Here is a 144179-nt window from a genome sequence, read left to right on the forward strand (position 1 = left end):
GCCAAGTGCTATAGCTCAGTTAGTTTTCTTGTTTTCTCTTCATCTCAAGAAGTTCCAGGAAATGTCGCTGAAGAGTTCAAGGCTATCGTTATCTCAGGCCTCAATTCCTGTGGCTCTTGGATGAGCCAGGGTATCAAGAGGAGAAGCTGCAGCTGCTTGAGGCTGAAACGGTTACTCTGCGCAGGGCAAGAAGCACCAGCTGAGTTCCTTGCAGTGAGTTATATCTTTTCATTCCATTGCATGTTCCTGAAAACTAGGCTTTTCTGGAATGAGGGGAATTGCCTTGTATGGCCAAGAAAGCTGTGGAACCATTTAGGAAGCAGAGATGATCCGGAGGGGAATTCCGCATATAAGCAGGTGCCCACATGGTGTCAGGTCCAAATACCTGCCTGACACTCCTCTCTTGTTGCTTTCCTTGCCAGACTAACAGGAACCCCTCTCACTGGACTTAGGAGGCTCCTGTTAGACTCATATCTGTGACCAGAGTCAGGGCTGCAGCATCTGACCCCATGGTCACACATACAGCCTCTTGGTTCCTCAGATCAGCCATCTGTTCCATAGCAAAACTCAGCCCTGTAGGATGGAGCAGACATGGATGATGGGAATGGAGAGTGTGTGTGAGAGAGGGAGAGACAGAGACAGAGAGAGAGAGACTCTGTGTGTATGTGTGTGTATGCGCGCACGCACGTGCACTTATGCATGCATTAGTGGCCTAGAGAGGACACAATGCCCAGTCGGGAGAGGGGTGGTCCTCTGGCATCCTGAGCTGGGCCTGGATGGGCAGGAGAACAGGAGGGGGTGGCCTGTGAGAAAGGAAACCTGGATTGAAGTCAGATTTCACCAATGTTATGATGCCACTAAGCTTGAGATTCTTTCAAAGGTGAACCAAATCCTAGTTCTGGCCTGTGATGGGACTGAGATGCAGTAATGGGTCCCCTCCTTTCCATAGTGATCTGGCATTTGCCACTGCCTTAGCTCCTTGTCTTCAAGGAGGTTTAAGAAATGCTATAAAAAAGCACTGGCTGTCAGAAAAGGAAACTTTACAACATAGTGTGATCCTGACACTTTGCAAACGAAGAGAAACATTTGCCATTAGAGTCATGCGTTCAACACACTGGAGGATTGCTATCAGCCTTGGAGTTCTCAGGTGGTCTGCATTGTAACCAGACTGTCATGCCGCGATATACCCAAACCCACCCCAGTGAGTGCTCCTTAAGTGTCCATAGCCCCCTGTCAGCACCAGATCATGATGGCTGAGAAGCCACGCAGGGACATTGGGATATGCATTTACCTAGGTGGCAGTGGCCACAGTAGGCTAGGGCTACAGATTCCCCACAGGTCATCTCCAGGCCCCTGGGCACTTTTCAAGTATTCAACACTGTAAGCATTGCTGCACTCAGATCCTTGGCAGGATCCCCCAACTCCACATCTCTTCCAGTCTCTTTTTCCTTTGTACTTTTACAGGGCTTGATTCTTTCCTTCCTTCCCATGTATAGGATTCTCACTTCTTCCCTGAAGCATGCCTCTTCTAGCACATGGCAACAAAACTCTCTCATGTAGAGTGTTTACATTGTTGGTGAACTTTCCCATCTCCTTGTTGCCTCATATCTCCAAATGTCTGAAGTGACCCCACTTGGGGAAAGAATAAACAGAGGCACAGAGAGGCCCCATGGCTTGTTCTGATGGAGGAACTCAGGTCACCAGATGCCCACGCACCTGCTCCCGCCAGACTCACTCTGTGGAGTTGGTGTTTTTCTGTGCTGACCTGCCCTCAGGCCATGGCTGCCACCACTACGCTTCAGTGATGCGCCCTGGGGTGGGGAAGGGTACCATACACTTCATGAAATTCTAAGGGAAGGACATAGAACTGCTACTTCTAACATGTCCTTATTTTATAGCCTCAACTAACATGCACATATTCATCCCAATTAATTCTTAGGACAGGATTCTTGCTTTGAAAACTCCCCCGCAGCATTCTTTCTGAGAAACGCTGCCATGTCCTCTCCTATCTTCAATTATCTTGCAAAAACCACCTCTGTGTAGTGTCCCAACCTGACCCAAACATAGAGACGCGCACACACACACACACACACACACACACACACACCCTCCATGAAGCCTCTCCTGCTGCAGCCCAGGTCCCCTCTGTGCAATCTGTACATGGCAGCAGTGCTCAGGCACCATAGGTAGGTGAGCAAACACAAAGTGGCGGATGGTTGCTTACAGTGCTACCATTGTTGCCATTGTTTCTCCAACCTCACAAACAAGACTTCCAGCTTCTTGAGCAAGTATAGGAAGCTGCGAAGCCAGAGAGCTGCTGTTACAGCTGTATAGCTGCTGGGTCCACCTCTGGCATGATCTGCTACAGCACAGTCTCCCATAAGTATATCTGGTTGGAGGGACCTAAAATCACATCCTGAACCTGGCTGCAAGGGAGTCTGGGAATTGCAATTTTACTCTTTCCAACCTGGATACCTCCCTGTATAACCCTAGGCAGACAAATACCCAGTCAATCCCCAGTACCTACATTCCTGCAGAGAGAAGGCAAGTCCTGTTCGCATTTGACACTGTAAGTGGAAAGTTCTCCAACTTAAAAAGTCACACTGAAGGGTGGGGCTAGGATATGGCAGAATACAACTCAGACACTGAAGGGCTTTATGTGAATCACCCATCCCTTCAGCTTCCAGTGACCTCAGTTCTTTTTTTCTTTCTTTCTTTCTTTTTTTTTTTTTTGAGACAGAGTTTCACTCTGTCGCCCAGGCTGGAGTACAGTAGTGCAATCTCGCCTCCCTGCAGCCTCCGCCTCCCAGGTTCAAGCGATTATTCTGCCTCAGCCTCACGAGGAGCTGGGACTACAGGCACACACCACCATGCCCGGCTAATTTTTGTATTTTTAGTAGAGACGGGGTTTCACCATATTGGCCAGGCTGGTCTTGAACTCCTGACCTCGTGATCCACCCACCTCAGCCTCCCAAAGTGCTGGGATTACAGGCGTGAGCCACTGCACCTGGCCAACCTCAGTTCTTAAGAAGGCAGGAACTTGGTTTCCAAGGAACTTTCTTTCCTTTTCATTTGCTCCATGGGCTAAACTATTGAAAGACTTACCAGGTCTGCTGGTCATGATGGTATAGGCTATGTCAGGTAACAGCCCCATGACTATCAATGGTTTAACAGTAAAATGATGGAGTTTATGTCTTTTTCATGGCATCTGTCCAGTGTAGGTCGGGAAGGGGTTTTAGCATGACCCAGGACTTAGGCTCCATTTTCACACTCACTCCCACACACATTCCTGGAGAGGCAGGAAAAGCAGAATGTGGCAAATTGCACATTTATCTCTGCAAGGAGGAGACATGTTGCTTACACACCTATTTCATGAGCCAAAGCAAGTCACACAGCTCACTTACTTCAAAGGGAGAAAACCAAAGTCCTCCCACGAGCCAGAGGACAGAAGAACCGACCTGTGGTAAACAGAACTAATGAGGAGTCTGTGCCCATGACGTGTCCCCAGTGTCCTCATCACTCGGCCGGGATAACTGACATTCTTCCATCGCCATTTTTCTTTCCCTCCAGGCACTTAACGTTTCAACTTTAAAGATACTGATACAATTTTCACTTGAAAATGGCCTATGAAAAAACAGCACAGTCCCCAGAGGCAAAATTCTAATCATGCTTTTCCACAAATACTTCAGTGGTTCTCAGTCTGTCATGATTTAGTGGGCTGAGAATGCTCTGTGTTGTGTTTTATGTAAAAATTCTGCCTGTCTTCCTTAGATTAGGAAGGAAACAGGCCCAAGAGGTTGGCCCCAGACGGTTTCTCAATTCCAGTGCCCACCCTGCTACAGGCTTTCTCTGACCACCTTCTCCCCAGTTTGAAGCCATTTCTGACTTTCTTGAGCACCCCCCTTTCATGTTCCCTCACCGTATTATCAGTGTTTGCATAAATGCCTCATCCCCTTTACTAGGCTGTGAGCTCTTTGAACCATATAGAATTGTCTCTACACTCAGGTAGACTTTATTGAGTGTTTTTGAATGACTCAAGGAATGAATCTCTATATTCTCCCTCAGGATGTTTTCTGTAAGAGGTGCTCAGCATCTTTTGAATGTAAAAAAGATCGAGGGATGAATGGATGGAGAAATTAAATAAAGGATTGAGGGTGTATAGACTCCAGACAGCATCGCATAGGAAGAATAAACAAGCCTATTCTCTTCAGGCCATTCAGCAGATTCTGATGAGTTAACTCATAAATACAGGTTTTGGAACCAAATGGAAGTGGGGATGACTCAGGGCAACCTCTCATCACTCTGCAAACCAAGGCCCATGCCCTGCTATGGTTCAGTGGTGTCATCTGGAAATATTCATGTAAATGAGCACCCCAGTTTTCTAAGAGGTGTTTTTTTTTTCCTCGCTTCTTTTTTCCATTTCCTGGATTCCCAACTTCCTAGGTAGCCCTTTAGAAATGCAAATATAGGCCTGGCGCAGTGGCTCTTGCCTATGCCTCTAATCCCAGCACTTTGGGAGGCCGAGGTGGACAGATCACTTGAGGTCAGGAATTCTAGACCAGCCTGGCCAACATGGTGAAACCCTGTTTTCACTAAAAGTAAAAAAAAAAAAAAAAAAAAAAATTAGCCAGGTGTGGTGGTGGGTATCTGTAAGTCCCAGCTACTTGGGAGGCTGAGGCACAAGAATGGTTTGAACCTGGGAGGCAGAGGTGGCAGCGAGCCGGGATCACACCACTGCACTCCAGCCTGTGCGACAGAGTGAGACTCCGTCTCAAGAAAAGGGAAATGCAAATATAAACTATCATCTCCCCTTCACTAGACATTCCCTTACAGGGCAAGTTCATCTCTCTGCTCCAAAATAGTCCTCCAGAATTGACTGCCAATTTGCAGACCAAAACATGCCCTCCTTGAGCTTTCACCTCCAGGGGTTGCCTTGGAACTCCCACCCTCCAGGGGCTGCCTCGGGACTTTCATTCACTAGGAGGGTATATCTAAAGTATGCCTACTTGGCCACTTTAAAAATTTATTTTTGCCCAGGAATGCCCAACCTAACTGTCCAGTAGATAAGGCACCATGCTATCAGGCGGACCCTTGCTCACTTGCTCCCTTACCTTATCAAAGTGCCTGCTTTCTGCTCCAAAGGGGAAGCGGCACATTGAAAGGCAGGACGTTGTGTGCCCCTTCTCCAAGCTAGCTTTAGAATACATTCACTTTATTGGTATCAGACTTCACCCTTGTCCATGGGACTTTGCATACATTGAGCAACTAACCCGCATTTCGGTTACATTCATGTCACACTTTGGTCATGATTTAGCTCTTTGGTACCAGGGGCAAGCTTTGCTTGGTCAGTAGCATAGGGTGTTGCTGTGTTTATTGGGTGGATTCCATGGCCCAGACTGAATAATGTGCGGACAAGGAACAACAGGACAAGTGCTCTAGAAATTCTTGTCTGTGGGGCTGACATGACATGTCTCTGCTTTCCCTATTAAATGTTTCCTGGGCTGAGGCATGAGATCTCCCAGGCCCCTGAAGCCTGGAAGGGGTCAGAAAGCCAAGGCAGCAAGGCTAGAGGGCACTGCCAGGGAAAGTGACCCACATCTGTCCCCTCAAACATCAGTTCCTCTTTCCAGGGAGATGGGAGCTGTGCAAACATGGAATTCCCACATCTCACAGGTCTCTCCCGGGTGGAGACTTCAAGACGAAAAGAGGGAAGAGAGGCAGGGTATGTAGAAGGGCAGGAAAGCGGCATGTGTGTCCAGTGGCAGTGAAGAAAGGGGATAACAGACATCTCCCTTTCCTATAAAATAAAAAGACAGGAACTTCACCTACCTCTGCTATTTCCTTCCCATTTCTCCTTCAGCTCAAAGAAAGGTGTGGAGCTGAGAAATGGTCCCTAACCTGCACTCGGCACTCAAGGCTTTTCTCCAGAGCAGGTGAGACCTCTTTGCCTGGGCTTTGTCTGCCCTTTATTTCATGTGAAAGAGAAATGTGTATTTGCAGAAGGAAGCCCAGGGGCTTGGGGAACATCTTCACTCCAGAGGAGTAGGGAGAGGTGGTTCCACCAGCTGTGCCTGGGCTGGTCACTGAGCCTAGACAAACTCCAGCCCACTGGGAAGCTGGTTGTGGATGCTGGCCATTGGGTAGCCCCAGTGAGCCCTTTCCAGCCAAAGAGTCCACCAGGAACCCCAAGTAAGAACCCAGCCCTTCTCCCTCAGCCTCCACTGAATGATGCTCTGTGGCCAGGCAGGTACCAAAGAATAAATGTATTAACATGAAGACTAATGACAAATGCACTGCAGTAGTAAGCACGTCATAGATACATGGAATATTCTCTATATCGTCTGAATATGGATATAAAATAAGTTATACTCATTTTGTTTTCCATCACAGTAGGAGCATAGCATACAAAGTGACTGGCTCAGTGGCCATGAAGCAAGCCAGGCGAGAGACCATGAAAGAGAATGTAGGGCATTGAGTACAGTGGGGATTTGCCAAGGACACTGCAGAGTCCCTGGGGACCCTCTGGGGAACAAGGCCCCAAACCTCTCAAGTTAGCCTTCTGAGAATGAGCATGAGGTCCCACTTGACAAGAGACAGTGGCTGCATCTGAGCTGGGATGATTCAGGCAACTGGGTGGGAGGCAGAGCAGGGACAGGCACGAACAGCATCCAGCAGGCTAGCCCACTCTCCTGCTGGTGCTGTTGGATGTCTATGATGCTGGGAATATGGGGCGCAGAGCCAGAAGGCACGGTTTGCTTCTGTGACATGACAGATGGCCAGACTGATGGCCCACCAAATGCTGGCCAGCCCTCCTCCCTTGCCAGCCTGTCCTGGGAGGCTGCAGGGGGCCTGCATACTTTGCTTGTTCTCCATAGTTTGTCATTGGGTATCAATGCTGGGATCCTGCACACATCATAGCACAGACAAGCGTGTGAGGGTCTGAGGCCCTGGCTTTGAATCCTCTCTCCATCACGTGACTTCTGTGAGTTTCACAAGGTCGCCTAAACCCTTCTGAGGCTACTCAACCTCCTCATCTGCAAAATGGGAAGGCTAATGCATACTTCCCTGGGGCATCAGTGAGGGCCACATAGAATAATGTATATAAAGTGCCTAACATAGCTCCTGGCACGCAGGAGGGGCTGGGTAAATGTGAGTCAAGTATGAACATCTAAACATCATAGGCCAGGTGGAAAGAACATCTAACAAAATCTATGGACTAAAACCACCTTGACTGGTTTTCAGTAGACTACAGGACCATTTCCTCACTCTATCAATTTTTTTCTCTTCTCTCTCCCACTCTGGGATTCTTTAAAATGAAATACTGGCAGAGTTCAAAGCAAGGTTTGCCGAAGATGACAGAGGCTTAGATTAGGAAAGAACAGAGCTCCTGGGCCAATGTCTCTAGAAGATGCTTCCTTTCTCACCTCTCCTCCCTGCAGCTGCCCCCCCGCCCTCAGATCTCCTAGCTCCTGAATGGATTTCTTATTAGGAAGCCAAAGCAGGTAGGGGAAGCACAGAAAAAGAAGTGAATTGTCTACTAAACGAAAAGTCTTTTCCATCTGCTCAGAGCCCGGATGTGGAGGCACTGGGGAATCTGGAGGTGGGTTGGCCATCTGTGCTGGCAAGTGAATTGCCTCAGGTCTCGTCTTTGGGGAGTGGCTGAGGAGAGGGGGAGAGGGATGGAGACTTAGGCTTAGACTCTGGGGCCTGGGAGTGCTCTTGTCCTTCTACTAATCCCGAGAACTTGGAGGTGTGCCCAAACAAGTATCAGCTGCAAACATGGGCGTCATGATCCTCTCTCACCTACAGAGCAATGTCAAGATCTGCATATGTGTGTGTGCATGTGTGTGTGTGTGTGTGTGTGTGTGTGTGTGTGTGTGTATAGTCACCGCTCCCATCTCCTCCTCTAATACTTGCCTGTCTGAATGTCCCCCCACCCCATCACTCGGCAACTTTCCTCTTGGACGGGGGCAGAAGGTGGGCAGGCAGCTCGTTGGGCAGCTCGTGCCCCTCCAGCTTGACTTTGATGAGGTGGTTGGCCAGTGCAAACTCCTCGTCATCCAGCATGCCATCCTTGTCAATGTCGGCCAGCTTCCAGATCTTGCCCAGCACACTGTTGGGCAGCTTGGAGCGCACCATCTCCTTCTTGGCATTAGCGCCTGTGATCTTGCCATCCACCGGCGACAGGGTGTAGAAGATCTCGTCGTACATGGGCTTGTCCCTGGCCACCACCCACTCAGCATCATCGATACCTTCTCCAGCCCCCTCCCCATAGCCGTGCCCAAAGGGGCCATGCAGGGTGCCCTCGAACGCTCCGCCCTTCACCATCTGGATGGGCCGCTGTGACTCCTCCTGGCGCACTAGCACCATGAGCTGGGCAATGTCATGGGCCAGCATGTCGTCCACTACCTCCAGCAGCTTGCTCTTCAGCGGCTGGAACTTGCTAAAGTCCTGGGCCTGCAGCTGGTCCTGGGAAGAGGAGGAGAGAAGATGAAGATAGGATACAATGAAAGGAGAGCCCTCCATTTGTCACGTGCCTCCTATGAACACCAGAATGTTCACAGCTGATCCCTTTCTACAATGAAAGATGTGTAACCTAGAGGCTCAGCTGATGGACATCACGTGGTAATCAAAGGTATGAGAGAGGAGGGGAATAAAGGCCCACTGGGCTGATGATGGGACTTTTCAGGAGGGAGTAGAAGAGTTGTAGGGGCTGGGGAAGAAAGGGAAATTTAACAAGTATTGGCATGATCTATTTATTTCAATCCCCTTTAATGTCATTCCAGAGAGGAAATCATTACATTTCTCTTTAAGTCAGTTTTGGCTATTGAATCATGTCTCTTGAATGCTGTACTTCTGAGACTGGGTCATGTGGGCCTCTACTTTAATAAGGGTTATACTGTACTTGAAAATCACCACAAATGTCTTCATTACATTACCTTGTTCACTCCCCCAGTGCCCTTCTGAGGTAGGAAAATCACATTCTATCCCCACTTAGTGAAAACAAAAACAAAAACAAAACAGGGCACAGGGTACTAAAACCAAATCATAACAGAAGCCAAAGGTCATCCCCAAATTATGGTTCTTAATCAGGATGCTCATCAGAGTCACCTGAAGAGAGTTTTCAAAATACAGTCATGCACTGCATTACAATGTTTCAGTCAATGAGGGACCATACATATGACGAGGGTCCCAGAAGATAATAAGGGAGCTGGGAAATTCCTTTTGCCTAGTGACATTGTAGTCACTGTACATAACACAACGCATTATGTGTTGTGGTGATGCTGGTGTAAACAAACCTACTGCGCTGCCAGTGGTATAAAAATCTAGCACACACATTTACATAGAGTACATAATACCGAATAATGATAATGACTATGTTACTGGTTTATGTAAATATTTACTATACTGTACATTTTATCGTTATTTTAGAGTGTATTCTTTCTACTTATTTAAAAAAAAATGTTAACAGTAAAACAACCTCAGGCAGGCCCTTCAGGAGGCATTCCAGAAGAAGGCATTGTTATTACAGGAGATGACAGCTCCATGTGTGTTACTGTCTCTGAAGACCTTCCAGTGGGACAAGATGTGGAGGTGAAGACAGCGAAACTGATGATGCTGACCCTGTGTAGGCCTAGACTAGCATGGGTGTTTGCGTCTTAGTTTTTAGCCCACACAAAAATAAAAAAGTAAAAAATAAATTTTTTTAAATAGAAAAAACTTATAGAATAAGGATATAAAGAAAATATTTGTGTATAGATATACAATGTATGTTTTAAGCTAATTGTTACTACAAGAGTCAAAAATCTGTAGGCTGGGCACGGTGGCTCATGCCTGTAATCCCAGCACTTTGGAAGGCCGAGGTGGGCGGATCACGAGGTCAAGAGATGAGACCATCCTGGCCAATATGGTGAAAACCCCGTCTCTACTAAAAACACACAAAAAATTTAGCTGGGCATGGTGGCACATGCCTGTGGTCCCAGCTACTCGGGAGGCTGAGGAGAATCGCTTGAACCTGGAGGTGGAGGTTGCAGTGAGCCGAGATCACACCACTGCACTCTAGCCTGGCGACAGAGTGAGACTCTGTATCAAAAAAAAAAAAAAAAAAAAGTCTGTAAAGTAGAAATGTTAATTTATTACTGAAGAAAGAAAATGTTTCTAAAAATAAATGTAGTGTAGTCTAAGTGTACAGTGTTTCTAAAGTCTACAGCCGTGTACAGTGATGTCCTAGGCCTTCACACTCACTCACCACTCACTCACTGGCCCACCCAAAGCAACTTCCAATTCTGCAAGCTCCATTCACGGTAAGTGTCCTGTACAAGTGTACCACGGTTTATCTTTCCTTACTGTATTTTTACTGTACCATTTCTATATTTAGATACACAAATACATTGTGTTACAATTGCCTACAACCTTCAGTATAGTCACATGCTAGGTTTGTGGCCTGGAAGCGACAGGTCATCATACCATATAGCCCAGGTGTGTGGTAGGTCCTACCGTGCAGGTTTGTGTATATACATTCTATGGTGTTCACACACAACGACAAAATCACCTAACAATGCATTACTGAGGATGTGTCCCTGTCATTAGCAAGGCATGACTGCCCCCGAGGGTTTGACACAGTAGGCACAGGCAGGCAGGTGGGCATGCCGATTTTCAAAGAGCTCCCCTTGCCTTCACATGACAACCCACACCACACCATAAAAGAAATATCTTCCACTTTGCAGGTCTCTGCAATTGTGAAAGTTTTCGAGTCTAGAACACCAGCTTCTCCATGGCCTCTAGAGGGTGATAAGGTGACAGCTTTCTGCTCCTGCCCTGGCTCTGGCCACCTAACTCTCCAGAGGATGGGGAGAGGCCAGTACACAGGGTGAAGCACAGCTAGTTTGCTGCAGAAAAATGCAGAAAACACCCACAGCCTTCTAGGGCAAGTGTTAGCCTGGGTACTTCTCATCTCCCTCCTAGGGTGGGGCTGAGCCAGGAAGGCCTCAGGGCTGAAGGCCTCCTGGAGGAGGAGCAGACAGGGCCCTGTCTCCCACCCCTCAGAGCATCACGTCCCAAGGTCCTCCCACCTCTCGTTCCTCCTGCCTCTCCCAGCCTGCTCTCATGTAGGTGTGTTTGGTGGGCTCCCATGCAGGGGTCCCAGTATCAACTAGGGGGCATGGTGGGTGCTCCCATTACCCTACATGGACACCCGCACAGGACAGCTGTTTACATTGTGGATTCAGCATGTTGAACTGCAGAACAGAACAGCGAACTGGCAAACAAATGAGGTGAGAATCTTTGTTTTGAAAGAATTCCTCACATTAAAACTGGGGTCTTAGGGTCCCTTTCAAATGTTATCTTCCCAAATGTTTGCTTACAAATCATTAAATTCTTAACAAAAGCAGAAGTGAAGAGCTGAAGTGCTCCAAGTCAAGGACCGGGAAACCCGCAAAACAAAAGCAATGCTGGTTAGTGAATGGCTCGTGGTAGGTGGTTATACGAATGAATGGACACATGAACAAATTCCAAATACTTGGAACGTGTATTTTTTTCTTTTCCTTTTGCCAGATAGGAAACTAAAAATGCCTATTCAGGACTATAGTGATGTTATGAAAAACCTAGATTTAAACTGAGAAACTGATTCCCAAGCTAAAGATCAATACAAGAGCAACAGCATCTATTAAGTGCTTCTGTGGCTGCTATTTTTTGATTTTTCTAATTCCCTAATTTTTTTATTTTTTGAGATGGAGTCTTTCTCTGTCGCCCAGGCTGAAGTGCAGTGGCACAATCTTGGCTCACTGCAACCTCTGCCTCCTGGGTTCAAGTGATTCTCATGCCTCAGCCTCCCGAGTAGCTGGGATTACAGGTGCTTGTCACCATGCCCAGTTAATTTTTTTTGTATTTTTAGTGGAAGTTTTGCCATGTTGGCCAGGCTGGTCTCGAACTCCTGGCCTCAGGTGATCTGCCTCCCTCGGCCTCCCAAATTGCTGGGATTACAGGCGTGAGCCACTGCGCCTGGCCTTTAATTCCCTAATTCTAGAATCATAAGAAGTTGCAAACATTGTACAGAGGGTAGGTGCTTTGTGCTCAGCACCCACCTCCCTCTGCCCACCTAATGATTTGCTACTGTGTACTAAGGGCATAGTCTGTCTGGCTTTGTGCTAAGGGCTTTGCAAAGATTATCTCACTGATGCTCACAACACCTGTATAAGGCGTGATTCTGTAGCTTCAGTTTACAGATGAGGAGATGGAGGCTCAGAGGATCCAGTCAATGTTGTGGTTTCCTGCTTGGACCTTTGGGCCCAGCTCCTGGCTTTTCTTCTTGTGGCCTGTGTGAATGCTACACTCAGAAAATGCTGAGACCTCTGGTTCTTCTGTAAAAAGGCAGATGAAAAATGCCTCCCTCTGAGGAGTGCTTTGGGGAAAGCCATAAGAAACCATGTGTGATGGCCACTGGCCCAAGATAGGCACCTGCAATATGACCCAAAGATGATGAGTTCCTGTGTGCACTTCTGCATCCCCAAAGCTTGTGTCCCAAATTGCTCATAAGGGGGACCTCGGATGTAAACTCAAGCACTTTAAGAGCCTGGAAAACCTTGGTCAGGTGACCCATCCACTGCACCAGAGATGGTAGGGATGTCAGGCCTGTGGTGGCCGTGAATAGAGAAGGTCATTAACTGGAGGTGTCAGCCCCCCAACATCATCTAACACACCTGCACCACTGGGGCGGTGGGCTCCGTGTTTCTCCCCAGGCCCAGACACGGCCCCTGTTGGGCCAGTGATGGCCCAGCTGGGAGTGCAGATCCTGGGCCACCGCCTTGCCTGCAGATTCTGGGCTGGGTTCTCCCTGGGGGGCTCCAAGAGTGGCCTCCTCCATACTCAGGCTGCTCAGCCAGCTCTTGGGACACTGTCCCTTGTCTTAGAGCCCCCAACTCTCTCTACCTGCATCCTCTTCAGATTGGGGAAGTCCCCAGGTGAGATCTGGTGCTCCCGCTCAATCCGGCTATAGATCTCGGCCAGGTTGTTCACCAGCTCCTTCTTCTTGTTGTCCTTCCCGAACACCGAGGGCATCTCCTTCTTCAGAGAGCTGATGATGTAGGCATGGACCTGACAAACAAGGCCAGAGAGAAGCCTTCACATCAAGACCCTGGACGGTCCCTTCCTTCTAGGATGGCTCTTCCCCTGTAACCCTCCCACCTCCTCCTGCTCCAACTTCTGAAATACTTTCTACCTCTACCCTCATGCCTCCACGTTGCTTGCAGGGCTGGGCTGTTTTTCTATGTTATGCGGGCAAGGTGAGGTTGTGGGGAGCTATGGTCAAGGCAGGGTGAGGTGGTCATGTTGCTGCTACTGAAGACAATACCAGCAGCTGACATTTGCTGAGCATCTCTGAAGGTGCCAGACACTGTGATAAGGGCTTTGAGACTCTTTATTTCACTTTATCCTCCAACAACCCCTTCATTTTACAGATGCAGACAGAGGCACAGAGAGACTAAAGGCCTTGCCAAGGCTGGGAATCCCACAGACAGTAAACAATGGAGTCAGTTCCAATCTGGCCATCTGACCTGAGAGCTTGTAACCATGGCTCCCGTACTGTCCTGCCCCTTGGTGTCACACACATGATGCACTGGCTGTTGGAGGCAGTAACCCTCAGCTCCTGCAGCTGACCCCAAACTCTCGGCCCCTGCCCAAGCTGCCCACCTCCCAGGGGGCTGCCTCACCTTGGCCAGCCTGGCCCTTTTGATGAGGTCGTTGAGCTTGCGCAGGGCAGCATTTCGGGGCAGACTCTGGATGTCCCTGAATAGGTCCTGTTCCTCAGCCTCAAAGAGCTTCCGGTTGTCAGGGATGAGGAGGGGGTGGGACCAGAAGGAGCCGATGTAGACCCGGATCACCTCTGGGGTGTTCACGATCTTCCCCAAGGACCACATGAGGGCCCCGTACACCCGCATCAGCTGCTGTGTCTCGATCTGGTCAGCTTTGTTCAGCACCACCCGCATCTTGTCCTCGTGGTTCTTGAGGGCTTTGATGACTTCTGAGAACTCATCAGAGATGTCCAGTTTGTGGGCATCGAAGAGCAGAATGATGCGGTCAACCCGCTCGGCAAACCACTCAAGGACAGCTGCAAAGTCATACCCTGCCGGCAGAGGGACAATCAGGGGCTGGGGCCTTTGGGGTATAGGGTAGGGGTTTGGAGAAGCAGTCGGGTGTGGTAGAAATAACACAGTCTTAGGAGTCAGATCTAAGTTTAAATCCTGGCTCCTCCACATTTTAACTGTTTGGACTCCAGCAAATTACTCAATGTCTCGTAGAATTTTTTTCATCTAAAAATACTATTAAATACTAAAATAATATGAATACCTAATTAATAGAACTATGAAGATTAAATACTCTTAGAATCCAGCACTTAGTAGGTGCTCAGTAAATGCTAGTTACTTTTTTTTTTTGAGACGGAGTCTCACTCTGTCACCCAGGCTGGAGTGTAGTGGCACCGTCTCTGCTCGCTGCAACCTCTGCCTCCTGGGGTCAAGCGATTTTCCTGCCTCAGCCTCCCGAGTAGCTGGGATTACAGGCATGTGCCACCATTCCTGTCTAATTTTTGTATTTTTAGTAGAGACAGGTTTAACCATGTTAGCCAGGCTGAGTCTTGAACTCCTGACCTCAGGTGATCCGCCTGCCTTGGCCTCCCAAAGTGCTGGGATTACAGGTGTGAGCCACCGCCCCCAGCCAGCCACTGCGCCTGGCCTAGTAACTCTTATTAACATCATTATTTCCATAAGGCACAGCCACTATCCAGCTCCCCTATCCATGCTTACTGCATTTAGCAGCCTGCTAGAAAAGAAAGTCTGGACACCTAATCTGACACAAAGACTCAGAAATTCTTTCTAAGGTCTGAAAACAATGAAACAGTAAAAAGCAGATACTGATGATGGTTCAGACCATGCCTATCACTGGTCTGGAAGAAATCTGCAATTCTTGTTATAAAAACATCTTGTTCTCACTCAGGCTCTTTCCTTTGTAATCAGCTGCAGCACAAAATTCCCAACTCTTGAAACCACAAGGGGTTTCTTCCTTAGGATGTGACTGGAACTCTGGCCACCTGCACTTTGGTTATCTAGCACTAAGCTGCTTTAGGTCAGACTGGTTACAGGAGCCCCACAGAAGTTCTGCTCAATCCCAAGTAGCTGTGGATTCAGTAGGGGCTGAAAGCAGGAGGGTAGACCAACAGTCTATACATTCACTGACACCCAGAGCCCCAGTAGGTCTTACCTCTACGTCTCAGGCTCCTCTTACATAAAATAGGAAGACAAGAGATAAGGAAGTGGGGCTCAGAGAAGTCAAGTGATTTGTCAAAGGGCACACAGCCCATGAGCAGCAGCAGTGGCCTGAGGATGGAAGTGTCAGGCTTTCCCATTCTGAGTCTCAGCAGGGTTCTCAGCCTCTCCTCCTGCCACTCCCCCGTGGCATACCTCTGGCACCGAGGTAGGAGCTCTTTCTTGGGTACTAAAGTGACCAAACATCCTGGCTCCCCATAGCACAAGGGTTCCAAGGCGACACACACTGGGGACCCAAAGCTCATTGCCACCATCACATGGGAAACCAAATCATTAGGAAAAAGCCTGCCCTGCCTCACAGAGGGAGGCTAGAGACCAGGCAAGATCATCAGGCAACTGCCTTGTGAGTGAGTCAGACTTAAGAAGCTCTGATTGTCTGTAACAGGGGTCCTAACTTAGCCTGCATCAGAATCCCCCACAGGGCTTCTTAAAACCCAGATGGTTGGACTCCATCCGCAAAGTTTCTGATTCAGTAGGTCTGGTGCAGAGCATTTCTAACAAGCTTCCAGAAGATTCTGATGCTGTTGGCCCAAGGGCCACACTTTGAATATGACTGGCCCATAAAAATAACAATAGCATAGTACTGACCTAAGTACTTTATAATCATTAATTCCTTTAATCCTCACAATGACTCTATGTAGGGTCATTAGATACTAATATCAGCCCCACTTCTCTGAGGAGTAACCAGAGATACAAACAGATAAAGGAACTTGTCTAACGTCACCCAGCTGGTAAGCAATGGGCTGGGACTCAAGTCCAGGAAGGTAGCCCTGGAGTCAGTGCTATGAACCACTGCACTGAGTTGGCTTTCACCTTCAAAGGCTGTCATTTCAGACTAAGTAGCAGGCATCGATGGGGTGGGGGATGAGGATGAATGGAGCCAACGGAGCTAGGTTTAAAAAGCCTTTCTCCCACCATGTGGCATCTAGTGAACACCCAGTGGGGTACATATTTAGGACATGTGGAGGCACTGCCACAGGGGGTAGGGGGATGGGATCAGCATGGTCGGGAAAACTTGCTGCCCTAAATCTTCCTGGGGGAACCCTGTAACGTTTTTCTGGTGGCTGTAAGAGAATTCTAACAAACAAAGGAAGGCCAAACCCTCCTTTGGTTACCTGGATACTGGTACTACTCCATTTTCAACTCCTCTGTCTTTGGTAAATGAAGTGGTTCCAAGCATTCCCATTCGCATGTGATTTTCTCCAAGATCTGTCAGCTGCTCAATTAATATACAGCTCAACTAACACATGAGTCTTCTCCCCCTGCTCCTGTGGCATAGACCCATGAGGCTATGAGGCTACGAGGAGCTTAGCAATCAATGGTCCAACTTCCTGATTTACAGATAGGGAAACTGAGGCTCAGGAAGGGGCAGAGCTGGCCTAGTACCTGGAGATATCCAGGTACCATCCTGAGGATAGTCCCTGATGGGTGCGTCATTGAGGGCCTGGTGTGAACTAGATTTTGCCTTCTCTTTAGAAGACAGGTGCCCTGTCTCGGCTCAGAGTCAAAGCCAAAGAAAGTGCTTCAGAGGCTGCTCTGCCCAGTGGGCAGGTGCATCATCAACCCTCCCTCGGAGATGTTCACGCAAACTCTATGAGTTAAGTGACTCAGCCAATACCACCCATGAGACACGACCCCTAGCCTCCAACTCCAAGTTCAGTGCTTGCTGCAGACGGTAAGATGTTCATGTCATTATCTCATTTCACCCTCACGACACGCTCTGAGGCAGGCAGTGCGAGGAGTATCGTTCTCAGTTCCAGGGGAGGAAACTGAGGTTCAGAGAGGAGAGAGTCAAACAGTTGGCGAGTCGTGAGGCCAGATGACCCAGCTGTCAGCCATCCAGCCATTCCGCACCTGGCCGCTCCCTGCCTCCCTCCCTGGCATGCAGGCACTGCCAGCTCCTCACTGGAGCCCCGGAGGCCTAAGCATTCCCACTCTAGGTGAAGCCTGCAGCCTGTACTACTCCCCTCCTTCCTACATCCCTCTGTCCCTCCTTCCCTCCTCAGGGATGGCTCCAGCCTATTTTTATCTTCCCTTCAGCACAGCGCATGGCAAGGCTGCTGTCACCTCCCAAAGGCAGTCCCTCAGAGCTGTGGGTAGGGAGGGGCCACAGGGCTAAGAAAATCCCCAACCCCCACCTCTGCAAACAGCTCACAGCAGGAGGGCAGCAGGGCCCCTCCACAACTCCCTGCCAGGCCTCTGGCCTTCTGCTGCTCCTTATTCCCCAATCTGGATTTTAGCTGTGCCAGTGCAGGTCACAGGAGGGGCTGCTGGGAGGACCAAGACTGAGCTGCAGCTCCCTCTCACCTGTCCAGCAAATCTCAGCCCCAATGCATTTGCTCAATGGCTCAGAACAGGCTAAGGCAGCCAGGGCAGCCAGTGTTGAGTCCTATGCTGACAAGGTAATGGAGGTTTATAGAGGGTGAGAGAAAGGCCCAAGGCCATGCAATGCTGGGGGTCAGAGCCAAGACCTGAACTCCAAACTCAACTCTTGCACTGTAGCCACGCCTCCATCAGGCTGGGGAAAACAAAGACACCAGAGAAGCTGCAGAGAAGAGAAGAAGCTCTGTCCCTGCAACTTTGCTGCAATCCCTGATGACACCAGCGATGTAAGAGAAGGCTGTGTCTGCAAAGGCTGAGGGGCAGCAATATGTCCATGCTGCCAGAACAGGATAGACCCCTGCCCATCCCTGTTCCTGCCCTCGGTGGTCTTGTAGCATCATGCACGCTCCTGTTCTGCTCTTCAGCTCACTGAAATCATCCTCGGTGCACTGGGAGCTGGATAGGGCAGGGGCAGCACCTCACCCTTCTGGGCTTCCCCTGCACCCAGCACGGTGTGTGGCACACAGCAGGTGCACTATCAGTATTTGCTGAACGGAACTGAAATGGGAGCCCTGCTCCACGTTTGGCATCTGGGAAACAGTAAATGAGGAATCTCTGGGCCTCAGTTTTATGGTGGAGGAATCGGTGACTCAGTCGTAGGGTCATTGTGAGGATCTAAACAAATCAGAGGATGCAGGTGAAACTGCTGAGCTGTGAACTTGGCTGTTCTCATTGCCCTGCTGTTTTTTGTAAAGCACTCCTTCTAAGCCCTAGTTTCTATGAGATGGGATGTGCTCTGTAGGGGTCACCAGAGGAGCACTGGCCTGGGTGAGCCCACCTCTCGTTTCTGCTTAGCCACTAATTTACTGTGTGTCCTTGGGCAAGAATCTCCCCTCTCTAGTCCTCTGTCTCTTTGCCTGTCAAATCAGGGGATTGAGCTGGACAACCTCCGAGCTTCCTTTCTCGGTTCACAATTCTCTGCATCTGAGACCAGAGGTGTGAGGGTGGGGAGTACAACAGGATGGATGGAGATTAGCTACAAGGGACCCTTTGCAGGCACAGCAAGAGAGAGAGGCTGCAGGCTGCTGTTTTACAGGCCTCGGGGATGCCTGTGTGAAGTCTGCCTCTGCCTGAGGACAGGCCAAGGGCTTCTGGGAACTCTTTCTATGATTTTATAAGCAGAGGCCTCCTACTTGCTCTGGCAAGCTGCTATCCAATTACAGACTTAGTAATGCCAGAAGCTTCCAGCCAGGTGTGGCTATGAAGACCTTGACCATCAAGCAATGACTCCATGGGTTGCTCTGAAGCTCAACCTCCCTGCTCCTGGCTAACCCCGAGCCTGTGTCATCTGTAGGGTGGATATTTAGTTGTTCACTTGGCCTGGACTTAGGTGCAGATCTAGGAATGGCGGTATCTCAAAGGTATGGACTGGACCCAGTAAGAAAAAGGGTATGGTATAGGATTAGCTTTCTCATTTATTTGGCAAATCTGAACCTCAATTTTCTCAGCTGCAAAATAGGGATAACAAATGACTGAATGAGGGGTCTGTGGTAGAGCTGAATGAGGGCTCTGTGGTAGAGCCGTGGCAACAAGATCTGACAGCACAGACGCTGCCTCGGCAGCTGCGGTGAGTGCCATGGCCAGTGACAGGCCCCCTTCCCCTCTCTGGTCCCAGCAATGGCTCTGAGACCCACAATGGTAGCTCTTGGGCACCTGCGGCAGCCCAAGGGTTCATGAAATATGGACTAGTGAGTGGGGGGAGATTCAAGCCCCAAGAGACAGAGCAGAGAAGCTGCCCTTCCTGGACTTCATAGCACAAGTCTGCTGGCTCTAAGAGGTCTAGTCAGCCAGCTCCAGGCCTGGGGACTGGGCAGCCTGCAGGGATCTGTGGTCCCCTCCAACCCGAGGCTCCAGAGGACTGGAAAGAAAGCACTTTGAAGTAATGCCAGGCAGGAGGAAATCAATCAGACAAACACAGTAAGGAAAGCCACCCCTTCCTCACCCGCCGGCTTCCTTCGTGGTCTGACATGCAGTGCCTGGGCCCTCACAGGGCAGCATACTTCTTCGGGTTTCCAGCCACATGACCTCATTCGCTCTTCATAATTCTCTGTATCCCAGGAGGTAAGTAGGGCATACACATCTTACAGGACAGGGAATCTGGACACAAAGAGATTAAGGGGCTTGCCCAAGCTCACACAGCCAGGTGGTGGCAAACTCAGGCCTGGAACCCAGCTCCTTGACTTGCAGCCCACGTTCTCTTTCTATAACAGCTCACAGCCATGTGAGCCTGAAGCTCAGAGGCTGAGCCCTCAAACCAGGCACTTACTTGCGGTGGGTACATACAAAACCCCATCCCTCCCCAAAAAAATCTCTGTCAAGATTTAAAGACATTTGAGCAAAAGAGGAATAACGAGGCATCAATTTCCAAAACGTGGGAAGAGTTTGGCTGACAACGGGGAAGAAATGCCACATTAGATGCTTCCCAGAAGTAACGGCAAAGAGCGGCCTGAGCAGATGGTTGGCAAGGCCTTTTGAAGGGCGTCAGGACTCGGCTGCTCTGCCCAGGCATGGGAGGGCCCGCACAGGCGTGCCTGTACCGGCACATAGTCTGGGAAGACCCAGAGGCCTTTAAGTGCAGGCTCTGCTCCAATGAGGGTGCCCTGGATGGGCTAGGAATGTGAGGCTGCAAGGATCAGCCCAGACCTGCCAAGGTCTGAGCCCTAAAGACCCCTAGAGGAAACCTGGAGATGAGAGGTTTGCCCTCATTCCTACCCTCTGTGCTCTTCCTGGGCAGGTGATGATAACGTGCTGAGAAGCCACTGGACCAGGAATAGGAAGACCGGAGTTCGCAATCTAGATGTGTGATCCAGGCAAATTTTCAAACTGCTCTGGCCCTACTGAGCTCACCTGTGCAGGAAGGGGCCTGTGGGGAGGAGCTTCAAGCTGTGCAGTCTGTGACGTGAGCACAAAGCCCTGCCCTGCTTTCCTAAGGTGGCGCCTGTGGGGATTTCTAGCTGGGAAGCAGCCAGGAAATGCGGTTCCTAAGCTCAGGACACTCAGCCTTCTGGAACCCTCCCACTCCTGCTGTATCCTCACTTCTTCCCAGTAATGAGCCAGGCTGGGGCACATCCTGCCACTTCCAGGAACCACCTCCCTGTCTTCCTCTCCTGGCCACCCCAATGCATCTGCATCCAGAGACAAGTGCTGGCCCAGGACCTCCCAGAATCAGCTTCCCAGGCACCCCACCCTTCTTCCCACAAGACATACCCCGCCCCAGGCCCAGTAGAGGTTCCACACCCTGAGCAAGGATGACCCTTTGCCGCCCTAGTCCAGCCTGGGGCCCGAGTGCCCCTTCCTGTGAAGCCTGAGGTCTTGGAGCCCTGGGAAGCAGCTCACTTTGCAGAACAGGCAGTCTAATATGGCCAGTAGGGGCCTCTGTGCTGACTTGATAACCATGCCCCTTTTTATCTGGTGAGACACAGCCCTGCGCCAGGTATGAGGCTCAGTGAGCAGAAGGCGGGCTGAGTTTCAGGCTCTAGACACCCTCGTCTATGACATAGTTGGCAGGACTATCCCAGGGAGCGAGGGTGTCTGGTCCTGGCCTGGGCTGGCTGGAGTAAGGCGAGAAGCACCCAGTCTGCTCTGTGGCCAAACCCAGCGCTCTTGGAGCCCCAGGCAAGAGGCCACGAGAAAGCAAGTTTGGTTCTATGCACCCATTTGTGTGTGTGTGGCGGGGGGGGGGTTGCTGTGGGGAAGAGGGGAGTTGTGTATATGTGCGGGATATGTGTGAGCAGTGTGTATGCATGTGTGGGTGTGGGAGTGGGTGTGTGTGTAAAAGGAGGTATGGGTGGGGGAGGGTGGGGGAGGTGTGTGTCAGTTTAAACTGGAACTATGTGTTCTAAGGCCAATTGTGAGAAAGAAAGGGGTGGGGCTCTGCACCCTGGAAACTTTCATCGTTTGGGATACCACAGATAACTGAGGGTGTCTGATGCCCTTTCCCCAACTGTCCTGGTCTCCTCAGGGTGCTGAGGTCAGCACCGCCCCAGGCACCAGCAGCCCAGTTCTAGCTCTTGTTTTTAACGCAGGCTGCTTTTGCCAGCAGCTGCATTTACAGTCTGGAATCAGGAAAGCAGAAAACAAACTGGCCTGCAAAGCCACTCCTGGGGCCATCATTTCTCCCAGAGGTAGGGGGACCTGGTGCTTAGTTAGTGTGGGGTGGGAGGCATTAGGAAGTGCAGGCAAGAACACCAAGGGCCTAATTTGCTTAAGGCAGTCACTGGGGTCCAAAGACAAAGGCAGGAGAGAGGTAGTGAAACCCTGTCTCTACTAAAAATACGAAAATTAGCTGGGTGTGGTGGCGCATGCCTGTAGTCCCAGCTACTCAGGAGGCTGAGGCAGGAGAATCGCTTGAACTCAGGAGGCAGAGGTTGCAGTGAGCCGAGATTGCGCCACTGCACTCCAGCTTGGTGACAGAGCGAGACTCTGTCTCAAAAAAACAACAACAACAACAGCAACAACAACAACAACAAAAACAGAAACAGGAAAAGAATAGAATAGGATAGGAACTGAGGAAGGCAGGAGTCCCTGGGAACCAGCCTGCCACATACAGGTGCACAGGCTGTGCACTGCATAACTACAAGGGAAACTATTCACACAGATTACTCTGGGATTGTATGATAGGTGGTGCCAACTGACAGGGAGGGAGGGAGGAAGGTAGCTTATGGTGATCCAGACCCAGGGCTATGGCGCGTGTCTTCATGTGGTCTATGGACCTCACAGGATGGCTGTGTGGTGCGTATCATTACCCCTTGTTACACATGGGGACACTGAAAATGTGACTTGTTGAGACACACACAGGTTCTAAAGCCCAGAACTCTGAACTCCTAGTACAGTGTCCTTGGAAACTGCAGAGGCTGGAGTCCTGTCTGGACCCACTGGTCAGGCTACACTGGCCTTGCAGGTGCAACTCCCCCACGGAGTTCACACTGGGAAGGGATGGCTTTCCCCTGCCTTCCCGGAGGAGTCCTGAGCTGCCTGAGTGAAACAGCAAATCCCCTTTAGGCTTAAACGCAGGGTGAACCCCAGATGAACCACTTGGGCTTGGGAATAGGTGGGTTAGGAGAAAGGGGGTGCTCCGGGAAACAAACCAAAGCAAGACAGAGAAACCACCCGTGCTGTCCCTCCACAGGGCCCTGAACAGGGAGCCAGGTGCTTACAGCGTGCGTGCTGGCTGGAAGGAGGGAGGCTCAGACATCCCTATTTTCCCAGGCCAGGGGTTCCAGCTCCTTATCACCTCCACCATACAGCCCAGAGATGGGGAGCCAGGAGATCAAGTCTTCCAAGACCCCCTTCCCAGGGGACACTGTGATGTCCCAGAATTCACAGGCCACCAATTACAGGAACTGCTAACACAGTTTCCCAAGTCCTTCCTGACTCAGCTGCTTCATTTCCCCTCTTCTTCCCAGGTCTCACCTCCTAAGCAAAGCAAGAGGTGGTGAGGAGGGAGGGCAGGGCTTTCCTCTCAGGATGTTCAGCCTCCCCACTCCCTCCCACCTGCTACAGGATGAGGACTCCAGGCTGTGTCTTCCCTGGAGGGCTGACTGGGGTTAACCTGGCCCTTGAGCAGGCTGCTGACATGGAGGGCCTCTCTCACTGTCTTCCCTTTCCACTCCCAGCCATGGCAGCTCACACACAACCATAGTGTAGCCTCAAAGAGCCGAGCCTGGCCCTGCACCACACACCTGCCCTCATCAGAAGAGAGCTGCTTTCTGCAGAGAGGACACCAAGGCAGCTCACAGGAGCACTGGACAGAAGCCCAGGTCTGGCACTAGTGGCCTGCACCTGGGCCAAGGGCCTGCACCACTTGGGCCTCGTCAATACACAACTGCAGGAGCACTGGCCTGTCACACCATGAGGCTGTGACCTCTCCTCTGAGGGGTCTGGGGTGAGCAGTGCTGGCCTGGGCAGGCTATGCTCTTGCAGAAAGAGCAAAGGTTTCTGGGCCCCACTATGGTGGCACAGACATGGGCAGGGCAGATCTGTGTCCCAGCCAGAGCCACAGAGCACAGAGAGTGAAGGCACCTGCAGAGAGTCACCTACCTAGGTCCCTTCAGGCAAGAGTTCTAGCTGCTTCCCAGAGATCCCCAGCAGTTCAAAGCCCTCCCTTACCCTAATAGGCTGACTTCTGAGTGCTGATGTGGCTCCAGCCCCAGCAACTAGCTCCAGTATTGGGGTGGGCGTGGCATCATCTGATTTTCTTGCCAGAGATACAACATACAGCACAGAGAGGGTAGGGGGCTATGCAGGACACTCAGCAAACTGTGGCAGGACAGGCTGGGGGTGGAGGCCCAGAGCAGTTGTTTTTAGCTTTTGACAGCATCTGCCTAGCATTTTAGAGTTAGAAAAAAGAAAACAGGCTGGGTACGGTGGTTCCCGCCTGTAATCCCAACACTTTGGGAGGCCAAGGTAGGTGGATTACGAGGTCAGGAGATCGAGACCATTCTGGGCAACATGGTAAAACCCCGTCTCTACTAAAAATACAAAAAATTAGCTGGGTGTGGTGGTGCACGCCTGTAATCTCAGCTACTCGGGAGGCTGAGGCAGGAGAATCGCTTGAACCCGGGGGGCAGAGGTTGCAGTGAGCTGAGATCGTGCCACTGCACTCCAGCCTGGCAACAGAGTGAGACTCTGTCTCAAAAAAAAAAAAAGAAAACAATGATGATGATGATGATAATCTATAATCCCTCATGGTTACTAGGTACTTGCTATGTGCCAACCAGAAAAGGCTTTTTATCTTAAGCATTTCTTTTCATCTTCAAACAACTCTGTAAGATGGATAGTACTATTCCCACCCCACCCGCCCCCACCGCCCCCCACACCATTTTTCAGATAAAGTAACTGAAATAAAGAAACCTGCTGAGGGTCACTGTGCTAGGAAGTGGCAGAGGCAGGCTTAGAATCCTGCCAGCCTGACTCCAGAGTTCTGTCTTCTAACCACCATACCAGGCAACCTCCTTTAATGAGCAATTATCCCGTATTTATCTGGAGTGAACAGTTTTTGAAGTGCTTTCACTACCTGGTTCCCTCCTCTTATGACTCAGAGCACTGATACCATTGAGCTGAATTTCTCTGTATGCATTTGGCTGCCCTGCAGAGCTGCAAGCTCCTCAGGAACTTAAGAAGCAAGCCAGGGTCAGGGCCATGGAAGGTGCCCCTTGTAGCATGAATAAACCCAATGAGGTGAGACTGATATTGATGTCTTCATTTTACAGATGAGAAGACTGAGGCCAGCTGTCTCCTGAGCTACGGTGGACCTGAATTCCTCTCCCGACCCCTGCCAACCCCGGCCTAGGACTGCCCCAGGTAAAATGATCCCACACAGCACAGGAGAAGTGCCGGCTCGCCAAGGGACAGCATGGCCCTGGGTGCTTCTCTTCTGGTATGTAAGAGACTGAACATGCCAGAACCATGGAGCCCACAGCCAACACCCCTCAGGCAGGTTGCTTACCCCGGCTGATCCTCTGCTTCTCCCCAGAGAGGATCCCTGGTGTGTCGATGACGCTGATGCTCTCCAGCACAGGGTTAGGTAGCTGGGCACACACGAACCTGCATGGGCAGAGGTAATCTGGGTGAGTACTTGCCCACCTTTCATGACCCAGCCGCATGACTCCAACCACCTGTCTTGTATCGCTCAGGTGAGCTGCAGGTGCATCCTGAAGGGTTTAGTTCACCATGGGCTTGCCCAGTTCAGGGCGTGGCTGACAGCTGACCCAGGGCTGAACCCCAGTCCTCTTGCCTCTCCCCACATCCAGTGTTAAGAGCGCCCTGAACCCAGGTGTGTTTGGTAAAATGCTGTGTGACCAGCAAGCAGGGCTACTCCATAGCGACATCCCGTCTTCATGTGTGATCAAAGCCTGGGTTTAATTCTCACGGCCCCAAGTCCTTAGTTTGTCCTTGGTCAGCTACCTCCTTGCCTTGAGTAACTCCACTTAGCTTGGCCCTCTCTAGGAACCTTAGCTTCTTTAGATAGCCAATGAGAAGACCCCCTGGCTCCTCTTCATATGAGCCCCTAGGGACTAGTGGGGCAGGAGGGACTTCAAGGGTCTGTCCCAAACCATCACTGCAGAATCAGGGTCTGGGGATCCTCCTTCTGATTTGATCCTCGTGGGCAAAGTGGCTGTGCTTCTCTGTTTATGTCCTCATTTGTAAATGGGGTATCATTCAACAGTAACTGAAGCCCTACTCCGTGCAAGATAACAGGCTGGGTGCTATGGCCAGAGGATCACAAGCCTGGCTGGCTTAAAATGCAGACTCCCAGGAGCCAGGCCAGAATCCCAGCCCCAGCCCCAGAAGTGGGTCTCACTCAGGATCTATGCTTTGAGGAAGCTCCCTGGATGATCGTGAGGCAGCCATGGTTCATGCTTGCCAACTCCTGCTGTCGGGGACACTAAGATGTCCAAACCTCGATCCCTGTCTCCAAGGAGCACAGCCTGGTGCAGGACAGGAGGCCTGTACACAGACAACCAGAAAACACAGTGCAATGGGACCAGCACCTGAGAGAAGTCAGATGAAGTGTTTGGAAGATTCAAGGCAGAGAGATGGCTTCCTGGAGGCAGAGGGAGGGCTTCCTGGAGGAGGAGGCACTGGAGCTGGCCTCGAAGAATGGGAACCACCCAAGAACATTTATTTGGGCATCTAAAGGCCAAACATCTCTATTAGGATAGCAGTCAAGTGTTATTCAAGAGAAGCGAGGGAAGGGGAGCAGACAAGGGGTGTGAAATAGGACCACTCAGCAGCATAGACAGGAACCTGGAAATCTAAGGTGCAGCACCTTGTGCGGACTGCAGTGAAGCCGGTGGCACATGCGAGAGGGCTCCCATCATCCCCTGTTGTCGTTTCAATGGACATGACTGGCAGACCCCCAGCCAACCTAAACATCCACTACTTCAGCTGCTGCATGCTCCTGGAGAAAATCTCAGAACCTCACGATTTCATAGGTGCCTGCAGTAAGCCACATTCTTTCATCATTCTTCTCTGGTGATGCATATTTTCTCCTCTTTCTCTCTTCAGTATCTTCCGCTGGGAATGTCCTCTTTTTTTTACACGGTTGGTGCCACTTCACTCATCATTTAATGTCAGGGTCAAATGCCAACTTTCCCACAAAGGCCTCGTCAGCCCTGCTCTTCCTCTTGACTGGGTTATCACTGGCTCTCTCCAAGCCTGTGTCCACTGGACTGGATCAGCCTTATATTCCCCCACAGAACAGAGCCCAAGGCCGCTAGGGGCCTGGTATCTGTTGGAATAAAACATGAATTCTATCCCTTAGCAAGGCACCTGGGAGGGAGGCAGGAGACACAGCCCCTCCTGTGGCTACATTTCTTTCCTTGTCAATGTCTGCTCTCCAGGCCAGACACCAGGTCACTCTGGAAATGCAGGATCTTGCCTGAGTCACCTTCATTTTATTCATTGAAATCACAGATTTAGAGAGAGATTCCTGACCCCTTAATAGTATTACCTTTTATGTGCATGTTATTTGTTTCACAACACCTTCCTATATATTTTCTGTATAATTTTTTTTGTAAAATATATGCACATGGTAAAAAACAAACAAACAAAAACAAAAAATAAAACAAAACAAAAAACCAAAATATGGTCCAGCAAGGCATAAAATGAAATAGGAAGGTGTTCCTCTTCTCCATCTTTCTGCCCTGCTCAATTCCTCTCCCTAAATGGAACCACTGTAGGCCAGTTATAGGCTCACACCTGTAAACCCAGCACTTTGGGAGGCCGAGGTGGGCGGATCACTTGAGGCCAGGAGTTCGTGACCAGCCTGGCCAACATGGTGAAACCCTGTCTCTACTAAAAATACAAAAATTAGCCAGGCGTGGTGGCACATGCCTGTAACCCCAGCTATTCAGGAGGCCGAGGCGGGAAAATTGCTTGAACCCAGGAGGCGGAGACTATAGTGAGCTGAGATGATGCCACTGCACTTCAGCCTGGGCGACAGAGCAAGACCTCATCTCAAAAAAAAAAAAAAAAAAAAAAAAAGGAACCACTGTAAAGAATTATATATTTTTTCCTTTCTCTCTCAGATTTTCTTCACACAACACACAACATTTGTAGGAATGGATTATTTACATTTTATCACTTTCTAGATGAAGATAATAATATTCAAAGAGGTGTCTTTACTCAAAGTAAACCACCCCCACCCAACCTCACCCACACCTCCTGGTTTCAATAAATTTAACAATGGAGTTAATGAGACTTGCTGGGTTTGATTAATGACATAAGGGCACTCAGCTCTCAGGAATGCACCCAGCATATGATGGCAATCACTTAAATTCTGTTATCATAATAGGCTATACGCTATTACATATAATACAATACACCATATCATTATAAGCACAATTATCCCAAAATGGCATTAACCACTAAACCTGTACTCCTCTCTTGTGATGAGCCCAGTTTCCTCTTGTCTCCCCCGGGCTTTTCCCTCCTCTCCCCTGGGGTCCAGCTCCTCCTCTCTGCCTTCAGATAGGACGATGCTCCTCAGCTGACTCACCAACACTGCAAACTCAATGTGTCCAAAATCAAATTCATCGCTTACCCCCTTGCTCAGATATCCCTGCTTCTGTTCAGGGACTCATTCTCCTGAATCATGCTCATCTCAACCCCTCCATTTATGCATTTTAGCATTTTGGGCATCCAGGACCTCCTCACTCAGTTCCAGGTATGAGAGACACCCCTGGACTCCAGGATGCCTGCCCGACTGCACCTTACCACCACGACCTCCTCATTCTTCCTAAACGGACCTCAGCTTCATTCCTGACATAAACCAAGCCCCATGCCTGGGCCTCTCTCTGCCAGGCCAAGTTCCTGAGATTTCTCAGCATGACCCTTCCTCTGCTCCCTACTCTGGGTGCACACCTTGGCCACTCACAATTCCACATTTCATTCATGTGGTCATCTCCCAGTCCCTGTCTCAGACTGTTATTGACTCCCTGCCACTACAAGAAAGGTCAGAGACAAGTTCCTAGGTTTATAAAAAATATTATTTGGGGCCGGGCATGGTGGCTCACGCCTGTAATCCCAGCCCTTTGGGATGCCGAAGCGGGTGGATCACCTGAGGTTGGGAGTTCGAGACCAGCCTGACCAACATGGAGAAACCCTGTCTCTACCAAAAAAAAAAACAAACACAAAATTAGTCGGGCGTGGTGGCGCATGCCTGTAATCCCAGCTACTTGGGAGGCTGAGGCAGGAGAATTGCTTGAACCAGGGAGGCAGAGGTTGCGATGAGCCAAGATCGCGCCACTGCACTCCAGCTTAGGCAACAAGAGTGAAACTCCGTCTCACCAAAAACAAAACAAAACAAAAAAAACCTATATATATATATTTGGGATAAGAGACATCGAGAATCCTTTGGGCAATGAGCCTCAACTTCTACAACTGAAAAATGGCCACAGCAGATGCCTATTCCATTCACTAAACAATTAAGTAATCAAATGAAACAAGACATGATAACACTATCACTAACTAACCTGTTGGTTACTATGTGCCAGGCACGAAGTGTTTTCTGTTCACTGTCGCACTTATTTCTCCTTTAACTCCTACTATCCTATTTTACAGATGGGAAAAATTAGAAACAAATAAGTTTTATAACTTGTTCAAGTTACAAAATACTTGTTCAAGTATTAGGCAGGATTTGAACCCAGGTCTATCTGAAGGCAAAGCCCGTATTCATTACGTCTACTCTAAACACCTCCAATTAGAAAAAGTAGTTTTAAAATTATTTTCAAAGTATTTACCATGCACATGTGAAACTGGATTTATAAGTGTAGTAAGTGTGAGCAGGGGATCAGCCTACATTCTGGTTAAACAGAATAATTAATGTGAAGGCCCAGATTAGTTTGCCAAGCATTCCTAGAGCTTTCTCCATTCACATCATCATGACGATCTTGGTATCTGCAAGGCTGAACTTGTCCCAGGGGAAGAGAGGTGACCTGTGCAAGGTCATTTAATTTAGTAGAAGAGTTAGTGCTCAAACCCAAGGCTTCCCTCTTAAGTCCAGGGTTCTTCCCACCAGGTAGAAACAATATCCGTGAACAGAAAAGAACCTTCGTCTGCCTCCTTCCAGTTGGATGCAAATCCCAGCCACTGCATGTTTAGGCAAATGCTGGGAACTATATGGAGCATCCTCCTCCGCTTTTACTAGGGGTAGGTGCAGGGTAGGGGAATGTGACCTAAGTCATTGTTGTATCCTTCCCTGCTCCCTGATAAGGAGGAATCAATGCAGCATTTGCAGCTGCTGCATCTCACAACTGACTCAGTTACACTCTCAGCAAGCAAGGGACAATCTAGGTATGGAAAGATTGACAGGAGACTCTAGGCACCAAGCCTCCCAAGACCCTGCCTACTGTTCTTTCACTCCCCATACTCCAAGAAGAAAAGAGAGCACCTGAAAGTGTTGTGTTCCCTCCATACTCACCTGTTCAAGAAGGCGTTGCCAAAGGCGTTGAGTTTCCTGAAGGGTTTCTTGGGATCCACCACCAGGGCGTTCCCAGGGATGATCCCCTCCATGTCCCCCTGCATCACCGCAATGAAGGAGTCTGTGGTGGGCTCGGGCCCAATCCTCATGCCTGGGAAATCCTGTTCCAGCAGGTACCTAGCAGGAAGGAACACAGTCCTAATGCAGGCGTTCTGCACAAAGATCAACACTGCATATCTACTACAAGGCAGACAACATGCGAGTCAGAGGGGAGGGCAGGGCCACAGCAGCAAGATCTCATGGCCGGGAGAAATGCCTGCTGGATAACAAGTCCAAAGAACTTTGTAGAGGAGGTGGAATTTCAGCTGAACTTAAAATATTCTGTTTTTTGTTCCTTATCTTTTTCCCTTTCTCAATCGGTTGGGGGCTGATGGGTGGGGGTAGAAGGAGCAAGGTTTGGGCTCAGAAACAAAGCATGGATTGAAATGATTCTTACACAGAGTATTACAGACTCCATAACTGAAGGTGACCTGCTGAAGTACCCACACAAAGGCATGGTTAGAACTAAACCTTCCATAGACTCTGCTGGCTTTTCATAGGTCTTTATTTAACCGGTTAGTTCTTTAATATAAAAATAGCTCATATATGATACAAAATACAAACAATATAAAAGGTACATTATGAAAAATGAATCTCTGGCCGTGCGCAGTGGCTCACGCCTATAATCCCGGCACTTTAGGAGGCCGAGGTGGGCAGATCACAAGGTCAGGAGTTCAAGACCAGCCTGGCCAACATGGTGAAACCCCATCTCTACTAAAAATACAAAAATTAGCTGGGCGTGGTGGCAGGTGCCTGTAATCCCAGCTACTAGGGATGCTGAGGCAGGAGAATCATGTGAACCCGGGAGGCAGAGATCGCAGTGAGCCAAGATCATACCATTGTACTATAGCCTGGCCAACAAGAGCAAAACTCTGTCTCAAAAAAAAAAAGAAAGAAAGAAAAATGAATCTCCATCCTATCCTACACCTCTAGTATCTGTATTTTGTATCCTGTATCCTACACCTCTAGTATCTGTATTTTGTATCCTGTATCCTTCCAGAAATGTCCCATGCACACAAGTACTATGTTATTAAGTGTTCACACAGATCTACACATTTATGATCTTATTTATTTATCTTGTTGAGATGGAGTGTCATTCTGTCGCCCAGGCTGGAGTGTAGTGGCGTGTTCTTAGCTCACTACAACCTCCACCTCCCGGGTTCAAGTGAGTCTCCTGCCTCAGCCTCCAGAGTAGCTAGAATTACAGGTGCCTGCCACCATGCCCGGCTAATTTTTTTGTATTTTTTGTAGAGACGGGGCTTCCCCATGTTGGCCAATCTGGTCTTGAGCTCCTGACCTCAGGTGATCTGCCTGCCTTGGCCTCTCAAAGTGCTGGGATTACAGGTGTGAGCCACTGTGCCTGACCTGATTTTATTTATTTATTTATTTATTTATTTATTTTTTGAGATGGAGTTTCACTCTTGTTGCCCAGGCTAGAGTGCAATGGCGTGATCTCAGCTCACTGCAACCTCCGCCTCCCAGGTTCAAGTGATTCTTCTGCCTCAGCCTCCCAAGTAGCTGGGATTACAGGCGGCTGCCACCACGTCCGGCTAATTTTTTGTATTTTTAGTAGATACGGGGTTTCACCAGTTGGCCAGGCTGGTCTCTAACTCCTGACCTCAGGTGATCCACCTGCCTCGGCCTATCCCAAAATGCTGGGATTACAGGCATGAGCCACCACGCCCAGCCACCTGATCTTATTTTTAAGCATAGAAGCAACCTGCACACCTTTCATTGTATCTTTCTTGTCATTATCCATTTAATTCCAACTTTCAAAGAAGAGACTACATTCAAAATGCCTTGTATAGTACCCGGCAAAACAGATGTGTTCAACAAATGAGTCCTACCTTGTGCCCTTGGGTATTAGGCAATTTCATTACAAATGTAATAGTATATGGTGGGATTCCCAGATAGAGATTTTAACTGTGCTATGTTTTTAAATATGTGTTCAGTTTTTTACCTGCACTACCTAAATAGGTGTCAAAAAGTTACCTTTTATCTGTCAATGCCTTCCTTCTGTACCCAACACCCACACACACACACCTCCCCACAACGTGTGCATGCTTTGTAACCATGAAGGATGTCGTAATGTGCACAGGCAGGAATGTACAGATCTTGTGATGATTACATGGATATTATCAATGCACGTGTTTCTTTTTATGCTTAATATGTTTAGGACATAGCAGGACAGATCTATTCTATTCCTCCTAATGACAACGTAGAATTCCATTATATGGCTTATTACTGGCTAATTTAATGGCCACATTGCTGGCCATCTACAATTTTACGAATAACTTTGAACTATTTCAGTTCTTCCTAGATGGAAGACAAATGGCAGTAGGGGAGTTTACACATTATCCCAACCAGAGAGGCGAAGAAGAGGAAGGGAGTTGGTTTATTTTTATGGAATGGTTTTTAAAATGTTTTCTTTCTGTCCTTTAGTGTGGGCCAGAGGTCCAAGATCTGGTCCTGTTCACTCACTGTGCAGCCTCAGGCAGGCCCCCTCCCCTCTCTGGGCCCATCCTCTGTTCCCTTAAGAGGTTAGACAATGTGATAGCTCAGGTGCCTCCTGTTCTAAAAGTCTGTTCCCTGATCTGCTGCCTGAGGGATGCATTTCTGGGTGGTGCCCATCTGTGTCATTCACACCCACGTGGCTCTGCCCCTCGTTGGTGGCCAGTCCTGAAGGGACAGGGGGATGGTGAGCGGACTGTTCCTCTGAGCTTCTGGCTATGGCCTGGGAAGGCAGGTGACTCTCTGCTCTTCTCTGGGCCTGGGCGGTGAGAGCCCAAAGTCCCCTGCCCCCCTCCATGGTCCTCTTTAGAAGCCAAGAGCAGAGGCACACGGTGAGACAGGGAGTGCGAATGCCTTTAAGAACCAGAATCTACAAAGAACTCAAACAAACTTACAAGAAAAAACAAACAACTCCATCAAAAAGTGGGCGAAGGATATGAACAGACACTTCTCAAAAGAAGACATTTATGCAGCCAACAGACACATGAAAAAATGCTCATCATCACTGGCCATCAGAGAAATGCAAATCAAAACCACAATGAGATACCATCTCACACCAGTTAGAATGGTGATCATTAAAAAGTCAGGAAACAACAGGTGCTGGAGAGGATGTGGAGAAATAGGAACACTTTTACACTGTTGGTGGGACTGTAAACTAGTTCAACCCTTGTGGAAGTCAGTGTGGTGATTCCTCAGGGATCTAGAACTAGAAATACCTTTGACCCAGCCATCCCATTACTGGGTATATACCCAAAGGATTATAAATCATGCTGCTATAAAGACACATGCACACGTATGTTTATTGCAGCACTATTCCCAATAGCAAAGACTTGGAACCAACCCAAATGTCCATCAATGATAGACTGGATTCAGAAAATGTGGCATATATACACCATGGAATACTATGCAGCCATAAAAAAGGATGAGTTCACGTCCTTTGTAGGGACATGGATGGATGAAGCTGGAAACCATCATTCTCAGTGAACTATCGCAAGGACAAAAAACCAAACACCTCATGTTCTCACTCATAGGTGGGAAATGAACAATGAGAACACTTGGACACAGGAAGGGGAACATCACACACCGGGGCCTGATGTGGGGTGGGGGGAGGTGGGAGGGATAGCATTAGGAGATATACCTATGTAAATGATGAGTTAATGGGTGCAGCACACCAACATGGCACATGTATACATATGTAACAAACCTGCACGTTGAGCACATGTACCCTAGAACTTAAAGTAAAAAAAAAAAAAAAAAAAAGAACCAGCCAGCCCTCCAGGAGCTCAGAACAACTTTGAGGCAAGCAGCATGAGGCCGGGCTGAAGAAAGGAGCTCAGAACTACCTTGGGTTGGGACCAGCCAGAGGAGAGCCCTGGGGCATCCTCCAAGGCCTTGACGGACAGGAGCTAAGAGATGTTGCCCAACAAATGCAGGCCTTTGGGGTGGGCTCTCCCCAAGTGCTGAGAATCCCCCTCTTGCTTTAAGCCTTGGGGGCCTGTAGTCATGTGCAGAGGGAAGAGCCAGGAGGCCCTCAGGAAAAGAGATGTTAAAACAGAGACTGTTAAGTTGAGAAATAAACTTGGAGATCTGGCTGGCTGGTCAGTGGTCCTCAGCCTGCTGCACATCCCAGCCCACTGTAAGGCTTTAGCTCTTGGTGTCTGGGCCCCACTCCCCAGAGGTCCTCACTGCTCTATCAGGAATAGGGCCCTGGACAGTGCTACTTCTCCAAGCTACCCAGCTCATTCTAGGTCCAGCCAGTGTTGGTAACCTGCTCTGGACCCAGCCTTTCATTTGACTGAAATAACTGCTGACATTCCATAGCCTTTCCACGTGTCACACATTATGCTAAATATTTTCACAACAGTATCTCCTTTGGTTCTCACAGCAGCCCTATAGATAGGCAGGCATCGAGGAAACTGAGGATTAGAAGTGTTACATGGCATCTCAAAGTTAAACAGCTAGTAACAGAGCAGGAATCCACACCCACATCAGTCTGACCAAATCCTTCATTCTGTAACTGTCTTCTACCCTGAGGAAATCACTGCCCAGCAAGCTGATAAGGCCCCACAGGCTGACAGAGCAGAGCTAGTACCAGACGCCACATCTCCAGGGCCCATGCCCTAGCTGTCTGCCCATCCTGTGACTCCCTAAGGTGGGCCAGCGCAGGTGGACTGCAGCAGCAGGCCTGGTCTGCACAGAGGGGTGGTGGCCAGGGAGGCTCGCCAGGGCTTCCTCCCACTCATCAACATCCCATTTGTGCCTTTGAGCAGCGTTCTGAGCTGTGAACTTACTCTGCGTTTCCATGGTAGTTAAAGTCAGGTTGCTATAGTCTCTGTCCCCAAGGGGGAGCCTCGGCAGCCAACCCTGGAGGAAGCTGCTGATCTGCTGAGAGTTGGAGCCCTCCTGTCCAAAGGCCACTCGCCACACAGGGCACAGATGGGTTTCAGGTTGTCTTGGGAAGCCCCTCATCCCTCCAGATCCCAGTTCAATAATCAGAGTTCAAGGGCAGGATTTCCTCTGGCCAGAGGATCACTTTGAAAGCTGGCACCGAGGTTGTGATGAGAGTGAATCCTAACAGCTATACCCTTGGCTAGCACTTCCTGCCTTCTCAGAATATCTTCTCCTTCAGGGCCTCCTGGGAGAAGCTGGGAATCTCAGTGGCCTGGGGCCAGCCAACCTGCTTTCTCTAACCTTGAGGGCTATGCTCTTCAAGGGGTACTTAACTCAGAGAACCTCAGTACCTCCCTTCATAACATGGTGGGTAATCGTTCAGACTGAGTACCTGCGATGTGCCAGATGTTGTTCTAAACTTTCCATGGATTATCTCATTTCACCTTCCCACATACTATGATGTCAGCACTATGCTCTTCCTCATCAAATGGACCTAATAAGAAAACCTATCTCACAGGGTGTTCTGGGGATTACATTCATTGCAGAAGTTAAGCATTTAACCAGTACCTTAAATTACCTAGATTATCATTCCATTTGAAGGAGGAGGAGATAAACGTTAAACGATGTGCCCCAGGTGATGCACTCAGTAAATAGTAACAGGGCCAGGATTTGAACCTGGCACTTGGATTTGAGTTCATGCTCCTAACCACTATACTCACTCTCCTTTCCTGCCTTGACTAGGAAATGCAGCCATCTTTAGGGACAGGCCAAAAGGGTTGAGCTCCCTTTTAGAACAATGAATGGGACAAGAAGGCCATAAAGAAACATGGTTTGGCAGGAGGCAGGCAGGGCCAGGCCTTGGAGGAGAGGTGAGGCTTTGAGGCCCCCAAACGCAGGAGTGTACTCATCTCTGTAAATAGCAGCTGTGGGGTTCTCTGCTTGGCCTCAGTGACTGGGGTGTGGCATCCCAAAGCTGCTGCTATCATACGATCAGAGCAGGTCCCTGGCTCCATGGGCTCTAAAAGGACACTTTTGGATTTAAAAACAGTTGGGCAAGATTACCCTTCATGAGAAAGATTCCACTCTGATTGGGAAACCCCATCTATCTTTGCCTGCCCGGGCACCTGACCTAGTGAGTGTGTGGATGAGAAGCCCTAAGCAGGGCTCTGCAAGGGAGCAGCAACAGTGGATTGCGGGAAGTAGGGATCATCAAAGGCTCCAGGGACAGCTGAAATAGAGAGGGCTGAAAAGAGCCATTCTGAGGCAGCCTCAAAAATGCCCAGAATGAACAGGGCCAAACAGCAGCGATGAAGGATCATTCTCACACAGGCGTCTCAAATTCTACCCCTGAGAGGGACGTGGTGTTCTCAGCAGATGAGTGAAGGCTTCCCAGCCTAGCAGGGTGGCTTCTGGGGAAGTTACAGGGCTGCAGCCCGAGGTGGTCAGGCAAGGGCCTAGGGTTTGTCCTGCTAAACCCACATGACCCAAAACTTGCTGACCACACATGGGTCTGGGAAAACACTGAGTCTAATGAGGCCACCAGCAAGTCCAGGCAGCACAGTCGGGTGGGGTAAATTCTCAGGGGCATTTGGGTATGGCTTACAGCAGCGGGTGCCCCTGTAACAAAGCCACCACTGTGTCCAGAAAGGAAAAATCTATTGAGGAATCTCATGCACTGATTCTTTATGGGAAGCGATACAGATTGCCTCTGTTGCCAGGAGAAAACATTCCCACAGCGGTGTGAAAAAAGAAAAGTTAATTCAGGCCAGGGTGGGAACAGTGGAGACGGGGATGCAGGAGAATGAGGGGAGACAGGACAGACTGAGTCCAGGATGATAATACTCGCCCTGTCGGCCTCATGGGGTTTGAGGGAGACTAACGCATCCCACAGACACAAGCGAGGAAGTGGATGGGAGACTCTCCACGGCCAAGTTGAGGCATGAGTCAGCTCCGTGTTCCCTGAAGCAGCTATAATTGGCCCTGTCGAAAGCACCCTCAGCCATGTGATGAAGGGATTCCAGCACGAAGGAGAATCTGGTGGCCAGACAGTCCAGCCTCCTTGCGACAGGCCAGCCTGCCCAGGGCACTACCTGGCACCATCCCCAGAGCTCAGCAACGTGCCCCTTCTCCAGCCCTCCCCTTCATGCTGGAGAAGGGCCTTCCTGCACCTTCCTGAGAGCCTGCCTCTAAGTCTCATGTTAGAGAGTCAGCTCAAGAGAGGAGAGGAAATGACAAAGCCCCATGCACGGTGCCTGGAGCACAGCTGGTGCTAAACTGGTTCTGCCTCCCCCACCTCCGAATCCGGTCAGTAATGCTGTGAGGCAGTTATTACTATTCGCATCTTATGGATAAGGAAACTGCGGGTCAGAAAGGGGAGGTGGCCTGACCTCTGTCAGACCTTCCTAACCAGGTCTCTGGGCAGGAAGTGGTGGAGCTGGATTCTGCTGACTTGGACTGTGTTCCACGGCCTTCGTCCCACTGTCAATGGGAATGGGAGGGAGACCTTTCCCCAAAGGTCTTTCTCCTCCCAGTAAATGTTTTTCCTGATGACTGCCAGGCACCTGACTTTCAAGGCAGCCCCTAATCCAGGCCAAGGCACGCAGACACAGTTCCTCTGGCCTAAGGCCTTCTGCTTCCTTGTGTAACACTTAGGCCTTGTAAGAAGCAGGTGGATTTTCACCCAGGCCCCTTTAGAGACCCAGCAGATCAGAACCCTGACAGACAAAGGACATCCCCTGGCCTTGGTGGGTGGACAGGGCTGAAGGTGGTGCAGGGGCTGTGCCTGCCAGGACGGACTTTGCAGTGAGTGGGTCTACTGGGGTGGTGGCCCTCTCACTCTATCCCATTGGCTTTCTGGAGAACCATGTTTCCTGGCTCAGTGGCGCTGTAATGCCTGGGGTGGGGATGTCAGGGTGGTGATGAGAGCTGGTACAGCCACAGAAAATGCCAAGGCACCTTTGGGGTGGGAGGTTGTGGAGTCTCCTGAAGTGGGAGAAGCTGAAAGGGCCAGCTCAGTAGCCCTCACGATGGACTCCCATCCTAGCAGCCCCACCAAGTGCTCACGCCTCAGAGTCCAAGTCACACGATAGAAGGTCCGTGCAACCCTCCAGACCAGCCCAGCCTCCCTAAGAAGCCCGGGGTAGCTTAGCTCTGCAGCCCCAGGCCCCACAGCCAACCCACTAGAGCCTCTCTCTCAGCTCTGCCAAGGCTTAGGGAGGCCTCCCTCGTGGCCCATGGAAGTACTCAGGCCTTCCTCAGCCCCTGAAGCAGCCAGCTACTCACCTCCACTACCTGCAGAATAAGGGGCCACAGAAGTAGGCAGCAAGAAGGAGTGACCAGGGGCCAGATGGTCTAAGGAAGGAGGGATTCAAGGCTGCATGCCGGGCAGAGAAATAGCAAAGGGAGAAGAATAGCAGAGGCAGGAGGAAAGGCTGCCAGGGCCAGAGGGACACAGAGCTACTGTACTCCAAAGAGGCAGCCTGTGTTGGAGAGGGCAGCTGCCAAGCCAATTTACTGTTTATTTTATTACTCTGTGTTGCCGGGCCTTAGGCCAGGGAAGTTATTTCAGGCAGACATCATAGCACATTAATTAGTTATTAGAAGAATGTCCTTTTCTGTGTGTTCTTCCTCAGACAAGAAATAGACCCCATGGCAAGCACATATTACTGAAAGCGGATGGACCCTCAGGGGCAAAACGCCAAGAACTGGGGGAATGAAGAGGCAAGTCTTTGTTTCCGAGGAAAAGGCCCCTCACAGGTTCAGGCCTGGGATGGAGACAAGAATCAAGGCGAGAAGCAGGGATGGGAGAAGGGAGAGGAGGAGGCCTTCTGAGACCTAGGCATGGACGCACTTATCCACTCCAGAGCAGCCTTACTTGCGTTGGGGAAGGGATGCAGTGTCAACTCACCCTCTCGGAAAACAACTGCAAAATATGACTCTTAATACAAAAATTTTAAAGTTAAAAAATATTTTAAACAAAACTCTGCCCAACCTTTGGCCTAGCAATTCCACTTCTGGGAATCTCAAAAAAAAAAAAAAACAAAAAAAAAACCACACACACAATATAGGAAAAAATATTATACACAGAGATATTCAGAATTATTCTACAATAACAAAAAATTAGAAATAGCCTAAAACATCCAAGATAAGTAGATTAAGTAAATGAAGAATCGTATATACACACAATGAAATAGTATGCAGCTGTTAAAAACAATGCTATTCATTAGTTATTATTCATTAGTTAAATGAATAATTGTATATACAAATAGGGAAATAGTATGCAGTTGTTAAAAATAATGCTGACAAATAATGCTGATAAGATAGGAAATGTTCATGCTATAAGTAAGAAAAACTGGCCAGAAGCAGTGGCTCACGTCTGTAATCCCCAGCACTTTGGGAGGCTGAGGTGGGTGGATCCCCTAAGGTCAGGAGTTCAAGACCAGTCTGCCTAACATGGCGAAACCCCATCTCTACTTAAAATACAAAAATTAGCCAGGCGTGGTTGTGGGTGCCTGTAACCCCCGCTACTTGGGAGGCTGAGGCAGGAGAATTACTTGAACACAGGAGGTGGAGATTGCAGTGAGCCGAGATTGTGCCATTGTACTCCAGCCTGGGTGACACAGTGAGACTCCATCTCAAAAACAAAAACAAAAATAAACAACCCAGCATACAAAATTATATGTACAGCATGATCTCAACTGTGCTATAAAATAGCTACAAATACTGGAAATATACTTTATATATAAATTATATGCTTTATATATAAATATGTTTTATATGTAAATTAAAATAGCTTCTCCTAAGTCATGGGATTACAGGTGACTTTTTTTATTCTTTAAATGTATTCTTTTCTATACTTTCCAATTAAAAACAACTGTTTATTGGATTTTATGAGAAAGAAGAAAAGTACATGATTTGGTTCTGGAGGGTTCCCTGTGGTACGACCCCTCCTACAGCGCTGGCTGACACTCCCTCAAGGGGAGACAGCTTTTGACGCATGAGCTAAATTCAGTTGCTGATATGAGTGGGGAGAGGGAACTATTGCACATGGAGGATAAGAAAGAAGAGGGATCTGCCTCTCCCAGTCTTGCTGTCTCCCTCAGATAGGGAATCATCTGTGGCAATTTGACTCTGCCACTTTCTTAGACCCAGTTAACAGCCAGCGATGACTCAGGCAAAGCCAGGAGAGTGTCTCAGACAAAAGGCGCTTAAACCTGTCTGCTGCTTGGGGATCCTCACCTCTCCGCATCTTCCCTCCCATTCTGCAAAATGTCTGCTGGGAACCTCCTATAGCTGAGACCCTGGGCGAGGCCCCAGAGATGCTAAGGCATGGATGTTGTCTTGTCAATGATTGTACACCAGGAAGGAGAAGCTACAGATAATGTATGAAAGGTTATAAATACCATATGTGTAGAGAGCCAGGGAAGGCTGTGAGAGGGCAAGGGCCATGTGCAAATGGCCTGCACTTCCCTTAAGGCATGAATGGGCCAAGTGGAGGCCAGGACTCACGAAGGAAACTCTGCAGGCAACCCAGGCAGCTCTGAAGTGCCTTTGGCAGCAATGGGTGCTTAATAAAACAAGGAGCATGGCTTAGATCAGGGGTTCCCACCCTAAAATCCAAAGATGGCCCTTGGACCCCCAACATTATATGCAAATTTGGGATGTATGTACATTTTTCTAAAGATAGAAAGTTAAGAAGCAATGGATTAGATTAATCTCTAAGGCCTCTTGCAGTTCTATCAATATAAAACATACAAGAGCCAACAGGCCCATCACCTCCCAAACTCCTTCAGAAATCACTTGGCCTCTCAAAGCTGCTGAGCCCTAGGCTGTGCACTCCACAAGGACAAATTCAATGTGGTATTGTGTTTAGACATGACCCATTAGCATGGTGCTACTTCCAGAAGGCTGGCGTTACAAGGTCGATGTTAGAGAAAATTAGTACCTAGAAAATTAGTAACTAGACTGTTAACTTTTCTGCACTCCTCACCAAACAAAGCACAGCATTTCACATGCTGTGGATGCTCAGACAGCCAAGGAATAGAAACAAGGGTACCCCTGCTTTCCAAACCCTCTGCAGGAGATGAGCACGCTTGACTCTGGGGGGCCACCAAACTCCATTCTCAAGCTGTGGGAGCCTGACTCTTAAGACAGAGGGCCACAGCATTCTCAACAATTTGGAATGGCTATAAAAGAGGCCAAGAAAAATGGCTGGCCTTGAAGTTGGGAGGATTGAGGACTGGAGTGAAGCCTGTTCTCTAAAGATAAGAAGGGCCTCTGGTGGACCACTCTGAATGCAGGGTGAACAAATTGACTTCTTGAGCCTCCCTCCAGCCCAAAGATTCTGTAATCGAAGGGAATGGATGACTCATTCTCAGAGTTACAGGCGTTTAGCCAAGCATCTCCTCACATACATCTAGGACTTACATCCCAGGTCTGCTGCCCACTCTTTAGATGGCTCTACACAATTCATTTAACTTCTCTGCGCCTCGGTTATCTCACCTGCAAAGTCAGCAACTGGATGAGACAATGCCGGTATCCCTTCCACCTCTAAGAGTCTTTAATATTATTATTGAGCCATTAAGATCAAATAAGAGAAAGGGAAAAAAAAAAAAGCATTCTGCTTCTGGACTCAGCTTCTGTTGAGTCTCCAAGATACATACACAAGAGCTCTGCTTTAGAGAAGGAAATGATAAAAGGAGGACAAGTAGCATCCCCAGGCCACCTCCATTCCCAGGCCTGCACCCATCAGAACTCAGCTGCAACTGTGAGGCCCCCATGTGAGTGCCAAGCCCCTTGAAAAACAAGGGAAGAGGTTTTGCCCGTGAATGATGTGTTGCTAAAAAGTGAAGACGTAAGACATCCCCACCAACATAAGGCGCTCCAGAGACCAGGAGCTCTTCCATTGTGCCTCCTGGGCCTCGGTTTCATCATCCATAAGATGGGGAGACCGGGAATGGCTTTACACTTGAATACTTCAGGTTGACCACTAGAGCCAAGGGCCAAGTAGAGTGGACAGGTATTGGGTAGGATGGGAAGGGGGACCAGCAAAAATTGTGGGGTAAAATTTTGACGCCTGCACAAACAGATATCTTCAGAGCCCTCAACTGAAGGCTTCCCATTGGTCCCCTGTCAGGGGTAGAGCACCAGGAGTGACCGGAGGGACTAGGCGCTGGGCTCCGGGGTGGGCTGCCGGGACCCTGGGCCGGCTCACCTGATGAAGGTGGTCTTCCCAGTGGAGTACTGGCCCACCAGCAGAACCATGGGCTTGTTGTCGAAGTCGGCATCCTCCAGGGCGGGCGAGTGGAACTCGTGGAAGCGGTAATGCTCTTCCAAGGGCAGCAGCTTGCTCTTGTAGAGTTTCTTGAGCCCCTCACTCACCGTCTGGAAAACCTCGGGGTCCTTCCTCCGGCGGTCGTCCGTACCCAGCCAGCTGAACATCGCGGCCGCCGCTCGCCCCCGGCACGCAGCCCCAGGGGAAGACTCCTCCTCAGGGGAAGATGTCCCGTAGGACCGGTCTGCCGGGCTCCGACTCGCGCCGCCGCCTCACCCAAGCGCGGGGCTCAGCCGCACCATGGCCCGGGCACGCGGCTAGGAGGGCCGGGAGCGCACTCTTCCTGCTCCTGGGACCAAGCCCAGCCACTGCTGCATCCAGCAGCCCAGGCCGGAGGGAGGATAAATAATCTGGGCTGGAGGAGGAGGGGTGCAATCTTGGAAATTAAAGTCGAACCTGCAAGGAAACTGCCAGATGCCGGGGTCTGAAGCCGGGGTCCCCGATCGGCCCCCAGCCCTCGCCTGCTCTGCCCTGCGTGCAGCAAGGGATGCTTCGGCTCCGCTCCTGCCGGACCGAGGCGGCTCAGGAAAGACGGCGACGCTGCCCAACCCGCGGACAGCTCAGCATCCGCAGCAGCATCCTGCAGCCCCAGGCGCTGGTTTAAATGCCAGCTGGGCAGGAAGCCGGCGCGCGGAGGAAGTCCCCTAGTACTGGCAAGGCAGGGCCGGCCCCACGGTCCCGGCGAAGGGAAGCCGCGCAGGGCGCCGCCATGTTTGTGGGCAGGCGCTCAGCTCCAGACCTGCGGCCGCGCGGGGAGAGGGATGAGAGGGATGCTGACCCAGTCCAGTGGGAGAATGCCGGTGTCTCAGTCCCCGCCTCTTGGGCTTCGATTTGGGAACAGCATCCTCTCAGGGACGGCTGCGAGGACAGAGTTGACCTATTCATCACCCTCCCTGCTTTGAATCGCCTCTCCTTCAGCTGCTGAGGTCAATTCCTTAGGAAAACAGGTACTCTAGTATTGGGGGATTTGTTTTTTTGGCATAGAAAGAAGGATCCACTATCAGGTTACACAAAATAACCAAAACTGTCACTACCCAAACTTTTAGCTAGGCTTAGGGTGAAGTCAAAATCGTTCCCATTTATTTATTCATTCATTCCAGCAAAACAAAACAAGCCAACAAGCAAAATCCCTGCAAGTATTGGGCATTTATTACGGGGCAGATACAATTTTGGTGACTGTGGATACAGAGATGAGTGCTGAACAGACTCTCCCTTCCAGGAACTCCAGTGAAGGCAGGCTTTAAAGAGGAGGCATGAGCAGAGGGTCATGGGAATACAGGGAGGAGTCACTCCTTTTGTGTGGCTAATTTGAGGAAGGCTTCATGGAAAGTATGACTGTAAGCTGGATCCTAAATGATGAATTGACATTCATTATTCTAGGAGCGTAAGGAGCATTTGCAAAGGCTTGAGGAACATGGGAGAACTTGGTGTGTCCAAGACAGAGTAAACAGTTTGGCATAGCTGGAGTGTAGGGTTTAGGAAGGTGGAAGAGAGTGAGGGAAGCCAAGCATGAAAGACTGCCAGAGATGGGGAACCACTAACAATGCTATTACTAATCATTGTTACTTTAACAAAATGCTCAGCATGTGCAGGGGCCTGGGCTAAGTTCTCAGTGAACATTGCTTTATTTAACCTTCATGGCGGATCATATTACCTCCAGCATCATACTAAGGAGAGTGAGTGGGAACACTGTCCAGGTATAGGCAAAAGCAGTGCATTGTGTGTAGAGAATTTAAATCCAATAATAAACTGGCTGAAAGTTGACATGCTTTGTATTGGCACCATTCTAAACAGTGTAGTGATAAAACACTCCTCCCTGCCCAGGCTAACGACTCCCACTACCCTCCCTTCCACAGATGAAGAAGGAGTAGGCTATGGACCAGGCAGGAACTGGAATGCCAAGAGCAGTGTCGGAGGGGCAAAAGGGGTTGGGGGTTGATATGGTTTTGCTTTGTGTCCCCGCAAAAATCTCATCTCTAATTGTAATCCCCATAATCCCCATGCATCTAGGGAGAGAGCTGGTGGGAGGAGACTGGATCATGGGGACAGTTTCCTTCATGCTGTTCTCATGATAGTAGTGAGTTCTCGTGAGAGCTGATGGTTTTATAAGGGGCTCTTCCCACTTTGCTCCTCACACTTCTCTCTCCTGCCACCTTGTGAAGGACGTGTTTGCTTCCCCTTCCACCATGACTGTAAGTTTCTTGAGGCCTCTCTTGCCGTGCAGAACCGTGAGTTAATTAAACCTTTTTCCTTTATAAATTACCCAGTCTTAGGCATTTCTTCATAGCAGTGTGAAAACAGACTAATACAGAGGCCAAGAGACCATTTAGGAAACTATTCCAAAGCTTAGGAGACAGCAGCAATGGGATTGGAGAAAAGGTCAGACTCAAAAGATTTTTTTCATGGAATAGAATTGTCAGATCTTGGTATGTGATAAAAAAAAAAAAAGAGGACATAAGGGTGAGGCACAGTCTAGGATGATTTTGAATTTTCTACCACAGGGGATAAGATCGTCGGAGAAGCTCTTCCACTAATTAGGGGAGGCAGAGAGAGAGCTGATTTAGCAGACAGAGATAATGTGTTCAATCTAAAACATGTTGCATTTGAAGTGCCTGCAGGAGCTTCAAGAGGAGTATGGTGAAGCTGCAGGGATTTCAGGGGAGGGGGGATTATCAGAGGCCAGTACTGAATAGAATCTCCTTAGTTACATCTCAGATCTCCCAACTCCCTCCTTGAACCCCAAAACTGATCACCTGTTGTTGAGAATTCACTCAGATTAATATTTCACCCTTGGTGTTTAGTTACTACCAACATACGAACCTAAGGAGTAATATTAAAGATGTTTAACAACTCACAAGGCATGAGAATCAAACACCCGGAACAGACACTGGCCTTCCTAGTGGAGCAAGGCTTGCGGCCCCATGCCATGCCTGGTGTTAATACAGTGGTGTCTGGACCTTGGAGAGGTCTGAGCCTGTCCCCGGAGAGAGGTCCAGATGGCCAGCGTGACAGGAAGGAAATCAAGGGGCACCATTATGGAAATATTTCAAGAATTTTGTAATCAGTACAGCCATGCCATTGTCTACTGCTGAATGTCTGTTCCGAATATCTAATTTACCGAGTGCCTGTTGACACATCTACTCCTGTCTCAGTCTTGAGTAGTTGAAATCTATCTGTTTAAAAAAGGAACTAATGGAGCATTTCTATAGACTAGCAATAAAAAGTCATAAAAGATAATATTCAAAAAAGATACTGTTTTCAAAAGAACAAAAACCTATGGATAAATCTAACAAAAGATATGCAAGATCTTTATGTGAAAAATAATAAAACTTTATAGAAAGATGTTAAAGAAGTTCTAAATAAATGGGAGAGACATGCCATGTTCCATCGTGGAAAGATTCCATGTCACAAACATGTGAATTCTTTACAACATGATTGATAAATTCAATAATTGAGAGATATGATTGAAATCAAAATCTAAATAAGGTTTTCCATGGAAATTGACAAGGTGATTCTAAAATGTATAACATATAGAGCAATAGTAATAAAAAGCTTAGATATTCCAGGAGGAGAAAGAAGATAAGAAGAACAAGGAGGAGGAGGAGAGGGAGAGGTGGAAGGGGAAGGAGGGAAGGAAAAGGAGAACAGGGAAGAGAAGAAGACAACAGTAACATAGCAATGGCAACAACTAAGTGAAGAGAACTTGCCCTAGTGGACATTGTTATAGAGTTACAGTGGTTAAGATGGTTTTGGCACAGAGACCAATAGAATAATGACACAGTAAATAGCCAGGAAATTTGGAAGCCTGATATATACAGAAGTTGCAATGGAGATTGCATATATACCACCACAAAGTCAGGAAGAATTCTTTAAACGAGACATCAGAAGTACAAACTGAAAAATGAAAAAAACTAAGCTCAGCACTAGCAAAATTTAAAACTTTCGTTCAACTAAAAATACAAAAGTGAGTGAAAAGATATTTCCTATACACAAAAACCCATGAAAGCACATCCAGAATATAGAATTAATGCCTGTGCATTGATAACAAAGACAAACATTCCAATAGAAAAAAACTTGGCAAGAGCCACAAAAATGTCTTTTACAAGAGGCTACATGAATGCCCTATAAACGCAAGAAAACATGTTGCATCTCATTAGTAATTAGAGAAATGCCAAACCACACTAACACTCCATACCCACCAAAATGGCAAAATAAAAAGTTGGATGGTAGGGTTGGTGAGGATGTAGAGCAATGGGATCTCTCATAAAATGCTGATGGGCATGCAGGCTGGCACAAATACTTTGGGAAGCAGTTTGGCATTGCTTAGTGAAGCTGAAGATGTGCATGTCCTGTGACCTATATGTCCTTCCGTTCTATTTCAAGGCGTGATCTAGAGAGACTCTTGCACATGTGCATAGGGAGATAAGTCTAAGAATGTTGATGGCAACATTATTTGTAGCAGCAAAAATTTATAAACAACTAAATGTCCTTCACCGAGTAAATGGATAAATGTGCCACATTCATATAAAATATATACCACACTGGGGTCTAGTTGAGGGTGGAGGGTGGGAGGAAGGAGAGGAACAAAAAGCAAGAACTATTGGGTACTAGATTTAACACCTGGGTGATGAAATCATCTGTACAACAGACCTCCATGACGCTAGTTTACCTATATAACAAACCTTCGCATGTACCCCCGAACCTAAAATAAAAGTTATAAAAAATACATACTCTACAGATGAGAAAAATGAGGGAAGTGGTGCTACCTATGCCAAAATATTGGCATAGGTGTTGAGTGAATAAAGCCAGAAGTAGGCTATTATGCATAGAACCATACAATTTCATTAATATTTCAGGTCATGCAAAAACCACTATCTGTTGTTCATGGATGCATATGTTTGCACTGAAGTTTTTAAAAAGAGAAGCAAAGGAACATAAAATGCTAGTCAGGAACGGGGTGTTCTCTGGGACAAGAAAGGGAAATGGAATTGGGGATGAGTACACAGGGAGCTTCAACTATATATACACTGTTTTCTTTCTTTTTCTTTTCCTTTTTTTTTTTTTTTTTGGACATAGGGTCTTGCTCTGTCACCCAGGCTGGAGTGCAGTGGTGCCATCTTGGCCTACTGCAACCTCTGCTTCCTGGGTTCAAGAGATTCTCCGCCTGCCTCAGCCTCGCAAGTAGCTGGGACTACAGGCATGAGCCACCACGCCTGGCTAATTTTTGTATTTTTAGTAGAGATGGAGTTTCACAATGTTGACCAGGCTATTATTTCTCAAATTTGATAGTGAATACTTGGCTGTTCATGTCTTTTTCCTTTTATCTTTTATTTTTAAAAAAATCTGGTCCTTGGATGCACAAAGTTGGAATTTTTTTCATAATTGTGGTTCAAGACAAACTATACCTGGCTCTTTTATTATATTTTTTAAAAACTGAACACATATTTTTTAATGGACCCTTGATGAACCCATCATTCAAACCAAGGACTAGAAAAATTAGCAGTAATTTACATCTACTTATGTGCTCCTCCCCATCCTGTCTCCTGCCCCTTCTCCTTCTTTCTAGAGGGGACCCCTATCCTGAATCTACTGTGTGTTGTTCTCTTGCTTTTTAATTACTGTTATACACAAATGCAAGCCGAAAGAACATATTGTTGAGGTTTAGTGTTTTTGGACTTTTTCTAAAAAGCATATCCTGCTGCATGTAGTGCCCCTGGAACTCGACTTTTCTCACATTCAACATTTGTTTTCAGCCCCATCTGGCTCCACAGGGCTCTCTCCCACCAGGTGTCTCTTCCAAACCCAGCACATGCCTCCTATTTCTGTCACCTGCCAGGTGCATGGGGGTTCCCAGTCAGACAACCTGCAGTAGATGGAGTCCTCGTGTCCCCATGTCTTTGCTGTGTGAGCTTGGGGAAAGTGGCTTCACTCTCAAGCCTCAGCACCCTAGTGTCTGAAATAAAGATGGCAATAGCATTTTTTCAGGATTAAAGGGACCGTGCATGTAAAGTGCCATTGAAAGTGTTCAGTATATATTAGCTCTTAATATTATAATCATTATTACTTTTATCCACTACATGGCACTGCCTTATATCCTATTTAATAAGCTGTTTAGTAAACTATTGAATAAGCTTAGTATTTAATAGCTGTAATATTTAATAAGCTATTTAATATGCTAACACCTAATAAGTTAGTGAGCAACTTCTTTCAGTTCATTTGTGTCTTAACTGAGGATGGCTCATTGACTCAAAGGAATGTAATTGTTAGTAGTGATATCTGTGGCGTTTGCTATGGGTTCTTGGGGATGACACTATGAAACAGAAGACTTTTCCATCTCTTCTGTTTCTCCCACTCAGATACTAACCCAGGCCGAACCCTCCTTAGCTTCCAAGATCAGATGAGATCGGGTACATTCAGGGTGGTATGGATACAGACACTTCCCTTTCTCATCTGCAACACCAGAGTCTGGCCAGAAGTAAAGGGAGAAGATGGAAACTGTAGCAGCATCCTGGAATACAAGTTTGAGCCCTGGCTAGGGGAGTTAGAAGAATGGGGAAGTGGGACCAAGTGTCCACAAGCTTAGGAATCTATAGCCCCTTTCAACCTGGCCCAACTACCATTGCATCCTAGTGACCTGCCTACAACCACGCAGGCATGCATGCCTCCCACGGCTGCTTCCTGCTCCTCACCACGTGGGCTCCTTTGCACACCCTGTTTTCAGCCTCAGTCTTCCCTTCCCCACACTCTGCCTGGTGGGCACCCACTCATACCTTAAGGCTCAGTGCGGTGGTCCGCCCTCTGAAGAGCTGAGTCAGCAGCTCTCCCATAAGAAGGCTGTGCCCCTCTCTCCACTTCCAAGCTACCCCATGTAAACCTCTGTTACCGCATTCATCACATGTTACTATAATTACATGTTTAAATTGTTTGCCTTCCAACTAGACAGGGCACGTCTTCAGCCTGATGCAGTGTTGCACTCACTCTGTTTACTTCAGTTGGAGGCGAAAGTGCATCAGCTCAGCCAACTCCTACTGATGAGATCAGGCCGAGTTAAAACCTCTTTTTATGACAAGGTCCCCATGGGTGAAACCAGGGTAAGAGAAACACCAAAGGCAGAAAAGTGTCAGTGACACTTCACAACGTTGTTGTGGGGATAAAAATGAAACAATGTAGGTCAAGGACCTGATACGTTTTTTATAAGTCTATAGTAAGCGCTCAATAAATAGTTCCCTTTCCGCTTGGATGAATGAGTACTGAACGTGCACAAGGAAAGGGAAGTCTAGAATAAAAATACACAGGTGAGGGAACTGTGCTCAGGAAGTTTATAAGCCAAAAAGGAGATGAAGAAAGAAGGTCTGTCTGAGTCTAGTTGACCGGCTGTCCAGGAATAACACTCCCCATTCATACCATCGGTACCACAGCTACTTAATTGCTGGGATGCGGCTCTCTCATACATAGCAGCTCTCCTCAGCAGAAAGTCAGTTTCATCTCTGGGTGCAGCAGGAGCAGAGCTAACCTGAGAAATCCAACATTACACGGAGGAAAGCCCACACCACGAGAGGCAGCGGTGTGTATCTGGTTTTAATAAGATGCCTGCTTCTAAGAACCTCAACTTCCAAAGGCAAGACATTTGCTACCTGCAAGATGTGAGCTATAATTCGAAAATCTCCTAATTATGGTCAGTGTCTGCTTTTGTAGCACATGTGTTTCCAGAGCGTGGGCATCTAGTCCTCATGGCAATCCTGAAGAGGAAGATAGGGATGTTTCCCAGAGGGAAACTCAGGTGCAGAGAGGTAGGAAACTGCCCACACAGGCATCTTTGATTGAGCTATCTATCATCCTACTCACTTTCCCCTCAGTCCACAAAAAGTGGGAGGCAGCTTACCGAAATCCCTTGAATTCTAAAAAATAAATGAACCTTTGAGGCAGCTGATATGAGGGGAATGGGCAGGTGAGTGGTACAGAAATATCAGAGGGAGATGAGCAAGAGGCCCCCAGAGGTGAGCAGCCAACACATTGGGCTCTGAGCTGCTTGATCAGTGCAAAAACAGAAACAAGTTATTAGTTCCAAACCCAAATATATCTGTCTGTCCCTGCCAGCAGGATCTTCATTGCACCATCCCACTCAACAGCCTCGCTTGGGTAAGAGAAACACCAAAAGCAGAAAAATCCATGCTGAAGGACCCCAAGACCAGCACCAGTTCCTGAGCATCTTTCCCAGGCTGTAAGTGTTGTTTACGTGTCTGTCTCTTCGCCAGGGGAGATAGAGGAAGCACCTTGAGGAGAAAAGCTCCCTTTTAACCCTGCACAGGGCTGGTGCAGGCACTGAAGTTGACTCATTCCTGATGTGGCTTTTGACAAGCAAACAAAGATTAGAAATGTGAATTACCTGTAGTTGGCCAATTATTATAACCTTATATGTTATAACAGATAAGTCTATGACTACAAAAATGTCTGTGAGCACAGAGAACCTGATAAAGGCAGAACCTATGAGCGTGGGATATTTAAAAATACACAGGCAGACAAAGTCGGGTATTAAAGTTTGGGGTGATAATGTATCAGGAATTATTTCCGCATTCTTTACTAGTTCTCTTGGTTCAATGATCTTCTGTTCTCCTTTGATTTATCAAATCTTAAAGATAAATTATTATAAATTATTGGATAACACAATCCTTATTTCAGAGTTATCTATTTTGTTTCCATGAGTTATTTGCCTAAATTAGTATTATGCTATTTAAATTACAACAACTTTTGATAAATTTTAATATCTGGTATGAATAGTCGCCCTCCCTTACTAGTATGTTTTCAAAATTTCTTAGATATGCTCACTTTCTTCTTGTTTTCATCATTGTCTTCCTCCTCCTCTCCCTCTTTCTGTCTTTTATTTTTCCAATTTTTCTGTCTTTTATTACTTCCAAAAAGTAATTATGAAAATTTGGGGGTAATTTTGCTTCAATCTTTTCTTTCCTGCACTTATATTTAACTTACCATCTGATCTTTTCCCCCAGTCAACCCCATACCACCGGTGTTTTTACATATCCTGAAAAAATATTCCATTTTTACATAGCCTGAAAAAATATTCCAATAATTAAATTGAAATGAATGCTAATATTCAGCCATATGGAAATTCTGTAATCTAATTAACTATATTCAATAATGGACAGATAAGTCACTTGCAAAATTATTGTCAACAATAATAAAAGCTCTATTTCAGAGTTCTCTATTCTGTTTCTGTGATCATCATTGAAAGATGAACATTTTTGTACGTAAATATTCATCCATGGTTTTGTTTTCTTTGTATATATTTAATAAATGAAATTATTGGGAATATTATTAATGCTTTTGATACTTATCACCAAATTGCTTTCCAAAAGAGGCACGTCAATTTATATACTTACCACAATGACATCAGAGTTCCGACATTTTTTCTCTCACTCCAGCCCTGTATGTTATTATTTTAAAATATTTTCATTTTATTAAAATGTAGTTATCTCTCATTTAAAAATCTAAAACTTATTATTTTAAAATATCCATCAATTTGGGAAGTGAGAAATGATAGACTTTTAAAAATCAGTATATATTTTATTATGAAAAAATTTTGAAATTGTTTATTAACCATTTATATTTTTCTGATTGTCTATTTTTCCCTCATTTTTCTAAAAGCATTTAGTGTTTTTCTTATTGTTTTGAAAGAGTTTTTAATTTTTACAGTAAGAACATTTATTAATCTTTTGTCTGTTTCTAATCCAAGTTAATTTTAATGTTTTGCCAATTACCTTCTCCTTGTCTCTTCTCTCTCCTACAAAACAGAATCATTGGGATCTCTTAATCAGAATCTCATTAAAACTGTGAATTAATTTTAGGAATGACATATTTTTAATACTTAATCTTTCCCTCCAGGAATATGACATGACTGTCTATTTATTCACAAATCTTTTATATCTCTATAAACTTTTTATAGTTCTCCTCAAATAGGTCAAAAACATTCCTTGATTATTCTCAGATATTTTATAGTTTATTATTATTACAAATGAGATATTTCTATTATGGTACCTTCTAACTGGTTATTGTTATAAATAGGAATCCCATTAATTTAAACAATATATATAGTTATTTTATTTACTACTTATTAATTTTAGTTTATTCTTTGTTTTTCTACTTACATAAAGATTATCAACCAGTGCTTTTCTTTTTTATTAATACTATGTTGGTTTATAATGTATATTTCATATTTTGGCTAGAATTTTCAGAACAATGTTGAAAATAACAAAGATGTGAGCATTCTTGTTTTGTTCATGATTTCAATGATATCCTGGTACCTGTCTGGATTCTTTTTCCTCTCCCCACCTCAACTTCTTCACCCCTTGGCTTGGGCATGATGATCTCTTTCAACACTTATTTTTTCCTTTTGGCTGGATAAAAAAAATATTCTACCAAAGCAGAGCATCTGGTGTGTAGTATCTTCTCAGCTTTAACAGACATATATATTTGTATATATATGAAAGCCTTCATATGTAAATGTATATGTGTGTTATGTACTGAGTGTTCTTTCCTGGGAGCCTGGGTAGATGGTGGTGCCATCAATGGAAGCTGAGACCATAGAAGAGTCTCAGGAGCAAGCCGTCAGTTTGAGGAGTTCTCTACTGATAGCCACAAGAATACTAAAGCACTGCCCCAGTCTCTTCTCAAAAGGCTTTTCCTTTACAGGATGGGACAGAATTCACATGTTAAAGAGACAAGAGATGTAACTGATGACACACTCAATGTGGATCAATACTGAGATGTAGTTGCAAAAAATGATGATGGGATTCAGGCTGTATGAAAACAAACATAGGAAAAAATGACCATCAACATTGATGGAGAGCCTGTTATATGTCAGGTGTTACGCTAAGTATTCTTACATAGATTACTTCATTTCATTTGTACAGTGACAGCTCAAAATGTCATTATTCTCCCAGATAAAGAAACAGAAGCGGCCAGGCTTGGTGACTCATGCCTGTAATCTCAGTACTTTGGGTGGCCAAGGCAGGTGGATCACGAGGTCAGGAGTTTGAGACCAGCCTGGCCAACATAGTGAAACCTCATCTCTACTAAAAATACAAAAAATTAGCCACACGTGGTGGTGGGCGCCTGTAGTCCCTGCTACTTGGGAGGCTGAAGCAGGAGAATCGCTTGAACCTTGGAGGCGGAGGCTGCAGTGAGCTGAGATTGCCCCACTGCACTCCAGCCTGGGTGACAGAGCAAGACTCCATCTCAAAAAAAAAAAAAAAAAAAAAAAAGAAAGAAAAGAAAAGAAAAAGAAAAAGAAACAGAAGCTTAGTACTTAAAATGAGGCAGAGTAGGGGAGGTGTCACTGTCTTTCTGAAGGGTAGGATGTTGAACTGACTGATGGTGCTCCAGATGTGGTCTGATGAGACATATTTAAAGTGAGGGAACTGGTCACATTAAACTGTGTTGTGTGAATAATTTAAGGAGCTAAAAATTTGAAAGTTACATTTGAAGGGCTGTCACATGGGCTGGTGAAAACTCTGGATAGAGGGTGAGCCAAAGATAATCAATTTAGTACTGTGATATTGCCCACTTGCAAGATTTCCGTTTCTTTCTGCATCTGCATGCCGATAACCTTAAACATTCCTGTCTCCAGTTTACACTTCTCCTTTTGTCTTAGTCAGTTTAGGCTCCTATGACAAAATGCTGTAAATTGGGTGGCTTATAAACAATAGACATTTATTTCTCACTGCTCTGGAGGTTGGAAGCCCGAGATCAGGGCACCAGCATAGCTGGGTTCTGGTGAAAGCCTTCTTCCAGGTTGCTTGTTGCCAACTTCTTGTTGTATCCTCACATGGCGGAAAGTTGGCAGGAGAGTTCTCTGGGGTCCCTTTTATAAGAGCCCTAATCCCATTCATAACTCTGATTCATAAATCCCATTCATTGCTCCACCCTCATGACCTAAGTACCTCCACAAGACTCTACCTCCTAATGTGATCACATTGGGGGTTAGGATTTCCACCTGTGAATTTTGGGAGGATGCAAACATTCACTCCGTAACACCTTTGAACTCCAGATCTATTTCTGACACTTTACTTGGATATCCTATAGACCAATCACACCTAGTCCAAGGGGTTAAAAGGTTCTCAAAAACCTCTCAGTAAGCACCAAATCCAATCATTAGTGAATAATCACAATTATGATTTTCAAAAAATGTATTGAGTGCATATTATGTAGCTGCCCCTGGACTAAATGTTTTATATTCATTACGAAACAAACAACTGAATTTTTCCACTAATTATATAAAGCATCTATCATTCCCATTTTGTGGATGATAACACTGAGGCTTTTAGAGGTGAGTTGCTATCTTGAGGCTATCCAATAAGTAAGGAGTAGCATCAGGGTCAAACCGCAGGCTGATCTGGCTCCAAACATAAGCTCTTTCTAGGATGCAAACTCCACATAATTCCAGAGAGGGCAGGTCAAAGTGAAGGGTGCTATGTGTTCGGGAGGCCCAGGTATGAAGGCCACCTAAGCGACTAATGTTTTCAGAGCTGCTTCCTCTTTTGAAAAAGCCCAGACTCAAAGACTTACTAGATATCATGCTTTTCAGTTGAGGGGAAGTTTGGTCTTTTATGCTTTGAAAGGCACAGATAAACCTTTCCATGGAACCGTAGGAGGAAAATGCATTTCAACATAAGTCTCTTCCGTGTTCTATTGAAAACTTTTGCCCACACAACTCCATAAAAGTGTGTTATTTTCTGTATATAGAGAATCCCTCTATTTTAAGATAATGCAAGCCGTAGGATGGCTATTTGACATAGTTGTTAAGGTGAGGAATTCTTTTGACGGGCAGACCTGATGCACCCGTGCTAGATACATTGCTTCAGAAGGTTGTATGTGAAAAACTCCCAGGAATTGGGGCCGCTACGTTGGCAACTGTGCTAGAGCCCTCACTCTGGCTGGGGTGCTGCTGACTTCAAGGCACTTTGTACCTCTTTTCTTGCATCTTCTGGGCATCAGTCGCAATGTCTTATTCACTTTTGCATCCTTGAAATTAGTCATGGTTTATTTACCATCAGGGCTTCTTTCCAACTATACCCCAATGACATGAAACAGAAGCCTTGCAACCGTCTCTCGGAAGGAAATGCAGAAACCACGCTGTTCTCCCTGGTGATCAGTGTTCCCTGTCATGAGCATCATAATGACAAATACAAATACATTTTCTGCCAAGAAAGATAGGTAGTTTACAGGTCAGAAGGAAAACAAAGCCAGAAATAAACCAAAAAAAAAAAAAAAAAACAAACAAACCCCAAAAAGGCAGATGAACAAAGGTAAAACTGTGAGACACTTGGAGAAAATGATATCAGGAACAAAGAAAGGGTCAGGAAGAGAATGGTTAGAAATATGTTCCTTGGTAGTGTATTGATTTGGACCCATTAAACAATGCCAAGTACACAATTAAAATAGAGGCAGAAAATAAGAAACGTGCACTGTACCTGCCTTGCCTCCCTGCTTGGCATGGCTCACAGCGCTGTCCCCAAGCCCTCCCCAGACAAAGCAGTCCTTGTCAATCAGAGTTCACTCAAATTATTTGTTAGGAATAAATGTTCTTGAAATTTTAATTAGCTCTCTGATAACTTAGGAAAACACCCTTCTGTTGAGAAAATAGCTTGTCTGTGTTTATTTTTCAAACTTCATAGTGAATTTCTTAAAGAATATTTTTCTATGACATTCTAAAAATATTGTGAATGTGAAGGATTTAATAACTTAGGTCTTGGAATTTACTTTGAAACCTGGCGATGACTTTTCATTTATGAGCTACCCCACAAAGCCTCTTTTTATTATCTCGGTTCTTGGATAAATTTCTAATGCTTGAAAGTTATATATGGAATCATCAATTTTTCCTTTCATTCTTCTGAACTTGTTATTGTCCTTTCTCCCACTCACAAATCAAAGCCCTTCTCTTCTCCTTGTTGGATCCTGGTTTTGAAAATGTATAACCAAATGAACAAAAATCAGGTGGAAAAAAACATCAAGGAATAGCATGACTTGTCGGTTAGTGGCGTGATCTTGGCTCACTGCAACCTCTGCCTCCCTGGTTCAAGCGATTCTCCCACCTCAGCCTCCTGAGTAGCTGGGATTACAGATGTGTGCCACCACACCCAGCTAATTTGTGCAGTTTTAGTAGAGTTGGGGTTTCACCATGTTGGTCAGGCTGCTGGTCAGGCTGGTCTCCTGACATCGTGATCTGCCTGCCTCGGCCTTCCAAAGTGTTGGGATTACAGGCGTGAGCCACTGCGCCTGGCCATCAGTTAGTTTTATGAAGCTTTGGTGCTGCTGCAGCCACCACAGCCTTACATCCCCTGTCTGTGGGGCTGCCAGAAATGCTACCCCATGACTTTCTTGCTTTACTCTTATGTTGGCAAAAGGGAAAATCAATGGTTAGAGCTTAGCCATAGGCATTTCAGTAGTTTTTCTTATTTACAGTTGTGTTGGATACAAAACAGTTTTACTTGTTCCTTAACATGAGTCTAATGAAACCCCCATAAATAACCTGTGTGCCCATGAAGGGTCACCTTGGAGCAGTAATTATTTACTATCTCAGTACTCTATTTTATTCCTCAACTGGATTTTTTTACTTCTTATTTCAGTGCCCCAAATTCCAGCAATCAGGGATTCATTTGGAAAAGGAGTTTTCTATTTTTAAAAATGCAAATATTATGGTGAGGTTAAGGACTTGTAAGCTATTCACACAGTAGTGAGACATCAGGAATTCAATTTGATTGCTTTCCCGTGCCCTGAAGGAATGAGAATGTTGATTAGAGGGAAAGGAAGGAGAAACTTTAGAGAGCAATTAGGTTTGTGGGAGAGGCAGATTATTTAGGGCACTTGGACTCTTCTAGAAGAAGTGGGAAGTAGGACATTAGAAGGTGCCACAGACGCATTTGACCTATTTTGAATGTTTGCTCAAGGCTGGTCCCAAACACAATCATAATATGTTGTAACAGAAAGTAGAGAGATGACGAGCACAACTGTGTTTCACATGATTGAGTCCCAGAAAGAGGAAATGGCTTACCCAGCTTCACAAAGTTAGTGAACCTACATCTGTGTTTCTGACTCTCAAGCCAACCCTCATTCTCCAATACTCCACTGCGCCACCAGCTGAGGAACACATTTCCCTCTTCTTTGCCTCCAGGACTTAGAACTCTAGCAAGTGCTCCGGTTCTACTGCTCCTGAGCTTGTGAAGCCCACCAAAGCCTTTCTGGGAAATTCACCACTCCTAAAATCTTGTTTCCACAGGAAAGTAAATTTCTGGTCATAAATCACAAACTTGCCAACCCACTTCTGGTCCACAGCCCACTGTGGGTCAGGACTGCCTGTGCCTTGCAGAGACAGAAGGCTCATCACCACATGCACTTGACTTCACTGGCTTTTTCTCAGGCATACTAGTCTGTCCTGGGTGACAGTCGGAAGCCTGGGGAAGGGATGTATGACCTCTGAGATGTTAAAAGGCCACAGTGCTGCTGTGCAAGGCTAGTGAGCCTCCCCGGCCATCTGTTTCCTGTCACCCAGGACAATAACTTTCAAGAGTTGTCACGGGAGGAAATGGCCCTTGGGCCTTACCCTATGTGTCTGGGTGGCTCTGTGAATCCGCAGCACAATTTATGATAAGCCCAGTGGTGACCGTAACAACAACTTAGACATAGAGTGAGCCCAACCCTGTGCCAGGTACAGGGTGCTGTCCCAAGGGATGAGCGGAAGCCCCCCCACCTGGAGTCCCTGAAACGATGATGAATAGAAGGGGGAAGATAACTAAGGGCCAGGATGAGGAGATGAAAATGAAAAGGTTATGTCTGGGAGATAGATCAATAATAATAATGGTCTTCCCAGATCCACTGCTTCTGCTATCCCCATAACACCTTCAGACCCATGAGAGGAAGGGTGGCTCTTTGGCACATGAGGCAGGGGGAAGGCTCCAAAGAGCGTTTAGCTCAGGAAGAAAGCTTTAGATTTGATTTGACAGTGGCAGGGAGACAATTCCTTGACAAAGATGAGGAGAAGTTAGTAGAACCTGACACCTTGGGACTTTACCCCATCTCTGCTGTTTACTGGCTGCGGTTATCTTGGGCGAGTTGCCATGCTGTGCCTCCGTTTTGTTTTTGTAGAATGTGGATAATAATAGCACTACCTCACAAAGTTGTGAAGATTCCATGAGATTCTGCATGAAATGTGCTTAGCATTGTGCTTGGCATGTCATAAGTGCTCAAAACATGTTGGCTATTATTATCAATATTAGTTAATTTATCAGTACTAATAAAATGGGTGGAGTGATAATCACACAAAATGATTGAGTTGGAGAGATCAGAGTCAAGGCAAAGGCCAAGAAGCAGGTGGGGAGGAAGAGGACAGAGGATTTCCACAAGGAAGGGACTCTGATTCCACTGACACATATTAAGCACCTCCTGGGTACTAGGCATGGTTCTAGGTTCTGGGGATCCTAGGTGTGCAAGCGTGGAGGCAGGCAAACCGGAACCAACTAAGCTGCTGTGATGAAAATCTGTGCAAGTGGTGGCGGGAACCTAGGAGAAGGATTTGGGGGTTGTGGTGGGGAGGGAGTGAAGAAGTCTAGAGCAACCACAGGAGGGCTAGGAAATGCTTTAAGGGAAGAACAACCAGATTTGGGGCAACGGGACCCAAGGTGAACTGTGAGGAGACAACCAATGGGAGGTCAATGTTCTGAGTCCCAGATGGCCAAAATGGGGGATTTGGAAAGTAGGTTGGCAAGGAAGAGGGAGCGATCTCAATAGCACAAATGAATCACAAATTTCCTCCTTAGCAAGAAACATCCCTGAGGGCTGCATCAGACTCTGACAACCATAAAAGAAAACCCACAGCCACCTCTTGAAAATACTTTCCAGGCTTCCGTCAATGGTAGTTTAAACATAGGGATGTACAGGAATCTCTGTCTTGGTTCTTTGGTGTCCTGGGAGTGGTGGGGAGGTGAGAAAGTGGTATCATGTGCTCCTGCAGTGAAATGCTTTTCTAGGTCACACCTGAAAATACCCTCCCCAGGGTTGGAAGTGAGAAGATGACTAACTCTCTCTCATTAAGGCATTACTGAAACAGGCTTTCTCTGTATGGTGTTCTAAAGAAATAATTGGATTTGTGTAATCTAGTCGCAAAGCCCTGGGTACGCCACTCCCTTCCAGAGAACACACAGTGGGGAGGAACCAAGGTCCTGGGAGGTGGGGTCACAAATTCTTGGCCAAACACCATGTGTAGAAAGGACCCATTTATAAGAGGTGGTTTCAGGCTGCATGCTTCTGACTGCACCAGGATTAGAGCCTGCCCAAGCACTTAAAGAAGCAAAATCTCCTGTGCAGGTAAATTTCTTTAGTTCCAAGGGTGGGTCCAAGTTAGCCCAGAGGCCCTATGAGACTTTACAGGTTCTGGGTTTAGAAGGTGAGAGGAAGGTATTTGCTTCTCCTGGTTTGAGCTTTGCAGGTAAGTGTATACAGAAAAAGCCCTGGAGTCTGGAGATTTCAATTTTGTCCTCAGTTTTGTCATCACTTATTAGTGTGACCTTGAGGGATAGACTTCAGCCCTTTGGCCCCAATCTCCTCATTAAAAAAAAAGATGGGAGTATCTTTGGGCCTGGGTAATTTTCGAGGTCCCTCCAGCTCTGGTTTCTCTCGAAGTCATTTGGTAGAGTTACTGATGCTGCTAGGTGCTGTCATTTCCCAGAACATAGGCCATCCCAGTGGTCTCCTGAGCCTCCTGGTGAGAAGGAATCTGGGGGAAGCCAGCTCATCACTAAGGCCTTATGGGATCCTCAGAGTCAAGGAGGCTGACTGTTCTCTGGTTCTAATAAGCAGTGAAGCTGGGCTGACTTCCTCTATGAAATTAGATGTGAAAAACACACTGGGACGGTGACCACACTGTAAGAGTGAAATATTGCCTCAAATGATAGCTGTCAGTGTGGTGCTTGGCATGGCCCTTGCCTGGCCTAGAAATCTCAAAATTGCCCTTGTCTGAGTGGTCTGCTGGCCTGTGGGCACTGGAAATCACTCATCAAGGCTCTGGAGGACTCCGGAGTGAGGTAGTCGTCTCTCAGTTCAGCTTATCACCCTCTCCTATGGAGGCACAGGGTGATAATGTTTTGGTGGGTGGTACCTAAGTGTTTCAGCCTGGGTACATCTTCCAGGCCTGATAGGGTGAGGGGTATCTTTGACTTTCTAGGGGGAGAATTCTTGGATGAGTTAGGTACTGGCCATTTCACAGAGTGGGCACCTCATGCTGAAGAGCGAGGGCCCTTTCTAGAATGTGAGCCTGGTTGTTGGACTGTGACTTCCTCGAGGGCAGAAATTTTGGCTAATCCATCCTGTACCCCTACCATCTAGGGCAATGCCTGGCCCATGGGGAAGCATGCAGTAAAGCCTTGTTTAAATGAATTGATTCTCCCACTTTTCAAACTCCCTTGTAAATCTCTCTCCTGACCATCAAAACAAGCAGTAGAAAAGGAATGGAATTGATGTAACTATCAGTGGTATAATTGGTTTGGTGATAGATCGCTGACCTCAAGGGTAACCACTAAGCTAATTTCCAACGTATAGATTGGTTTTGTCACTTTTAAAAGTTATGTAAATGGAATCAAAGAGTTTTTATGTCTGGATTTTTTCTACTCAATATTGTTTGTGAATATTGCAGCATGTAATTCTTGTTTGTTCAGAGCTGTGAAGTATTTCATTGTATAAATGGTTATCACTATTATTAATATTTATCCGTGTTCATGGACATTTGGGTAGTTTTCATTTGGGGATATTTTGCGTATTTCTGTTGTGAGTATTCTTGTACATGTCTTTTGGTGCATAGATTTAAGCATTTCTGTTGGGTAATAACCAGGAATGGAATTGTATCATATAGTTTGTATGTGTTTAGCTATAGTATTTACTGTCAAATAGTTTCTTTTTTTTTTCTCTTTTAAGATGTTTCTAATTGACTTACTTTTTCCGAAAGTTTGCCTGGGTTTTTAACTGCATACCTTGATCTTCTGGAGTAGCATTAATCAGAGCCTAAAATGACCGGCCAAGTCTTCCAGCCCAGGAGTGGGCTTGGGAGAGGAGGGGACTGTTAACCAGCATCCTCTCCCCAGTTCATGAGTGTGAGCGAAGGGCAGGAAAGCCCCACAAGGAGAAGACAAGAGGTTTCCAGAGAAGGCTCTGGAGAGGAGGGACATTTGCCCTGAGCTTTGAAGGATGAGGGAGATTTGAGGCAGAGGGGGTCAGGAGGAAGCGACATCTCCTTTGTAAGTTTGGACAGAGCAGAGGGTGTGTGGTGGGGGTTTGTGTACACAGAAAGGAACTAACACACCAAGAGCCTGGCCATTTGGACTTGAGGCCAAGACCTGTGTGGTTTTGAGGGCGTGATGTGAAATGGCCAGTCCTAGGCAAATGCAGGATCAGAGGAGGAGATGAGCTACTTCAGTCTGACCGCTCATCTAGCTCAAATTCCATGACTCTCTGAAGATGCAAATGCCCCTGCAAAAAAACGAAAGGAACGAATTTACATCTGCTTTAAAACTCTTTCCTGTCCAAATGTGTTGTCAAATGTTCAGAATCATTTGATATTTTGTTTTGAAAAATCAGAAGGATTGGCTCTTTAAAAGTATGGGAATGGATAGAAAAAGAAGAGTAGAGGATGACTCTCAGACTAGGGTGCTGCTACGTCTTGGGGTGGAAAGTGTCAGATCAGGGCAGCTGGAGGGGAACAGAGTGACTCCACTGAAGTTATAGTTTAGGAGGAGGCTGTACAAAGAAGTTGTGCCTGTGCCGGAGAGAAGAGATGCCCCAGGGCTCCCCTAACAGTCAGGACGAGCAGGCCATGACTCCCTGGAACTGCTCAGAGGTCCTGTCAGTACATGGGGGCACTGAATTGGATGACCACTAAGTTCCTTCTAGCCTCATATTTAGTTCAGCTGCAATGAGCGACGCCAGGGTGCAACTTCCACACAGGCCGAGTGGATGTTCCTTTGCTCAGGGAAAGCTGTGTCCAGGTCGTGGCAACTCAAGGTGCACACCCATGCTCCAGGGAGTCTTATTCTCTGCAAAGATTTGTGACTATGCAGTGTCTCATAAAGTCAAATGGAAGTGGGGCAGCTGGGGGTGAGTAGGGAGCTCCACCAGCCAAGTTCTTAGACCTCCATAGAGGCATGCAGTCAGCCCAGGGGACGCCTACCCCAGCATTGCCAGTTAAGGGACTTCCTGCCTTTTCTCCCCCACCTTCTCCCAAGGTGCATGTTCCCTTTGGAGACTCCTTTTTTCTTTTAGGTCTGACCTTGGTTTTACTTCCCCAGGTTGCTTTGACGTGGATCCCACATACCACCCAGGAAAGGAGCCCTAAGGCAAGCCTGGATGAGCATTTTGGAGGGGAAGGATGTTAAAGAGGCTCCCTCAACCTAAATCAGGCCCCAGCAATGTGATCAGACACCAGAAGAACAGCCAAGTGATTGACAGTTCACAGGAAGTTTTTAACTTCCTTTATCTCAGTTCAGCTTCATAAGAGGGGAGGGAAGGGCATGCTTTATTGTTCTTTACATTTTCCAAGTGAAGAAACATCCGTCCCTTCTGTCAGTGAGTCAGTTGGCCAGCATTTATCAAGCATCTGTTTATTCACGGTATTATGTGACTATATTATGAATGATCACATCTGGGAATACAGATTAAAAAAAGCCTATACCATTCTTGCCTTCAAGAACTCATAGTTGGGCCACATTCGTCATTGTTTCCTGAAAGGCAAATGTCTGCTCTAATAAATGAAGAATCATGCTTGGGGTTTTCCGTTAGAAACTCGATCTAAATGCAGACAGATGTCTAAACAGTAAAAGAAAAACAATTTAAAGCCTTTCAAACCATTAACATTACAAAATCATTGCATCTTTTATGAACAGGTCATGATATGTACATAGAGATGCTGTTTTCCTGTTCATAATCAGTAACCACAGAACCACCTGAAAACTGCCCAGGAATGCCTGATGTTATGACTTCTAAATAAGGGATTAGATGCGAAACTTTAGCAGAGAGAAACTGCAGTCCACATTTGCAAGTGTTTTGAGACATGAATGTAACTGTAAATGTTAAGGGTCTATTAAAAAGTCAACGAATCAATTAGAGATAAAGTTGTTTCATTAAGATAAATTCTTAATGACGGATTCAACCAACCACATTTTAATCTGTGAGTTCCTACTTGGAGCTTACCCCCTGTGCCTAGCCCTGCAACAGCAATCTACCTGGTTAAACAGTGCTTTAGAGCAGTGCTCAGCAAACTTTGCCTGTAAAGGACAGCATAGTAAATATTTTAGGCCTGTGGCCCCTAAGAACTCTGTGGCAATGACTCAACTCTGCTGTTGTAATGCGAAAGCAGCCACGGACAATACCAGACAGGTAAGTGTGGCTGTAGTTTCAGTAAAACTTTATTTATCCAGGCTGTAGTTTGCCAACTCCTACTTTAGACTTTTGTCAAGTCTTTTCACACGGTTATCTCTTTTGTGTTCTGAGAGTGGGCACAGTACATGTCATCCCATATTGAGGGTGAGGAAGCCAGCTCAGAGAGGATAAAGGAGTCAGCGCACAGGCACACAGGGAAGAGGTGGCAAACCCACTTGCCTTCTGGGTTTTCTAATTCCAAACCTAGCGCTCCATGGCCACTGCACACCGCCTATTACACGAAAGAAGTACAATCCCTGCTCAAGATAAATCAGGCAAAGCCTATAGTTAGTCTTGTTCTTTTGTTCTGACTGTCGAGAGCAAGGAATTGATCGTTTTTCCATCTGGTGCTTTTTATCATGTAGACAGAGTCTTGTACAAAGAGCCTAGGTTTCTACTCCAATTTTGCCTGAGACAACTTAGTGGGTTGTGGCAAGATGCCAGAGTTCTCTGGAAATCCATCATCCCCCAGGAGGATTCTACAGGTTCATGTGAGTGAGTGCATGGTACTTACTTCTTTTGCTTCCGTTGCAGAGACCTGACTCTAGACCCCATAGGTTGATCAAAGGCCAGGTGTTACATTCCCAGTCTGAGACACAGTGTCTAGTACATAGTAGGTGTTCAGTAAACATGTGAATGAACTGAACATCAGGGCAGGGACTCAAGACACTGAATGGACCCCTGGGAACTAGTTCCTATTTTTGTACTCTGGTGAAATTCCTGGGAAATTCCTTTCTATTTCTTAGAATCTCAGTTTTTCCCACTTTAAAATGGAGCCCGCAATTCTCAACTGCTTCAGAGATGGTTAAAAAAGTAGCCACCACCAAAGAAAGCCAGGATTTGGGCAGATCTTATTATTCCAAATCAAGGCAGTAGTTCATCATGATGATGCCAGTGGGACAGGAATCAGACAGATCCCCTGGTTTTTCTATATAAATTTAAAATTTTAGTTTGAATCAACTATATTGAGGTATGATTATATATAATAAACATGTACCACGTGGGTTTTTTTTTTTTTTTTTTGAGACAGTCTTACTCTGTCACCCAGGCTGGAGTGCAGTGGCGGGATCTCAGCTCACTGCAACCTCCACCTCTCAAGTTCAAGCAATTCTCCTGCCTCAGTCTCCTGAGTAGCTGGTATTACAGGCGCCCGCCACGGAGCCCAGCTAATTCTTGTATTTTTAGTGGAGATGGGGTTTTGCCATATTGGCCAAGCTGGTCTTGAACTCTTGACCTCAAGTGATCTGCCCGCCTTGGCCTCCCAAGTTGCTGGGATTACAGACGTGAGCCACTGTGCCTGGCCATGTTTTTAAGTGTGTTGTGCATAGTTCATTGAGTTTTGATGAAAAAATATACAGATGCAACCACCACAGTCTATATAGAACATTTCCACTACCCCAAAAGTTATTTTGCACTCCTTCCGAAGCAATTCCCTCTCCTAGTCCCAGGTAACCACTGACTTGCTTTTTAAAATATTGTTATTTTTATTAAACACATTTTTTTCCTCATGATAAAAGTAATACATACTAATCGAGGAGTCCAGAAGATATAGAAAAGTCTAATAAAGTAAAATAAATGTTTTAGTCACATTATCCAGAGATAGTTCATATTCTTATTTATATATATTTTCTTCCCATCATGTGTGTGTGTGTGTGTGCGTGCATGCACACGTGCATTTAATAATATTGGGGCCATGATCTATACACAACTTCATTGGTGATTGCCTGTTTGTCTATGATGATTATATCTAAAATCATTTTGCTCACAGAACCTCTGACTCCTGTATTTGATTAATGGCACCAGGTTACTCAAACCAGTAACCTGAGTCGCTATGAAGAATAGATCTTTTTTTCCTAATACATTTTCTAGTTGGTTCTTGCTGTTTTAAAAAGAATACCACCGAGTTTCTGTATAGTGTATTTAACTTGTATTCATAGACCTTCTTGAATTCCGTTATTTCCTATAGTTTTTAAAAAATATTTTCTTAGATATTCTACATGTAAAATAATCTCTTCTGTGAATAATAGTCATTTTTTTTGCTTTCTGATTTTTGTGTCCCTTCCTTCCTTCCTTCCTCCCTCTCTCTCTTTCTCTCTCCTCCTTTCTTTCTTTCTTTCTCTCTCTCTCTTTCTTTCTTTCTCTCTCTCTTTCTTTCTTTCGTTCTTTCTTTCTTTCTTTCTTTTATTGGCTTAACTAGGAATTACAATTAAAAGTGATTAAGAATGGTAGTAATTACCATTCTTATCTTCTGTTTATTTTAAGGAAATATCTTTTATGTTTCCTCAGAAAGTATGGTGTTCCTCTAGATTTTTTTCGTAAATATCTTTTCTTAGGTTAAATAAATTTCATTCTAGCCCAAATTTATCCTAGGAAAATAATTAGGATATACTCAAAGACATAGTTAAACTCTAGTAATACTGTCACTGTTTAGTGAAAAAGAAGAAATAACATGAAATTCCAGAAACAGTAGATTTTAAAAATAAATTTTGGTTGACCTATGATTTGGCATGCTTTGCAATAATTAAATATGTTCTTGTATATTCAACTTATTGGCAAAGGCAAGTGTTCATTAGATATTGTGATGTAAAAAAAGTATAAAACACCATGTATAATATTATATTCACTTTCATTAGAAAAATAATTAAGCATAGAAAATTTTCTCTAAAAGTATACATTAAAATGTTAACTATGACTATCATTGAGTAGTGGAAATATGGGTAATTTGTATTTCCTTTCTTTCCCTTGATTTTTCTGCAATAAATATATGTTATTTGGATTTTAAAATGAAAATAAGTCAACTCATAGCTAAGTGAAAACTAATTCTCCTGACTTTGAAGTGATTAGAACAAATGTATAAAAACCTGCAGTCTGACTGAACTTTTATTTTATTTTATTTTATTTTTTATTTTAGAGAGACGGAGTCTCTCTCTGTCACCCAGGCTGGAGTGCAGTGGCACGATCTCGGCTCACTGCAAGCTCCGCCTCCCGGGTTCACACCATTCTCCTGCCTCAGCCTCCCAAGTAGCTGGGACTACAGGCACCTGCCACCATGCCCGGCTAATTTTTTTTTGCATTTTTAGTAGAGACAGGGTTTCACCATGTTAGCCAGGATGGTCTTGATCTCCCGGCCTTGTGATCCACCCTCCTCAGCCTCCCAAAGTGCTGGGATTACAGGCGTGAGCCACCGCTCCCGGCCCTGACTGAACTTTTAATGGCAGAGATATAGTATTCATTTCTGTCCAGTTTGTGAGAGTCCATGTTTTCACTGATATCAACCTCTCTTTCCAAATGAGTTGTAAGACCACCCTTTGTAAAGCCTTCACAGATTCTCACCTGTGGCGATGGACTCTGTATTCCTGGACAACAGGGAAACTTCCAGCTGGACAACCTCATAGGACCAGGCAATCTGCTGTCTTAAGGTTGACCAGTGCTGTGCTGGTAATATTCAACAACTAGCTCTCATTTTTTTTTTTTTTTTAAAAGGCCAAGTAGCTCTGATTTGTAGCATTTACCCATTCCATGGTATGGACACTCCCATGATGGCCAATTACAAGGTACTAACATGGCATGATGGAATACAGACTTGGGAAGAGATGTGCACAGCTGGCTCCTGTCATCCTGCTCACACTGGCTACTGAAATACCACTGAGACCCACCTGAAGGAGTAAATTTTGACACAAGGTGTATCTAGAGTCTGTTCCTTCTCCCACATTTAAAATGTTCCCATTTACCTTTTAATAAACACTAACATGTTTTTTATTTTATTATTACCATACTTTAAGTTTTAGGGTACATGTGCACAATGTGCAGGTTAGTTACATATGTATACATGTGCCATGTTGTTGTGCCGCACCCATTAACTCGTCATTAGCATTAGGTATATCTCCTAATGGTATCCCTCCCCCCTCCCCCCACCCCACAACAGTCCCTGGTGTGTGATGTTCCCCTTCCTGTGTCCATGTGTTCTCATTGTTCAATTCCCACCTATGAGTGAGAACATGCGGAATAAACACTAACATATTAAATAGGCAGAGGGTTATCAGCAGAGACGAGGAAACCCTGCCTGTATACAGGGATTGGGGTTTGGAGTTTGCGCTGCTGGCTGGTGTATCCCCAGGTGTCTTGTCTGGTGATGCTCCTGATGTTCACAAGCCAGTTAGCGTTCAAAGGCCTCCTCCTGTGGATCAAGGCACTTAGGTTATCTGAGCACCAGGTTATTTGACACCTCTCACCATCATAACGCCCTCCCTAGCACCCAGCATCTATAGATAAGGGGAGAATAGCCAGTATGGAAGAAGTGAAAATCAAAGCCTGACTCTCTGTTTACTTCCTGAGTATAAATAAATTTTGAACAGGCATGGTGGTTCATGCCCGTAATGCCAGCACTTTGGGAGGCTGAGGTGGAAGGATCGCTTGATGCCAGGAGTTAGAGACTAGCCTGGGCAACATAGCAAGACCTCATCTCTACAAAAAAAAAAAAAAAGTTAGCTGGGCATGGTGGCATGAACCTGTAGTCCTAACTACGTAAGAGGCTGAGGCAGAAGGATCCCTTAAGCCCAGGAGTTCAAGACTGTAGTAAGCTATGATTGTGTCCTTGCTCTCCAGCTTGGGTGACAGAGTGAGACCCTGTCTCTAATAAAAAATAATAATAATGCTGACATGCAAAACACTGCAGAACAGCCTAGCAGCTTATGGGGAGCCAAGGAAAGAACTCTGAGGCCCATGGAGGATGCTTTTAGGCTGCACATTCTTAAATAGCTCGAGCCCCATTAGCCTTCACCTATCTATTTGCATAGTCTTATTTTGCGGACCTGCTCCAACGCTGCTCGCTTACAATAGTCAAAATGAATTTCCAAATGTGACCTAGACCCATCTGGCCTTTTGTAGAGAGCTGTGCCAATCTGGAAATGAGCCAATTTCATCCATGGTTTGTAATATATAGGAAACATGCAAGAACTGCCAACTGGTTTCATCTGGGCTTATATTCTCCCTAAGGTGATTTAGGAATACTTATTTAAAAATAAGATTGTGTGTGTGTGTATGTGTGTGCATGCACACGTGTGGTCTCATTCTAAACTATGGAGGGTGAGAGGAACCTGTGATGGGCGTTTTGTCTTCTGAGCCATGATGTACTGTGCTTGTCACGAGATGTATTATTTGCAGGCTTGAAGAGGAATCCAAGTATGACCCAGCACTTGGTAAGGAGGGCATGAGCCTGAGTGAGGTTCTGAAGCCAGGGGACTCTCTATCATTTTTCACAGGACAAGCAGTAAAGGATTGTTGTAAAGGCTTGAAGGGGCAAAAAGGGAGACCTTGCCTTTGTGAGGCCTCAAGTTTGTTTATAAATGTGCAGGTGGTAGAAGAAACTTCTTGGGAAGAAAATGGGGTAAGCCTAGGGGAAGCTTTGCCTACTCATCCACATTAGGAAAAAAAGCTCCAGAGAAAAACACAAGACCTGAGTAACAGCTTTTGAGTCTCTGTGACCTGGGTTAGAAGAGGGCTGGGTCTTCCCCCAGGAAGTACACAGGCACCCGTGACAAATAAGAATAGCCAGGAATCGACTGCCCTCAGCTCTCAGAGGTAAGGGTGTGAGACAAACAACATTCCAGCAGTGCTGTTCCTGCAGAGGATTCAAAAGCCATTAGGCAGAAGAGGCTTCTGTGCATACATCACTCAGAGCACAACCACAGTGGGGCCACTCCACCAACTGGTCACTAGCAGTGCTTGATGAGCTACCTACAAAACTGAGAGCAAGTGTTTAGAAACTTTCATAGCAATTGATCAAATAATTTAAATTAAATTAAATTTTTGTTGAATCTAACTTTTTTTTTGAGACAGAGTCTTGCTCTGTTGCCCAGGCTGGAGTGCAGTGCCGCCATCTCTGTTCACTGCAACCTCTGCCTCCCGGTTCAAGTGATCCTCCTGTCTCAGCCTCCCAAGTAGCTAGGACTACAGTCATGCATCACCATGCCTAGCTAATTTTTGTATTTTTATGTAGACGAAGTTTTGCCATGTTGCCCCAGCTGGTATCGAACTTCCGGGCTCAAGTGATTTGCCCACCTTGGCTTCCCAAAGTGCTGGGATTACAGATGTGAGCCCTTGCACCTGACCTGAAAAAATCTTAAAGGGGGACTTGACTTTATATATCTTTTAAAATTTTATGTTTGTATTTATTCATTTTCATTAAATTTCTATGACAAATTGGAAATAAAAGAACATAGGCCCTTCACTAGTGATAATTTGAGAAGCACCAAGACAGTAGGTGCCCAATGGGGCAGACAATGGGTCAGTAGACAGAATGAGGGGATCTCAGCGAATGCCAGGCACTCAAGGAGGGCTTCCTGGGGAAAGGACTCAAGTTAGACTTTGGGGGATGGGCAGGACTTTGACAAATGGAGAGGACCCCAGGTCACTCCTACAGCCATGAGGGAGAAGTCACACTCAGTATAAGCACGTTTGTGAGTTACTTTTAGTGCGTGTACATTCTGTCCCAAACTCTGTGCGGGGTGTAATAGGCAGTTTGTAGCACTGAGAGCTGAACATTGTTATGGGAGTCAGGGCTCTGGGTTCTGGATACAGCCCTTATAAAATCTCCCTGCATAGCACCAGGAAGATCATTTAACCCTTCCCGCTCTCCCACCCTCTAAACTGTAAGAGCCATGAGGGCAGGGACTGTCTTTGGTGAGCAGTGCCTACCTCAAGCCTGACAAATGATAAGTTCCCAGGAAAATTTTTGGTGAATGAATGGACAGGTTTCAGTTGTAACACCTGAAAAACGGGGAGGCTAATAAGATTAGTGGTTTTGCAGCTGTGAAATGAAAAACTATATTGTGTGGCCAACCTGTTCTGCAAGAAGCTCCAGGAAATCAAGTTTTGTAGCTGGGTTATCAAAACAGGGATTCTGTTAACAAGGAAAAGGGGAGAATGGGCATGTACCGGCAACTGTTGGTATTTGCCACAATATGTGTGTGTGATTTTTTTTCCCCCTTTTACATTAGCAAGAAAGTCTTCAAGGAAGGATCTCTTTGTAAAGAGAATGTAGGCTGGGCATGGTGGCTCACGCCTGTAATCTCCCAACACTTTGGGAGGCCAAGGTGGGTGGATCACTTGAGGTCAGGAGTTCAAGACCAGCCTGGCCAACATGGCGAAAACCCATCTCTGCTAAAAATACAAAAATCAGCTGGGTGTGGTGATGGGTGTCTGTATCTGATGCACTGCCGGCCTGCCCACGCCAACCTGCAGCCCTGCCGGGGCCTGTGACCGCCCGTGGGGGCCTTCTGTGAGGGACCCACGCACCCTGTGCTGGAGCCCGGGGCTTTACCCCCAACCCGGAGCGCAGCCGAGGGCTCCTGGGGTGGGAGAGACATCCTTGGGACGCCCCCATGTGGGAGCTGCTGGCCCCCAGCACCCCCTGCGGCCTTGCTAATCCCAGCTACTCGGGAGACTGAGGCAGGAGAATTGCTTGAACCTGGGAGGCAGAGGTTGCATTGAGCCGAGATCGCGCCACTGCACTCCAGCCTGGGCAACAGAATGAGACTCTGTCTCAAAAAAATAAAAATTAAAAAAAAAATAAAGATAATGTAGGAGGAGGTTTCGCAGGGAAGAATAAGGAGGACACTGAAGAAGGAGGAATGCTGTGTGTCTGTACCTGGGAGGCAGGAGTTGGCAGGCCTGGTGGAGGCCTGAGCAGGCAGCCACTACTCCCCACTACCTTGGCAGGCACAGGACCCTCCGGCCGAGGGGACTGAGCTCCAGCTTCCTGCTTTTCTTCTTGTGCCTCCCCACTAAGCAGAAGGGACACCCGTGACACTGGTGTAGTCAGGGGCCCAGGACTCAACCCTGAGGCTTGAGAGACCTTTCCTTTCTGTAGGCTTTTGCCACAAGATTCCTGATCTCCCACCAGGTCCTTAAGCACTTGAGCGAGTGCTCAAGGACCCCCACTCTCTGGGACAAAATCGAACCACCTGCTTCTGTCTCTTTCTCACCAGCTGACTTCTCTGCTCCCATTCTCTCCATCCTTCCCCTCCTCTCTGCGGCAATGGCAAAGCACAAGCAGGAAGTGAGAAAACTGACCGTCCTCTCTCCATTTCAGGAGCAGCAGAGACTCCTCAGGAAGACTCACAGGACTGTACCCACCGCCTGCCATGTCTCTGTGGCCACCCTTCCGATGCGGATGGAAGCTGGCGCCAAGGTACTCTAGGAGGGCCTCTCCACAGCAACCCCAACAGGACTTTGAGGCCCTGCTGGCAGAGTGCCTGAGGAATGGCTGCCTCTTTGAAGACACCAGCTTCCCGGCCACCCTGAGCTCCATCGGCAGTGGCTCCCTGCTGCAGAAGCTGCCACCCCACCTGCAGTGGAAGAGGCCCCCGGTGAGGCAAAATATGTCAGCCCAGACCCTCCTGCCCCAGGGTTTAGGGCTTTCAGATACTAAGCCTAAGATATATGGGAGGAAAAAACAGCCTTTTTCCTACTCTCTCCTCTCCACTCAACACAACACACTCTTCTAACACCAGATTTGTAGGAGGTTTTCCCCACATGCCAAGCAATTCTCTGGTGGCCACCATCTGGGTATTCTGTAATGAAATTTAATTCCGACACTGTCTACCTAGAGACGGTGTCAGATCTCACAGGTTGAGTGTTCATCCCACAAGACTGCCCCTACTTCAGATGCCAATCACAAGTCCCAGGTTGTGACCTGTACTCACGACCAGCCATAAATCAGGACTGTGATTCCCATGATCCACTCCCTGGGTTTGAGTAATTTGCTAGAGAGGCTCACAGGACTCAAGGAAATGCTTCACTTACATTTAACGATGTATTATAAAGGGTATTACAAAGGATGCAGATGACAGCCAGGTGGAAGAGATGCATAGGGCAAGGCATGGGGAAGGGGTGCGGAGCTCTCATGCCCTCGCTGGTTGTGCCACCCTCCAGGGACCTCCATGTGTTCGGATATCCAGAGCTCCTTACACTCTGTCCTTTTGGGTTTTTATGGAGGCTTTATTACCTAGGCATGATTGATTACATCATTGGCCTTTGGTGATCAACTTAACCTTCAGTTTCCCTCCCCTCCCCAGAGATCAGGGGGTGGGGCTGAAAGTCCCAACCTTCTAATCCTGCCTTGGTCTTTCCAATGACCCGACCCTATCCTGAAGCTACCTAGGGACCACCAGTCACCAGTCAATCATTAGCATACAAAGGACACTCTTGTCACTCTAGAGATTCCCAAGGTTTTAGGGGCTGAATGTCAGAAAACTGAGCAAATGAAGACCAAATATACATTTCACAATATCACACCAGGTCTTACTGTCATTGATCTCCATGAGAAGGGATGGGTATGTTCCCACATTCTCACTTTCCAGATGGAGAAAACCAGGGGTGATTTTGAGAGTGGTCTAAGATGTAGCCCTCCCTCAGTCCTGCCCAGAAATATGCAGAACAGCTATAGCCAAAAATATATCAAGGTACTGTTTAGCTTCATCTGAGATGGCAAGGCTTCCTGAGTCACAGCCAATACCATCTGCCAGAGAGATAAATTTTAACAACTCTCCAACCTCCTCCCCCCAAAACAGGCTCATGAAACATGTAAATTAAGAAGCTATTAATCACTTTACAAAAGTATTCTTCACTCTATAAAATGCATCAATTCCTTTAAAAAGCAACTTCTTAATGTGTTCAAATGTAATCCATCTCCCTGAAACTTGATTTACATACAAGATTTCAGGAACATGGCTAGTGAACACGGTAAAGTGTAAGCCTGTGCCACAGACTTTCCTTTTCTCTTCCCTACTCACCCATCACCGTTGATACCTGCAGCCCCAGACTTATGAAGTCCCTACTGTGTGTAAAATTCTGCAGTGAGCCTCCTAAACTACATGGCAGCCAAGATCCTACTTCTCTCAGAAAATCCTGGGAACTGCTGACACAGAGACTCTGTTCTACACCTGACTTGGGGAAACTGTGTTTGCGCAAAGACTGAGAATATAAATCTTGCCACGGAGCAGAGACCACCCCCCCTACCACCCCACCACAGGCTGCGTCTCATCACGAAAAGCCAAAGAGACCATCATATTAGGGGTCAGGAATAGGAAGGAGGAGTAGGGGAGAAAAAACAGAAAGAAGATATCTAGGAAAACTGAAAATACCTCCTATAAAAGTGTTTCCATTTTTAATAGAAACTCTAAGAAAAGGCATTTTTGGTATAAGTGCTATTTCTCAATATCTACACAGAGTTCTCCAGGGCTCTGACTTACACAAGCTATAAGAAGGAATTAGAAATACAAAGGACAGAATTCTGTATCCCAGATCTTCTGGGATAGCACTGATTACACCTATATTCTGTATCTTTGTCCCCATAAGTCCAGTTTTGGGGTATGGGAAAACGTGGTCACTGTAGCTCCAGGAGCTTTTTTGTTCTAGGTCAGAATGACAATTCTGTTTGTCTTCCCTAGGAGCTGCACAGCAATTCCAGTTTTATTTTGCCAAGGCCAAAAGGCTGGATCTGTGCCAGGGCATAGTAGGTAAGTTTGCACAGCCCCGGGAGATAGACACTAGGCTGCCTGCTGGCCAGGCCTGGCCAAGACAGAGTGGGTGATAAAGAAGAGAAGCCAGAGATCCCCACTGGAGAGAGGCCCAAAATGGCTATTCACTGGCAAACCCTGAACGCTACCTGGACATGCTGTTCTTTGCCATGAAGTTTATAAAAACTGGTCCTCTGGGGATGCGTGGGAATGCCATACCCTGCCTAAGTCCTCACATAGTCCTCATTACCAGTTTACAGGTCTAAATTTTAAGTTTGCAAAATGTGCTCACTCTATTTTAGTTCCCACAATGGGTCCTTCTTGAGACAGCAGTCATTAGCCTCCCCAGAATAGGATCAAAGCAGATCTAGCCTCAACTCTACCTTTTTAAAATAGTAAATTGGTCATCAGGGAAGGCCCAACCAAGTCCGGTGATACCCATTTCACAGACAGGGAAATGGAGTCCCAAAGGGTTGAGGCTTTCCTGGAAGAACATAAATCAGTTTCAGAGGCAAGATTTGGAAAAAGTGAGTGGTGTTGAGGTCCCAATTCCTGAGGATAGGGCATTCAGGAATCTAAAAGCTGGTCCAGGAACATGGCTCTGGTTTTGGGGTCAAGTTGGATTTCAGCCAATGCTCCCAGCCCCACCTCTGCTCACTCATCATCTGCCTACCCAGTATATAATTCTCTTCTCCTAAACTAGGCTACAAGCCTAGAGAGGGTAGCCATTGGGACCACGCATTTCCTGCAGGCATGAAGTCCCCAGTAGATTCATGCAGATGCTGTGTGCTGTCTGACTTAGGAGACTGCTGGTTCTTGGCTGCTTTGCAAGCTCTGACCTTGCACCAGGACATCCTGAGCCGGGTTGTTCCCCTGAATCAGAGTTTCACTGAGAAGTATGCTGGCATCTTCCGGTTCTGGGTGAGTGTCTTCCCAGGTCCTCGGCCCAGAGGGAGCCATAGGAAAAAGGGTTCCTGGAGGACCATGTCTTCACCTTCTGGGCTGATCACCATCTGCAGCAGTCCACATTCACCCAGGGCCACTCTCTCCCTCCAATTCTGGCACTATGGGAACTGGGTTCCTGTGGTGATCGATGACCGTCTGCCTGTGAATGAGGCTGGCCAGCTGGTCTTTGTCTCCTCCACCTACAAGAACTTGTTCTGGGGAGCACTTCTGGAAAAGGCCTATGCCAAGTAAGAAACCGGCAGAAATATCCCCCTTCCCATCGCTTCTTTTTCTCTCTCTCAATGTTGAGGGAGGGGAGTGGAGTCAGGTAAAGTTTATGAAATGAGATCCTGAGGCATGTCTTAGCTGACATAGAAGTGACAACGTATTCAGTCTTTTATGTAGGGATCGCCTCATCTAAACCTGCATTCAAGAGTTTTGCCTTTCCCTAATGGATGGAATTAAGGGGGATAGGAGCTCTGAGTGTATATTCTCTCCTTTGCTCCTGGGATGGAAGGAAGAAGTAGCAAGATACATCCAAAGAAAACCTAAGCAAAGGCTTCGCTTCTCATTCGGACCATCTAATCTACAGTTTAAATGCCCCTTCCTTTTGTTTTGAATGAAACCCTCTCAACCTAGCTGATCACTGCTGTCCCCAGCAGCTAAGAGGCCTGGATGAAGGAGTAGCAGCAGGGGATCCACCTGCTTGGGTCCCTGTGGGGCGATCTGATCATCAGGGGTCGGATTGTGGGCACAGCTTCAATGACACAACTGCAATATGAAAGTTTAAGAGTTTTTCATACCTACAGACCCTAGAGGGTACTTGGCATGCATGGAGTGCACACACACACATGCACGCACACACACACACAAACACAGACACACACATACACGCACACACACACATACGCACACACACATGCACATACATGCACTCACACACATACGCACACGCACACACACACACGTCCACACATACACGCATACACACACACACGCATACACGCATACACACACACACGCATACACACATACACACACACACACGCACACACACACACGCACACATGCACGTGGAGGTCAGGGGGCCCAGGCAGAAAGAGAGAAAATGAACTTGTGGTGGACACATGCCTTTTCTTGAGTCCAGGGTGTTGTCCCAACAGGTTTCCCACAAGCAGCTTTAACTGATGGGTTCAAAGCAAGCAGGCAGTAGTTCCAGGAGGTCTCGCTGTGAGTGACAGGTGATCACTAAGTTCTCAGGCAAACATCTGAATGGTCCATTTAAAGGAAGTGGTGGGAAAGAGGGGTTCCCAGTCTTCTAGGCAAGAGAGATGCCTCTAAGTTTTGTCTATGACCACCAGCTGGAGCCATTCAGGATGGGTACGGTATTGGAAACTATGTCAGGGTTGCCTGAGCTCTGCTTTTGGTATGAGAAAACTAAACTCCTATTTAAAAGTGGATGCCGAGGCCACATAAAATTATAAATACTCGTGATACTTTTTTCCTCTCATGTTTATTTCTTCCCTGGCCAGGCTCTCTGGTTCCTATGAAGACTTGCAGTCAGGACAGGTGTCTGAAGCTCTTGTAGACTTCACTGGAGGGGTGACAATGACCATCAACCTGGCAGAAGCCCATGGCAACCTCTGGGACATCCTCATCAAAGCCACCTACAACAGAACCCTCATTGGCTGCCAGACCCACTCAGGGGTAAGACTGGGCTGCCACTGGCAGAATGTCCTCTTCTCCTGCACCCATGCCCTCCATCCACCACTGCTACCCTCACCTGGTGTGGGCTCAGGACCTCCACCCAGCTCCTACTGCTGAGGTCCTGGTGTTCAAACCAGAGCAGCAAGGCCAGGTGCAGTGGCTCACGCCTGTAATCCTCGCACTTTGGGAGGCCGAGGTGGGTGGATCACCTGGGGTCAGGAGTTCGAGATCAGCCTGGCCAATATGGTGAAACCCCGTCTCTACTGAAAAATACAAAAATTAGCCGGGCATGGTGATGGTCACCTGTAATCCCAGCTATTTGGGAGGCTGAGGCAGGAGAATCACTAAAACCCGGGAGGTGGAAGTTGCAGTAACCCGAGATCTCACCCTTGCACTCCAGCCTGGGCAACAAGAGAGAGATTCCGTTTTAAAAAACAAAAACAAAAAAACCAGAGCAGCAGTGTTGGGGCCTCAGGACAGGGAAGGCAGTAGGAAAAAGAAGATGATGTGCAGAGAAGGAAGCTAACAATTATTAAATGCCAGCTACATGCAAGGCACTTTCCACTTCCTATCTGATAACAATTGAAACAATGGAACAGGAGTAGGAAGCCCTCAATTCAGCCCTGCCTTCACTAATGGCCAAATGTGTCACCTCACACATTGACTCAACAACTCTAAACAGAGTTTGTCCTCTGTAAAATGGAGGGTATGACATGATCACTGCACAATAGCTTACTTATTGAGAGGGTGGAATGAGACTATGGATACCAAAGAGCTTTGAAAACTGCAATGTACCATACCATGATTATCTCCCATGCTTCTCTCCATAAACCCCTGCTCCAGCCAAACAGCCTTCCCACGACTCAAAGAATAAGCTGTATGTAACAGAAGACTGATCAGGACCTCTCTTGTCTCTGCAGAAGGAGAAGATTCTGGAGAATGGGCTGGTGGAAGGCCATGCCTATACTCTCACAGGAATCAGGAAGGTGGGTTGAGGTTGGCCTCTCGGTTTCCCTCTTAGCCTTGCCCTTCCCTCTCTGGACCCTAGCTTATCTTGGTGGATTTAGTTTCTGCACCATCTGGAGAGTGGGTAAAGTCTTTGGTGGGTCCCTGTGCCTTGGCATCTATTTCCTGGGGTGAAGTGGTGGGTCCAGGCTTTGCCACTGCCAATGCATCATCCCAACCTCATCCCCTGGGGCAGCCTTGAGCCAATCATCCTCCCACCCTGCTGTACCTCACAACCCTTCCTTGAACTTTGCTTCACTCTGGGCTGCCAAGAACAACCATTTCATCTGGTTCTTCCCTCCCAAATTTCTACTCCTCTCTCACACACTTCTTTATGACAGTCTCCATAAGACAGTCTCCATTGCTATCCATCTTTTGAGCTCTACTAGGCATTGAGAGGAAGATGCACCAGGCAGGACCTGCCTGCAAAGGGCTTACAGTCAGGTATGGTCACAAACCATATCTGAAAATGAGGAGGAAGCAAAGTTGAAACTGAGGGAACAAAGTGTAGATGAAAGACTTCAGGAATTCATGGATAAGAGAAAAGACCTCCATCAAGTTGGGTTGGGAAGAAGTCAGAAGAGTCTCTTACAGAGGAGGTGACGTTGGGTTGGTCCTTGTAATGGGAAGATTTGTACGGGGCGAGAAGGGCATTCTGGTAGAGGGAGCAGCGTAAGCAAAGCATGGAGATAAGAAGTCAGCAGGTTTAAGTTAAAGAACTTCTGATATTCTCTAGAGGGCCCAACTCCTCCCAAGTCCTCCAATTTCCTTTAACTCTGTTTCAAATTTCTTGGACTCAATTCACACTTAACTTCTTCCTTCTAGATCTCCAACAACTATGTTGGTCTGTGTGCCCAGAGCTTTTAATTTATTTCCATATTTATTAACAAAATTTATATACCACGTACTGTGTGCTAAATGCTGTTTAACTGCCTTACAAATGTGGACTCATTTCATCCTCACAGCACTACTCTGAGTAGGTTGTGAACCCCAAATATCTGAGACAGGTCTCAGTTAATTTAGAAAGTTTATTTTGCCAAGGTTGAGGATGCATGCCTGTAACACAGTCTCAGGAGGTCCTGACTACATGTGCCCAAGGTGGTCAGAGAACAGTTTGGTTTTATACGTTTTAGGGAGACATGAGACATCAATCAACATATGTAAGATGAACATTTGGTTCCATCTGGAAAGGCGGGACAACTCAAAGCAGGGAGGGGGCTTCCAGGTCACAGGTAGATAAGAGACAAATGGTTGCATTCTTTCAAGTTTCTGTTAGTCTTTCCAAAGGAGGCAACCAGATATGCATCTATCTCAGTGAGCAGAGGGGTGGCTTTGAACAGAATGAGAGGCAGGTTTGCCCTAAGCAGTTCCCAACTTGATTTTTCCCTTCAGATTAGTGATTTTGGGGTCCCAAGATGTATTTTCCTTTCACAAGGTCTACTGGTTTCCTAGGGTTGCCACAACAAATTACCATAAAATGTTGGGGGCGGGGGAGCTTGAAAACAACAGAAATTAATTTTCTTAGTTCCGAAGGCCTGAAGTCTGAAGTCAAGGTGTGAGCAGGGGCATGCTCCCTCTGAAGGCTCTGGGGAAGAATCGAATCCCTTCTTGCCTCCTCCACCTTCCAGTGGTTCCAGGTGTTCCTTGGCTTGGTCTACATAACTCCAGTCTCTGCCTCCATCTTCACGTAGCCTTCTCTGTGTCCTGTCTCCTTCTCTTCTGACACTTGTCTTTGGATTTCGGGCCCACCCTAATCCATAATTATCTCAAACCCAGGTCCTTACTTTAATTACATTTGCAAAGATCCTTTTTCCAAATAGGGTCATGTTCACAGGTTCTAAGTGTATGTATCCTCTTTGGGGAGGGAAGATCACCATTCAACCCACTATCATAGGTATGACTATTGACCTTATTTCACAGATCGGGAAATGGAGACACAGAGAGGTTAGGTGATTTACCCTAGGTCTCACAGCTTGTAAGTACAAGAAGCAGAGTCACTTTCTCCTCTACCAGCTCTCTCTGGGCCTGTGATTTTCCACTGCAGGTGCTCAGCTCCAGGCCCAAGTCTCACTCAGATCTCTGGAATGCTTGCACTCAGCCCAGCCACCTAAACTGTCTCTTGTTTTATGCAGGTGACCTGCAAACATAGACCTGAATATCTCGTCAAGCTATGGAACCCCTGGGGAAAAGTGGAATGGAAAGGAGACTGGAGTGACAGGTGAACTTTGGGGACATCTTGGAGGGGTGAGAACGGGTAGGTGTAGGTGAAGGAGGCTGCCATTTGCACACAGATTCAAATGTGTGCTTCCCTTGGTCTTAGGCTGGATCAGGAAGCCTTCAGACTGGGAAGCTCAATCCCTCACATTTATAAGATGCTTTATGGTATACAGACTGCTTTCTCTTTCATTATAATAATTAAAGCTGATGTTTATTTGAGGGCTTGCCAGCACTGTGCTAAACCTTTTGAGTTTTTATTATCTCATTTAATCCCCCAAACAATGCTATTACAAAGTAGACAGTTTTATCCCCATTTTACTAATAGAGAAACTTGGATTAATTGAATTGCCTAAGGTCGTACAGCATGATTCAACCAAGGTCTTTGGTGCCTGGGTTCAGTGTCTTTCCCTGGCATGGTTCAGTACACTCCTGGGTTTGCTGAGTCAAAGGTAGACAGATTTGGATTGGACTCTACACTCTGATTACATATAGTAGCCTCTGGGCATTCTGATTAGATGCCTACATTTAGGTTGTTTCTGCCTAATGGCAGCCCTAAAGAAATGAGGGTTTTGCAGGCTAGACACTGGCTGTAGGGCACAGGCAGAAAGGGGGGTCGAGTCCTAAAGTCCTTCATTCTGTCATTATGAAGATTTATAATATTTAATCCTTTACAGGTCTTTAGAGTCTACAAACATGTCCATATACACACTATCACTTAATCATTTTTATATTGAAAAAATGAAGGCTCAGAAACACAAGTTCAATATTCCTCCTGATAGAATGTGCTGCATTATATTTGTTACACATTAGTAAACAGTGTTGTTAGAGGAACTGGATCTATGTGGGAAAATGTCATCCAAAGAAATACATAAATTTTAACGTGCTACAGAAATCTAGCATCATATTGTTGCTGATGGCGGTTTCTTTCATAGAGGAACAAGCACTAACATTAGAGACAGCTGATGGGTAAAATTACAGTGTTGTTACTTCCTAGCTGTGTGATCTTAGTTTAGGCAAGCTTCTTAATTTCTTGGATCCAGAGGTATAGTGAATATTAAAATGATGAGCTTTTATTTTGTAGTGTTTAATCTGCTGTTAATCCCATCCAGTATATTTTTCATTTTGAATATTATGTTTTCAATTCTAGAAATTTCACTTGAGATTTTCTTCCGTTTCTCCCCTTTTTATGTCCATGTTTCTCTTTACATCCTTGAGAATATGGGGCACTTTTATAATAGCTGTTTTAATGTCCTTATCTGCTAATTCTATCATCTCTCTCATTTCTACGGTGGTTTCTATGGATTGTTTCTTTATTCCTGGTCATGGGTCATATTTCCTGCTTCTTCATATGGCTAATAACTTTTTATTGCATGCTGGACATTGTAAATTTTAGTTTCAGAGTACTGAATTTTATTGTATTTCTTTAAAGAGTATTGGACTTTTTTTAAAGTAGATAGTTACATTGCTTAGGGATTGCTTTGATACTTTGAAGTTTTTAAGCACTTTTAGGGAAGGTCAAGACAAACCTTTATTTCAGGAATAATTTGATCACTACTAAATTGTAGACCCTCTGGGATCTCTAGTAAAGCTTCCATGTATTCAATAAAGTCTTTTGGCTGGGCACAGTGGCTCACACCTGTAATCCCAGCACTTTGGGAGGTCGAGGAAGGCAGATCATTTAAGGTCAGGAGTTCAAGACCAGCCTGGCCAACATGGTGAAACCACATCTCTACTAATAATGCAAAAATTAGCTGGGTGTGGTGGCATGTGCCCTATAATCCCAGCTGTTTGGGAGGCTGAGGCAGGAGAATTGCTTGAACCCAGGAGGCGGAGGTTGCAGTGAGCTGAGATCGCACCACTGTACTCCAGCGTACATGGCAGAGTGAGAGTCTGTCTCAAAAATAAGTAAATAAATAAATAAAGTCTTTTAATTCTGTCCGGTAGGAATGCCTGAGATTCCCAGCACTGTGTCCTGCTTACAGTCCAGTCTTGGGGAGTTTCACTTTAAGAAAGCACAGATTAAAGCTCAGCCAAAGATGCAAAGGAACCCCTATGAAGTTTCCTGGAATTCCTTTTTTTCATGTAGCCCCCTCCTTTCAGAAACTTTGCCCAGCAAATTCCGACTGTCTGGATCTCCCCAGACTTCAGATTCTGTCTCCTCCACTCAGCCAGACTGTTATGTTCTTTCTTTGAGTCCCTCTCCCTGTAGCACTGGCCGGGAAATTACCTTTAGGAAGAAAGCCTAGGTGATGTTAGGGCTCACCTCATTTGTTTCCAGCCTCCTGGGATCACAGACCCCTGTTGCCTGCTGTCCAATATCTGAAAACAGTTTCTTATATTTTGTCCCATTTTTATTTCTTGATGGTAGGAGGCTGTCAGGACAGTCTTACTCCTTCACGGCCAGAAGTAGAAGTTCAAATGATGAGCTTTGAAAATATGCAAGTTCAAATGTTAGCTCTGACATTTAATAGATTTTTGACTTCAAGCAAATGACCTAATCTCTCTTAACTTCAATTTCCTAATCTCTAACATGAGAACACCAAGGTTGTTGTTAGCCTTGAATGAAATAATGTATGTCAAGAATCTAGCCGAGTGCTTGGCTCATAGTAAGCTATCAATTAATGTTCATGCTACTGTATAATATGGAATGGGAAATTTGGTTGTCTGAAGTAGTATGAAAATAATAATAAATAATGACACTGCAGAGCCTTTACTAAAGAATTTCTAGCATGCTCCCCACAAGCTTTTCATTCCCTTTTCTATTTTCAGTTCAAGTAAATGGGAGCTGCTGAGCCCCAAGGAGAAGATTCTGCTTCTGAGGAAAGACAATGACGGAGAATTCTGGTATTGGACTTGGGGACTTGGACAAATGTCCTGGCCTACATTTGAAAACCCATCCAGCAGACATTTATTGGATGCCTCATGGGTGCCGGGAACCTCATGTACAGAGATCAATAAGGCACCATCCCTTTAGGAGCTCACGGTGTAGCAGGACAAACAGCGCCTGTAAATAAACGGTCACTGTCTCTGTGATGAGAGTAGAGGCCACTAGGGTGGAGCTCAGCGAGGGCTCAGCCAGGCTGTTTCCTCCTCTCTGGCTTCCTCTCTTCTCTCTTGCTCAATGTATTCAAAACAGGTTTTGCCTTTTGTGTCCTGAAAAGGCCATGAGATAGGAAGAGGCAGTAAAGTCTTGTCATAGGGTAGGCCCCTGACCAGTGCCCTCCAGAGCAGAGTAACACTGCCACCCACTCTGGAGCTGCTCACCTCATTTTTTGAAAGGCCACCAAGACATCCTGAGCTGATGCTGCTTCTAGGTGTCTGAAATGGACCCATCAGTTCTCCTTTGCTTTTGCTCACCACCGTTACTGTGAATGTCAACCCTTGTTCCAAGGACTGCTCCCATTAACCATCCAGTACGGCCTGCCACCGCCCTCTCCCTTCGGAAGGTCTTTCACTGAACTCAAGCTCTGCAAATTCCTGTTTTTTCCACTGTATGGTTAAGTAAACTGAGCATCAGACAGCTTAAATAGAGTGTCGCAGGCCCCAAGTTAGCAAGTAGGGGCAAAGATCTTCATGAATTAATGATTAAGAACTGATATGTAATTCTTATTGAACATTTATAGATAAAACAAATGACTAGTTAGCTATGCCTTAATTCAGCTGCTATCATCATGATTTCCAGAAACTGGAACATCTCCCCCAGTCAGCCATGTGGCCGGCTGCTTCCAGCCAGAGGGTGGGGCTTCTCAGTAGCTCCAGCTCCCCACGATGGACCCTCACAGGGATCTAGCCAGCCCTAGCTCATGTGCCCATCGCCAGCTCAGCTCTGCACAAGAGCTGGTGTCTTTGTCCATGAGAGGGCTGGGATGCCCACTGCTCCGTTTCACCCTCCCCATGGGTCCTGATGACTAGGCGTTATCTGGTCCATCTCTTTGTGCTTTTCCTTCTTCCTCTCCACAGGATGATGCTGCAGGACTTTAAAACACATTTCATGCTCCTGGTTATCTGTAAACTGACCCCAGGCCTGTTGAGCCAGGAGGCTGCCCAGAAGTGGACGTACACCATGCGGGAGGGGAGATGGGAGAAGCGGAGCACAGCTGGTGGCCAGAGGCAGTTGCTGCAGGGTGAGCATGTGCACAGGAGCAGGGCTCTCGGGGTGAGGTTGTGGGCGCAGGTGTGAGGGTGACTGCACAGGGGGCTGGAGCACGAATTCTGCATTGGCTGAGTGGGGAGGAGGCTCTGCTTGCCTCACTGTGTGTTGGGGCCCTGGGCTATGACCACGGGGGAGACAGGGCACCTTTGGTCCCAATGTGCACCAAGGCACAGTCCTCTCAGTCAAGCTGCCAGCTTGTGGTGCTGCATCTTCCCAGAGGGTTGCCCTGTCCCAGTCAGCACCGGGGGTCACAGGCACACAGGCATGGTAAAAGCAGGGGCAAGGGAGAATCTTTTTTAGTTTTGGGACAAGACCACTGAAAACACTGAAGTAACCACCCCCTAACTAGGCAGAATTGAAATAGAAATTGTATCGGGTGCTTCTCACCCGGAGCCTGGGAGAAACACAAATCCAGGGCTTCCCAGGATCACTAGATACGGGAGACAAACCTGTCTGGACTCCCAAGATGGGACAGGTTTGGTGACCCTGTCCCTTCCTCCACTTTGGAGATAGTGAGCCATCCGTTTTGAAGGCAAGGCCTGTGGGGTGTGACCTCAGCAGGCCAGGATGGCCTTAGCTCTGGAGTCCCCCTTTTCACACAGTATTTCCCCCAAAGTCTGAAGCTGACCTTAAGCTAAGCTTTTGCGTCTATTAAAATGCAAAGGCCCCTAGGATCATGGTCACCTCCCAGGGAGTTAATACAATTGCTTACTCAGGTAGCACATGCTTGTGGGGTATAACACCTGGGCCAGGCACTGAGCAAGACAAAGGCACAGTGGTGGGAACAACTCCAGTCAGTGTATCTGGAGAAGACCTCCAGGTGGAAGAGCAAGATGGGAGGGCATAAATCCAAGGTTGAAGGGACCCCAACTCTGTCCCAGTGGGCCTCAGGGTGTCAATCCTGGCAGAGGCGTCCTCAGACTGTTCATCTCTTAGTGGTTTGGCAAGCAGGATGCATGGGGATCCAGGGCCCATTCTCACCTTGCTGTGTTCTGCTCCAGACACATTTTGGAAGAACCCGCAGTTCCTGCTGTCTGTCTGGAGGCCCGAGGAGGGCAGGAGATCCCTGAGGCCCTGCAGCGTGCTGGTGTCCCTGCTGCAGAAGCCCAGGCACAGGTGCCACAAGCAGAAGCCTCTCCTCGCCATTGGCTTCTACCTCTATAGGGTAGGTGGACCTCCGAACCACAGGGGCATGGGACCAAGCATGGGGGTCACCAACAGTTACCATGTCTTCCTGTTTCTTGTCTTCTTCACCATCTGTCTCTGTTCACAGACCTGGGTTTTCAAATCCAGGCTCTGTCCTTTCGGAACATGTGATTTAGAACAAGTCACCTTCTTGCACTAGGCCATCAGTTTCTACAATGGTATTTAGGCAAAGGGTAGAATAAAAGAGGATTATGTGGTAGTGCTTATTATTGTGCCTGGCACATGGTATAATCAATATTGGCTTCCTTTTCCTATCCCCAAAAGCCAAGCATTCTTTCCCTCCCTCTTTTCCAGAATTTCCAATGATAGATTAAAATGTCACTGATAGAACAGCAGGTCTTGTGGGCAGGGACAGGGCTTCTGGGTAGAGCCTTGTATATCAGTTTCTATTCGGGTTTCGGTTTATGAAAGCGCCAGTTTCCCTGCCTAATGAGATCTCTCTTTGTTTTGTTTTGTTTTGTTTTTTACATGAACAAGGTGAGTTCTGCACTTGACCAGGTGGCCCTAGTTTGGGGTGATATCACATGTGGCCAAGGCTCCACAGGATTTAGTTAGACTGGAGCGGGCTTATACTGCGTAAGAAGCTATGATAATGCCTGATGATGAGAATGTCTGCCCACTGCCTGTGTGTATATGAAAGTAAAGCGCATCTGTTAATCTTTTTTATCCAAAGACCCCCAAGAGATCCTCATGCATCTATGGGAAAGTCTTAGAGCCTAGCATAGTACCAATACACTTCAGAATTTATTAAATTCCTCCACAGATACCTAGGGCTAATATCAAAGGCCATCACAGCATAGGAAAGATGACAAATTACAATCATGACTGGGTTATGAAACCCAAAATAAAATAGATTTAAAACATACGGGACATCAAAGACCATGCAGCCCCCCTCCCTAGGGAGAAAGGACAAAGGCTTGGGGACATGTGGCAGGAGCATGAGCAGAGGGACAAGAACACCTCCGTGCATCAGCTGCTGTGGCAGCCAGGAGGGGTCAGGTAGGAAGGCCCAAGAAATCCCAGCTTCTGAGGGAGGCAGCTATTATTTTATTTCCCAAAGAAAACAGGAGTAAAACGCTTAATTTTCTCAGGTTGGATTGAATCAAGTAAAAGGATTATTGTAGAGAAACCATTTTACGCAGGGTCTTTTTTTGTTGTTTTTCTCACAGGAACACTGAACACTCTCAAATTTGCCTATTAATTTAAAGAGAAAAAGTTATTTATGTCTTGCCTACTTCCAAATAGAATTTGGGTCAACCTACAATAAAAAAGTGTAAACAGAGGAAACCTGCAAATCAGCTACAAAATTTCAAAGCCATTAAAAAATAACAAAGGGATGAGAGCTAGGTAGGCAGTTGCTTCTACCAGGAAAACTAAACCCAGGACAGCTACCATGGCTCATTATACAATTTAGCTCTGAGATTCCTAGTAGCCTATGGCAAAGAGGGCAATTGGATGATTCCCTAGTTCTCATTGTCTTATAAAAGAATGCCTACCTCATCAGGATATGTATTTTATTTCCCAAACATTGAGGAATGCTAAATATCTGTTTATTCGAGTGGGTGATGTCTTTGTTAGCAGTTGTGTGTAAACCGGAGAGAGGATCCTGGTGTGGGTATCCTCTCCCTCTATAGCCCTGAGTGAGAACAAAGGGGAGAGGAAGCAAGAGAGAAAAATAGGGAGAGATGGAGAAACAAAGAAAGCAGAGAGAGAGAGAGAGAGAGAGAGAGAAAGAGAGAAAGAGAATATGAATCAGATAAAGCAGATACCCAAGAAATGTCAGAACCAGAGCCCTGATTCGGGTCTTCTGAGCTCTTGCCCAGTTCTCTTTGTCCTTTACAAGGGTGTTTTCCGTGAGATGATGCGGAATATCCAGCTTATCTGTGTGTAGCTGTGTGGTGCAGGTGGGGAGGTGGTGGTGGTCCATCTGTATCTGTGACCATAAGTCATGCCACATCACATACATGGAGGCCGCATCAGGAAGGGTAAAGAACAGGAACATTGGAACTCAGCTGTCCTTAATTCCCATCGGGCTGGGACTGTAATCAGCCGATGACTCTGGGCAGATGACCTAACCTGTCTAAGCCTCAGAGCCCTCAACCATAAAATGGAAGACACAGGGACATTCCTCTCATCATTTAGTGCTGGTGTTGTTTTTAAGGTAAGTCAAATCAAATGACACGTGTTTATGTAGCCCCTGATAGGTTCCAGCAAAGGTGCAGCCCTCCACACACATATTCTGGTTTTTCCTTTCCTCCCCACTTGTTTCGTCCTCCACTGGGGCCCATTGGATTTGGCAGAGCAGGGGCCACCTTAGTCCTGGCTCAGAGCTTTGAGGGCCTCAGGCCTGGCCACAGCCCTGGGTCATCACCTCCCTTGCTGTTCTTCTGTCCTCTACCCACAGTACCATGACGACCAGAGGAGACTGCCCCCTGAGTTCTTCCAGAGAAACACTCCTCTGAGCCAGCCTGATAGGTTTCTCGAAGAGAAAGAAGTGAGTCAGGAGCTGTGTCTGGAACCAGGGACATACCTCATCGTGCCCTGCACATTGGAGGCCCACCAGAAGTCAGAGTTCATCCTCAGGGTCTTCTCCAGGAAGCACATCTTTTAGTAAGGACACAAGGTCTCTCCTAGAGGGTGGGGACAGGCAAGGAGGGCAAGGTTGGAAATGGCAGAAACCAGGATCTCTGCTGCTGAGACAGAAGGGAGATGGGGAGAGCAGGAGACCAGGTGACTTTCTGCATGGAAAACATCCCTCCCGTTCCTTCCCACCCTCCTTCCACTCACAAACTAACACCATGCTAGACATTAGAGAGAAAAAGACAAAACACACATGGCTTCTGCCCTCCTGAAGTTCAAGGTCTGGAAAGAACACAGATATATGAGCAGTTATTGATCTTCCAGTGCATCCAGCGTAAGCATTTTATATGCACAGGGTGTTACAAGAGCCTCAAGGAGGAGAATTTGAGCCAACTCCCATGGTCCTGGGGGAAGCAGGAGTGGCTTCAGGGAGAGGGTGACTATTAAAAGATGCATAGGGGTTGTTCAAATGAGGGGAGACTGTCATCATCTAGCAGGCTTCCATTCTACCATCCTACCGGTTGAATTAATGTGCACATATCCCAACCAAACATATTATTTTGCCTACGATTGTTTTACCTGCCAGGTTTTGTGTTTTTTGTTTTGTTTGTTTGTTTTTTATGTCTTGGCCACAGGTAGTTAGACTTGATCTCAGGCAGGCTCCACTGCCACGTCAAACCACTAAGTCTCATGCTCATCTTTTAAGACTAGTTAGATGAGGGTGCAGGGAATTACAAGCAGCGTGCTGTGCACATGGCTGGAATGTACACTTCAAGGGGAAGCAGGAGGTGAGGTGTGAGAGCTGGGCGGGCCCTTGTGGTGCCTCAGTGAAGGAACATGGAAGACGAGCTCCCAGGAGAGGGGGAAGAGTGGCCAAAAAATTCCCAAGAGGAAACTCTGGGTTTTTTCTTTGTTTGTTTGTTCTCAGTGAGATTGGCAGCAATTCTGGTGTCGTCTTCTCGAAGGTGAGTAGTCTGGTGGAATTCCATATGGCTGGGACTGCTTTCCAAGCCAGGATGTTGGGTTTCTCCCTTCAAGTTAAGGAGTCAGGGGAGGAGATATGCAGATCCTTACAGACCGTGTTCCATGGCAAACATTACCCGTTGTATCCTAACAGTACCTGGGCTTTGCTGTTTTTGCACCAACAAAGAATAGAGAACTACCCTTCTGATCAGGTCCTTGTCACTGAGGGTCCAGAGCCCCGGCAGTATGAGTTACATCTCTACATTCTTCTGCTTCTCTTTATATGGTGTTTCTTTTGTCCATTTCACTGTTTGTGGTTTCCCCAGAGTCAGGGAAAATTGGAGAAGCAAGGGCTGTTTGTAAATGCTATGGTGTAAAATTAAAGACAATGCAAAGTCAAGCTCATGGATTTCAGAAACCTGGAAGCCATGAGACATTAGGGTGTGCACGAAAGTCTGTTTATACAGGTGAATAATTATGTCTTTCTATGTGTCTCTTCCTATAGGAGATAGAAGACCAAAATGAAAGGCAGAATGAATTCTTCACCAAATTCTTTGAAAAGGTTAGTTGAACAGGTGTGGTAGGGGGTGAGGAAGAGCAGGGGACAAAGTGGAGCTTCTCATTTTATAAAGTATAGGTTTGCATCTGCTTGAGGTTGCATAGAAACTGTGATTTAAGGCTACCTATTCCCCAAACTGCCACTTTCTATTAAAGTCCTCAAGTTTTTAGACAAATGAGTGGAGCCATTGTCTAGAAGACTCCTGTAAAATGATTCTCTGTTCTTGGAAGCTTCATTGATTAGTTGTAGGGAAAGCAACTTTAATCTTTCATCCCTGAGAAAATGGGATATAGCAGAGTAGAGTGTCAGAGTTGGGAGTGGGACAGGGGGTCGGGGGTGCAGAGCATGACAATGACAAGCTCTGGGGGCCTTGGGGAGGGTCATTGGGGGGGAGCGCAGGGAGAAGGGGCCCATGAGTGGTCACCCGGAGAGAAGGTGGGACTGATAAGAAGGGGGAGGGCCTGGGACACACACTTGGTTTCTGTGGCTTCTTCCTTTGGGCTGACCCAGATGTGAGTCTGGCAAGGGCTAATGGTGTGAGTGCAGGGCTCTGGAGGCCACGCTCTCCTAACCTGAAAGACACTTAGGAATAGGGCGAGAAACATACTGGAAATCTGGGGTCTGATATTTCAGCAATGTCCCTGAAACAGAGAACATGAGCCCCTTATGTTAGTGACACTCCTGATTTAAAGTCACAATTTACCTGCCTTGCCCATCTGGAATTTTGTTTAATGTAGCTGGAGAGGATAAATCAGAATCTTGTGTGTATTGTTTATTAAAGTTTTCCTCCATACCAGTGGTTTCCAAACATTTGATGCTGCAATCCTTTTATCAAATGAAGTCTCATAGAGAATCCCAATCTGTATAAAACAACTAAAAATTGCATGTTATGAATATGCCTCAGTTTTAAAAGTTCAGATGTTTGATACTTATATTTCATTGATATATTTTAAAATCAAATGTTCATATAAAGAGTTTCTTTTAATAAACTCTAAGATGAAAATCTGGAGTTTTGACTGATGACATTTTATTGAGAGTGAAATTCAAACCGAATTGTTGGCTAAACTTCAGCAGCACCTGGACAGCACCTTCGAGAATCACTGTTCTTGAAAGTCATGCCCTGCCAGGGTTCTCTGGGGTTGGCACCCAGTTAAAAAGCATTGTGAAGTTCTTAGGAAATCCCAGTTTAATTTCATGGCCAGTCATATGACCCCTCTGCCATCTAATGAGCCTTCAGTAACAGTTATTTTTTCTTGCCAATCTGCTTTCTATTCAGTATCCAGAAATTAATGCAGTTCAACTGCAGAACCTCCTGAACCAGACGACCTGGTCAAGTAAGTGTTGTAGAGCCATTCTGTAGGACTCAGAGGGGATGCAACTTTTCTAAACTCTGGCTTTGTTTCTCTTTCCCTTGGTGGGATGTGTGAATTACTGAGCGCTGGTCTCAACTGTGGCTATATTTTACACAAGGGTGGATTATGTGATCTGAAAAAGCAGTAGGGAAATTTATGCAGCTTTGAAAATTGTTATTATTTTGCTTACTTTGGGTATAGAGATACATGTCAGTGAAAATGAAGATTCCTGCCATTTTGCTAGTCAGAAAGGAAGAACCGAGTACCTCTTTCTTGGCATATCAATTCCATGTGGAAGAACTGCACCCATTTCCTCAACCTGGGATATAAATATTAAGTATTAACTAGCCTACCCAGGGAACTGTCTGATGAACTCATGTTAAATTGATCAAGCAACAAAACTCTGGAAGGAGAGAGCACACCACCTAGAAGAATTGCAAATGGGTAGTGCAGAGGCTTTCATATGAAGCCTGGGATAAATTATTAGAAAGGCTTAAAGTCCATATAAAATATTTTATACATATATTTGGAGTGAGAAGAACACAGAAGAAATAGGCTGATTTCTCCAGGGAGACGAAGGAACTTCAAAGTAAAAAAAGTAAAACAACCAGAGTATTTGCTGCCAAAGTTAGATGATTGCTTCTTCTTTCTATGAAGCCAAGATTTCAAATCCAGACAAATTACAGTCCAGCCTATTGTGTGATTCAGGGTTTGAAAGAATTTGCAGAAGGCTTCTCAAAGCCAAATTCAGTTATCAGTAAAACAGCCAGAAGGGAAGACTCTAGGAATTGTAGAACATAAGACTCCCCCTCCCGGCTGAAAAAAAATTCTAGGCTAATTCTAGGGAAATTACCTAGAAGCAATGGCTTGTGCACATTTAAAAGTTTTTAAAGGCCTTGACTGCATATATACAAAATGGTTTTCCAAAGCGTTTATAAACAAATTGCTTTCATTTAGTCCCATGAGAGGGTTCTACATGGATAGATCAGAGAAATACTGTAGATGTTGGCAAAATATTTGGTGAGTCTCCCATGATAAATGATAAAATGTGGGTTGGAAAATAATAATAGAAGATGTATTTACAACAAATCTTATCACCATTCCCAAGAATTATACAAATATAAAGCTAGAGGGATAATTCTATCCAGTTACAGGCAAGAGTCTATATACTTAGATGTTTAGATGAGAGTTCTTAGATTCTGTCTGCCCTTGGTCCTGTTCATTTCCCCAATTTTTATTAATGTCTTGGAAGAAGACATGGAATATAGGTTTATTGGAGCTGAAGATGGCACAAAGCTGGGAGAAATCATTAATATAATAGATAGCAGAATTGAAATTCAGAATGTTTTCAACAAGCTGTGCCCAAACCAAAAAGATGAAATGCAGTCAGGAAGATAATAAACCACTGCCATTTTGATATAGACCATTTTAAAATGGTAGCGCCTAGGAATGCAAAAATTAGCTGGGCATGGTGGTGCACACCTGTGGTCCCAGCTGCTCAGGAGGTTGAGGCAGGAGAATTGCTTGAACCCAGGAGGTGGAGGTTGCAGTGAGCCGAGATTGCGCCACTGCACTCCAGCCTAGAGACAGAGCAAGATTCCATCCCAAAATAATAATAATAACAATAATAATAATGAAATTATGTCCTTTGCAGCAACACGAATGCAACTGGAGGTCATTATCTTAAGTGCATTAATGCAGGAACAGAAAACCAAATACCACATATTCTCACTTATAAGTGGGAGCTGAACATTGGGAACTTATGGACATAAAGATGGCAACAATAGATATCAATAGGGGACTACTAAAGTAGGGATGCAGGAGTGAAGCAAGGACTGAAAAACTATCAGGTACTAAGTTCAGTACCTGGATGACAGGATCAGTCATATCCCAAACCTCAGCATCAAGTAATATACCCATGTAACAAATCTGCACACATACCCCTTGAATCAAAAATAAAAGCTGAAATTATAAAAAATAAAAATAAAATTATTTTGTTTTAAAAAATAAAAAATAAAAATAAATAAAATGGTAGCGCAAGTTCCTAACAGAAGAGACCTCATTTTTGTGGCAGTTTGTGTGAAAGATATTTGGTTAATTTGGTTGACCTCTAGCTAACATGAACTAATTGTTTCAAGTTGCTGCTAAATAAGCTCATACAAATTCAGGCTGCATTTAATGGGAGCATTTAGATGTGTGTTTTTAAAATTGTGTTCCAGGAAATGCTAGAAACCAAGAGGTTTAGTAAGTGTTCCATGAAATAAAAGGAGTTAGCTTCTGTGGTCGATTGTACTTGGGTCTTTAGTACCTCACATACAGTAAAGTGCATGGCAAATGAAGAAAAGCATCAATAGATGCAAGGTATCCCACATTTCTTTGACCACAAAACTCCTTCTCTGCAGAAAATCTCCTTTGAAACATAATTTGGGAAATGTTGACTGAAAACTGGAAATAATAGGTCTACTGTATTCTGTTCAATCAAATTGCATCTGGAGGACTGTGTTCAAATCTTGGCACCATATTTCAAAGAGATACTGGCAAAATGTAGGGCTCAGAAAAGGGTGTTGAGGGTTTAGAAACCATCGCATGTGAGGAGTAGTTTGAGAAATATTCAGATGTTTAGAAGGGAAAGCAGAAGTCAAAGAAGAGACAAATACCATTTTATGCTTTTCTGGAGGTGAAACTAGGACCAGTGAGCCACTATTATAGGAGGTTCCTTTGGACTTAATGAGAGAAGTTTCTCCTGACTGAAGTTCTTCACCCATGTGAAAAAGTGAGCACCTCTAACTGACAGACCATCCATCAAGAAACCTGAGGAGGGCTGGGTGCGGTGGCTCACTCCTGTAATTCCAGCACTTTGGGAGGCCGAGATGGTCAGATTACTTGAGGTCAGGAGTTTGAGACCAGCCTGGCCAACATGGTGAAACCCTGTCTCTACCAAAAATATAAAAAATTAGCCAGATGTGGTGGCGCGCTCCTGTAATCCCAGCTACTCAAGAGGCTGAGGCAGGAGAATTGCTTGAACTCGGGAGGTGGAGGTTGCAGTGAGCCAAGATTGTGCCACTCCAGTCTGGGTGATAGAATGAGACTCCATCTTGAAAGAAAGAGAAAGAAAGAAGGAAAAGAGAGAAAGGAAGGAAGGAAGGAAGGGAGGGAAGAAGGAAAGAAAAGAAAGAAAGGAAGGAAGGAAGGAAGGGAGGGAAGAAGGAAAGAAAGAAGGAAAGAAAAGAAAGAAAGAAAGAGACAAAGAAAGAAAGAAAGAAACCAAGAAACCTGAGGAAAGAACCCCCCAATTTGGTTGGGAGCTTGAACAAGTTGACCTCTTGGATCTCTTTGAGATTTGGGAGTTTGACTCTATGATCCTGGCCCTCCCTAGGTACAAAGGGCATGTTCATTTGGCCCTCTGTGTAAGCAAATCCAAGCCATACCAGGAGTCCCCTACAGCATTTGACTTTCTCCATGGGTGTAGGAATGACCATCACCCCCCATCTCTCTACTGCCTTCCGTTCTCACTCTTCCCAGCCCACGTACATGGTGGTCATCAGCTGGCCCACACAGCACTGCCTCTTCCTGCTCAGAAAAGGGGTGTGCAGACCTGGGGCCAGCCCCCATGTGGACTCTTTCGCTCCTTCACAGGTCTGGGGAGCAGACAGCTCTTCTTTAGCCTGGAAGCCTGCCAGGGGATCTTGGCCTTACTGGACGTATCCTTTCAGGTTTGTGTGTGGATGCTTGCTGTTGGTTGAGAGCTTCACTCTGGAGCTAGGCAGAGTATATTTGAATCCCAACCCCAATCCTTGCTAATTGTGGGGTCCTGGACAAGTCACTGAGCCTCATTATGCATCCAGATGCTCATCTGAAGCATGGAGAGAGTGTTGAAACTTACTTGGTAGCATTAATGTGGGAATGCAAATGAGATAATACAGGTAAAATGCTGGAGTCAGAACTATCATCTAATAGGTGACCAATATTAGCCATCCATCACAATAATCTCATTTCCTGGGAATGAGGATAAGGCAGCTAGAAGATGGTGGTTCGTAACAGCTCTCCAGGTTTACAAGAGCCTTTACAAAAGCCTTGGGGCCCTATGTTTTCCATTTAATAACTGGGCGGTGGCTGCCCCCATGCACAGATCAGGAAACCAGGGCTCAGGGAAGTTAAATAAACAACATGCCACAAACTCAGCTGCCCTCTTTCTCAGCCCTGCAATTTTTCTAGCAAACGCACTGCCTTTCTAAGTGGATAATTGTAATCAATGTTTGATCATCTATACTATGGAGAGGCATATTGAATAGATAGCCTAAGGGGGGTTGTAAAAACAAAAACAGTCTGCAGAAACTCAGAGACAGTGCAGGATTAGGTGTACAGGCATGGGGCAGGGCCGAGCTCTGTCACCAGCTGTATGAACTTGAACAAGATCAGACCCTCTCCAAGTGCTCATATCATCACCTGGAACATGGAGAAGTCAATGCCGACCTCACTTGCTACAGGTGAAGTGTGTAAGTCAGTGATGGATTCATGGTGAGGGCTCAAACAGAGATGGGGTGTGGTGGTACTTTGACCCAATGTCTCTGATGGTAGGGGTATCTGGGCACTACAAAGCCAACCATTAAACTTAAAAAAATGTAAAAGGCATCATTAGCCATGCCTGTGCCTGACTTCTTCCATAAGCTGGTTTTTTTTTTTTCTTTTATTATTATTATTATTATTATACTTTAGGTTTTATGGTACATGTGCGCAATGTGCAGGTAAGTTACATATGTATACATGTGCCATGCTGGTGCGCTGCACCCACCAACTCGTCATCTAGCATTAGGTATATCTCCCAATGCTATCCCTCCCCGCTCCCCCCATGGAGAGGATGTGGAGAAATAGGAACACTTTTACACTGTTGGTGGGACTGTAAACTAGTTCAACCCTTGTGGAAGTCAGTGTGGCGATTCCTTAGGGATCTAGAACTAGAAATTCCATTCGACCCAGCCATCCCATTACTGGGTATATACCCATAAGCTGGTTTTTAAAATAATAATGAAAAAAGGTTACTATTTTTTAAATTTAAATCACATTAAATTGGCCATGTCAAAATATCCTGCCTCGATATGAACAGACACTTCTCAAAAGAAGACATTTATGCAGCCAATAGTCACATGAAAAAATGTTCATCATCACTAGTCATCAGAGAAATGCTAATCAAAACCACAATGAGATACCATCTCACACCAGTTAGAATGGCGATCATTAAAAAGTCAGGAAACAATAGATGCTGGAGAAGATGTGGATAAATAGGAACACTTTTACACTGTTGGTGGGACTGTAAACTAGTTCAACCATTGTGGAAGACAGTGTGGCGATTCCTCAGGGATCTAGAACTAGAAATACCATTTGATCCAGCCATCCCATTACCGGGTATATACTCAAAGGATTATAAATCATGCTACTATAAAGACACATGCACACGTATGTTTATTGTGGCACTATTCACAATAGCAAAGACTTGGAGCCAACCCAAATGTCCATCAATGATAGACTGGATTAAGAAAATGTGGCATATATACACCATGGAATACTGTGCAGCCATATAAAAGGATGAGTTCATGTCCTTTACAGGGACATGGATGCAGCTGGAAACCATCATTCTGAGCAAACTAGCGCAAGGACAGAAAACCAAACACTGCATGTTCTCACTCATAGGTGGGAATTGAACAATGAGAACACTTGGACACAGGGTGGGGAACATCACACCCTGGGGCCTATCGGGGGGGTGGGGGGCAGGTTGAGGGATAACATTAGGAGAAATACCTAATGTAAATGACGAGTTAATGGGTGCAGCACACCAACATGGCACATGTATACCTATGTAACAAACCTGCACATTGTGCACATGTACCCTAGAACTTAAAGTATATATATATATAAAACTCAATAAAGGATGCTAAGAAGAAAAAAAGTAGGAATGAAAGGAAGAGGCAGTGGGATATGTCATATTTAATTTGTTTATGTTTAGGTGTAAAAGCCTTCAAGTGTATTAAAATTATATCACCATCTATTAATACTACTGGTACTCCACTAACAATAATAAAAGATAACATTTCATAGCATTAAAAAAATTCTGCCTCACTTAATGCTAGCTGTGGTCATCACCATCATCACCTCCATCATCATCACTTCTCCCAGTGCTGCTGTGCTCTGGGCTCATTCTGTTTTATCCTAGCAAGAGTGAGGGAGCCCTGGGCTGGACTGGCCAGTGAGGTGAGGCCAACTAGCGAAATCAGACATGATCAGACATTGAATGAGGCCATCTACAAATTGCACATCACTTTGTGGAGGGCCGATCACTGCTTCCAAAGCATGGATGGAACTCTCCCTGGCAGCTTTTACCTTAACCTATTAATCAGCTTAATGCATCGGGTACTATGAGCATCCAGGAATTCAGGGACCTGTGGAAGCAGCTGAAGCTCTCTCAGATAAGAACAAGTCTTAACCACACCTCTTTGGAAAATGGTGTAGGAATGGCAGTTCTGCAAAGCTGTAGAAGATACTTCTCTCCCCTGCAGTCCTTTATATCCAACTCACCAAACTTTCTCTATTCTCCCTTCAGTGAGCATTTCCTCCATCGGTCTCTTCCAAACTCAGAGAGCCAGTTGCAGTAGTCTCCTGAAGTTCCAAAACACATATCTGATCATGCTGCTTCCTTACAAAAAGCTTTTTAAGACTCCCCATGGGCTTCAGAGAAAGTCCAAACTCCTTGGCACACTTGGCATTTAAAGTCTTTCATAAATTTGTTCCTTCTTGCTCTTCCAATCATTGCTCACAACTCACAACTCTCCCACTTGTCTCCTGAGTCAGAAAGCTGGAATCACTTTAAAGTGTGGATAATGTGCTTACATTAAGCACATTTACCCACACCAAGACTGTCTATACCCCATGAGAAAAAGACTTTTCTGTTTCTCAGAAGCCTTGTTCTGTAGGAAACATGAGGTGGTAGGATCTCAGCATGGACTCTGCCATATTCTTATCCTGGCAGCAGGCCCTGCATGTGGAGCCTCAGATATCTTCAACAGCCCCTCTGCGGTGCTGACAGGGGGCACACAGGTCCTCTCAGATGGTGCTTGGAAATGCCTGGCTTCCTGAACCTCTTGTTTGGTTCTTTGCAGAAGGTTTTCCACAAGCAAGGCCATGGGTCAGGATACCTGAACTGGGAGCAGCTGCACGCTGCCGTGAGGGAGGCAGGCAGGCACAGGAAGAGCTGGAGCTGTGGGCACACACGGGCAGGGTGCACACTCATCGGGCAGAGGAGAGGGGATGTGTGGCATGCTGAAATAACTCTAATACGCAGTGTGACTCTCAAAGACGTAGATCTGCAATCAACTCAAACATTTTTTATGATTGTCCCTGTGATCCTAGCCAACATTGATGGAGGGTTGGCACATTCAACTTCTTATTTAATCTTCAACACCACCTTGTTATAATCCTCACTTCACAGAGGAAGAAATTGAAACTCAATTGCCTGGGGTTTAAATTCAGGACTACCAGGCTCCCAAGCAGGTACTTTTGAGCACTTAGCAGATTGCCTCCTTCCTTGAAGGCCAGTAACATACTTGATGAAAACAGCCTCATGCTGGTTGCCTTAACAGACAGGGGTGAGGAGTAGGGATTAAATAAAATAAATTGGTTAAACAATTAAACAATTCAAAATGAACCCTATAAAAGAAGACTTCCATGCTATCAGGATTCAGGTTGCTAAACTGGAGGGACATTTGAAGGGGCCTTGGGCAGGAGGGGAGCTGGGTGCAAGCCCCCAACACCCACAGCAGGAGCTTGTGCTCAATGCAGGAATCATGCTCAGTGATGATGTCTGTCAGCTGATGCTCATCCGCTATGGCGGCCCCCGCCTCCAGATGGACTTTGTCAGCTTCGTCCACTTGATGCTGCGTGTAGAGAACATGGAGGGTGAGCTGGCGGGAAGTTGGGGAGGGCCAGGTCTTCCTCTGCTGCCCCATGACTTCCCACCTGTCCCTAGTTTAAGCACAAGGGAGGACAGCCACCATCCCAGAAACAGCAGACCAGGGAAGCTGTGGGGACCTCCAGCCAAGTGCCTGTGAACCCTGGCTGGAGATATCCAAACTCATCGTTTCCTGCTTTGTTCCAGAGACAAAGGCTTGAAGCGGCTCACTTATCATAGGTATGGCTGCATGTGGTCACATGTAGGCTGACATTGGATTCCCTCACGTTTTCAGAATGGATGTGGTTAAGGTGAGATATATGGGAGGAACTAATTCATAATGTTTCCAATGCACACATTAGCTGTATTCCTTTCTGCTGCATTTTCACAGATGTCTTCCAAAACTTAACCCAAGATGGCAAAGGGATATACCTCCAGAAGCCAGAGGTAAGACTTGCCCCAAGGAGGTGGCTCATGTCATCTTAGGTAGAGGTGGCCCTTGCAGGACCATGCTCTTGTGAAGGAGAAGGGCTCTAGGGACCCTTTAGTCTGCTGAATTTGAAATTGAGCACTACATTCGTTGCACTCATTCATTCATTCATTCATTCACCCATCAAATATTTTCTGAGCACCCATTTTGTGCCAGGCACATATGAAAGGTGTATCCAATAACTCTGATTGCAATAACGCCATGTGACAAATTTACAAAACTTCAGCAGCAGATGTATGACAAGCACTTATTTAGCTTCCGAGTCACATGGCTGGGAGTCAGTGGATCTCAGCTGGTTTGCTCATGTATCTGTGGGTTGGCTGAGGGTTTTGCTGGGTACCTGAATTGAGGAAACTCTGCCTAGGTTTGTTCTTCCCAGGGATATGGGAGAAACACAAGAAAGCGAGCTTAAACACAGTAGGCCTCTGATACCAAGGCTCCAATCTGGCATGCCTGCAAGTCATTCTGTTGTCCAAAGCAAGTTACATGTCCAAGCCCATCTCCTCCTCTTTCATATCACTTTGCAGACACAGCAGGATGTGTTGAATGAATGAGGTGATATGCCTAGGAGAATACAAATTTATGTATGAAACCGATTATCTTCCCTGATCCTTCAAAAATGCACTGATTTATTGAGCAGCTGCTAGGTGCCAGGTGTAGCACTAGGTAATGTTCATTGCAAGAACATTGGAGTCTGGAGTTCAATCCTCTGCTCTTTTATTCTGCAACACTTCCTCTGCTATGGCCACTTAGAAATGATTCAGTCAAAGCTGGAATGTTTTTCTTGATCTCAAATGTCCATTTTATGGAATTGCTTTCCAAGCTGTAGGGACTTGCAGCCTGTGTCACCCCTCAATCCCTCCAAGATTCGCTGTGAAGTGGGATTCTACTGGAGGGCCAATGGCCAGAATTTTCAGAGCCTGTCCCTGAACTGCTTAGCCCCACACTTGAGTGCTGGGGCATCACTCCTGATCCCAGGCAATCCTTCCATAGTGGCAGGCTCAGGTCTGGGAGAATAGGACAACACAAATGTGGCACCCGAAATAGGACAGCCCAAAACTGAGCAGGGTCCAGTGGGCAAAGAGCTATCACAGGAAGACAACTGCACTGGGGTCTGAGAACTGGGTTGAAGCCACAACACTTCTTGTAATTAGCTGCGGGACCTTAGGCAAATTATGTTAAATCTCTGGGCCTCAGCTGCCCCACAGGTGAAATGAGTGAAACTAGGTGGCCTCTGAGATTGCCTATAGCTCTGACCATCTCTGGCTCAATGAGGAGCAGGACCACCCAAGGTCTGCAGGGAATGGCAGCCACCTTGTTGGATTTCACGCTGAGGCTTTCTCTGACACCACTGGTAACTTCACTATTCTCAGCTTTATCATTCTGAGGGATTGGCCTGGGGAGTGGTTTCCCCAGAGGTCCCCTCTATATGAGTTAGAGGGGTTGTTCATCACACCCACATAAAGCTGTCAGACCAAGGGGCCCATAAATGTAAACATGTAGAATATGCTTTAATGGATTTCTGCTACCCTGCCAGTTTGCACACCTGCACAGAGCTGGCACGAGCATGCCAAATTGAATTCATGGGAAAAAAAATTCATTGAGAACTGAATACAGAATCAGCCTATATTTGGCTGTCATCATTCATAGGCACCGTGAGAAGTCAAGGTTGAGTCTATTTCAGGTTGATTTATACTTCCTAATGGATGGTGTGGTCCCTGTGGCTAAACTATCCATTCATGTTCTGTCTCCACGGCTCCCCAGGAGTGTGGGGTGGGGAGGCCCAGATGAGATGTGCATCTGAACTGACCGTCATTTGCTTTCCCAACATGTCCAGTGGATGATGATGGCACTGTACTCCTGAGAAGGCTGAGTCTCACCTGCCCTCACTGAAGACTCTGCTTGTGGCCCAAGAGCAGCCTTTGGCTGAGACCAACCCATGCCCACCCTATTTACTGATATTCAGGACTGCCTCACCAGCCATCACCTTCTCAGCTGGGAAGGTTTCTCTTCTGCAGCCCTCCCCGTGCATGGCCAGCAAGCAGAAAGGGAAGGGAGGAAGTAAAGATTGCATCAGATTTGTAAAAGCTAGCCATCCTTCCCTGAAGCCACAACCTTGTCACAAGTGGAGATGTTACCTGACATGGCCTAAGCATTCTGACTCCAGAGCTGGTGTGGTTAGCCTCCATACAACACTGCCTCTGTGGCTGCAAATTCAAGTGACTTTAGACATGCCACATGTTCTCACATGTGCGGTAATCATCTAGGTTTTAAGGTCTGAAATGGGAATGATATATCCTTAGACATTTAGTCCCAGCATCTGCAAATTGATAGAGACATAGGCTAAGTTTCAGCTGTTTGGGGATGGGGTCAGGGATATAGCGGGCTTTCAGAAACAAACACAGACAATAAGAGAATTGACAGAGTCCAGGTGGGGTGGGGCTGGCTCTGGCATCTGAGATCATGGGGTAGTCTTCTTCTGGCAATATTGCCATATGATTGGATTTGGGGGAACCTAGTAGATTTAAAACACCTGAGTTCTCAAAGGGCTTCCTGCTTGTGACAGGTGTCAGTCTGTTTGCTTGATATATAGACTATCAGATCCATTTCAAATCCGTCCAGAAATTCTCTGTCTACCTACTTCAAAGAACAAAAACAAACCCATGCTAAATTTTAGAGTCAATCAGTGGGTGGTTGGTGTATCTGATTTTTTGAACTACCATGATACACCTTGTTTATGTCATCCCTCTCAACCCAGAATACAGGTGCAAAACCAGAACAATGGCCTTTTTCCAAAGTCTATGCAATTTATTCATAAGTTAGCACCTGAGAGCCATTTATTACTACAGGCTGAGCATCCCAAATCTGAAATACTCCAAAATCTAAAATTTCTGAGAGTAGACATGAAACTCAAAGGAAATTGGGGCATTTTGGATTTTGAATTTTTGGGTTTGAGGTGTTCAACTAACAAGTCTATAATGCAGATACCCTGAAATCTGAAACACTTCTGGTCCCAAGCATTTTAGTTGAGATACTCAACCTGTATTCTATTTAATCTTAATTTACAAACAATTCTAACAAACATGGCTGTTTGATTTCCAACTGCATAGCAGACTCAGGAAGGAAGCTGAATGAAGAGATAAAAGTGTGTCCATTGGCAGAGGACTAAAGGAGATTTGAGCACCTGTCAGATGGGTACTGTACCGGAAGAAAGGAGCACTTTGAAAGCATAGCTTAAGGGGTAGGAAAGTATTTTATTTAGGAAAAAAAACCCTTCATTTATTCCAAATGATAAAATGTAAAATGGGTTTCCATAAAGTGCCAGATATGTGAAATATTGTTGATTTTATAAATGATGATCATGTATTTATAGCCTTTTACAGATTTTTATATCCATCTACTTATTTGTATCTTTGTCTTTAAAATCTGCCATGGCAAATAGCTGTTTTAATAAAACAATTTTGCCTTGGCCTCTGAAGGCAGTTTTGGAGATATTTTTGGGTGATGGCAGGGTGACACCATGATCCTGTTCATGACATTTAGACTATAGTGTGCTGGTTGTGTTGGTGCAGATAGATCTATCTCCACATTGATTAAGCCTGAGAGCCCCTCTGCTGACTTCTCAGTGGGTGGTTTGAATGGTCCTACATCACTCAGGTGTTAGCCTCACTCTCCTGAGTCTAGGTATCTGCACTGTGGCAACTCAAAGATGACCTGTCTTTGCTGACCCCCTTCCTCCAGATTCTCTCCTATACACCCAAAGCTGAGTACTGAAGACCAGGGGGCAGAGCTATCTCCCCACTCCCACCATGCTTCCCCATCTTCTGTCACTCCAGGGGAAGTGGGTTGTGGAGGGGGAATAGAGATCTGGAGCAGGAGAAACTGGGCAAGCACCAGGGTGAAGTCAGCTGAAGGGCTGGGAGTTGAGCATCAGCAGTTCTGGAATATTGAAAGCAGAAAGTCTGCCATGAACAAGAACAAGTGGAAAGTGCAGCCAAGAAGGAGTGAGGAATCACCTGTCAGTGCCAAGGAGGGTGAGGTCAAGGAATCCAGAGGTTGGGTTGTCAAGTCCAGCCCACGCAGGGAGAGCATATCAAAGTGAGGCCTGTTCCAGGCTGTCACAGTCTCAGGAAAACAGGACTCTACCTGAACAAGAGGGGATGAAAATACCTACCATTTATTTATCCCTGGTTTTGTTTATTCTTTCATGTTTTGTATAAAACTTCAGTTATCCAAAGAGAACCTTCTAGATTGCAGATGTGGCCTGGAGCAAGGCAGTTCCTGGCTGACTGTAAATAGCACTGTTTTCCTGCCATTGCTGTATTGAGTTAGAGAAATGATTTTGGCTTCCAGGATTTTGAACCTGATGTTTCCCCAATGAAGTATATGTATTTAGATTTATAATGAAGGAAAGGAGGAAATGAGTGTTGTGGGTGATGAGTAGGTAAAAGTGGGCATTGTGGAGAAGCAGGCTGTGTATCGAGCTCTCAGGATCTCTGCAAAGATGGCCCTCTGGGGTCACTGGTCTCAGGTCCTGGGTTACCATCTTTTCTCCAGTGTCCTGAGGACAGAGGGGCTACAAAATCCAACAGAAATGAAGGAGAGGAGAGGTGAGAAGATGCATTCTAGCTGTGTGACGTTGGACCTCAGTTTATTCATTTGTAAAATGGAGCCCAAATGCCTCCATCCCTGGGTCATTGTGAAGATTAGATAATGCCAGCAGGCTGTAGGCACCCAATGAATGAAGCTCCAATTTTTCCCCTTAGGTAGAACAAGTAATTTCTACAGCTACTATTACTTATTTTTATTTTGGTTTTTAGAGGACATAGTGAAACACCCATGGTTTTATGCTCTATTTCTCTTTTCCTCATCATCCTCCACATCCTCTTTCTGAACGTATCAAACTACTTCCTTGAAGTGGGGCACCAGGAGGGCCACTCCAGTCTCCAATGCAGGGACTCAGGGGCAGGGACCTCTGAGAAAGTGGCCATCTCGTTATTAAAGCTCTGTCCTCTGCTTCCCCCTCACTTCAGAAGCAGCCCGTTTATTCAGCAGCGCTCCAGGTTGCCAGCTAGGGGTTTTCGGGACCATAGACCAAGCAACCCCTAGAGACTGAGTACTGACCAGCAGTTGTTCCAGAAACTCTGCTGGGAATTAGGTTGTGACTTAGATGTGAAGTGACACTAACAGTGAGAAGGCAGGGTAACAATGCAGTCTAGAACACAACCTTTCTCCACTAGACTTGTAAGTAATTTAGGTGAATCCTGTCCCCCTGGGGTTCTATCCTGGCTGGCTCTGCTGGTGAACTCGGCTGGCCAGCATAGGGCACTTGATGAGACCCTGGAATGCTGAGGCCAGTTGGGCAGCAAGCTTTTGTCTCATCCTTCTGCCCATCCAGCCAGCCATTCACACATTCATTCACCTGAAGACATTTATCAAGCTCCTGCAATGAGTCAGGCATCTGCTAGGCACTGGGGACACAGAGCTCACAGTCTCCTGGGGGGTGGGAGATGACTGACAGGAGGTCTGTGGTGCAGTGTGACCTGGGAATGCACACAGTGCTGTGGAAACGGGAGAGGCATCTAGCACAACCTGAGAGGGCCAGGGGAGGCTTCCTGGCAGGTTTCCCTTTAACCATCTTAAGGGAAGGAGGCACTAGATAGGCAAATAAAGTGACAGTGATGTCCCAGACAGAGGGCACTCCACATGGAAAAAAAAAAAAAAAAAAAAAAAAGAAGAAGACACTAAAGCAAAGGATGAAACGGAGTACTTGGAACACAGCAAGAGATTCAGAGAAGCCAGAACTTATCTCTGTTGTAAGAAAACCAAGGCCACTGGGGCAGGCAAGGGCTGATCCCTGCAGGATCTGCCATGGAATCTGGGTCCTATCTTGAGAGGCTGAGCCATCATCCAAGAATTCTAAGCCTGGTCATGAGACGTCCAATCCTTTTCTCTACACCAGAAAGGCTAGGAAGTTAACAGAGTACAGGGGGAGGGAGGTTCAATTCCCTACATTGGCCCTTAGTTCAGGGGACCTTGATCAAATAGCTTAACCTTTTTGAATCTCTACAGCTTCATCAGTCACTTGGTGATGACAATATCGACCTCATAGGGCTCTAATGCAGGCTAGATGAGATAACATATGTGAGCATTTATGGCATTTGGCAGTGCACTTAAAAACGGTGAGCTCCACACATTTCTTTGTGGGGAGGGCACCTTCCTTCCCACTTTTGTGGTATGTACAGTGGCTTATGCCAACACTAGGTGGTGCACGATCCCCACACCAGGGCGTCTTCCAGATGCAGGACCACAGGTGACAGTTTCAGCACAAGCTCGTCTGGGAAACCCTGGCTAATGGAGTACTTTGCCAGCCTGACTCAGCCCAAAAGGCCAGCTTCAGCCTCACATGGATTCACTTGTCTCTCCTTGTCTCTTTTTTCTGACTAGTGTTTAATTTATGTGCTGTACTCTATTTTATATATTGCATTTGTTTCTGAAATTTATTTCATTTATTTAAGCATTCAGCTTAAGTGCATCTCCTTGAGGGATATAGCGGCACCCAGCCCATACATCCTGGCATCACAGCACCTGGTTTAGTACATAGCTCATGTTTAATATTTACCAATTTAATGAATGAATGACTTTAAAGTAATTCAGATGAATCCTGTCATTTAAAAAGTCCGTCTCTACTCAAGTTGCTAACTGAAAATATCAATATATAAGGTTTGCCTAAAGAGACATGCGACTTCTCACTAAAGGGTCTCTCTCTGGTGGCCTAAAGTTTAGAGTCATTCTGATGCCAAATGACAGGTCCTGACTGAAGGGGCAGTTCAAACCATCACAGATGCCCTCTGAACATGTTCTTCATATCCTGAAATTCAAGATACTAGGGCATCACTTTCTCTTACCCATTCAGAATTCCTTCTCCTGGGAGGATCAACCATTGGGTCAAGTTCCTGAACTTTTGCTTTCAGGTTGCAAGTCACAGAGTGAGTGGTGGGAGGTGGGTGGTCCTAGGCTAGACCCAGGCTCAGGAGAGGCCCGGTTGTTAAGCCCCATGCTGACTCCTGTCTTCCTCTTCACTTTAAGCCTGGGCTTGCATAGTTTCTCCTGCTTGCAGAAGAAAATTATGTCAGAAGCCGCATAGCTCAAGACAGGTAGGGTGGGGTGATGGGAAGCGCAGGCCTCACCTTGACGAGGGGTCTGGTGTTTTTGGTTCTTAAAAGCCATCCATGGAGGCTTCAACAAGTTCCCTAACTTCTGAATTCATCCATTTTAAAAAGCAATGTGTGCTACTAGACGGGGGTTGGACTGTATAACTTCTAAATCTGCATCTGGCTGGAGATAGCAAATTTGCCAAGAGCACAGGCTGGCTTTTACAAAGGTGCCCGCTTAAGTCCAGCTGTGTCAGTTATCTTTGGCGAGTCACCACTGTTTGACTCTATGGTCCAGAGGACCCTGTGAGGATCTCGTGCCACCACACACATAAGCTGACTGGCATCATGCCGGGCTTCAATGTGTGGTTCACTGTTACACTTCACAGCCACGTTAACTCCACAGGAGAGTCCCACCTCCACTCTCCAGTGGTCTGGGAGGACCTTTCTTCAATAGGGGAGAAGCCAAGTGGTTTCTGAACCAGAGAAAACCGGGCACTACCATCCTCTAGTGCCTGAAATCCAAGCTTCAGTTCTGCTTGGAAACATCTATTTGAGGACTTTTGCACAAAGGAATCATTTCCCAGAAGGGATCTCTTGGCCAAATGAAATAATTAAAGTGATCCTTGTTTTTAGTTTGACTTCCACTAGCCTCACATGAAGTCTCACCTGATGGGGAGCCTCACAAAGTGTGATGTTCCTCTCATCCAGCTATTGAGACCCCTTGGGTCATTGGCAGCAACAGCAAGAGGCAGCTCCACAGAGTCTGTGCAGCCAGTAGCAGCAGCAGCACACACACAAGCAGCCCTGGTGGCCCAGGCTGCAGGACCCCAGGCCAGCCCCCTCCATTCTTCCACCTTAGTATTGCACACCCTTGAAGAAGTGGGCCCGCGTCAGGCCCTGCGGAAGGCTGCCTCGTGCACTAACGCTTACTCCTCTTTCAAGTGGCTTTGGGTTCCCTGGGTGCAGCTTTGCTGGTTGACTCATACAGAACATTCTTTCCCTGGTCCTTGGCTTCCTTGACAAGGGAGGACTCAGAGATTGTTAAAGTGCCCTTGGCCTGGGGTTTAATGCTGAAAGGACTATGGTGTCGTCAGGGTGCAGATGCTCTTCTGCTCAAACTGCTGCCCTTCTGCCTAAGCAGATAAGCTTCTGGAGGGACTGAGCTACAAGGAAGCCTCCTGTGGACTCCCATTGTGGAATAAATACCATGCAGTGAGGTCTACAGGCATCGACTGGAATAGGCCCTGTGAGATTGCTGCTCAGGCCTGCTCATTGCTGCAGCTCCTTTCTCTGGGATGTGTGTGTGTGTGTCTGTGTGTGTGTGTGTGTGTGTGTGTCTGTGTGTGTGTGTCTTATACAGAGGGTACCAGAAGTGATAGCTTCTTCAGATCAGACTGTACCAGGCTCAGGAGCCAGAAGAAAAGGTCTGAATTCTGCATGTTCTGCTATAAGAGTTGGGGGTCCTTAAGGGAGTGAAAATAACCCAGAGGTGGGCTGGTAAAACTGGAAATACGCTTGACCAGGAGCCAGAGGACTGGGGCGCATGTCCTCTCTGCCACCAAATGGATGTGTGCTTGTGGCCTGAGGAAAGTCATTTAACCTCTGAGCCTTAGTGTGCTCATCTTCTGAATTGGGATGTTAACTCCTGCCTCATGGGACGGTGGCAAAGATGAAATAAGATTGTGAGTGTGAAAGACCTTTGCAGATTGCAAAGTGGAGTTCAGAATTGGGGGTTACTATTCTAGTAAACAGACCTGGTGTAGTGTGCACTGGCTGGGCTTGGAATGTTGGATTCTGATCTAGTAAATAAAAAAAACAAAAACAAATCAGGAGGATAGTTGAAACTAATACTAGAAGCAAATGGCTTGTAAGCCATGTTAGGCATAGATAAAGGATGTGATGTGTGTGTGTGTATGCACAGATAGGAAGGGATGAAGGAGCTGAGTGGGCACTGAATATTCATGACACACACTAAATATACATGAAGTACATGAAGCACCAAGTGTTCAGGATGCATCGACCACATGTGAGACCCATGAGGCACTCAATATTCAGTGAGCCACCCATTGGCAATGCCATGAGCCCCTAGAAATACAGATAAACACCCATGGCTTTCAGCAGATGAATTGATAAGTTACATCTGTGGCCAGTCGTACTTGTCCCATGTCTCTCTGATGGGGTTGGGCCCCAGGCACCATCCATCTTTTGTGCCCCTTGCTCAGACCTCAGCTCTGGTTTTTATAATCACACCATGAGCAGGAAGTGCTGGTGGAGTTCAGGACATGTAAGCACGGCATGACTCAGGGTGACATATGTTTTCCTTCTGTCCTCGTACAATGTTCTAAGTGTGTCGTCCTACCGGGTCCCTCTCCCCTTGCTTCTTGCTGTATGTTTTAAATTGACCTATCACCTATGTGATCTCAGCCCCTTTGGTCTCTGAGCTCATCTGTTTGGTCACCAGAACAGCTCATTGGTAGTAGATATGGAGGATACTATTACAGCAAGGTCACTTTCCCCCATGACAGTTGGGGCCAGAACCTGGGAGCTGGAGCTCAGGGCAGTAGAGCTGTTTGCTTCCAATTGTCTGGCTTGGCTTCTGAGATGTGAATGTTGTGTCTACCCCTGTGAGGGTGCAGGGGGAGGGAGTCCCTGCTGGTTCCTTTGATAAGGTCTCTGATAAGGCCCCCTTCCCACCAGCCCTCATCACAGTGGACCACCCCCGAGAGAGAACGCTGAGCAATGCCTACGACCACATGCCAAGGACAGCTTCCCAGTGACCCTGGATTTCCCTCTCTAGTCCTTAAAGGAAAGACAGTGAAGTAATTTTAGCAACCACCTGACAGACCCTCATGCCCTCCTGGCCAGCCTGACCTATGTTCCAAGAATATCACCCTCCTGTAACTCCTCCAAATGTCATCCATGAGAAGCCACCTGTTAGAGTCCAGCCTCAGTCACTTATTGGCTGTGTGACTTAAGCAGGTCGCCTAAACATTTTGTGCCTTGGTTTCTTCATTAGTATTAATGACATTTAGCCAGCCTCCAGTAACAGCAGACATGCATTGAACAGCTTCAAGCACAGATAAGACAAGTAGTCCTTTATTTTATTTTTTTATTTGTGTACTTTTTTCTTTAAAAAATATAGGCACAGAGGCACTGAGCTAGATCCTAGCATAGAGATGAAAATTCAGTTCCTGTCTTTAAGGAGACGGCAGTCTGGTTGCCCAGTTCATGGTGTGAGGAACACACCTGGGGTGCTCAGATCAACCTCAGAGTCCTGGAAGAGTTCCTGGAGGATGTGGTACTGGACCTGAAAGCTTAGCCATATTCAGGGAAAGGAGGATGCTCTAGGGAGGAGGAGCAGCATGGGAAAGGGACAGAGCATTACACGGGAACTCATCAGGAGAGTGATAGGTGGTTGTAAGACAAGTGGTTGTAACAGGACATAGGGCATTTTGGAGAAATTGAGCTGGTAGTTTAGCAGAAGAAATGTTGGCACAAGTAGAAATGGGAAGAAGTTCAAAGAATGTATTAATAAGTGACCTACTCTAGGTGCAGTGACAGGTCCTCATGACCTACTCTTTCTGGGCTTTCTCTGGTTTCTTAGAACCCCACACGGCCCTGGGAGGTGTCTTTCCAATTAAGTGTGCCATCAATCCCCATCCTCATGGCTGCACCATCCCACTTCATGCCATCAGAGACCCAGATGAAGCCCAGGTTGAGAGTGTGGTGGGGAGAGGGGCAGCTTGCACTGTCGAGGCCAGCCAAGCTATCCCGCTCCAGCTATTCATCCTCAGGAAGGACCTGAGAGAGGTAGGGGAAGAAAGAAGCAGCTTAGCCAATTTCAGAGCTACTATTCAGCTTTGGCTTTTTCCCATGCAGCTGGGAAGGCATTTTTTTCCCGTTCATCTTGTGAGAAGAAATGGGCACAAGAGATACAGCCCAAGAAGCAAATGGGGTCTTCGGTGAATGAGACAAGGTGTTCTCCACCCGGGTGCACACTGTGCAAGACCAGGCCCTTGGTCAGAGGCTTTAAAAATCTCTTTTTTGCTACCACAGAATCTTAATGAACATTCAAGGCGCTGCTGGACACAGGACAGGGACGGCCTGGAGGCTCCTTGTAGAGGAAACCATCTTATTGGTAGATGGTAGATCTCCTTGTAGAGGAAACCATCTTACCAACCTGGTCCAGTCAGAAGAGAGAAACCACACAGGAAGTTGAACAAGGAAGTTTAATATAAAGACTTTCAAATTACACAGAGCATTGGAGTAATGAGGGACTAGATAGTAAAATGTAAGGGGGATACTAAAAAATACAATAGCAGATATGGGGCATCCACTACCCTACAGCTGAGATAGAGTGACCAGGAAAGAGGTCTCTGCCCTTTACTTAGAGCTGATCCAGACTGGACTGCAGATGGCAGAGGTGTGGCTCATGGAATGGCAGGGAAGCCACTGTGGTGCTATGCTGCCGAACTTGCTGGAAATCTGTCCCCTAGGTGCTGAGGATAGCTGTTCCTGGGAGGGTTCTCAACAGAGGCACTCTGTTACAAAATTGCTCACTTTATGTGTAATTTCCTCACAACAAAATATTGAAAAGACATGTATTCAGGGGTTGAGATTTAATAAAAGTAATCATTTTGACTGCATCACTGAAGACATTCTGAAATGAAATTGGCTTTTTTTTTTTTCTTCTGCAAGTGGGTGGTGGTAGAGAACACAATGACTAGTATGGAGTGGTTCCACTGCCTCGATTTGCACACCTTCAGCATAAATGTCAACAAACAAGAAAGGAAAATAACAGCTTAGTACTATTACTAAAATGGTTTTGACCTCACAGGCCCCCAAAAGGATCCTGGAATATCAGGTCCAAAAACCACCTGCGGAGAACTGCTAAGCTAAGTGACTTGCCCAAGCTCCTAGACTAGGAAGTGATGGAGTCAGAATTCAAACATGGGACTCCTAGCTTCAAACCCTGTGATTTTTCCACAAAACCTGTTGGGGTCCTCAATAAATCACATATCTCTTCCTGCAAGTGTGTGGTGGTAAAGAACACTTAATAAGTTGAGAAGTAAAACTAAAGTTCAAATACTATTTTTATTACTGATAGAACCAAATTAGTGATATTGCATTAGGTCTGTTAACCAAGTGGGCATGTGGGCTTGATAATGCCAAACCCCATCATCCATGCAGCCCAGCCTGGAAAGAGGTCCTGGGGCAGGGGGAGGAGCATTTCCCCAGAGAGGCAGCGCAGAATAGGGGCTCTCTGTGTCTGCTCCCTCCTAGGAGATAGGAAGACAGAATTAGGCATGGCCAGTTATCCTAAATCAGTTAAGTCTCTCCACCTTCATAATATAGGGGAGAAAACTCAGCCATAGAATAGGATTCTCAGATGCTTACTGCACTCATGTTTCATATTTGAAATGTTTTCCCTCCATCTCACATTTGTATCCTCATCCTGCCCAGCCAAATGGTCTCAGTAGCCAATTTCCAGTCATTTCTTGGATTTGCTCAGCATTTCTCCTCTTGCCTTTGCAACTTTCTACAAAATAGGTTAAATGCACTCAAATGCTTTTTTTAGACAAAGCATATTGGGAGTATAGAAATAACCCCACCCTTATTAAGAAACAGTGGGGAAGTTGGGGAGAGAAGCAGTCTAGTATCCGATTGAGCCTCTGAGGGGCCATATTGTGACGGGGACTTCACAGCTCAAGGCGCAGGTGCTCACAGATGTCCAGATCAGGGCACCCAGAAGTGACCAGCCTCTGGAAAACTGGGTCCCCACTGGTCCTGTTCATGTGCTTGTAATGTATCAATCAATTGTCAATGAAGGATGCTGCTTTAAAATGACCAGATATTTATGTCTGCCCTCCAAGAAGGGCCATTCCTGGGTACCTGGAAAAGCAAACACATTGTTAGATGGCTAAACAGAGTTAAGGACCCAGGAATGAGACAAGCCTGATCCCCTGCAGAACAGTGATGAAATGTCTGTGCTGCCAGATGTGCACAGCCTTCCTCCCCTGGCCAGCCCTCCACAAGCACAATGGGCTCTGCTTTCGAAGACTCCATAGTGACCACCTGTCAGCTCCTTTCATCCATCTGCTTGTGCTTGTCATGACATCACCTTCTTCATTTTAACACATCGCCCTTTCATGGCAGTCCACCCTGTCTGGGTCTATACATCATTTTATGTTGATTGCATTTCTCGAATGGCTGCCTCCGAGTGGCTCACTCCCAGTCACTCCCACAGCAGAATTTACTCCTGTGAAGATTTCCTTTTAGACAGTTAATCCCTATCAAGAGTGTGGATTCCCATTAGGCCTGATCAAAGCGCTTCCAGAAGACTGCCCTGCCCTTAAAGCACCACATGTGTTGGTTTATTTAACTAATAGCTGCTGCCTTTAATGTTGCCAGGAGCCCATGGGGGCTTATATAAATATCCTTTAAGCAAGAAACAATAGAAAGTGTATATGGGGCTTAAGCAGAGCCATCCTTTGAGTTTAAGAGTTTGGGATTTTGAAACTGAAACCTTTCCCTCCATCTCCTTACAAAGACTTTTTTTTCAAAGTAAGCAAACAATTAAATGTTGTTAATAGGCATTTAAGAGCTAATCTTTAGAAGAAACAAAGCCTTAAAGATAACCCTAGGTCTTTCAGTTCCAGTGTGAATTCCTCCTTAAAACCCTATATTTAAGAAGTTTCATTTGGAGATTATCTATTTGTTCACTGTAGCTTGGTCTCTTAATTGTTTATAAGAGCTCTCCCTACTAAAGCCCATTCCTAAGGAAAGTGGTCTATGAAGGAGCCAGTTTGCTTAAAAACCAGGCTCTTAACTTAATTGAGTACTTGGTTTAAAAGAGTTGACTCCATGCCTTTGGGTAAATTTACTTACTGTAAGATTCCTGGACACCTTTTTGTGTCCAATCAGCTTCCAGGATCCATAGATCACTGGTTTCATTTGAACACATTGCACTTATGCGTCATGTCATATTTCTCAGGTTTACAGAAAACTTTGTGTTGGTTGCATTTTAGAACATCTTGTCTCTGGGCATGGAAGGAAGCACCTTAATTCAGCACTAAATCTGAAATTCTGGGGCCAAGATTTGAAAATCCATGTTTTCACAAAAAGCTTTTTTGGTGATTCTGATGTATGTGAAAACTACTGTTTCGGAACTTACCAGACAACTTCTGTCAGTTCTGGTTTGTTCCATCCTGCTCTAAGATGTGTCTTAGGTTTGCAGGACTCACCAGACTCTTACAAGATTTCCATCAGAAAGGCAGTGGCAACCTTGAGCTTCCAGCACAATGGAAAATGCCGAGTAGTTTGTACAAGTCTGCATGCTTCCTCCTGCCCTGCTCCCTGGAACTTGGGCTTTCTTCAGGGGTTCCCCCAATCCTGAAAGTGGATCTGAAGGTGCTGAATTCAACCTGAGGGCAATGTGTGTATGTTGTAGAGAAGAGGATAAAGAAGCGAGTGTTTGGTTTACTGGCGCCGGCATACACACATTAATTTAGGGTCTTCATCTGCTTTGGTAGACAAATCACAAACATTTCCATGAATAACCGCGTCTGTTATGCAAATTGGTTTCCGTCTGCTGGTCTGCTGAGAATAATCTTCCATAATTACAACAGCTATTTACTTACGGGCAAATCAGCTTTCTCACCACCTTCTCCATTCGAGAGAGGCCTCCAACTGCTGCCGGAGCCCATGTGATTGAGGGCTGATGGACTCTGATGTTGTGAGCCTGTTGTTTGAGTTTGTGGGTCCCAGGACAGAAGGATCCACAGTACTGCCAGTCAACGAGTGGGGATTAGGCTCCCTCAGGCTTCTGTGCACTAAGATGTCCAGGACATAGCCCTCACGAGTTTTATAGCGAGTTGAGGAAACAAGGCATGTGGAACTAATGGAAGAGAATTAAGCCCTGAAATGTGTGGTTCTGCTTAGAATGGATGCAGTGAGCATTTAGCAAGGAAGATATTAGTGTGAGCTGAAGAATTAATACTGACACGGCTTGTGGAGAGAAACTTGCCCCGGGCTTATGAAGAGGGGAAGGATTCCTGGAGAAGTCTCAGATGGCAAGGCCTTCTAGGCCCAGAGCAGAGGCTGGAGGAAGGAATTCGTGGAACATGACCTGAGTGCAGAGGAGGTAGGCTTCTCAACCTGGAAGTAACTGATGTACATTGAACAACTACCCTCTGACCTGTGCCATGGCAGGTTCACTTAGTTATCTGCTAACAATAGTGGCATAGGTAGGGGAGCTGAGGCAGGGAAAATTAAAGTATATTGCTTAAGGTAACAAAATCAGGAAGACTGAGAGTCAGTGTTGGAGATGGAGGCACTATCAGAAGACATGAAAGTTCTCGAAATCTGGGGGGAATCATTGGGATATGACTCTGATGGATCTTGATCTATAGCAAAATGACAATGTTGGGAGGATAAATCATATTGGGGTGCAGTGGGGTAGGGGGCTGGGTGGTTGTGCTTACTTTTCTGTATTTTCAAATCTTCCCTCCCCAACATGTTCTTTTTTCACAATGATTTTGTAAACTGAACCCAGTAAGAATATTTCCCAGTAGGACAGGGCAGCATTTACTCTCCTGTTTTACAGGTAAGGGGAACGAGATTAAGAAAAATTGTTTTGCCAGCCGTTTTTATCTTTTTTACTAGTTAGTCCCAGGGTGCTGACTCTCTTGGGATGTGGTCTGTTACTCATAATTAATAATAATATTGATAACATAGGAAACATAGGAGATTCATTCCATACTTTCTTTACTATCCATAGTACCTGATAGGACACAGTTCTTGTCTCCAAACAGCTTTCATTCAAAGATGGAAGAATTCAAAGTTTTTATTGGGCAGGGGCTTTGGGGGATGCTGCATCACAGGCTGAAGAGCCCCCTTCATTTTCCTGGCTTCCACCTGGGTGAGAAAGGGTCAGAAATCTGAAAGACTGAGTAAACCAAAGAGTGTGAAGTTATATAAAGAGGCTTCTAATAGATAAACTAAAATTTGAATTGGATTCACTAAATACTGTCTTTTCCCCCACACTAACAGATGGAGGGCGGGATTGAGAAGAGGAGGGGAGGCTTGGAGGGAGATCAGATCAGTTGTTGAGAAAAATAAGGAGTAATGCTTTTTCTGCACAGCAGAATTGCAAGCGTCAGTCACATTGTGGCCTGATCTCACTTGAGCACAGGGAGTTTTATGGAAGGAGGGATCTGCATATTGTTCATTCACACATTTAGTCAATGAGTATTTATTGAGCACCTACTCTACTCCAGGAACTGTGCAAGACTGGCATTCAGGGATGAATAGACTCCGTCCTGGCTCTCTGTGGCTCACAGTCTAGTCAAGGAGTCCCACATAGCCAGGGAGTTAGAATTAGTGCAGTGATCTGACAAGGAGTGAGTGTCAGGGGTCATGCAAACCCAAGGAAAGCTCACAACCCCAGGCCAGGAAGGCTTCCAGGAAGAGATGACATTTACTCACCATACTCCAGCCATGCTGCTCTTCTTGAAGTTGCAGATTCCTCCCCACTTAAGGATATCTGCACTTGATGTTCCCTCAGAACCAAATGCTGTTCCATTTCCTTTTGACAATCTACTCCTATGCTTCTCCAGGTCTTGGCAATAAACACCACTTTTTTAAAGAGGCTTTCCCTGACCTCCCTACCCTTAAATTTACACAATGATCGCTCTTTTATTTTTCTTTCCTAATACCCCATTCCTTTCCTTTACAACACAAGTATGTGTATATCTAAGCGAATTTTTAAATAATGGTTTACTTTTTTCACCAGTATAGAAGCTTCTCAAGGTAGACTTCCCTCTACACTGTGTAGTGCCGTATCTGCCACAGAGAGAGCACTCAGTAAATATTAAAGGGGCACACGCATAAAATTACCCCAACACAGGCCACAAGGGTTCTTGACACAAGTCAAGAAGCCCTCTGAATCTTAGTTTCTTCACCTGAAAAACTGGATTTAGGCATCTACTTTATAGGATTTCTGTAGTGTTGTAGACTGAACAATGGACCCCAATGATGTTCATGTTCTAATCCCTGGAAATTGTGGCTATGTCTTTGCAGATGTGATTAAGTTAACGATGTTGAGATGGGAAGATTCTGCTGGATTACTCAGGTGGGTCTGGGGTCATCACAGGATTCCTTATAAGAGGGAGGCAGATTAGAGGGGCAGAAGGTGAGGTGATGATAGAAACAGAGAGACTTGAAGATGTTATATTGTTGACCTTGAAGATGGAGGAATGGGCCAAAAGTAAAGGACTGCAAGCTGGATGAGGCAAAAATAGGTTCTTCCTTGGAGCTTTCAGAAGGAACCACTCTTGCTGACTTTTTGATTTTGCCTTGTAAGACTCATTTGGGACTTCCGACCTCTAGAACTATAAGAGAAAAATATTATATTATTTTAAGCCTCTAAATATGTAGTAATTTGTTGTAGCAGCAATAGGAATCTGATACATACAGAGATCAAATAAGATAATGTGTGAGAAGAGTCTTAGAAAAGCACAAAGCCAGGAATCATTATTAGTTTATGACAGCTCTCTGTTTGTTTATTCCATTTCTGCACAGTACTATGTAAGTTCCAGCTACCGTAATGAGAAGAGATGCTTGAATAATAGCCCTAAACACCAAGGAAGGGTATTTTTTCATGGTTTATAATTGCCATAGAGCTTGAAAATCTTCCAGGTCTTATAGTTCTTAATTATGCTCTCATGCATATGCATCAATTACCCACATGCTCCTACCTAGTTTGTTAATGCAAAGATTTTTTTTTTTTTAAAATTTGGAATGGTTTCCCCTGCATGCATTTCCCTCTGAAAATATCCTATGAAATATTTTGCCTCCACTGCAATGATCTGCTTCAGTTGGGACATGCTTGCCAATCTTCCCTGGCACAACGGAATTAAACCTCCGCTCTCATCTGTTCCAGTCCTGGGGCCTGTTTATCCTACCTGGCAATCCTCTCCACATAACTCCCAATGGCTTAATTGCAGATTTGGTTCTCTGGGTTTGTGCCTTCTTTGCTGGGTATGGTCTGCAATCCAGGAAAAACCAGGGAGCGCCTGACCTAGAAGTTTATATTTAAATGGCAGTGGAGGAGGAAGAAAGGGTGTTGATGTTTTTGCTTGCTGTTTCTCCCTGTTAGAAGCGGCTTTGCTGGGTCTGTGATTTAAGCCCACTAAATTCCAGCTGAGTCTCTGTGCTAGAGGGGCGGTTCCCCATGCAAATCAATGAGTTTGCCACGTAAGCCCATGTAAATTTCCTGTGTGACTCTTCTGGTGACTTTCAGTTCCACCTGGCTCAGTTGCCCAATCTGGAAGTCAGTTCCTCCTCTTCTTTCTGCTCCATCTCTCCTTTCTTTTTCCCTTGTTCTAGAGACAATCATAGAAACCATACCTAATTATTTGTGTTGGGGAAATCCAAATAGATCTCCCTGGGGACATTTTCATCACGTGGACCAATGTTGTTCTCTTGGTGAACTAAAGGATAGTGGTCTGCTCTCAGTTTTTGAGTGCTAGATTATATTTTTTAAAAATTTCTTTTGTGAGAGAGGAGATCTCACCTTCAAAATCTCTATAATATTTGCGCTATGTCATTAGGTAAATCCCTTAACTTCTCTGTATCAAGGTTTCCTTATCTGTCAAATAAAAATAATAACATAATCATTAGGCAGGGTATGGTGCTTCACACCTGTAATCCCAGCACTTTGGGAGACTGAAGTGGGAGAATCATTTGAATTCAGGAGTTTGAGACCATCCTGGGCAACATAGCAAGGTCTTGTCTCTACTAAAAATAAAAAAAACTTGGCCAGGCATGGTGGTATGTGGCTGTAGTCTCAGCTACTTGAGTGGCTGAGGCAGTAGGATGGCTCGAGCCCAGAAGATGGAGGCTGCAGTGACCCATGATTGTATTATTGAGCTTCAGCCTGGGCAACAGATTGACACCCTGTCTCAAAATAATAATAATAATAATAATAATAATAATAATAATAATTTAAACATGGTATATCATTGGGAGAATTAAAATAATATGTAAATGTCACATATTGAACATAGTTGTTCTTAAAATACTTGTTTCTTTCTCTGTCACTCTCGTTTTCAAGCTCGAGGAGGCATGTGCACCCCCTATGAGTTTTCTTTAAAGGAAGACTCTGGGCCTTTGGTCTACAGAGCCACATTCAGTTGGTCTTGGGAGAAGTCGGGGAATCTGTACTTTGAACAAGCTTCCTAGGTGTCATTGATGCTAGTGGTTTTCAAATTCTGCTTTTAGAGACTGTTTCATGGGCTGCAAAAGCAATGAGCTTGGACCATAAGCATTTTTAGGGCATGGCCTGTGTGGTGTCAACTTGCGTGTCCTCACAATGCCTGTGGCAAAAGAGGTAACCAACACACACTGGCAGATATCAAATGAGTACTTCTGTACACTTTCAGTATTACCTGATGTATTTTTTCAAGTTTTACCCCTCATGGCAATTAGAGGGCTATGTATAAAGTACACTACTGCAACAGCCTATCATCTGAATCTTCAGACATATTCCCAAGGAAAGTTCAAAACTCCCATTCCCTCCCCGCATTCCAGCATGTCCAAATTTATCTTTCAATAAATCTCAGTTCAAATGCCATGTTCTCTATGAAGCCTTCCCCAGTTAAAGCTAACACTGCCCTCTGCTCCAACCAGTTTCTCTATGTCATTTAAAGTGGGTTAATTCTATCATTTCTTACCTATGTGCCTTTGTGCTCTCAGCAGCTTAGAAGTTTTGATGGTTTTACCTGTAATATCTCACAAATCCATCCCCTTCTCCCATCTCAGCCACAATTGTTCCAGTCCCGGCTCCATTATCTTGCTTTTATTAACCAAAAAGCTAGTCTCTTCTTGGCCTGTCTACACCAATCTAGACCCTTCTAGAAAATTGCTCTCTTTTGGCCGGGCGCAGTGGCTCATGCCTGTAATCCTAGCACTTTGGGAGGCCGAGGCGGGCGGATCATGAGGTCAGGAGATCGAGACCATCCTGGCTAACACACTGAAACCCTGTCTCTACTAAAAACAGAAAAAATTAGCCAGGCGTGATGGCGGGTGCCTGTGGTCCCAGCTACTCGGGAGGCTGAGGCAGGAGAATGGCGTGAACCTGGGAGGCGGAGTTTGCAGTGAGCGGAGATCGCGCCTCTGCACTCCAGCCTGGGTGACAAAGCAAGACTCCATCTCAAAAAAAAAAGAAAATTGCTCTCTTTTTTGTGGCCAAAGGGGGCTTTTGAACACAGGAGTGTGATAACATCATGCCTCTGTACTCCTTACTCGCCTGCACTCCCACTTAAAACTTTTCAACAGCACTGCATCTCTGTGCTATTAGGGTAAAGCCTAGAGCTCCTAACATGACCTTGAGAACCCTGTTGGGTCTGGCTGCCTCCCCTGCTTCTCCAGTCTCATCTTGTATTATGGCCTCTCACTCAGGTCTCCTTGCAATTTCTTGAATGCAACATGCCTCCTCTGGCCATTGGGCCTTTGCATATGCCTGGATTTCTCTTCCCATCCCAGCTGCTAGACTAGCTAACTTTGTTTTCAGCACTGAGTACAAATCTCACTTGCTCAGGAAAGTCTCCTCTTGAGCTCAGTAGACAGATGGGTATAAAGTACTATGTCACCGTGAGGTTGGGAGACAAATATTTTCCAGTGAGCAAGAAGGTGAGTGCTGTGACTAGGTAAGCGGAGTGTGAAGGGATAGGTGGGGTGAGAGGTGTAGAGTCTCTGGACTGAGATCAGTAATACAGATACTTCATTAGTGTTTATCTCCATAAGAGCAAGCCTTTGTCTGTTTTGTTCACTCTGTCTTCTTCACCTTAGCTGGTAAGACTTAACACATACCAGTTGCTCAGTAAACATTTGGTGAATGAATAAATAAACATTTGGTGAATGATGGATAGAGAATGCGCAGTTTTGACTTTGAGTTGGGGGCTCTCATTTTGGACCCACTCAGAAAGCATCTGGTTTCATTATGTCCTGGGAATCAGAATTAGGCAACTGGTCGCTAGTTAATAAGTCAGAATTGAAAATTTTTTGAACACTAGTTCATGGCTTAACTTGGACTCAGGAACTATACTCATCAATTGCAATACAACTATCTTCATTAAATTTAGGTCCTAAAATATTCTAAGAAAGTAAATTTTGCTGAAAAATGACTTCTGGAACAGACTTCAGGAAACAGATGGCTCTAGAGTACTATGTTCATGAGAATTTTGAAGACACAGTGTTTCAGAGAGTGAGACGGTGATTGCTGTGATTAGGTAAGTGGAATGTGAAGGAATGGATGGGGTGAGAGATGTAGAGTTTCTCAATTGAGATCACATACCCTCCATTCAACACTGAAACCTAACAGTAGAATGTAAGAGTAGATCTGGCTTGCCGGGGGAGGTGATGGGAAAATAAAGAACACATTCTGGAAAAGGATGTTCAAAAGGTGAAAAGAAAACATGGAAGAAGAAGGATTGAATGAAGGGCAGCAGTACCCAGAGACTCCAGGAAATAAAAAGGGTCAAGAGAATGGCTGGATGTGCTAGCTTACACCTGTAATCCTAGCACTTTGGGAGGCCGAGGTGGGCTGATCACCTGAGGTCGGGAGTTCGAGACCAGCATGACCAACATGGAGAAACTCTGTCTGTACTAATAATACAAAAATTAGCTGCGCGTGGTGGCGCATGCCTGTAATCCCAGCTACTCAGGAGGCTGAGGCATGAGATTCGCTTGAACCTGGGAGGCAGAGGTTGCAGTGAGCCGAGAGCACACCTTTGCACTCTAGCCTGGGCAATAAGAGTGAAACTCCATCTCAAAAAAAAAAAAAAAAAAAATCAAGAGATTCTAATCCCAGAAGCTGCCATTGACATAGGTGGGGGTTCTTGAGCCCACAACCAAGCTTCCTTCTCAGGCAATTGCCGGCAGCCCCAATTAAGGAGATTGTCCAAGGCAGTCATAACTGCATTGTGCTCTCGTCCCTTATTTCTCATATGATCGCCTGGTCTAGAGCAGTTTCCTGAGCAGAAGTGAGCCATCCAGATTCTTCTCTTAAAATCTGAAATGGGAATAGTGAGGAACTAGGAGAGTTATTTATCAGAAACTGAGCCTAAGGTGTATATAGAAATGGGGCCAGAATTGGCTCTAAGGCAAGCCCAAGCTGAAGTTATGGGAGCAGAAATGAGGGGTGAGGAAGCAGATCTGCGGATAGAAGACAGCCCAGGTCAGGGAAAGGCAGAGATGCAGGACTGTTTGCATCAGGGAGAACAGTGGCTTGGACCCTGTGCTTGCCAATTTCTTGGGTTCTTTTTCCAAGAGGCCTGCCTTGCTGGTCAAGTAACTGAGTTCTGTATCTGTTCAATAAACTCTCCTTTAAAGTGGGCTAGCTTAGCTTAAGTGTATCCCTCTCTGTTCTCTATATTCAAAAGAAATTGGAGAAGCAATTGGTGGTTGAACATGAGACGGGGCAAACCATTTCAACATGAATTGGGGATGTGCCTGAGAAGACCCAACTTTCCCAAAGGAACCAAGAACACAGCCTTGGAAGAAATGAGCTGGAAATAACACGCTCATCTGTAAGTAAGCTGAAAGTTAGTTCTTGTGTGTATGTATACAGTGGCATTCTGTATTACTCACACTTGACTCAGGGAGATTCTCCTGATTGGACATCTGACCTAGTGTGAGTCAGGCTAATGCCCTGCAACGGAGGAACAATGCTATGGTGGAGCCCCCAACACCAAGGTCCCAAGTGGGGACTCTTCTTTGTGGCCTTGGGAAGTGGTAGTGGAAATGACCAGGAAATGAATTGGTTTGGTTTTCCTCCCCATGGCAGCCTGGCCTTACCTAAGGGCTTGTAGGCCCTCTTTCCATGCTTTTCTAGATGATTTGTAAGGGATTGGTACCACACTGAGGCTCTTGTAAAATCACACTGGCTGCTATTCCCCTTGGACAGTGTCTCAGCCACCAGCTCTAAACAACTTCTGATGTTCAAGGCTACAGATTCAGCACCCACTTCACTGGCCTACATGTTGCTCAGCAAGTGTTTCCTGAGCATCCCCTGGGAGCCCATTTCTGTAGCAGGTGCTCTGTGCGCTTGGCTTCTACATGTGAAGAAAACAGTTCATTGACTGCTTGATGTGCTCTCCTGTTGGAAAGGTTCTGCTGCTTTGGTGGGCATTGCCAGGGCAACCAGACCAAGAGTCTGTTAATTAATTAATGCAACAGTGATTGCACCCAACCTTAGCTTAACAGAAGAGAAAACTGATTAGAATAATTTGCTTCTTGGTGAGGAATGGGTCAAAGAGAAATGCAGAGTTTTACAGCCAAGTAGAAGCTTTGTCTCATTTTAAAGCTAACTGGAAAAAAACACAGATAATAGGTGTGGGGGCAGTGATGGATGAAAATAGTTCATCTCATAATCAATCAGAAGACCAGCAGCTAAATATTGGAATGCTGCCTTTGGAGAAAAGGAAAACACAGCATCAAGAGTCAATCACAGGTGAGGCTCAATTGCAGAGTCAGGGTTCAGACCCCATGTAGAGGCTAGCCTTCTAATCAGGGATCCTGAAAAGATCGACTTAGAAGGGCTTTGATGGAAACAGTTGGGAATTCAGGAAGAAAGACACAGACATGTATGTTTTGTGTAATTTTTTTGGTTTAATTGTGTGTATATGTGTGTTATAACAAAAATAATTTGTGATTGTCCAAGTTCTCCAAAGATTATTGATGGTTTCTTAAGTTTATTTTATACAAAAAAGTACATAATGGTTTTTTACCTAAGGATGCAAATTATTTTTTCCCACACTCCTGGCTGTCAAAGCACAAAAAAGTGCTTTGAGCCCTATTCCTGAACCATAAGCTTTCTGGTGCACTCCAAAGGAACTCTTTTGTAGGCTGCACTAAGCCAATCAGACACTTTCTGTCTTCAAGATTTTACTCTAAGAAAGTAAATTAGTTAGTATTGAAAGCTTGGATAAGATGAGAAAGGAAGTCACAGTGACTTGGTGTTAAGCAGCCATTTTTTTGTTTTTGTTTTTTTTTTTGTTTTTTTCATGAGAACCCAGAAACAGAGAACAGGACTAGAGAGAAGGAGAATTCATTCGTTCATTCATTCATTCCTTATTCACAAGTTTTACTGAGTCCCTTCTGTAAGCTATACCCCTTCTGGGCACAGATGATACAACAGTGAATAGAACAAAGTTCCTTTCCTCATGGAATTTACATGCTAGTGAGGCAAAGGAGAGACAAGAAATAAATATATTATATGCTCAGGCAGTAATAAGTGCTATGAAGGAAAATAAAGCTGCTAAGGCAATAGAGATTGAGGAGATTGAGAAGCTGCTATTTCAGATAAAGAGGACAGGAAGGTGAAAGAGGATAGTAATCCATGTGGACATCCAGGGGAAAGAGTGAAGTGGGTGGCTCAGAGGATTAGGGACAAGCTTCATGTAGTCCTAGAGAAATGGAGACAGGAATCTCAAGATCTGGCCATCCTACTGCCCTTGGATACTGTAAGATACTCTGTCATGCATCTAATGAATTGTCCCTTTTAGCGTAAGTTTGAGGGTTTTTCCTTTTTTGCAGATAACAGATTCCATTTCTAAACCCAAAACGTGAGTCTACAGCAGTTAGCTATGAGCTACCTAGAATTCCAGCCCGGGCTCTCTAGTCAGAGAGTGTGGCTCTTCACCACCACCTGATGGCAATGTCCTTGAAGCACAGGGGCCTTCACAAGGGCAAAACCCAGTCTGGGAGCCAAAGAGATGCCAAGAGATAATAACTCTGCAGCTGTTTCTTATGCCAGTGTTAGCAAATCTCGAAATTGTAAAGAATTATATTCTCGAAAGCATTAAAAGAGCATTTATTTGTGCCAGGGTCATTCCATTTTGGCTGGAGGGTTCAGGGAAACGTGGAGATGTGAGCTGTGATTTTTTTAATTGAGGGCCAGAGCTGGTCCCCCTCTTGGATTCAGTTTATACAGATTACTCCTTGATGTTTCTGAATGATTCTACATGTAAACCTGAGGTCTGATCTCTTTCTGGCCTTCTGATCTCACTATAGCTAAAAATCCAACCAATAAAATGGGAACTCTTTAGAATTACATGGATCCTTGAGGCACACAAGTACTCAATGTCAGCAAGGAATATATGCAGCAGTGTAGCTGGGGGTTATGACTGCTGCTGTGCTTGTGTTCAAGGGAAATAATATGTATTGAGTACCCTGGTGCCAGACACTTGACATATGTTATCTCCTATGCCCAAATAATTTACCCCTTTCTAAAGATGAGGAAACTGAGCTTCAGAGAGATTCAGTACCTTGATGAATAAAAAAATGCTGATTTGCAGCTGGGCACAGTGGCTCACGCCTGTAATCCCAGCACTTTGGGAGGCTGAGGCGGGCGGATCATGAGGTCAGGAGTTTGAGACCAGCTGGTCAACATGGTGAAACCCTGTCTCTACTAAAAATACAAAAATTAGCCGGGCATGGTGGCACGTGCCTGTAATCCCAGCTACTCAGGAGGCTGAGGCAGGAGAATTGCTTGAACCTGGGAGGCAGAAGTTGCAGTGAGCCAAGATCACCCCACTGCACCCCAGCCTGGGCGACAGAGTGAGACTCTGTCTTGAAAAAAAAAATGCTGATTTGCAAGCAATTGAAGATTTGTCTGGCTGATAAAGCAGGAACAGAATATTAAAAAGATTTTGGGGTGCTCACAGAGAACCAGGGCTAAGCTTCCAGAGGGGATCCTAACACCGGACTGCAAAACTAGTGTGACGAGGGAACCACAGCTGCTCTCACAGAGAACTGCATGCCAGTATCTGCACCACTGCCACTTCTATTCAGGAACTCCGCTGGACTGCTTCTGCTCTTGCCGCCAGCACTGTGCTTCTTTTGCATCAGGAATCAGACCTTTACTCTGTCACTAGTCTCACTTCTCTTTTGTCTCACCAGCTCTAAGGTAAAAAGTTTGGTGCCGGCCGGGCGCGGTGGCTCACGCCTGTAATCCCAGCACTTGGGGAGGCCGAGGCGGGTGGATCACGAGGTCAGGAGATTGAGACCATCCTGGCTAACGTGGTGAAACCCTGTCTCTACTAAAAATACAAAAAATTAGCCGGGCATGGTGGCGGGCGCCTGTAGTCCCGGCTACACGGGAGGCTGAGGCAGAAGAATGGCATGAACCCAGGAGGTGGAGCTTGCACTGAGCGGGGATTGCGCCACTGCACTCCAGCCTGGGCAACAGAGCAAGACTCCGTCTCAAGAAGAAAAAAAAAAAAAAGTTTGGTGCCAAGGCTTGATTAGCAGAGTGTAAATCTGGGCTTTAGCTGCAAGGGAGGCTAGGAAAGGAAGTAGCTGGTATTTTTCAACTCTGTTGGCAAAGGCTGTTTCAGTCTCTCATCAAAGTGGGGGAATACCCCCAAGATAGAAAGTGGCTCAGATAGAGGCAGCCAAACAAAAGTCACATGCCCACCAGAGCTGCAGCAGTGACATAGTCAGTGAGGGGTGGAGTTGGTGCTCTATTTCCAGAGCCCACTTCATATTTCCTCTTGCAGGGGTGCCAAAGTGGAAGGCGATGCTCACTCTTTAAGATGTTATTGAAAAACCATAGTGTTGAGCATTTTCAATATGCCCAACATTGTCACTAAGATGTGAGGGTATAAAGGTGCAAAAGACGTGATGGTTGCCCTGCAAGTGATAGCTTCATCTTCATCACATAGTCCTGAGCAACAGTAATGGATGACTAGTATATTGATTACCTTCGGTACCAGGTGCTTTGTATACATTATCTCTAAAGCCTGACGACAACCCTGCAAAAAGATACTCTTAATACCAGATGATGAAACTGAGACTAGGAAGTTTACATAATACGTTCAAGTCACACAATTAATGAGTAGCAAATCCCAGGGTAGAAAATGAGGTCTCTCTGGCCAACTCCAAACTGGGGAAACTGAGGCCAGAAAAATTCAGTCGTTTGGCAAAAGTCTGCTGTCAGTTGATAGCAGAGTTGGGATCAGAACTCTAGCCTCTGACTCCAGCCCTTATGAGCTGAGCTGACTCCACACTGTGTTCAGCACCGCCTTTTTGTCTGGCGTTGCCTGGCCCCTCTTTACCTTCATCATTCTGAATGCCTTTTATTCAGTCCTGAGGTTTTTAAACGTGTCCTTTCCAGCTCCATTGTTTTGAGGGACAGTGACCATCCCAGCTGATCCTGCGTGGAAGTGGGGAGATGTCACTGAAGCTAGACCAACCAGAGACCTCCTGAAGGCAGGCTGGAGAATCAGGGCATCAGCCAGGTGATCTGTAGGGTCACAGCCTGATCTGCTCTCCATGATGAGGGTTCCTTCCTAGGGAGTGTGACTCCTTTGTGGACAGAAAGCTCTGGATCTTAACTCCCCTCTGTCACTGCTGGGCTTTATCTCAGGTGGTCACCTTGACTGCTGGCAAATTCCATCCCTAAAGGACAAAGACAGTCAGCTGGTGATGGTGAACTTCCTAATGAGAAAAGAGGACTTTTGAAGAAAGAACCTGTTCAATGAGCACCATTATTGTTTCAGAGAACCTGTGGCAGGGGCGTGTCATGAGTGAAGTTATCAGGGGGTTCGATGTCTGGTAGGGAGAGACGATATTATAAAAGAGGTCATGGGAGGCCAGGAGAAAGGAGAGATACATAGAGAAAGGAGAGAGAGAGATAATATGAAGTAGGACAATTGGTTCTTTACTCCACATCTTTCTCTCACACCTTCCACTACTGGCCCAGTTTCTACCATGATTTTCTAACCTTAGTTTTCATATTGCCTCTTAATGTACACATGATCTACATCTAAGGGCTTAAACATTATTATTGTTGTTGTATTAGCATCAATGGGCCATTTCCATTCAGTTTCTATAAATGGGATCTCATACCACCTCTCTGCCCCGAATTCTCTCTCTCTCTCTCTCTCTCTCTGTGTGTGTGTGTGTGTGTGTGTGTGTGTCTGTCTGTCTCTCTGTCACACACACACCCCACACACTAGTGAAAACTGCAGGGTCATTTGCTGCACCCTGGAGATTACTTTGTCTTTGTGAGTCCAAAGAAAAACCCATCAGCCGTCAAGCTTTTTAATTATTTATTTTTAATCACAAAACAATGCATGACTATGTTCTGGTCGTAAAAAAATCCACACAATACATCTGAAATGAAAGTCTCCCCAAGTGAAGAATTTTAAATAGCTCTGGTCCTCACCCACCAGCCCCTGGGTCTGTGGTGGACCAGTGCTGGGAGATGTAAATGGACCTGGTAAAGGTTTGGGGAAACACTGAACTCTTGTAATACAGGGAAGGCTGGGGAAGCAGGGATCACCTGTGAAATGAAATGGGAGTAGTTAATGGAACTTCTCCTTTATGTTTAGGAGTTGTTGACTTTGCCAGGGATGTGCTCTTCGATTTTTGCAGTTTTCTTTTAAAAGAGTGAGGAAGAGGAGGCCTGGGCTCCTGTATCTCTGTAGGGACTCACTTTTTTCTCTAATGAGCTGCCTTAAGACAGCATACATCACAGGCAGATGCTCAGCATTCTGCTGTACTTGGCCATAGCAAGTGGTAAGATTTTTGTCAAATTCATGTCTTTCTCACCAATATTCTAATATTGGGTATTTCCTTTATGACTCAATAAGCCCCTGTATAAATTTGCTACGTGGCCAAATTGAGGTGAATGCAGAGTTTTAGTAAAGAAGTCAGAAATGTATTGAATGAAAGAAAGATCCAAATAGAAAGTCTCTTGGAGACCATTGATTTAGTTCTTCACTTTTCAGAAGAAGACATGAAAGTCCAGAGAGGTTTGGTCCAATGCCCCAAATCACATAGGCAGAGTTAGGAGCACAGAGAAAACCAGAATTCCAGTTTCAGACTCCCAGCCTGGTGTTCCTTCCATTACGCCAGTGTTGGAATCCAGCTGCCGCTGTTAGCAACCTAGAAAACCCAGGCTGGTCTCAATAACCCTGGGGCCCAGTTTTATCATCACTCTATCTCCCTTAGGGTAGCATCGCTAAGAGCATCCAATAAAATTGTGACTGTTAAGTACCACGCAAATAGCCAAGCAATTTTCAAGTACAAAAAAAATGAACTTCTTTTCAGGTACTGGAAAGACAAGCATTCTTCATTCGTTAGTCATGTACAGCAGCATTTTGTGAAGCATCACCTAACTGCATCAAAGATTTTAGGAATCTGGCCCTGGAAACTTTGCTGTTTTATTTTTATTTTTTTGTCTTTTTAAGTTTCTTAAAAATTGGTGTTATATGATCATAGGGCATTATTTTACATTCATTTAGGTGTGATAATGGTGCTGCAGTTATGTTGGCAGATGTTATTAATTTGGGGAATGCATGCTGAAGTACTTCTCGGTTGTTTAGGGTTATTATTTAAGTGTTATATATTACAATATCTGTAATTTACCTTTCAGTGGTTCAGCAATTATAAACCCATGCATATGTGGGCACGTATATATATATGGCAAAACATTAACTGTTTTTGAATCTAGGTATATTACATGTGTGGGTGTGGAATATACTGTTGTTCTATTTTTCCATATGTTTGAAAATTTTTATAATAAAGTGGCCTGTAAAAGAAATTCTTCCAGTGATACTAATTTTCTCTGTTTTGAGAACCACTGATGTAGAGCTATAGAACACGTGACCAGTGACGGTCTGTGAGTGGTCTCTCCACGTGACTAATTATGACATGGATTGTCTATGCTCCTGGTTCCAGTTTAAGAAGAAAATAAAAGAAAATCTTTTAAATTTCTTCCTTGATGTCTCATCAGAATTGGAGCCACTTTTCCTCTGCAATACTGGTGAGGTTCTATTTTCCTTTGCTTCGTTTTGACAATCCGATTTGTCTGTTAGACTGAAATATTGAAACAGTACACCATCTTTCCCATTTCCAGGGAGGCCTACAGGTGGAGCTGATTGGACTTAAAGGTATTGATTAGATCAGTGGCTCCCAAACTTGGGTGCCTAGAGACATCATCCATAAAATTTCAGCAGGCTTAGGGTGAGGCAGTGGCATGTGACTCTTAGCAATAACAAGAGATAATTCTAATGTATATCTAGGTTTGAGACCCAGTGTTTTAAACTATGATGACAACAAAGTCAAGGTCATGGGTTTGGTTCCCAATTTAAGAGATATTTAGCTTTTCATGAAGAAAAGTTGTATTCCATAGTTACATTCTCTACACCATACTCTGTTCTACCATTTTAAAATAAGGGTCCTGGTAGAAAAAAAAATGAACCAGGAAAAAGAAAAAGGTAAATGCATTAGGGCAATTTACAACAATGACAACAACAAATATATATATATATATATGCACAAAATCATATATATATAAAATACGATTTTTCCTTCTTGTTAGAATTTGGTACATTCTGTTACAGAGGTGGCTGCAAGTTATTGATGGGTGAAAAGAGGTTTTTATTCGTTGTTCTTTCATTACCAAATGTATCAACTACCTCAGGAATTTTGGATGAAAAGGTAAAAATGTTTTGTCAGCATCAGTGAATCGTGATAAAAATGAGTGATGTTTTTAATGAAAAACACTTGATGAACACTTACCAGGCAAGCATGAAAGGAGAAATTGAACCTCAGGAAACAGAAAAATTAACCCCCACTCACCAAACCATTTTTGTGATTAACACTTTCTGGGACTTCCAAAAGAAAGGAAATGCTGTAAAGGAAAACAAGAGCAGCTCTCTGGCATGGCCCTGGTTTCTGCAGCAGGAATCAGCAGGATCCTTCACCGGCACACCATAAAGCAGCTTCCCTTGTTCTTATGTAATACGTCTTTGCAGCTTAAACCTTTAATTAACCAGAGATGTCATCAAGAAAAGTTTGCTAAGGAAGAGGATGCCTGGTTTAATTAAAAAGATCTTTAATAGTTATTAAGGAAATCAATTTGGAATTCAGGCCTGAGAGCAGTGATGGGGGAAGAAATCACTGAGAGGAACTTTTCCATCTCTCTGGGTAATGGATTTTAACCCTTTGATCTACTCTGCTTTAAAACCCCCAGGGCAGTGGTCCAGGGCATGGAGAGGGATGCTTGTCACTCATCATTTTTAAATCTACATCCCAGATCTAAGAGAGCACTTCTGCCTTATATGGCAGAAGCCAAGCCTTTCTGGAATGCAGTTATCCTGGCAATTGAAAGAAATAGGAAACCTTAATAAATTGAAAATCTCCTACCTCATAAGTATAAGCTATTTTTTCCCCAAAGAGATGCATTATTTCTCCCTGAGGATTTGCACTTGGACTGTACATCAGGCGTTTTCCCATTACTGCTCCAACTGGCCTTCTTTGGATCAAGCTAGAAAAAGGGATTTGGCTCTTTGGAGCATAAGAGAAATATTATTTTCACTTGTCTCATGAAAATGATGACACAAAAGGTGAAATAGCCAGAGGACGGGCAAAATAAATTGTGTGGCAAAAACTGTAAAAGGAAAAGAGTTTTTCTTTTAAAAAACAGCATTCTGCCAACAGGGGAATGATATTAATATCATCATCTGATGCAGCCCAGTTGAATTCGAACACTGAAAGCACTTCTCAAATAATCTATGTTTAATTAACATTTGCACAGCACTTAGAGAGGGAAACTGAAGACAGGTGCAGTGCAGAGCTGCAAAAACGACTTTGCTGTTGCAATGTAGCTATTTCTCAGGTGGACTGAAGCGTCTCTACCTAGGACTCAACATTACTCAACAGAAACCCAAGAGGAAGGACCAGATCTTTAACACTCAAGGCGTTGTTCAAATCACCAGCTTACATTTTCTAGAAGAGCTGGAATAGGCCTTATTTATTTGTATTCCTCACAGCAAATTGCCCAGAGTCTTGGTCACAGTGTCTTTGTTCATTGTTTTGCTCATTACCTAGAAACTTCTGGGCTTAGCAGCCTCCCCACCCCACCGTAGAAATGCCTCAGCTCCCTGATTCACTTGTCCTGTGAAACCTAGTGAGGGATGTCACTTGGGAGCAATGTTGGGTAATGCAGATATGTTATAGCCCACAGTTTACCAATGAACTAATCTTTCTGTAGGCAGTTCGTGCAATTTCTCTGGGCTCCACTTTTCTCAATTACAAAATGAGGAGTATTGAACTACATTAGAGTCCAAGGCCCCTCCTAATAAAATCTGGTGCACTCTTTCCCCTTTGTCCTAGCTTGGTAGATCTGTTCCCACGTTAGAAGATGGAAACCAGGAAAACTTCAGTACTTATGGAAACACTGGTGGCTGGAGTAGAGGTTGCAAACTGGCAAGCAGCAGGCTGGATTCAGACTGCAGACCTGTTTATTTAGCCCATCCAATGTTTTGGTGGGCTGGTGGTGGGGGTGACTGAATTAACTGATAACAGTTAAAATCCAGGAGGTTTCACATCGTCATCTGGACTTATGCTTTTGTTGAGAGATTGGAAACCTCTGGCAACACTTTACTGGCACTGGCAATGATGAGTTGGAGCTGATTCCTTGCTACTCCAGTGTGGACCCCACTACTCCCTACTGTGTCCTCAACATGAAGGTTGAATAGCAGTTTCATTGTTGTCATTGTGTTTATGCTGTTTTCCCCCCGACCCTATCCCATTTCACTCATTCATGTTACTTTCATGGCCCATGTAGGTATGTGGGTGAGAGGAAGAGGTTGTTGGAAGAATGAGTGGAGTCTGGTGTCAGGAATCCCTTGCCCTTCAAAGAGACAATGTGCTGCTACCTGGCTGCTTCCATGAGCTGCAAGGTGGGTAAAACATCTTCAGTTGGGTGGATAGGATAAGACTGTCATTGACTGATATGCGCAACCTAATTACTTCCTTAGTTACTTAAAGCTGGCTTCATTTGTCCAAATTGTCTCTTCTTTGGATAAGCATCTTGACTATTGTTTACTTTGAATAATGCCCCACGTGAACAGAGTATCCCAAGTTCAGCACACATACAAAACAACTTAAATAGCAAACCCACATTTTTATTCATCTAAGAAAAGCAATCTTCCTTCTAGAACCATTACCAGAAGTCCTCCTGTTGATTAGAGTGGCCTCTAATTTATTGTCTAAAATAGAAATTTCTTGAAAGTAAAATGAGGCAGTATAATAATTATGCCAGAAAAATCAGAATAAACCAGGAATTTCCCAAGCAAACTGGGGCATAAAGCCACCCTGATGTGCAATATCTGGTAGTGACTTGATGACAAAATCTGCTGTCGGTCACTAGACCCACAGCAGGTCTGGATTGTCCCAGGTCCACTCCTGGGGTATGCTTGGCTCCTCTTGCTGTTGAAGTCCTAGCCAGACTGGAGAGGCCCCATCACAGTTCTATTCCTTCTTGGATTTGAGCTCTCCTGCCCACTTCTACCTTTCACTCATGCCTCTAAGCTTAAGCCTAACAGGAAAGACTGTCTTTGTCAGAGATAATGCAAGTGGCTCTCAGATTTGGTTGTCTGAAATTGGGGACCCGGGGAGTGACATCTGTTCTTAGATCCTTCTATTTCTTCTGCCTGTGCTGCTGTCTTTCAGAGTCTCCTCTAGATAATTCAAGGGAAATAATTTTCTTTTTTTTCTTTTCTTTCTTTCTTTTTTTTTTTGGAGATGGAGTTTCGCTCTTGTTGCACAGGCTGGAGTGCAATGGTGCGATTTCAGCTCACTGCAACCTCTGCCTCCTGCATTCAAGCCATCCTCCTGCCACAGCCTCCTGAGTAGCAGGGATTACAGGTGCCTGCCACCATGCCCAGCTAATTTTTGTATTTTTTACAAGAGACAGGGTTTCACCATGTTGGTCAGGCTGGTCTCAAACTCCTGACCTCAGGTGATCTGCCCGCCTTGGCCTCCCAAAGTGCTGGGATTACAGGCGTGAGCCACTGCACAGGTCTCTTTTACTTTTCTTTAGGCAAACTGGGTCACACCTTCATGCTAGAACTTTGCATATTCTATAAGGGCTGGGGGGAGGTGGGGGAAATTTCTCAGATCACCACAGGGCACCATCACTGAAGATCAAACCACTTTACACAACCAGCAAAGACATATCATTGTAGCAGTATTAAGTTTTACACTTGGCATTTGGGTGAGGAACAAAGAAAGTTTGGGGCATTTCAAACAATAAAAGAAGCTGGCTTTTGAAATGCAAAGATATAGATCCCTTTCAAGGAATCGAATATAAGAATAAAAGGAGGGAGAGGAGTTGAGGGTAGTGGGCTGGTGAAAGGAGTTGTTTAATGGAAAGAGAAAGATCCAGAAAGGTGACTGTCAGATCCCTTAGATAAAGCCACCCATCTACCCATCAAAGATGAGAGGAAAATCCAGCTGGCGTTATTCTTTTGACAAAGATTCACCGACGTGGCAGAAAGATGAGGTAAGGGGTTTGTAATAGCTCATCCTCATTCACCACGTGGTTTAAACTATTCCATCGCTCACTCTATAAGAAAGCCTTGCAGGAGACCCAGGACATGCAGTTTTGACAGGATCTACAGTGGCAAGGAAAATGGAGAGGAACACAGAGGAAAGGGGAGCTGATGTATTATTTACAGTGGAGAACTTGAACAGAGTCAACTGCAGGAGTCAGCCCAAACACTTGTATCTGTATGACTGTGGAATAAAGACAGACAGATCTTTGAATTTTCACTGCCGCTCTTTTTGCTGCTGGGGAACGCTGCCAGGGCTGGGCCAGCATGTGTGCAGCTCATCTTCTCACTGTGCTGCAATCTGCCCTGCTACCGCTTACCTTTCCCTATGGCCCAGAAGAGGTAAAGACCTCAACAGAAAACTGTCTGGGCCTCTGTGGGTGAAATTTCATTAGGTTGGCACAGAGGGTGTCTCGCTGGTTGTGACAGGTCTAATAAGCGTGCAGATGGCAAGAAGCACACACAGCCACTCGCGCACACACAGCCTCCCTGAAGTCATGCAGTGGGCAGAGAGGAGGGACTCGGAGAATCTGATCCAAAAGGAACAAAGGCTGCAGCCTCTGCAGTGGGCTGAGCGAGAATGACGGAGAGACGGCTACAGGAAACGAGAAGCGAAGTGTGAGAATCCACAGCAAAAGCTGCCGCAGAGCATATGCATCGGACTTCACAGCTTCCTCCTTCTTCCAGCTTGCATTTGCTCCATATGCTGCTTTACACTGCTTTCCGGGCCATAATGGGTTTCATTCCATAGTTTTTATACTAACATGAATGACTCACATCTGCTCCAGTACCCAATTTGCTCTCTAATGTCTTCGGCTGTGAGGAGAGAACAGAACTCGCCAACAACAGGAGTGGTAAAGAAGGTCCTGATCCAGGACAAGAAAGGTCAGAACCCTAAATGCGTCAGCTGGGAGGGTCTTTGAGAGAACATGACATTGCAGATGGGAAACCACAGACCCAGAGAAATGAGGAGCTTGGCTCAACAATAACGAGACTGAGGAGGTAGATCTGTTTTAGGGCACCAGGAGAGTCCTAGTTCAGAGTGTATTTATTTTTTTCATTTCCTGCCATGTTAAATCTTTTGCTAGGAGCTTTTCCTCCCCATATTGGCTGTGATAAGAAAAAAGTAACTTGGATTAATCGCCAATGATAGCTAATCCCCTGCTGGGATCAACCATACTCTGCATTACTTAAACTTGTTATTTTATTTATTCATTTTTTGAGACAGGGTCTCGCTCCATCACCCAGGCTGGAGTGCAGTGGTGAGATCATAGCTCATTGCAGCCTCAAAATCCTGGGCTCAAGTAATCCTCCTGTCTTAGCCTCCCAAGTGGCTGGGACTAGAGACACCTGCCACTTCGCCTGGCTATTTTTTGTTGTTGTTGTTGTTTAGAGAGAAGCTCTCGCTATGTTGCCCAGGCTTAAAGCTGGTTATTAAAGAGTTTAAAATATATTCCTGAGCATGGGGGACCCCTGGATAGACTGGGTCCCTGGAGAAACCTACAGAACTAGGCCCCGAATGGACACTCACCTCACTTCCACATGTTTGAAGTCCCACTTGAAATCTACTTCAGTCCTAATGACATTTATTGGTTTGACAACCCAAACTGATATCTGATATGATCTCTGGATGGATCAGCTAATGACACCTAGCAAAACTGGATTCCCTTGACAGCTTCCATAGGCCCAGGAAATCTTCCTCACTTGAGTAGAGGACAAAATAATGATTTGAGAAGAAAATTATTCCTGGAAGGAAATTCCCACTCTCCGAGACATTGCAGTCCCTGCATGGAGCTGCCTTCACCCCAGGGCCTCAGTTTCCCCATATGCCAAACAGTCAGAATGAGGCACCTCAGCATCTCAGCAGTGTGGTGAGCAGTGTGGTGGTGCTGCACCATCTCAAAAGCTTAGCGGTGTTCTTGTGTAACTGTCTGCCATCTGTTACTCAGAAGCGGCATTACAAAGCACTGAGCAATGGACTCCTGTGCTGCAGCTTCTGCCTAGAGCCAACAGCAGCTCAGCAGCTTGCCTGGGGGTCCCCTGCAGAGCCTGCAGCAGAACGCTTTGCAGGCCCGAACCTGCAGGTCCAGGGTGAGGCTCCTGAAAGAGGTCCAAGGTGCTTGGGATGCTGCAGAGGTGAGTTCTCTCGCTGCTCCCTCTACCCCTCCCATGATGGTCATCTACCTGGGCCTTTGCTGGGACAAAGCATTGGCTGGGGAGCCTACTCCCACCTTTCAGTGTGCAGAGTTCTGATAAAGGCAAATGCTAGATCAGCCCTGGGGTTCTGTGTGATGGTCTTACAGCGCAGGTAATCTTGAAAGGGCTGGCAACAGTGCTCACCTTTTCTGGGCTGTTTAATTTCAACTGCGGTTCCCAACCCCAAACTTCTTATCTACAGTCCAGTCAAGAACTCTCTGAGGTTGAGGCAGGACTTCCCTGTGACTGAAAGATAAGGTACCAAAAACAGGAGGCTTTCAGTAGACGCCTCCATTTCTCAGTACATGTCTTTGGGGAGACATCTTATTGAAGAAGGAATTCCAGAGCCCTGATTTACAGCTGTCTCACCTGCGCAGAGGTATGGGAGCTTGCCCTACACTGAGCTCTATGGGGAGAGAAAGGCAGGGAGGATGGTGGCTGCCACAGTGGGTGCATCATTCTCACCTTCCCAAGAAACTCGATGAAGCAAGCAACCCTCCAACAAAAATGGCATAGTTCCCGCTGCCTCTGCTCCCCAGACAGAGCAAGGTTTCCCCACTTTGAGTGCTCAGATAACACCAGCACCTTGCATTCAGCTTTCACCACTACTCATTTGCTTGTCAGAGGAGGTATTTTCCCTCCATTTTACAGATGAGGAATCGAAGACTGGGAGAAGGTAAATGACTTACCCAAGACTCACACAGTGAGTGTGACAGCTAGGTCAGTACTCTCTGGTCAGTGATCTGGCCGTGATTCCAGCCTACTTGAGCCTACATGGGAATTGGAGTCAGAATTTTCTTTGCTTCTAGATCCAAGCGGTTTTAATCTGCAAGTGGGAGGGGGATACAATTCCCAAAGGCCCTCGGGAAAAGGGGCTTTTGAAAGATCACCCTCTGCACCCAGTATCCTCCTGCCCAGGGTCACTTTCCAAGAATCCCAAGTGGTTGCTCCAACTTTGGACCTCTTTTCTTGCAAGCACAAAGCCCTGATGCTTACAGGGAGAGAAAACCTTTATGGGAGATAATTGCGCCTTAATTTTTTAAAGGATATCTTTAAAGCTAAATTTAGACCAGCTCAGCTTTCCTTCCATTAAGCAGAAAAAGTTACCAGGCACCTGCAGGCAGGCATAGAAACACCCTGGGGAGTTGGCTGACCGCGGCCTTGGCCCTCAGTGGCCAGGCAAGTGAACCGCGGGTTTGGGGCAGCAGCCCTGCTGGCGCCCTGGAATCCCAGCGCTGGCTGTGGTAGGACGAGCACATTGAGGGTGGGACCCCGGCTTGAGCGCCACGTGCAGCCCCCGCGATGAGCGGGAAAGTCTTCCCAGGCACAGCGCCGCCTGGCGCGGGCCGGCCCTTGGGTCCCAGCTGGCAGCTGGGGGTGGCGGGCATCCCGAGTGCACCGCTCCCGCCCCGCGCCGCCTTGCCCCAACCCACGATGGTCTGGGAGCTGCGCCCAGGGCTCGGCGCGGGCGGCCCCGCAACAGCACCGAGCGCTTCGGTCGGCGGGCGGCGGTAGTGCCTCCTCTCAGAGCCCCGCTCACTCCCACCTGGGCTCGCTCGGAGTCGGCTTGTCTGTCGGGCCCGCCCTCCCCGCTCACTCCCTCCGCCCTCGTGCTCCTCCCGGGGTGCTTGGCACAGCCTTGGATTCCTCCCTCTCGCTGCTCGAGTCAGTTTCCCTATCCGTGGCAGCGGGCAAGGCGGCGGCGGCGGCGGCAGCCGCGGTGGCGGCGTGGGGAACATCTCGGCAGCCACCGCGCTTCTCCCGCTGGAGCGGGCGTCCAGCTTGGCTGCCCTCGGTCCTTCCCTGCCACGTTTCGGGTCGCCCTGCACCCCCCACCCAGGCTCGCTTCTCTTCGAAGCGGGAAGGGCGCCTTGCAGGATCCTGCCGCCCCTCCAACCGGATCCTGGGTCTAAAGCTCCCCAGAGCGAGGCGCTCGTCAGGACTCCTGCCCCGCCAACCCTGACCGCCGGGGGGTGCCCCAGGGACGTAGCGCCGCGGAGAGGAAGCGGCAAAGGGGACCATGCGGCGCCTGACTCGTCGGCTGGTTCTGCCAGTCTTCGGGGTGCTCTGGATCACGGTGCTGCTGTTCTTCTGGGTAACCAAGAGGAAGTTGGAGGTGCCGACGGGACCTGAAGTGCAGACCCCTAAGGTAGGCGGCTTGCCGGCGCGCTGGCGCGGAGCAGTGGCTTGCGGGAGGGCGCGCAGCCCACGTGCCGGGTTTGCGGGCTCCCGGGAAACCAGGGCGAGGGTCTGGGTGCTGTGAGCAGGTAACAGCCGCCGGATGTGGCTACCATGTGATGTTTCTGGATTTTAAAACGCTCGGGGGCATCTCCGGACCCGCGGTGTGCATGAGTGGCAGTGGGTGTGGGTAGTGGGCGCGCGCTCGCCTGCGGAGCGGGGCTCCCAACTTGAGCTGCGCGCGAGGGTCCCGGGGCGGAGGGGGCGCTGCAGACGGGCGGCCCAGGGGCTGGCGGTCTCCGGGCGCTGCCAGAGAGTCGCCGGCGGTCGGGTCGGGCCAGCGCCCGGGCGAAGTGTGGCGGCTGCGCTGACCTCCTTACCGCAGCTGCCAGGCCCGACCTGGGGAGGCGGGAGGCCGGAGGCCGGGTGCGCCGCGCGCGCCTGTGTGTTGCGGGCGAGCGCCTTGCAGCCTCCCGGGCGGCTGCCACCCCTGTTCTCTAACTGTTCCCGACCTTCTCAGCTGCATTGGAAGTTGAATGTGCCCAGAACACCACGAAAGAGCCTGTAAAAACAGACGCCTTGGTATTGGCGGGGAGTTGAGGAAATGGGAATCCAAGTGGCTTTTCCAACTCCTGCCCAGTCAGTTCCTGTGAGGGAGCCAGAAGGTTCCCCCTATAGGCTCACTCTTAGGTTCAGATTCAGAGCCCTGTAGGGGCAAAGGGAAAACTTCCCCATGGCTCTCCGAAGGTTCACTGAAAATCAGTTGACAAAAGGCAGATCAATAGGAGAAAAGGCATAATAATTTATTTGATCATAGTTTTTCGTGACATGGGAGCCTTCCGTTTTCTCTTCACAGATTTGGCCCGGGGACACGGAAGGAGGCCTCTGGGGGATTTCCTGGCCAGCCAGGCAGTCTTTATAAACTGGGTCCAGAACAGTCGTCTAGGGGTCTGGGCAAAAGCCTTGGAGGAGCTTATGGTCGGAAATGGGAGACTGAAAAACAGGAAGATGTGGGCGGGAGGTGGCGTCTCACCAGTTAAGTACAGTACAGAGGGCCTACTGTGTGCCAGGCGCATAGTAGGTGCCTTCTTCATAAGTAGTTGTAGGAGTTAGGTGGTAATATGCTTGTTTCATAGATCAGGAAAACAGGTTCAGGGTCTTTAAGTCACTTACCTTAAGTCGTTCTACTGGTTTGAACTCCAACCTCCACGCTCAGGGTTTCCAGTATATCAAGTTGCCTCTCGGTTTCCTCTTTTTAACCAAGTCTTCTAGCACTTATGTTCTGGAATCTTGCCAATGCTTTGTCGATTTCAACAAGCATTTATTTAGCACCTATTGTGTGCTCAGGCAGTGTGTTAGGTGCTATGGGTAGAGAGAGAGAGAATTTACTGTCTGGGGGGAGAGGAGTTCACTCATCATTGGACCAGGATGTGAGGTGTGCATAGGGCTAAGATGGTTCAGTGCACTGGGTGTCATGGGAGCCTGAGGGCTCCCTGGAGGAGGAGGACATAACAGAGCTGAGCTGAGAAGGATAAACAGGTTTGTCAGTAGGTAAAAAGGGCATTCCAGGTAGAGGTTAACTGCACGAAACAGGCTCAGAGGAATGACACAGCACGTTGTGTGAGTTTGGCATAATTTGAGCACAAAGTGTGTGGAGGTTGGAGGGATAAAGTTTAGGGAGGTGTGTAGGGGCTGGGTGGGGTAGAATCTTGTGGGTGTGAAGACCCTTGGAGAGGGTCAGGCAGTGAGGTGGCGAGGCCAGATTGATGACTTCAAACCACCTTTAATAGCACCAGATCACTTTTCTCACTCAGCCCCTGCCCATAGATCTGGAGAGCTTTTCTTCTTTTTCCCTAAGTGGTTCTGCTCCCTGTGATGTAGTTAATGATGCCTGCAGGGACATGAACTTTCTCTGTTTTGCTTTGACCCTCATTACCTTAAGCTTGCTTATTCTTAGTTTACACCAGAGATCTGGGACAAGAGACCTGTTTCCTTCTTTGTGCACTCTTTGTCCCTCCTCCTCTCCTGCCTCTTCTTATCCTGGCGTGTGCTCAGCACACATTTATCACAGGCAGCTGTATGCCAGGCTCTGTGCTGGGTTTGGGGGCTGCTATGATGAGCATGCTGTGTCCCTGTCCTTTGGCATGGGGGTGGGGGGCCACATAAGTTCCAGGATGAGGCAGAATTACCAACAAATGAGTGGTACTTTGAGGTGGGGAGTGGTTTAGTAGCAGAAGTCAGGACATCGTACTGTGCAGTCACAAAAGAGGAGGTTTTCTAGTTTTCTACCGGTTGCTCTTTGTCTTAACATCTTATTCCTTCTTTTCCTCATTTTCTGTATCCTTCTATAACCACGAATTTTTATAGACTTAGAAAATCTTGACACCTCTTACTATTAGGTGTCTTCTTTTTTTTTGTTAGTATTTTTCTTCTTCCTGTTTTTCCCTTGTATGTATGTCGCTCTGTATCTTAGTGTGTATGTACCTGAGAAGAGAGGAAGAAAGACAGAGACTCCTTAGGTAACACCAAAACAGTTTTATTCCCTGTGACTTTGTATGACAAGTCCAAATTTGTATGACAGGTTCAAAGGAGCACAGTGGTACCAAAACCTGGCTGCATGTCAGAATCACCTGGTGAGCTCCATTAACATGCAGATTTTTGGGCTTACTATAGAGATTATGACCCTGTGAGTTTGGGAGAAGGTTCTAGAATTACTATTTTTACCAGGGCTGCATGTGATTCTGAAGCAGCCTATTGATGGGTGGCATTTGGGAGCTAGATGAAGAAAACCAAGTCGTTGATTGTGATTTGGTTGGCTCCATGTAAATATGGTCAGATGATTTTCTTTTTGAGTGTGCTCAGGGACCTAACCCATGTGAGCCTATGCGTGCATATTAAATAACAGCCACCAGCATTTCTATAGTGCTTTACAAATTCACAGACTCCGTTTACATATATTAGTTCATTTAATACTCACAACTGCACAAGGGAGACAAGATAGTGCTTTTATGCAGATGACATTAAGGAGGTGAAAAATTTGGCCCAAGCTAACCAAGCTGTCCAAGTGGCAGCATCAGGACAAGAATGGAATGGGATCCCTCCTGAAACTGCCCACTGCTTGCTTTTTCCATGCCATTAAACCTAGAGACTGCCTGAATTGACAGCAGGAATTCCCCACCCACTTCCCAGAGCTCCCATCGCTCATCCCTAGATCCTCACCCTTGGAGAGCTCCCAGGGGGTTTGTGTAAGGGAGGTGCTAAGGCAGGAGCTACTGTGGAGGGACATCACCCCTGCCCTTGGAAGGCACCATGTGGGGCACAGGAGGCTCCCCTCATTGGATGGAGCACACCTTGATGAGGAGAGTCCCTGTGTTGGGTGGTTGCAGAGGTGTTGGTGTAGGAGGCCGTTTGCCAGGGCAGAGATTGTTTCTTCAACAGTAGGAATTCGGATGAGACTTCTATCATAGGGAAAAAAATTGGTTTTTGAGTGAGTTCTGTGTTCTAGGTTTTCCTAGCATGTAATCATGGGGACAGCTCTTTGCCTTGGACATGCCTTGGAGAGGTTTTCTTCCTGCTCAGCCCTCTAGGCATCTTCCCAGCATGGGTGAGGGAGTCAGCTTTTCTTCCAAAGCAAGAGGAGTGGGCTCCCTTCCTTTGAGTGTATTCAGAGAAGTTGGGAAAGGTGTAGAGATTGGAGAGAGCTGTATTAAGGGCTCCTGGCCTGGGGAACCACCCGACCCTTAGATTCTGTGGAGCAGATTGCCTTCGGAGAGGCAGGTTCTGGTTCTGGGCCATCAGGCCCTTGTTCTCTTTTCTTCATGGTCTTAGGAAATGTCTCCATTCACCTAATGACAGGATCTCCAAAGTGGACGGGATGAAATGAAATCTCTGGTCGCTGGGCCCCAGTGCAAGTGAAGTGAAGAAGGCATGCTATCCTCCTGGTTTAAGGAAATTTATTAGACTTTTTTCTTAGTTTCAAGAAGGGCTGGTTCTTTCTATTAATAGCTCAAGTAAAGAGTTCTTTAAATTTGACTTTTTAATGTTAATTTCATTCTTTTACTGCCTCCCCCCCAATTATCCAGCAAAGCTCTAATTTCTAACTGAAAAATCATGTAACAAATTCAATATTTTAATTCAGACTGTATTTGAATGGTAAATACTATGCCACTTAACAGTAGCTGAAAAATGTTTTAATTTCTTCTCTCCCTATCATTTGTTTGCCATTTGGAGAATCATACAATAACTGACTAAAATTTTAAAAATATCAGGAAATTTGTCTCTTATTTCCAAGAAACTAAATATAGTCCAGGTGCTTAGGGCTTAGTAAAAGCAAAAGAATTGTAGGCCTGAGGGTAATTTTCGAGGAAGGTATTGGAAATGTAAAGGCTTTGAATAAAATGCCTCTGGCCTATGTAAGTGTATTGGTGCTGTACTAGAAATACAACAAACACCATTAGAAAATACCTTGTCTTTCTGTAAAATTTGCATCCCACCAATGCCTTAAGTATATGACACTGTTATTTTATTCCTCATTTAGTAGATAATTTCTCTCATTAAAAAAAGTCGTGAATTTTAGAGAGAGAGACCCTATTAATCTACTCATACTCGGTATGTGCATATTGGACTCTGTCCAGGGAATTTTGTAACCGTCCAACGGGTTCTTGTTGCCCGCTTCCTAGACAGAGCCAATGTATCAAGACAGGGGAATTGCAATAAAGTGTTTAATACACGCAGAGCGGCTGAATGGAAGACTGGAGTTTCATTATTACTCAAATCAGTCTCCCCGAAAATTCAGAGACTGGGTTTTTTTAAGGATAATTTGGCGGGTAGGGGGCCAGGGAGTGGGAAGTGTTGATCGGTAGGGTTGGAGATGAGATCATGGAGAGTCAAAGCTGTCCTCTTCCTCTGAGTCAGTTCCTGGGTGGGGGCCACAAGACCAGATGGGCCAGTTTATCAATCTGGGTGGCGCTAACTGATCCACCCAGTGTAGGATCTGAAAAATATCTCAAGCACCAATCTTAGGTTTCACAGTAGTGATGTTATCCCTAGGAGCAACTGGGGAGGTTTAGAATTTTGTGGCCTCCAGCTGCATGACTCCTAAACCATCATTTCTAATCTTGTGGCTAATTTGTTAGTCCTACAAAGGCAGTCTGGTCCCCAGGCAAGATGGGGGTTTCTTTTGGCAAAGGGATGTTTTCATTTTTGTTTCAGGGTTCTTCCCAAAGTTAGTGCAGCCTACACCCAGGATTGAACAAAGACAGCTTGGAAGTTAGAAGCAAGATGGAGTCGGTTAGGTCAGCTCTCTTTCGCTGTCCTAATTTTCTCATTGTTGTAACTTTTGCAAAGGCAATTTCAGTGTGACTCTGGCATGACCAGAAGTAGCCCGTGATGAGATGCATGCTCATCCTTTCAGTTGCTGTGCAGGTGCCTGTATAAGGTGCTGTGCTTTTTTTCCATTCTAAGGCAGTTCCCTGGAGGAGGCGTCTGGGTGGTGGTACACAGCTGGCTCCTGCAGAGGCTCTTGTGAGTGACTGAGAAATATGCAAATGGCAGGTTGGAATCCCAGGTAGTCAAGAAATCTTATGTGGTCACTTTCTAGATGTCAAGAAGCTTTTTCTAAAACAAAAACAAAAACAAAAACAAAAACAAAAAACTAAAACACTGAGCCTCTATC

General features: G+C 46.1%; 3 protein-coding genes across 5 annotated transcripts in view; 2 read left to right on the forward strand and 1 right to left on the reverse strand.

Annotated features, from left to right (window-relative positions):
- Positions 1-6248: 6248 nt before the first annotated feature.
- EHD3 (EH domain containing 3) lies at positions 6249-43088 on the reverse strand. The gene is made up of 6 exons (XM_054475454.2): positions 42338-43088; positions 30124-30300; positions 25147-25244; positions 13707-14119; positions 12928-13092; positions 6249-8469 (listed from the first exon to the last, which is right to left on the reverse strand). Exons 1-6 carry the CDS (start codon positions 42562-42564, stop codon positions 7942-7944), a joined length of 1608 nt encoding a protein of 535 aa, XP_054331429.1. The 5' UTR covers positions 42565-43088; the 3' UTR covers positions 6249-7941.
- Positions 43089-43223: 135 nt separating this feature from the next.
- CAPN14 (calpain 14) lies at positions 43224-102966 on the forward strand. Its single transcript, XM_054475455.2, is given in 23 exon segments — positions 43224-43404; positions 50558-50678; positions 72021-72297; positions 74380-74392; positions 74395-74448; positions 75251-75369; positions 75505-75641; positions 76926-77100; positions 78021-78086; positions 80238-80323; positions 83092-83166; positions 84283-84446; positions 85477-85640; positions 88086-88291; positions 89190-89226; positions 89730-89786; positions 91060-91117; positions 94772-94836; positions 97528-97592; positions 98283-98362; positions 98966-99082; positions 99466-99521; positions 101402-102966. Coding segments are annotated over 21 exon segments (2046 nt in total). The 5' UTR covers positions 43224-43404; positions 50558-50678; positions 72021-72072; the 3' UTR covers positions 101429-102966.
- Positions 102967-129491: 26525 nt separating this feature from the next.
- Positions 129492-144179, forward strand: part of GALNT14 (polypeptide N-acetylgalactosaminyltransferase 14) — a 234215-nt gene continuing 219527 nt past the window's right edge. Inside the window, exons 1-2 of one of the 3 annotated variants that reach the window (XM_054476282.2) lie at positions 129492-129555; positions 132364-132478. In XM_054476282.2, coding sequence (XP_054332257.1) covers positions 132443-132478 — 36 coding nt within the window. In that variant the 5' untranslated portion in view covers positions 129492-129555; positions 132364-132442. Of the gene's footprint in view, positions 129556-132363; positions 132479-137865; positions 138477-144179 lie in introns of those variants that run through there. The other 2 variants (XM_054476284.2, XM_054476281.2) reach the window with 2 other exon arrangements.

Source organism: Pongo pygmaeus, chromosome 12 (assembly GCF_028885625.2).
Source record: "Pongo pygmaeus isolate AG05252 chromosome 12, NHGRI_mPonPyg2-v2.0_pri, whole genome shotgun sequence".
Taxonomy (NCBI): Eukaryota; Metazoa; Chordata; class Mammalia; order Primates; family Hominidae; genus Pongo; species Pongo pygmaeus.

What these genes read in the sequence shown, in the direction of transcription:
- EHD3 (XM_054475454.2), bottom strand. Translation starts at nt 42,564, where the DNA reads ATGTTCAGCTGGCTGGGTACGGACGACCGCCGGAGGAAGGACCCCGAG. An exon ending in GAAGCAGAGGATCAGCCGGG is followed by an intron (nt 14,120 to 25,146) that starts GTAAGCAACCTG and finishes CTCTGCCGGCAG; the next exon opens with GGTATGACTTTGCAGCTGTC. An exon ending in CCAATCTGAAGAGGATGCAG is followed by an intron (nt 8,470 to 12,927) that starts GTAGAGAGAGTT and finishes TCCTCTTCCCAG; the next exon opens with GACCAGCTGCAGGCCCAGGA.